Here is a 137,604-nt window from a genome sequence, read left to right as displayed (position 1 = left end):
TCTCGGCGACGGAGGTGATTTCGGAGGAGACGGTGCTTTCGCTGCCCGGGTGCTGCAGGTTGAACAAAGTGTCTATTTCGAATTTGCCCTTGGCTGGGAGGTCTCCCAGAGCGCCGTGCAGGGGGGCGGACGGCAGGCGCGGGCTGAGGCGAGCCGGGTGCTGCGAATTTTCCAGGGCCTCCAGCACTGCATTGCCAGCCGAGTCGGACAAGTTGGAGAACCTCTTGCCGGCCGTTGGGCTGTGCAGCCCTCTCTCCATCAGAATCATCTCTTTTCTTATTCTTTCCATCATCTCAGCTTTCTTAAAAATGTCACAGTGGCCTGGCTGTCCCGTCCTAATGATGGGCTGCGCCTAGGGCTAATTCTCATTCAGCCCCAGCGAGCGCCTCTAAATATTATTATCTCTTTCGGAGGGAGGCGGAAAAATTGTGGGATGCCAGAGCGAGGGAATGACTGGTCAAAATGACCCATACATCCTTCCGAGCCCGAGATGTCATTCATCAAAAAGTAGCGCCCGCTCGTCATTAAGGTACGAATGACGCCGTTCGAATAATCATTTATTGTAACAGGTTTATAAGCAAATAAATACACGCTCCTGTCAGTGGGTAATGAAGGCGGCTTCAGAGCAGACAAATAGATCCAGGTAGGAGGCGAGAAGAGACAAGTGAGGAGGAAGGCTCCGGTCCTTTGCCCGCTCAGAGCCAGTTCTGCTCGCCCGGGGGTTTGGCCTCGGGGGTGAAACTGACAGTCTGATTAATAGAGCGCACGGCGGCACATTTCCCCCTTCATTTAGGGGCATCATTACGCTCTCAGTTTGTTGGGTTGCCCCTTAGGTCCTAATCATGCAGCTCCTTCCTCATTTTTCCTCGGACATAGATACGTGTTAAATAATAGATAATGCTTTGACTTTCCAGAGTGGATCCTCCGGAAGGTGTTTTTTTTTTTTTAACATTTACAAGCCGGGGGCGTAAGTGGGAGGGGGGGACAAGGGGGAGGATGCAGGAAGAGTTGCGTAAGGAGAAGACCTTGAGCCGCTCCTGTCTGGATTACTTATCTTTTGGATTTCAGAACCAAATATGTATTTTATTTACCAAATAGGACGCCGAGTTCCCTTCCTCCCTACTTCTTCGCTTCAGCCTGGATGCTCTCCTCCCACCCCAGTAGAGAGAGCGAGAGCGAGAGCGAGAGAGAGAGAGAGAGAGAGAGAGAGAATGAGAACGAATCTCCTAGAGTTTTGAAAGTGCTTTCTTGCTACGTGGCCGGGGAGGTGCATTGGGCCCGCGCCTCCAAACGGAAATCATTAGGTCCTCTCTGATTTTCTAACACCGTTTGCAGTGTGAATTCTTAACTTGAAGTCCCCTGTTTTTTACTTTTATAATCCTGCTGATGAATAGGCTTCTCGCCTACGCATTGTTGGGGTGGGGGGCGGTGGGGAAATGAACTAGGTTGGACGATTATGATAGCAGAATTCGACAGCTAACTTTAAATATAGTCACGATTTACAGCGCCATACGGGCCGCTCTGAACCCACTTTTACATTGCCAACGTTTCCCCTCCCTCCTCAAACAGAATTATTTGTGACAAAGCCGCTAGATTTCAAAGTCAAAGGGGTAAAAAAGAGACAATCTTCTTCCCCTATGATCGGGCTGCCCTCCCTTCCCCACTTTGCCTTTTTTCCTTCTCTCTTCCCTCCCCTCCTCAATCCCAGTCCCTTACCTGTGGCCACAGGTATTCCCAGCGCTGAGTCCGAGCGTGGAGAGTCGCCAACCAGCCTTGCGGCAGCTCCCTGAGGCCTGAGCGCGGCGGCTGAGCCTCTTGACGATAAGTTTGATAGTCATAATGACGCCGATGGCAACCATTTTAACGAAGATCAATCTTCACTCAAGGCCTCTCCTCATCTCCTCCCCTGGTTGCACCCCACCCTTCCCAGACCCCGGAAGCACAGCGCTCGCCGGCCAGCCTGCAGCCCAAGGGAGAAGAGATCCGCGGACACCGGCAGGACGAGAGGACAGGGACGGGACACGGAGGTCCACCCGTGAGCTGAAGCGGGCGAGAGACCCGGGCAATCTGGGCGCTGGGCGCAGGTCCTGCATCCCCGCCTTAACGTCAACCGAGACCCCAACCGGGGCCCCCTCCTCTCCTCCTTCCTGACACACCCAGCACATCGGGGTGTGTTAGGAGCAAACCCGAGATCTATTTGCCGGTGTCTGTTGGCGCTTTCCTTTTAACCTTGGACCCGTTGGGGGCGCGTCAGGAATGTAAGGGGAGGTGAGGTGTGAAGTATATTTATATACATATATACACACATATAGTCAATGCCAAAAGTTTCTCTCCTGTTACCCTCGGCACCAACTTATTCCAATAACTCAAGCTTTGCTTAGAAAATCAATTCCACCTCTTTAAGGGAATAAACGGAAAGCTCAATAGGCAAGCAGTGCCTGGAGGCGGAGGATGGCGGCAGGGAACGCAGAGTGGGCGTCTGGCATGGGGACTAGGACAACCGAGCGTCCACCTCCGCCCCTGCCCCAGCGGTCACCCAGCCCTGAGCACTGCGTTCTCCCCATGAGGGCTTTCCGGCCATTAGCGCGGCGGGTCCTGGCCCCACGAACGGCCCCACCTGCTCCCTCCCTACTCCGCAGCTCTGACGCCCCAGCTTCACCACTCCTGCAGTCGCTGCCCCAGTGACCCGGGAAGGATCCCCCTACCCAGTCCCCACTGGCTCGAGGACTGAATGGGACACCTTGGTCCAGGCTTGAGTCTGTGGAGGACTCGGCGGCGTTGGGGGGGGGGAGCCTGGCGGGGGTGCGGGTGAGCGGAGATGCTGCCTGGGCGGAAATCCGTGGATGCCTTTATTGCTGTCATTTGGCGCCCCCATCTGTTTTCCTCGCGGTTTCACGGGTTGTGAGTTGCTTTTCAATCTCGGAAGCCGCCACTGGGGGCTGGGGTGAGGACGTCAACCCCTTCCTCCATCACCCAGTCCGCTGGTCTCCCACATCTTCCCTTCCTCTAGGACATGGCGCCTCTGGTCCCAAAGGCCGAGCCAAACTGGACCTCAGTCTGTTGAAAAGGGAAAACACCGTTTCTCTGCCGACACCTTCATTGATTAGTGACTTTAGAAACTATTTTACACCTTTTAAATAACATGAACATTGCATTTCTAGCACGTTTATTACAAAAAGCACATCCCAGACCGTGTCAGCGAAAGCACTCAGTAAAAGACACCTATAATTTTTCACTAAACTGTGTTTGCAGACAATAATGTTTCATGAGGCACAGTGAGCATTCCTGTCCAATACTTTAATGTACCTAAATTTATGTAAATTCGGCACCTACTAGTAGTAGTATTGACGGACGTATATAAAGCTCTTAGTATGCAATTCCAAGTACTTTTTGTCTTTGCATCTAAAGCCACAGCACCTATATGAGATAGATTCTATTATCCCTTTTCCAGAGATGATAAACCTTCCACATAGGGATTTGCTCTCGATTTAAAGTTACTTTTGATAATATACCAGTCTGAACGTAGTTAAAAGCCTTGGGCAGCATTTTTGGGTTTCTCATTTTGCATGTCTTATTTAAAAACAGGCCTACCTAGAAAACATTGAGCCTGGGTAGTGAGAAGATGAACGTAGTTCTGTTGATGTTTATTCCTGTAATACCCAAATTTGTGCCTCTCCCAGAATGTGGAGGCTGAGTCTGGAAATGAGCCTGTCAAATGTTCCCAGTTTTTAGACGCAGCCTCGGGGGCCGTCAAAGCCTCCTACCCAGGCTACTCCTCCTACCTCCTACTACGAAGGTACAGGACCCACTCAATAAAACAAGACAGAAATCCAACCGACGTCCGTGTGGCTTGGCAGAAATTTTTCAGATGGGGTGGGGGGTGCGGGATGAGGGGCTGCGGGAAGAATTTTCTCCATACCGACTGAAAAGCACTTTTTGCTCAAAAGTTGGAATTACATGAAAGAGGTCTAATTTTTTTGTTAGGCCTCCAGACTAAATATTTGTTTCTAGAGCAGTGGCAGGTTCTCTGAGGTGAAATGGTAAACACTTTGGGCCTGGGACTACAGGTAATAAAAATCTGTCCCGGCTCACGAGGGGAGGGGGAAAAGCCTGAGCTGCAGTGGAGCCCCGAGGCCTCTAGGCCTGGCTCTCCTCTTCCGCGCGGAGGGCCCCGGGCAGCTGGGGCCAAATATTTGAGGGCCCGTATCGGGACACATGCTCGCTCCAGAGCGGGAGCTGCAAAATGTGGCGGGACAGCAGGACCGCCAGAGCCCGGGCTGCGAGCCCCAGTTACGTTCTCTTTAGGCTAAGCACGGTTTCCACGGAAGAAGGTTTCGGTTTATAAGGGAAGACACGGTTTGGCGACTCCATGCCTGACTTCGCAGTGGCAACTTCATGTTCGCATTCCTCCCTAGGCCCACTTCTAGCTCTCTGTCTCACCTGCGTCTCTCTTTCCTCTCCCCAATCCCATGCCCCACCGGGGACTGCCATGGGTGGGGCTTGGGTGGGTACTTTCTCCTGGACTCTAGGGCTATGCAGACCCGTCGCCTGCCTCGAGCTTGTGTGCCCTCAGACGCGACGGGAAAACTTGCAGGGACATCTAGCGCCAGGCGTGGGGAATTGCGCGGCGCCAGGGTGGGAAGCCCGGCCGAACACTAGCCCTTCCGCCTCCCTCTTGGCGCCCCCTTCATTCTTCGGCATTCTCCTAATCTTCATCCCTTTGCCTGCTGGTGAGGACACTGTGGATTCCCCATGGAAACAGCAGGCTCTTTGAGATGGGAATAAACAGGTAGACAGGCTTATTTTCCTTTATCTCAAACTGGCCCGTAGAGTGAGCATTTACTGGACTTAAGTTAATAGTTTTGCTAGAGAAGTGTATTCTAAGGACAACCCCTCACCTTGAGATGTCTGATAAAACTGCAAAAAAAAAAAAAATGCGATCCCAGCTTTTATTTTCCAAAAAAGGCAACAAGTTATCTAAATCCTCTGGCTTTGGCCCCACCCTACCCCCTGCGCCACTTTCACGGTGAGATTAGTGCTTCTCTTCAAGGGAAGAAACTTCCTACATTTAATTCTCTCCAACGCCACCCCAAACAAGGACCCACTGTCCTGGCTGTCCTACGGGAAGCAAACCTGGATCCCCCAAATAATGCTTCAGGTTGGAAAGGTTCTAGGGTATTTTTGTTGTTGTTGCTGCAAACGATTTTCACTTAATAAAGCCTAATTGCTTTGTTAAACCCAAACAGAATATATTACAGGCATAAAAAGTGCACAAACACAGGACTCTGCTGTAGACTGTTGCTAGAGTCCTCTTTCTTCACCCCAGGTTTGGTTTGTTGTTGTTCTTTTGATACTTCCAGCACGAGTCAAACTGGGTATAGCCTGGAGAGGGAAAATTAGCTCCAAAGTTGGCAGGACACAAACTTGGTTAAGAACACCCTCCAGTCAGTTTCACTGGACTTAAATTAAAAAAAAAAAAACTTAACTTTGGAATTAAGACACTTTCTACGCTGAATCTTTGGCTTCTTACAAGTTAATTAGGAAGGTGTCCTGCATTTCCTGGTTGTGCCTATGAAGACAAATGCTTTCAAAGGAGTCCCCAGGACCTCACTCTGGTAGAACCCTGTCTTCCTAGCCTTAATGGCCACTGATTATGTGCTTAATTGAGTTCATTGCTATCTTGGCAAGCAGAGCAGCTTCAATAAAATCTAAATTGCAGCCTCTATCTGCCCATTCCCCAACCCAAGATAGGAGCACAATTTGAAAGATTCTACATGGAAGAAAAGAGAGGATGTGACTTTCAGAACAGCATTCAGAAAAAGGGTGCTCATGGAGGGAAAGGAGGGAGAGGAGCAAGTGATGGGTAAAGTGGGATTTGGGGCAACAAAGGGCCATCCTGAGTCTTTCACCATAATTAGGAGCAGTGGCAAAACTGGTTTGACAAAAGAATGCAAGAGTGTTTGGAGACATTTGCAGTCTCAAAAGATTTTCATTTAACAAAGTTTATTTCTGTTGTTAAGGCCCTAACATGATACACCAACACACAAACACAAGGCTCAGTCTGTGTCACTCACCAGCTAAAAAAATGATTCCTCATTAAATTTAAGCCTGGATAAAATGTTTCTCCAAATTCAACTTCAAAGTTTCTCCCCTACCTAGTATTCTCAGCTTGAAAATTACGTGTCTCCTTAGTTGGTAAACAAAGCAGTCTTGACTTTGCCTGGTACTCAATCACAGCCTTAGGATCCAATAGCAGTACCTGCCCTAGGGTACTGAGTTTAAGGGCCCATATGGACCAAGTCAGAGCCCCATTCTAATGGTAACTCCCTCCTACAAGGCTGGGACCTCAAAGCCTGTGCTGGAAGCCGGTTTGACTGCAGTTTATCAGGAGGCAAAGCTACTGATTCAAAACCTCCCTGGCTTCTGATTACCCATTGGGATGGGCACAGAAACCTCATGTCCTTCGAGGGTGCCACAGGACATTTGGAAGTTCAGCCACCATTGAGAAATCTCTTTCACCCTGAACATTAATTCAGATTTTCCTCCCACTCCTGCACAACTTAATTTGCTGCATGGAAAAATAACCCAAAAGCAACGGGATGACAGAAATCAACAAAATGACAAATTCTTCCTTCCTATCTTAATTTCACTTTCTTCATTTTCTTAACATGCAACCATTAAAACGTATTTATCAGATAGCAAATGCATCAGAAGTCCAAGGGCACAAAACCATATGGATATTTACTTTTAAGAGACTCAAAATTCGTTGGTTCTAGTTATGTCTTAGGAGTATTTCATTGAATTTGTTTTTTTGAGGTCATTGAAAAAATTTAAAACTATCTCCATGTCTTCCCTCTCTGGGGAAAATAAAAGAGAGAGACAAAGGAAAAATGAAAGCATTACTGGGTGGCCCATGGTTGGTGGTTTGGTACCAAAATTGCTTGGTAAAGACCCAGCCAAACCCTTTTAAAAAGTTAGCAACTCTGTCGCCTGGCCCTGGTTGGCCTTTTAAAATTGCCGATCCAGCTTCCGTTGCTAATTTTTGCCTTCTACCAAGTAGTCAAAAAAAAATTGTTCTCATCAGCAAACTTCTGTTCCCTATGATTTCCTGCAAAACTCAGGCCCCTGAGATCTTGAATCTGATCGTGAGTATGTCTAGGACTTCAAAAAGGTCAAATTCTCTTGCTTTTCCTTTGCAACACCCCTCTCATAACTTCCCCCTTTATTTGAGCCTTTTATGGTTACTGCATTTTGCGTGTCAACACTCCAAACACCGGCAGCCCACCCTGAAATGCCAGGCCAGGCCAAAGAGGGCCTCCCTGGCTCTCTTCTTCACCGTACTCAGGGCCTGTCTTTGGTCAGGGAACAGCTGGGCTGGGTGACAAGCTGTTTTCCCAATCACAGTCTTAGGGGAGCAATTTTCTTGGAGATGGGCTGGGCTGGGGAGTCGATGCCACAGAACCAAATGGGCTCATTCTGAGGGATCACACACCCACCTCAGCACCCTTGACTCATTGGATCTAATATTGCTCCGAAGACAGAGCCTTAAATTCACTGCAGGACTCACACTGGTGCCCCACAAATTGCTAAGATGGACGGATGAGGACTGCAGTTCTGAGGCTTAGAATGAAGAAAGGAAGAGGAATGGGGCTGCGATCCCTAACACCCTGGCAGCAGGGCCCCAGAGCTGGGCCTAGCTTCACCAGAGCTACCCCGAGCCCAACTACCCCTCTGAAGTCAGACCCAGTTTTCCTGTGCTGTTCCTATCACAATCCCGGACTTTGCTTTGAAAAAGCGCCCTCTTAATTTGCCCCTCTCAGTTCTCTGCATTTGGAAGCTTGGGAAAGGAAGCGAAACAAAGGTCCCCGGGAAAGTGAAGTTTTCAATTAATTTGGTGTGAGTAACGGGCGGGGGTGGGTGGTGGCTGCAAAATGCAAGAGGCCGGTCGGCTGCCGGTGAGGCGCAGAAGCTTCACGGCGGGCGGCTGAGTGGCTTTCTCCCCGGGCGCCTTTCACAAGGTCTTTCTGCCAGCCATGAGAAGCCACGCCGAGGCTGAGGACCCCAGCTCTGGAGGCGACTCCCCCGCTGGCACTAGTGTAGAGGCGAATAGCGTGGAGCAGGCATCCATGGACTTTTCTCGCTGGGACAGATTGTCAGGCTCAGCGCACCGAGGCCGGTCTTTCCTCTGCTTGACTTACTTGTCTCTGCCGCCAGCCCCAAGGGCGCTTCGTCGGTATTTTCCGGACAGGTATCGTGTGTGTATAAGAAGGGTCTGCTCCAATTGGTCTTATATGCTTAAAAATGCCTCTGCCTGGTACCAATGTGCAACGTAGGGAAAATTCGCTCCCTCTGGTTTGGGGTCTAGAGGTCGGCTAACCGAGGAATTAAGCAACAGGATCAAAAATTGGTCTGTTTTCACGTCATTCTGACCATCTCTGCCTGTCATCTTCATTTTGTTGTGCAGCTGGGGTAGCCGAGAAGAGCCGGCAAAAACAGCCGTTGCGGAGACAAGGCGCAGGCCTCGGCGCCCGCCTCAGTCGCAGACAGGGCCCAGGATGGGCCGTAGCGCAATCAACTCATGGGGCTGGCTGCAGCGCAAACGCCTGGGTCTTGGGGAGGGCGGGAATGGGAGGTGGACTGCGCAAGGGGCAAGGGAGGGGTGGGGGCCGGGGTGGGTGGGTCCAGCCCAGCTTGGGCCTGGAGCCAGGCTCCCCCGCACCCCCACCCCCACGTGGCCCCGTGTAGCCAATGGCACGGCCCCCGGCGGGCGCCCTCGGGGCGGGAGGCGGCCCCCCGACCGGCCCAAGGCCCCCTCCCAACCTGAACTTCGTTTTTATAAACGTCCCGCGATGAGCTAACCTGTTGGAGGGCGGGCGGGCGGGAGGCGGGAGGCTAGCAGAGGGAGAGAGGGCGAGAGGAAGAGGGCGGGAGCGAGCGCACCAGAGAGAAAGGAGAGGAGGGAGGAGGCGCGCCGCGCCATGGTGTCCTGCGCGGGGCCAGGGCCAGGGCCCGGGCCGGGCCAGGCCGGGCCATGAGCCGCGCCGGGAGCTGGGACATGGACGGGCTGCGGGCGGATAGCGGGGCCGCCGGGGCCGCCCCGGCTTCCTCTTCTTCGTCGTCGGTGGCGGCGGCGGCGGCCGCGGCGGCCCAAGGCCAGTGCCGCGGCTTCCTCTCCGCGCCGGTGTTCGCCGGGACACATTCAGGGCGGGCGGCGGCGGCGGCAGCGGCGGCGGCGGCGGCCGCAGCGGCTGCCTCAGGCTTCGCATACCCGGGGACCTCTGAGCGCACAGGCTCCGCCTCGTCGTCGTCATCTTCGGCTGTGGTCGCGGCGCGCCCAGAGGCTCCCCCCACCAAAGAGTGCCCAGCACCCGCTCCCGCTGCGGCCGCTGCAGCGCCCCCGGGCGCTCCAGCGCTGGGCTATGGCTACCACTTCGGCAACGGCTACTATAGCTGCCGTATGTCGCACGGCGTGGGCTTACAACAGAATGCGCTCAAGTCATCGCCGCATGCCTCGCTGGGAGGCTTCCCCGTGGAGAAGTACATGGACGTGTCTGGCCTGGCGAGCAGCAGCGTACCAGCCAACGAGGTGCCCGCGCGAGCCAAAGAAGTGTCCTTCTACCAGGGCTACACGAGCCCCTACCAGCACGTGCCGGGCTATATTGACATGGTGTCCACCTTTGGCTCCGGGGAGCCTCGACACGAGGCGTACATCTCTATGGAGGGCTACCAGTCCTGGACGCTGGCTAACGGGTGGAACAGCCAAGTGTACTGCGCCAAGGACCAGCCACAGGGCTCCCACTTTTGGAAATCGTCCTTTCCAGGTAGGGGCGGTGGAGAAAGGGGGAGGACACCAGGGAGGGGGAGAGAGATGAAAAGAAAGGACTAAGAATGTACGCTCCTGCTTAGGAGTGGGTGCCTGTGCTCCATGCCTGACCAGAGTTAACTCAGTGGAAGTTTGTCCAGTTCGTGTGAAATCTGTATCCTTCCTTCATTTTAAACTGCCTCTCTCTCACACAACCCTTTCCTTTATGTGTGCAGCGCAGGCACAATTTTTTCTCCTAAATTTGAGTCTGTTTGTGCCCTTTGCTCAAGCCTCTCCCTCTCCTCCTAATGAGGCTTCTTTCCTAAGAGGTGCCACAGAGTTGGGCCCCTACTTTGATAGGGCATGGCTGCCCTCAAAGTTACCATTAAAGCTTTTTAGACAGAGCCCACAAGCTCCAAACACAGGGACATGGGAAATCAAACTTTGGAGCAAAAGACCTGAATATGTATGTGTGTGTGTGTGTGTGTGTGTGCGTGTGTGCGCATGAGTGCGTTTGTATGTATGCAACCAGCGTTTGCAGAAACTCTCCTTATGAGCTAGCCTAATAACCATGACATAAAATTGCAGGCTTGTTAAGATGCCGTTTTGAGAAACCATGATGATCCATCAAATTAGCTTTTGTTTTGAAGCACAAATAATCTTTCTTTAATGTGTAAATATTATGTGTATGTAAATCATAATAAAGTTTGAACAGCTTGGTTTTCTTTATTTTCTGCACCCCTACACACACACACACACACACACACACACACACACGAGTCCCCAGGTAGGTGCTCTGAATATCCCAGTCTAATTTTTCCCATGCTGTTGTTTGTACCAGGGGATGTGGCTCTAAATCAGCCAGACATGTGTGTCTACCGACGGGGAAGGAAGAAGAGGGTGCCCTACACCAAACTGCAGCTCAAAGAACTGGAGAATGAGTATGCCATTAACAAGTTCATTAACAAGGACAAGCGGCGGCGTATCTCGGCTGCCACGAACCTATCTGAGAGACAAGTGACCATTTGGTTTCAGAACAGAAGAGTGAAGGATAAGAAAATCGTCTCCAAGCTCAAAGATACAGTCTCCTGATGTGGGCCAGGTTGGCCACAGACTGTTTAGATGCCTTCAATTGTCTCCAAAAGACCTTTGGAAAGACTTGAATATGTATTTAATTCCCCCTATCCCATGCCAATGATGGCAAATTTTGTGAATTGTTTTCTTCTCTTCCCTTATCTGTCTCTGAAACCTTTTGCTGCCCAACCTGATGTAGTTCTGATTTTTACTTGTTTATTATTGGTTTTGTTCTTGTCTAGGTTTATTTTTTATGGTGTTTTTAATGTTCTGTTTCTCCCTCCAGGCCAGTATAAAGGACTTGAAGTATTTTTGAATAATCCCCCCAAATGATTTTCAGAAGTGCCATTCTGATTTAACGGTTTTATTTTTGAAAATCACTTTATGTATCTGTTCCCAGCACTGATTATCTTCATAATCCATTAGGGCAGAACGATTTGCAGTCATTCATATCCTGTAATTAGGTAATTGAATCATTAGCTCACAGCAGTTGCCCTGAGGCAAGTGGAAACAGCTCTAGGCAGGCAGTGCTCTGGGGTCACCGGGAAAGTCTGAAAACAGGAGGGTGAAGGTGCTGCGATGGCTTTAAAAGCAGCTACCTTATTAACTAGGTTTTGCATTGACATTAGAATGAAGACAATCTTTCCAACTTTCAGTCTTTCATTTGCTGTTTTAATTGTATATTTTTAGCACACCTTGTAGGTTTGTGTTTTTATAATCTTTAATTTGAAAATAATGTGTCCTCATGGATGCCTTCATTTCTTGAACTCTACATGCAGGTTTTTTAATGATTGCAATTGATAGAGTGACCTATGGATGGTATAAATGCACCTCTTTCTTTGGCCTTGGGTATATGGAACTGGGATTGAGGCCATCTCAATCCTCAGAGGCTGAATTAATGTGGCCATGAGTGAGAACTTATGTCCACAACTCTATGAAGAAGTTGACTGACCAAATGCATTGGACCTCTTGTGGAGCTTTAAACATCCAACAAATACAAGAAATGTGGAGCTATAAGGTCCAAGAAGAAAAAAAGATGTTTCTGAAAATGATGATAACTAACTACTTTTAAAGTGCTGCATATTTATACAATTGAGAAATTATTTTTGTAGTTGCAATGTCTGTGAGCTGGGATATGTGGGCAGTGCTTTAGGCATTTAAAAATCACTTTTTTACTCCTAGGGAGATGCAAATAAACAGAACTTTCTTATTTCCTCTGAGCCTTATACATTTGTTTTCTTTTTTCATGTTTGTTCTTTCTCTAGAAAGTATTCTTATTTATTACAAAATCTTGCTATCCTGAATGCAATGATATTCTGTATAGATGAAGCAAACACCAGTTCTGGTCTCTGAAACCTCATGCTCTTCACTTCTGCCCCCTCCCCTCTTTCCCTGTGGCTTTCACTTACTTAGTAATATCTTCAAACGAGGATGCAATTTTCAGTGTTTCAAATGATTAATTTTTACCAGGCCAGATCCAAAAACAACTCCAATAAAATTTTACTTGTCTTTCGGTATTATCAATTTATTTATATAGTTCTATTTATTTTTAAAATCCACGTGTATTTGTGTTCCTGAGTACAGGAAAACTCTGACGCAGAAGCTTTCGACCTAGAAAGGACGTTGTAAATATGTGGGCTAGAAAGGTCTTGAAATTAGAAAGACATACCCATATTTGGCAATCAAAAAAAACACATCAGGTTTATACCACATCGCCTTCTCTAGGCAGTCTGCACACAGCAATTGACAACAGAAAACGTAATTACACAACCTCAACTTCCAAGCGCAATTTTTAGGCACTACGAGGCCTTTTTGCCACTCAGGGAAATGGCTGCTGAGGGACTGGGTGACTTGTCATTGTTAGCTCCGACACAATCAATTTAGTGGTCGCTAATTTTCCGTATGTAAGTTAGTTAAATATTGATTTTTAATACCTCACATAACACGCAAATTTTTCCAGCGGGATAGCTCCTTTATGGCCCTGAGAGAGAAAGCGCAGAGACCTAAGGTTGGGAGCTACTTTCGTTTTCTCTGGCCCAGCTTGACTTCTTTTATATCTTACTACCGATTGTGGACAGCCAACTTCTTTTTTAAGGGGGTCATGGAGGAGATACGAGCACGATTCAATTTCTGGAAAAGGAATAACCCATGAAAATGGTCCCACACCGTCCCCGACCTTACACTTTGGGAATGGTCTCTAACATTTTCGTTGGTTTTCTTACAATATGTGTTTTCATCAGAAATGGGCATATTTTTCCTTTTTCCTCATCGCCATCATCCTCCCCACCCACCCTCTACACACTACTTTTTTAAGTTCCAGACTCCAGGGCCTCAATCCGTTTCCCCGGGTGCATTTCTCAGGTTTCCCGTGAGGAGTAGGGGAGATTGCCTCGAGGTTTTCCTTTCATCTGCAGTTTGCCCGTCAGTTTCCCTCCGCCTGAGAGAAATGGGAGGTTTGCTGAAGATTAAAACTGTTCAAACGCCCTGTTGGAATTTGGATCGACGGCTAAATCAGTAACAGATGAAGGTTTTTTTTATATGCGTTCCATTTATATTCCAAATTGCGGAGGGAGGAGAGGAACCCAGAAGTAGCCGAGGCGCTGGAAGGGAGGCTGCGGGGGGAGCCCGGGAGGTGAAGACAGTTGGTGAAAGGCCTTTACTTCGGTTGGAGACAGGCCGCAGGGACAGCGCCTCAGAAACTGAGCAGGGTTTTAGCGCCGCCGGTGGGGAACCGAGGCCCGCGTGTCTATGTGTGATTCAAGAAGCGAAGGAGACTTTGGAGCCTGGACCCAAGGCTAGACAAAGAGGTGACCGCAACGCCTCTGTAAGTCTAGGCAGTCAGCTGGGTCCCTCCGGCTCTGCTGTCGGGGTCAGCCTGGCCGACACGATCTCTGGCTTTCGGCGGCGCTCGGCTGCTCCTGAAAGCGGGCCGTGACCGCGCGGGCTGGCGACCACAGGCCGGCCGCACCGCCCTTCACTGTTGATCTTGACCGTGCGGCTGCACCTCGCTAGGCATGGAGCGCGCTCGCCATCTCCTGGGCGGTTGGCGGCATTGGCAGAGCTCACTGTTTAGCTCCTAGGTCAAATCCTTTACTACTCTCTCAATCACTGGCCAAGCCTCCTGCCACCCCTATCCTCCCCGCCCTCCCTCCCTCCTTCCTTCCCGGTTCTCAGCTCCCCGCTCCACGCATAAAACTTCGCCTGCCAGACCTCGAAAGTCATAAACTCGGGGGTTGAAGTGGGTCGGCTGGGCAAGGAGCAATTGGGGGAGTCTAGCTGTTTTAGTCTTTTCTGTTTCTCACTTGATTCCTTCATTCCGTTAGTCTGGAGGGGCAAACAGCTGTCGTAAGGCGGCACAAAGGTCCTAAAGAGACACCTCTGGGCTTGGAAATAACAGGGAATGGCTGTGCACTGAGACGTTAGGAGCAGAGACTGCAAGGACCCCTGGGTGCTGAAGCTTTGGGGCCTGAGGAGGCCTTGGCTCCTCCAAAACAGGGAAGGTTCTCCAAAATAAGAGCTATTAGGTATTCGAGGCCTGTTCCCCTAAGTCTCTAGGAACTGGGGTGCAGCTTGTCTTACCCCCACCTCCCATGAAAGGAGGGGAACAGAGTCTTTCTCTGCCAGAGATCCTAAGAAAACTCTGGCAGAGCCCAGAGGAGCTCCAGACTTCCCCACCCCCACCCTCCCCACCCCCGCCCCAGAGGCCGATCTCGTTCCCCAGAGCCGCCCAATTGGTCGCCATAACTCACACAATAAAGTCGCAGCGCGGTGGTCAGCCTTGCCCTCCGGCGGCGCCTGTGTGGTCTCAGTGCAGGAGTTGGCGGTCTAACCAATTCCAGCTTGGCTCGGGGAACCCAGCAGCCTGCTGCAGGCTGAGACTGGCGCCCATAATCGTGTCTCTAGGGATCTTGGGATCGGAGGCAGAAGGAGAGGACAGCTCGTCCTCTGGTCCAACTAGACAGGACGGCCTGCGGCCGGGTCTGCGCTTACTGCTGCCCGCGAGAGACTGCTGCCATTCCCGCTTCCCTGTTCGCCAGACCCGCGAACTTGATAGCCGCCAGCGTCCCTGCCCGGAGGCGCTGAGGCAAGGAACGCTGCTAGCCGGCTGCCTCCGTGCGCCCGCTGTTTCCCGGCCAGGTGGCCCTGGCTCTTCTGCCTATCCACACCCGTTCGGGGACATTCGTCCTTCTCTGCTCTCCACGGGGTGAATGGACACCTTGGAGTTCTGCTGTGCAGGACGCAGTCACCAAAGTGACTCCTGGAGATAAGAGGAATGTAGCATTTGGCCACAATTGCGCATCAAGCTGTTGGGCTCCCTGGCCGGCATTCTCCATGGACCTGGATGGCAACTTCCCTAGGATCAGAGTTCCTGGCCATAGGGACACACACCTGGGGTAGTATGAAACCTCCTTCCTGGGTGCCAAACGGGCAGAGTTTGTGATGCCTTTCTTGTGTCTGCGGCCTGGAACTGAGGGCTGAAGCAGCGAGTGGGGCTTTGCTGCCAGATCCCCGGGGGCAGAGGCCTTTTGAGAGAGACTTTCTATGAGAGGGATTGAGATAAGAGTGACATTGCTCAGGCTTAGGGACAGAGCTCATGGTCCCGCCAGACCACACTCACTCTGGACAAGCCGAGAGGCGCCCATTACTGAAAAAAACGCCTCAGCTACAACTTAAAGCTGGTAGAAGCAAGCCCGGCCGAGACAGTCTGCGGAAAACGGATCACAAAGCCAACTGCGACCAAGATGGGTCCCCAGGGACACTTGGACAAAGGAACCCTCTGCCCAATGCCCCCAGGTCCCTAAGCCGGGCCCCAAAACTCGCAGAGACTTAGCCTGCGCTCAACGTGACTTGGCTCTGCCGGCAGCCTTGTCCTTCGCCATCGAACATTACGGGTGTTATCATAATACCCTAAAGGGGGGGAAAACGGGTCGGGGGATGTAGGCGGTGCTGAAATGACCGGCTTTGAAGAACCTGCAGGCAAAGTTTCGTCCAATCGTCTGAGCCTGTCCTCTTATTCCCGATTGTAACTAAATACTGTTGCGAACGCAGCCGAAGCCCTTTGTTGGAGATGTGTGAGCGCAGTCTCTACAGAGCGGGCTATGTGGGCTCGCTTCTGAATCTGCAGTCGCCCGACTCTTTCTACTTCTCCAACCTACGGCCGAATGGCGGCCAGTTGGCTGCGCTTCCCCCCATCTCATATCCACGCGGCGCGCTGCCCTGGGCCACCACGCCCGCCTCGTGCGCCCCCGCACAGTCTGCGGGCGCCACTGCCTTCGGTGGCTTCTCACAGCCTTACCTGGCCGGCTCCGGGCCTCTCGGCCTGCAGCCCCCGGCAGCCAAGGACGGACCTGAGGAGCAGGCCAAGTTCTATACTCCCGAAGCGGCCGCCGGGCCCGAGGAGCGCAGCCGTACGCGGCCGCCTTTCGCCCCCGAGTCTAGCCTGGGCCCTGCAGTGGCTGCTCTCAAAGCGGCCAAGTACGACTACGCGGCTGTGGGCCGTGCCGCGCCGCCGGGCTCCGCGACCCTGCTCCAGGGGGCCCCCTGCGTCGCCAGCTTCAAGGACGACACCAAGGGCCCGCTCAACTTGAACATGACAGTGCAGGCAGCGGGCGTTGCCTCTTGCCTGCGACCTTCACTGCCCGACGGTAAACTGTGCCCAGGCTCCCCGGGCCGGTTTGGGCCGGGATGGGAGGTGGGGTGCAGGGGAGAGTGTAGAAGGGAGGTGAACAGCCTGGGACGGGCAATCAACAGAGAACGGGAGGGCTGACGTGGGTTGGGGCTGTGTTGCAGGCCTGCCGTGGGGGGCGGCCCCGGGGAGGGCCCGCAAGAAGCGGAAACCCTACACGAAGCAGCAGATTGCGGAGTTGGAGAACGAATTCCTCGTTAACGAATTCATCAACCGGCAGAAGCGCAAGGAATTGTCCAACAGGCTGAACCTCAGCGATCAGCAGGTTAAAATATGGTTCCAGAACCGGCGCATGAAGAAGAAGCGTGTGGTGCTTCGGGAGCAGGCGCTGGCGCTCTACTAGCCGCGCGTGTGGCCCAGGCCCGGGCCCTTTTGGACAGAGGCCTGGTGTGGAGAGGAGCATCTGGGCCTTGGGGCTTTTCCTTTGGCTCCTCCACTGGTCCAGAAGCCAGCAGGAGAGAGTTGGAGATCAGGCCAGTTGGGCCTTGGGATGCTTTCCCATCTCCATGAGAAGCTGTAAGGGGGCATTTGTTGGGGAGTTGCAGTGCAACCTTGGGGGCCTGGGGTCACCTGTTCTTGCTCTTGGCTGGGGCATTTGCACCCACCCCTCACTTTTGCTCCCTTATACTTGGATTTTTGTTTCCTCATGGTTATTTCTCCCTTTTCCTATCTCTAGCCCTTTCTGCATATGGCAGGCACCTAGCTAGAGCTCTTAGTGGAAGTGAATATAGGAAGGCCTTCAGAGGGAGTGAAAAGAGCTGTGGCTACAGTTCTGTCTCTTTGCAATTGGTCTCTTTGCAGCCAAAGAAGCCCTTTGTGGAAAATCCAGGATCTTCACTGTGGAGGAAGGAAAGGGTGCTCTCTCCTCTCCTGTTTGCCCTGGCTGTTTTTGGAGGACAAAAGCCGCCCTAGACCTTCAGACTTCCAGAAGAAAGGGGAGGGGTGGAGAGGAGTGGGGAGAGGCTGGGTGGCTGGGCAAACTTGGAGACACCTTGGAATGCAAGCTGGGCTGGCCTCTCTAGCTGGGTGGAATTGGCTGGAGATTTCCTTCCCAGAGATGGGATGGGCTCCAGAGCAAACCAAAATTCCCCGACAGGACTGGCAAAATTCCCTTCTCCCACCTCTTTGCACATGCCTAGGCCAGGTCCACCCTTTAACTGGACCCCCCGAGCTGAACTCTGGTGAGGGGAGCTGCTGGTCTGCTTTGAGGCTCAGTTGCACATGAAGGAAGGAAAGATATCCAGGGGAAGGAGAAAAGAGTGGGTTAAAGGGAAGAGAGGTCCTATACTCTGACTGTAAATATGGTTTTCCAGTTGAGGTGGGTAAAGGTATTGAACCAGTCTTTCTTCCGTAATCTTAATGGGCCACTGCAAGGAGAGGCAAAACTCTTTTTTAAAGCATCATGGGCTAGGGAAGGAGACCTTTCCAAATCTCAGCCCCTGGTCACTGTTTCTGACAGCAGAGAGGAACAGAAGTTCCTCTCTCATCCTCTCTCTGCCACTGGCCAACTCCACCAAAGGGCCAGCCACTGTGCCCTTTCTGAAGCATGTCTGGCCTGCCCTAGTGGAGCCTTTTAGGCCCTGAGCCCTGCCAGGCTTGCCTTGTAGGGGCTGGGGTTCCTGAATGCCAGATGGAGTTGTTCTGGGTGTGCTGAAGTGTTCAGACTTAACCTCAGTGAATCCAAGCCCCCCCCACACACATACACACACACACACACACACACACACACATATGTGCAAAGCTTCTACTGTCCCTGCCTGTTCTCCCTCTACTTCTGAGATGTAGCACATATACCCCCAACTCCTAGCAAAATGCACAGCAGCCTAAGCTCAGGATTCTTTCCCAAAGTCCAGTGATTTCTTTTTAGTGGAGGACCAGGGCCTAGACCTGGAATGCACACCTCACAAGGAGCCTTGAGCCTTAGCCCAACTGACCTCAGTTGATATTTAGATTAATTTCATTTTCTCTAATAGTTATTGTGCATGTTTTGTTTTCATTTTGCCAAAAACAATAGCTTGTATAATCAGATACAATATAGAAATGTTTTGAGTGAAAATAAATATCCAGGTCCCAGCCAAGCTGTCAAGGGGCTGATGTTGATTTTTCAAAATGCTTCGAATTTCCTTCTCATATTTTTCAAGCCACCAAATTCGTTTTTCTTTTTTGTTTGTCGTTTCACTGCAGGTGTTGATTGTTCATTACATGAGAAAATGGCTTCCGAGGCAGTCACGAAATGCTGTGTAAAAGCCTATGAACAAAATATGTATGAAATATCCAAAGTGGGGGTGGGGGGCATAAGCAGATTTGAGTGTGTCTCACATAGTAAGAAGACTCTGAACTTGTTGCAGGGTTGGGGCTTCTATACTTTGCCTAAATTCTCAAAATTTAACGCTTGTTGTTAAGGGGGCTGTCAGGATTTGAGGTTCTTCAGATTTCAAAACAAAGCATCTTTCTGCCAAGTTTTGGTCAATCTTCTCTGGAACAGGTTATGCCCTGCAAAAATTCCTGACACTGGTGTACCTCCACCAGGAGCCCAGGAGGCTCCCTTGGGAAATGCGACCTCATGACACGGTAGCCTGTCGGAGCCTCTAGCTCAGTCCAGGAAAGTCAGGGCCTGGTTGGTACCTACCCAGTCTTCTTGCAAACCCCAGCTCCTAGCTGATGGAATTGTAAACTAAGTTTTAGCTAGGAGAATTAGCAAAATTTCTAAGACCAAGCATTCAACATTTCAATTCCCTTTCCCTGAAGCCAATTTGATGTACATGAAAAATAAATTTTTAATTGCTTTTATGAATACACACACATATATATATATATATATATACACATATATACATATATACTGGGAAACAAGTACCAGCCTGCCAGGGCCCTGTGGCTAGAAATGTTTTCCCACCTGGCTGGGTTCATGGAGGCGGTGGTACCCAGAGTCGGATCTCTCAGTCTGAGTCTGCATTCAGAGGTTTGCCTCCTCGAGAAGAACTGAACAAAGGCAGAAGCCGCACTGAGACCTCGGGTCTGGAGGGCTGGGAAAAGAACCAGGAAACCAGACTTAGATCCAGGCCCTAAGACAACACACAGAGGCTGTTTTTTTCCAAAATATACCATTAAATCATCATCTCCTTTCCCTTTAGCCTAGGATATGTGGGGGCAGGGGATATCCACAGAGTGCATTCCTCAATGAAAATTAAATTATTCTAAGTATAAAATCTTGTCTGTGAGTTCAGCGTGTTTTCCAAATCTATCCCCTTTCCTGGTCCACACAAAGACGGCGGTATCTCCTTCCAGCAGAGATTTGGAACCACAAGGAAATTTGTAAAAAAAAAAAAAAAAAAAAACGCCTGAGAGAAATGATGCTAAAGTCTGAGTGCTTAACATTCCCTCGCAGGAAGAAAAATGCGTTCTCCGAAAACACTGCAGTCCACGCAGGCTTCTTGACTAAGAAAAAGGTTTTAAAAGGAGAAAAAAATGGCTTCGTCTGGCATTCAATCAGTTGCGAACTCAGAGGGCGACGGGGGACGTTTTTAAGGCCTGGGGGTTCTCCCCAAGGGAGGTGGGCTGGGGGAGGCTTCCGGGATGTGTGCGGGTGGAGAAGAAATCCGGAATAGCTGTAAATATTCATGTCTGCACAGTGAGGGGGGAGCTGGAGGGCCCTTCACCCGCCTCTCCCAGCTACATCCACCCCCCTCAGTGGTGGTGGGGTAGAGCACCGGCGCCTGTCCGACTGTCCTTGGACAAAGGTGATCTCCCCACATTTTTGTTCTCCAGTGGCTTGACTTAAGGAGTCCATTCCGAAGGCTCTGTAGGGAAGGGACTGGCTCTGGGTGTTTTCCCCGCGTTTCTCTTCTTTCGTTTCCTAAAAGAGCATAAATAATTAAAGTTTGGCAGGGAGGAAAAGCTTTCTTGCAGAACTGTAGTGGCAATAAATGAAATGACTCAGAATCCCTTCTCCAGTCAGCTTTTACGAGAGAGCTGCCAGACAGTGTCTCTTCACGTTCTCCAGATACCAGGGGCGCCCTGACAAAGTTAAGGTCAAGTTAGTGTCTTATCTTGGGTGGCTCAAAATTACCGCATCGCGTCCGGGCGCTGCGCGGAAAGCTATTCCTCGCCGAGCTGCTGGCTGCGCCCCGAAGGCCTGGTGCGCTGCTCCTGGCGTTGCGGGTGGGGCCGTGCAGACAAGGACAAGGCCACAGCGCCGGGGTCTTCACGGTAGGTTCTCGAGCGGGACGCGCGGGTCCAGAGGCTGCGGTTTTCCTTGGGTTTGGGGGGAAAGGACCAAGGAGGGAACTGGGGCCAAAGAGCGAAGCGGGCTGGGGCTAGGACTGGAACGAAAGCCTTGGGTTGTGGGGGAGGGCAAGGGTCCCCGCTAACTAGCCAAGAGGGGCCCGCCGCCCCCTTCCCCTGTGTACCCGCGCGGCGTTGCAGATGGCTCACCCTCCCCCGCCAAAGCGCTGCTCGCGCCCAGAGCCGCCGTCGCCATGTCGTTGAACTTGAATGGTTCGTCCTCCCCATTTCCCTCTTCTGCGGTCATCAGGTTCCACTTTGGGGGCGGCGTGTTGCCTGCGCCCCACCCCGAGCCGCGAGAATTTTGAACATCCCCAGACACATAAAAACCCGGCTTGGAGTCCTGTGTTTTCCCTGGGTCCTGAGCGACCACAGGGCCAATGTGCGGTGTCCGGGGAGCCATTTTAGAAGAGAGATCCAGGGGCGTCGACCACGAGCCCGAAAGGGAGAGGCTGGGGCCTAGGATGGAGATGGGGCGGCAGATAAGTGTGCCGGGGGTCTGAGCTGAGAAGGGTGCTGGCTGGAATCTGGGCAGGGGTGCCAGCTGCGGAGAGGGGGCACACAAGATAGGCAGTGGGGGGGGGGAAGCTCGGTGCCCTCCTGTCGCCACCGACCTGTTTGCGCAGTGTTGGGGGAGGGAAGCAGACGTGGGAAGGGGCGGAGGAAGGAGAGAGGAAGGCAGAAAGGGAGGGTGGAGAAAAAGAGGAAGGGGGGGACATCAGCCAGAAAATAGATATTAGCTCAGACCACCCGCCTTTTCTCTGTCTGTCCGCACTGTGGGCAGAGAGCACAGCACCGGCACTGCGGCAACACGGTCCAGGGAGGGAACCAGCATCACAGCCAGCGCCGCCTGCCCTGGGCATAGAACTGAGGCCCAGGCTCCAGTGCTGGGACTGCCTGGGCAGTGGAATCTTGGGGAAAGGGGCAGCCTCCTGCCCTCGGTTTTGGGATTTGGGTTTGGGGAGAGACTGGTTTACCTTTGGAAAGAGCCTACTCTTTCCGAGGTGGGAGCCCAGGCCTTGCCTGGACCCTTGGGCTAGGAGGAGAGGGTCGTGGCAAGCGCTGAAGGAGAGTGAGGCCTTGGGGCGAGTGGACGGGGTGCCCAGAAGAGTCCGCCTCACAGCCAGGTGGCCCAGAAGGGCTCGAGAGGGGAGGTAGGCGCCGTTGAGAGCCTTCGGAGAGTCAACCTATTTCCAAGGGAGGCCGCAGTAACCATGCCGACCCAAGGGCGCCAGAGGAGCCTTGGGGAAACGCGGAGTGGATGCGCAGGCCTTGGCCGGGCTCCGATGCAGTGAAAGGTCTGCGTGTAAGGCGGACTGGTCCCCGGCTAAGCCTGAAAGCAGAGGGGATGAGGAGGGCAGAGGCGCCAGGGGTTTGTCCCACGTTGGGGGGCAAGCGGGAGGCCAGGCACAGTGTGGGTAGAGGATAGGACTCCAGATCCTTTTGTTCACTAGATCCCCCCAGCTTCTAGGGAGGCCGGGACCACGGGGCGTCTCCTCTGGCTGAGCTCCCTCCTTGCTTTAGTACTGAGAGAGAGAAGGCAGAGAGGCAACAGAGAGAGAGACAGAGACAGTGACACATAGCTTAGGGGAAAAGATGAGGGAGGATGAGGAGACAGAGAGAGAGGAAAAGAGACAGGGAAAGTAAGAAGAAAGAAGGGAAGAGGAAACGAGAGGGCAGAGTGAGCGAGAGTGAGCGAAGAAAGGACAGGAGAGACAAGGGAGAAGACTGAAGAGAGAAGAAAGAAGAAAGAGACAGGAATAGGAGAGAAACCAGAGAGGAGGGGAGAGGTCCGGGTGGGCACCGAGGCCCTGGCCCGCATGAGCACCTGGGAGGGGTTTGGCGTGGGATTTTTGAGGCCAACACTCGTGCCCCCGGAGTCAGAATCGGGGAGAGCCAAGTTACTCCTCGGTGAACGCGCAGGGCAGAGAAATATGTAAATCAGGGCTCCCTGCGTCCAGGAGAGTGTCGCAATTACGCCCCATGAACAAGAAGCAACAAGCTCCCAGCGGGTGAGCTGCGGAGGGTGGCGGTGTCGCGGGGGAGGGAGCCGCTGCAGTAAGGGGGGTGGGGTTGGGAGCCTCACACCCTCACACCTAGTCCCTAGCTTCTAGGGAGCCCCGGGCTGGGGCTCCCCCCTCCGTTCCCTGCTTCTCTCCCTTCCCCCTTCCTCCCCCTCCTTCCCCTCCTTCCTCCTCCCTGCCGGCCTGGGTCCGCGTACTTAAAGCCGCGCGGGCGGGCGGGCGCGGGCAGGCGGCCCGGTCGGACGGTGGCAGATGCGCCCAGCGGTGGCGGCCGCCGGCGGCGCGCAGGTGACCGGCCTGAGGCGCAGCCTGGTCAGGGGGCGCCCCAGGAGAGCTGGCAGGAGAGGGAGGCCGATCCGCCCCCAGCGCGCGCGCGTCTCGGCGCCAGGAGCCGTCCCGGGGCGTGTTGGCTAGCGCTGATATAGATATAAGGACATTTCTCTTCATGGCGTCACGTGACATAATTACCACCAGAATCAATCAAGATGAATTGCACGTCAGAGCCCGGTGGGGATTTTTGCTTAGTTGATCCTGGCCCAAGCCTCTTGTGCAATCGATGGCTCAGGTTGGCTGCGCGGGGAGCGGCCCGGGGCTCGCCGGCGCGCACGCCGCGGAGCCATGAACGACTTTGACGAGTGCGGCCCGAGCGCAGCCAGCATGTACCTGCCGGGCTGCGCCTACTATGTGGCCCCGTCTGACTTCGCTAGCAAGCCTTCGTTCCTTTCCCAACCGTCGTCCTGCCAGATGACTTTCCCCTACTCTTCCAACCTGGCGCCGCACGTCCAGCCCGTGCGCGAAGTGGCCTTCCGCGACTACGGCCTGGAGCGCGCCAAGTGGCCATACCGCGGCGGCGGCGGCGGCGGTAGCGCGGGGGGCGGCGGCGGCGGCGGGGGCAGCCACAGCGGGGGCGGCGGCGGCGCCGGGGGCTACGCTCCCTACTACGCGGCGGCGGCAGCTGCAGCGGCGGCGGCCGCAGCGGCCGAGGAGGCGGCCATGCAGCGCGAGCTGCTCCCTCCCGCGGGCCGCCGGCCGGACGTGCTCTTCAAAGCGCCTGAGCCGGTGTGCGCTGCGCCCGGGCCGCCGCACGGCCCCGCGGGTGCCGCTTCCAACTTCTACAGCGCGGTGGGCCGTAATGGCATCCTGCCACAGGGATTCGACCAGTTCTACGAGGCGGCGCCTGGGCCCCCATTCGCCGGGCCGCAGCCCCCGCCGCCGCCGGCGCCGCCACAGCCCGAGGGCGCTGCCGACAAGGGTGACCCCAAGACCGTGGCTGGTGGCGGCGGGGGCAGTCCCTGCGCCAAGGCGACCCCCGGGTCGGAGCCCAAGGGGGCAGCGGAAGGAGGTGGTGGCGACGGCGAGGGCCCCACGGGGGAGGCAGGGGCCGAGAAGAACAGCGGCACAGGTAGGCACCGGGCACAGGGCGAGCGGCTGGGCCCAGGGGCTGCGGGTGCAGGGGGGCGGAGGGGGCCTCCCTCTGCTTGCGCCGTTTTATGTGCTACTTTATAAGCATTCGGAGGGGTTTATACATCCTATAAGATTTCCCGGGCCGTTGTAAAGCGTGTTTATGGTAGGAAACCAATTTAGGTGGGCTTAAGGTAGACTTTCGAAGAGGACATTAATCGCTGCAGAGAGCCTTTCTCCAGTTTTGGGAAGGGGGTGCTAGAGACCTTGGAGGGAGTGAGGGAGATTTCGAACCAGTTTGTGTGTGCGGACACCCGAGCCTCCTGCTTTTAAGGGAGAGAGGCGCGGGTGGGGGGGGGAGTTTGATCCTTGCACTGGACTTTATCCAAGCCGCTAGGTAGTGCGCGCCGCTGGAATCTAGCAGATGCCCCGGGCTGGTGCGCTCGTGTCTCTCCCCTTGGGTTCCAGTTCAGAGCCTGCCTCGCCCTCTGATTCCACACCTCAGTGCCAGGCTGGTTTTGTGTGTAGGGTGTGTGTGTGTGTGTGTGTGTGTGTGTGTGTCCGGGCGTGAACACATGTCCACGCCCGCACTCTCTCCTGTGCCCGCCCATATATCATCCCCCACGACGCAGGCAGAGCCTTTCAGCGGTGGCAGGGGACGTCCCCAACGGGGCCAGAGCTTGGCCCTCGCTCAGTGACCCGGGCGGGCCGGTGGGGCTGGCAGGCAGCAGCCTCTCTCACCCTTTGCTCTCTTTGACTTGCAGTGCCCCCCCAGCGGTCCCGGAAGAAGCGCTGTCCCTACACGAAGTACCAGATACGCGAACTGGAACGCGAGTTTTTCTTTAACGTGTACATAAACAAAGAGAAAAGACTACAACTCTCTCGGATGCTCAACCTCACTGACCGGCAAGTCAAAATCTGGTTCCAGAATCGCAGGATGAAAGAAAAGAAACTGAACAGAGACCGTCTGCAGTATTTCACTGGAAACCCCTTATTTTGAGAGCTCCAGGAAGCGCCCCCTCCCCCGAGCCCCACTCACCCACCCTCCTCCCCACCAGCCTGCCCTCCGCAGGTCCAATGTCCTTGGGTTTAATGACGCCTCTTCTCTGTGGAACTTCACCATTCCTTCCCACGGTCAACTCGGGACCTCCCAGCGACCACTGCAGCCTGCGGACGAGGCCGGGGACTTGGCCAAGCGGATCCTAATAAGGGGAAAATGGTAAATGCAAACGTCCCTTTACAATTTTACCGCCAATGTGCTGTTGTTCCTCCTCCCCCTCTCAGAGTCCTCGTGGGGACGCGGCGGGATCTGTAGGGAGTTAGGCCGCGGGGCTAGAAGGCTCTGGTGTTTTGTTCTGAGTTTAAGAGATTCCCTTCTTTCCCCTTCCGTGAACGCAGATTATTTAAACTCTGGGAAATGTACCTTTGGTCTGTCATATCAAGGCATAAGTCACTGTCTTTTTTGTGTGAATAAATGGTTTCTAGTAAAATGGAGGTTACAGCTTCAATACACTGTATGGATTCTCCTCTTCGAAGTTTAGTGTCTGATTAGGATATTTTAGTGGCCAGAATCCTCTCCTCCATGCAACTGAAAATCTGAGTGAAATACTGTTAATCCCACTAAAATAGGAATTGTTCTCTCTTACTCCTTGTAGGCTACACTGGTTTTAAAATTAGGTTAGTGATGAATTTCTGAATTGATGTTGTGATCCAACCATCCTAGTGTTGCCTTATCCAGGCAATGATGTTGGGGCAACAGGAAACTAAGAAGTAAATCCCCACCCCCACCCCTAGTCTAGTTAACTTGCAGTTCTGAAAAGACAAAAACCATTTTTTAAAAAATCTGTTTAGAAAATCCAATTCTCTCTTAATGAGGTGACAAGGAGACAGCGTCCCTTAAAAGAAGAAATGGAAAATAGGACTATCCATTGGAAAGGGGGAAAAAAGTTTGTTAAAAGAAAGATATCAGTGGGTGGAAAGGGCCTGGGATCCTTGCTGATGTCATAGTGGGATGGAAGCAGGGAACATACCCATCGCCCCCAACACACACACATTGGAATAGGGCTAGGGGCTGCAGACCTGCTTCTCACCGCATTTATCGCTTCAAGTTAAAGAATGTGGTGTGAGCTGCACTGCACTTTATGTTGCAGGGCCAGGCCAGGCTGTTTACAAAACCTTGAACTGTCTAGACAACACCATAAAAGCCAAAGTTCTAAACAGCTTAATTGGGTTATATTATACACCTTCTGGTGGGCCCAAAAGAGATTTCCGCAATGTGCAATAAACTGGAGAAGTGAGAAAAGCTTCTCTTTCTCTGAAAAGAGTTAAGTGAATCTTATGACTCTTAACCTCTCATAAGCCCAAAGTCAAAATATAAATCCATAAATGCACAGCACCCCATGGATCTTTCCAACAGTTATGCATTTTGAAATGCAATTTTTAAAAATTGCTAAGGCTTCTGTGGAGAAGGAAAAAAATAAGTGCATAAGTGTATGCCTTTGAACTTCCAAAATGTCAAGGTCATCACCTTTAACCTTTCTGAATAATTAGGCGCCTTAAGGTTCTTCTGTGATTTTCAACTGCCACCCACTCTCATATATACATGCTCACACACATCCAGACTCACACACACATTTACGACCACACAGAGTCATATCAGGAGCTCACCATAAATCTAAGAAAATTCCCAATTTCAGGATCAATAACCTTAATTTCCCTGCAAATATTTGTGTAATGCAATAGCAATTGACTTCTTTTTAAAAATGCTAGTTAGATTAAAATACCTACTAGCATGTTTTTGCTACAGATAGGAAATGCTGAGGATTTTGGGGGCGAGGGTAGCGATCCCCTTTGCTCTAACGAAGAACCACAGTTTTAAAAGGAGGTATTTGAAGGAGGAAGTTCTGTGTAGACTTACACCTTCATTATATTTGGAAGCAATTTGCCACCCTGTCATATAAATTATTGCACTTTCTATGACATGGAACAAAAGGAAATATATTTATATTGTTTTAAAAAGCATCCCTCAACCTTTGGGGAAAGATTCACTAGAAACAAAGCCTACAATCAAAAAATTTCGTTAAGAAGGGGATTCCTTTGTTTGGAACTCTGGGCATCGGTAAAAATGTCAGTGTCCCAATAGTATGACTGTTCCAGGAGCTTAAAACTGGTTTCTTTCTTTCTTTTTCCATCTATATATTTTTTAACTGCGTCTAAATGTTGCAAGCTTGTGTGCCCACCACAGTACGCAAGCTGAACCCTAGAGATACCATTTCCCATTTGCAGGGGCCTGGAGATCCACACGAGGGCGCGCTCACGTTCCAGAAGCCGAGTTTGACCCAGAGGCAGCGGTACCTTATCTTTCCAATACTGGATTCTAATAGGCGATCTCCGCCTGTTAGAAACAGGCGGTAGCTAAGGTGTTTGCTATTTGTTTGTTCTAAGCAACCACGAGGTGTGAGAAGTTGTATAGAGACAGAGAAAAGGGAGCCACCAGATTCATGAAACAGGAGATGACCTAACCGTTGTCTCCTTAAAGATAAAGCTGTTTGCAAAGAATACCTTGGTATAACCCGATGGTGTTGAGAAGAGAGTTTTAAAAGACAAATATATGCGTTTTGAAATATGTCATGGCCACTGCGCGTTAATTAAATTAGGGAGAATCAATTTTCTTGTTGGTTTGAGAGTGGAAAACGTGGTTGAGGGTAGGACCTCCGTCCCCCTCCCCGCAAAAACCGCATCCGTCTAGAGCTCTCAGACAGCCTGAGACGATTAAAAGGCTTTTGTTTAAAACAGATCAGGGCGCCGACAACTTAGCTGAATGTGGTCTTGGAAAAAATGAGACTTATCAGGGACTGAGGGGAATCTTTCTAGGCTAGAGAGCCCCTGGGCCGTGCCTGGCTTGCTGGGCTACCGGTGGCGACCCGGATGCGCGGGCAGGAAGGACTATGAGTTGGGGCGCCAGGGCCAGGCTGGGCTGATGTGGCCATGGGAAGCAGCAGGATCTCCCGGAAACGTTTATGCTTTAAGGCGCTGTGGAATGGGAAATGTATTTGAAGCAAACGGGCTTTGCGTTTGACGGAACCCGGCCGCCCTTCCAAGTTGCCTGCTGGTTTTGAGGTGCGGAGTTTGATTTTGGCATCGTCTCTCAGAAGCAGTTTATTCGTTGCATGCCCTCCCCGCCTCAGCAACGTCCCTGACATTGGAGAGCGCCTGTGTCCCGGTCCGCGGTTCAAAAGGGAGGTGACAGGGCTCCAGGACATGGGCTGCTCTGAGGGAGGATGGCTGCCCCTTCCCCCCTCCTCCCCGAAGTTCATTGTGAAGAGCCTACAGACCTCAGAATTACCGCCGGCCTCCTTGACTTGCTGTCTCCCGCTCTCCAAACCCTGGTCCAAAGGCCGTAGGGGGGCCGCTCGCCTGCTCCCCCCTTCGTCCCCTCGCCCCCTCGCCCGCCGGGCTGCCGGGCTGCCTGCCCGCCTCCAGGAGCTGGCATCTGCTTTTGCACAGAGGCTGGGGCGCCATGAGACCCCGGCGAGGCGCCAGAGAGAGGAGTAGGTGTTCCCCGCGGGTATCCCCGGCTCCGCTTGTCTGGCTGCGGGTCCAGCTTAGCTACAGTGAAGTGACCTTTCCCGGGGCTGAACTGGAGCCTCAGTCTACTTAGGGTGAGAACTCTCCTTCCCAAATGTCGTTGTGCTCCTCCCTAGGCGGCCCCAGCGGCAGCGCATCTGGCTGTGCCGGGGGCCCCTTGGCCTTGGCTGGCAGTGGCCGGCGAACCAGGGCTGCTCAGCGGTCTGCAGTTCTTTCCTCCCGGCAGCGCCCAAGATATGCCAGACAAGGGATAGGAGATTGAAACAGGACCTCTGGCTGGGGACTGAAGACATGCCCCCACCCCAGACACACTGTTCAGAGCCTGCGGAGCTTGCGGAGGGTGGCCTGGGATCCTGCAGCGCGGCGCCGGCGCCGAAGTCTCAGACTCTGAAGTGGAGGGAAAATGTTCGAAGTAGCAGTCTTTTGTGTCTGTACAGACAGAGGCTCTCTAGGCGCCGGCCCTTTTGCAAGTCTCCGTAGAACCCTTATCCTGTTTCTGGTAGCCTCCACATTTTCCTCTGGATTTCTTTTCACCTTGGCCGGGAGGTGGACAGTGTAACCCGGAGGAGTGCCCTAGGGAGGCAGCTTTTAATTTGTCCCCATTTACTCTGCCCCAAAGAGTGACACAGTGCTGAGGTGGCTCAGAGCCCTAATTCAGGGTGATCCTAGAAGTTCCCAGGTCCACTCAGACCCAGGGCCTCAGCTCATCTTCCCAGAAACAAGAGCGCAGATGCAAGCCACTTTTTGATTACAAATGCTATTTTCTTGCTAAAGCGACCCTTTTAATTTTTCTCTGAAAAGAACTGTGCCAGGGAGAAGGGCGTCTTGGTACAAACATAGGTATTCATCTCCTTTATGGTGCAATATTGATTTATTATTAATGGTAACTGCTCCAACTAATCTAAAGATGATCGAAAACAGCAGCTACATTAAATACTCATAAGCGAAATAAAGGCTGGCCTTTAGAGCCACTGCCTTTTCATGCCATTTGTTTCATCTCAGCCTTAGGGTCTTAGGCACACTTTCCATCCTCTGGGGCCCAGATCATTTTTTTGCATTATTTCTATCTTGCTCAATTTTTTATGATAAAATTTCTCAAATTATTGGCAGTCTCTGGCCTCAAGGACCAGATTTGAAGGCAGAAATTTGAAAGACAAAAAAAAATAGTTTGTGAGAACAAATTTGAAATTATATCTGATATAAACACTTTTTTTCTGTGAATGAATAATTCCTATTTAAAACCTAGTCCAACAGTGGGGTGACTTTGAGCTCAAAGCCACTGTAAGCTGAAATGAAAAGGCCCCCAAATTCAGAAGGCACATCCTGCATGTCCTGGCTTACTGCAGACATACCTGCGGCAAGGAATTGCCTGTCTTTAGCCTGGATGTTTTCTTCATGTATAAATAAAGATTATGAAAGGGCATTTGATGGGCATAAAATTCTTGATTAGATCGAACAGTCTTGCCTCGCTTGGGATAGGGAAAATTGGGCAAACGAGTTCTAGGCAGCCCTGGCTGAAAGGCAAAGGAACGACACTGCTGGAGCACCAAGCTGGCTTTAGGACGCCCGCTGCAAGCGAGTGCAGCGGGCACTTTGTACGACCCTGGGAATGCCCAGCCGTGGCTCAGAACAAGATATCCACAATGTGAGGAAGCAAATTTCAGAGCACTGATCAGTGGCTGTTAGCTTTAAAGAATACTTTAGAAGCCTAAAGTTAAAAGTTAGGTTTTTTTCCCCTGCCTTCCTCAACCCCCACCCACAAGCTTAAAAACTGCCACCTCTGTGGAAAGGTAATGTTTAAACCTTGGGCTATGCTGGGATGCCGCAGCCAGAGCAGTTAGTGGCGCCAGGCTTTTAACCTGACAATGATGTTGTATTTGAACAGCTGCGTAAAGGTTTAAAAGGTCTGTCTCATTGCCACCGTGGAGTTTTTTAAAAGGGGTTATTGTTTGGGCGAGGGCACTGAGAGAGGACAGGCGAAGGGGTCCCTAGGCTGAAAATAGTGTTCAATGCCTGTTTCCACCAGGCCAGGGGAGATTCCTTTTTGGGAAGAGGGGACAAAGGGTTTGTTGCAAAATGTTTTTGTGAAGGAGCAGGCAGGCTACTAGGTCCCCCAGAATGCTGAGGCACTTTAATGAGCATCGGGCCCTAAAGAAAAATGTTCTGCTGAGGCGGAAACCCAATTTGCCCACAAGTTCAGTCTCTGGGCCTGAAATCCAAGGCCAGTCCATGCTCAGGCGATAGTGGGGAGAAGAGAACACAGATACCTTCCCCAGACTGAAAACTGGTTCATGGTCAGGGTTTCTGGGGCCGTTTTACTTTTTTGGCTGGCAGGAAGGGGACCCGGAAGGCCGAAGAATGGCTCCTGAGCCCTGGCCGGCCCCTCGCCCAGGGCAGGTCTTTGGAAATCAAGGTTAAAGCTCCCTGCTGCTGCCCTGCGGACTGGGCTTCCGCAAGGCGGCTCACCCGCCTGCAACCAGAGAAGGAGAGAGGAAGTTGTTGAAGTTTCTCATAAAACTCTGAGTTTCCATGGTGGTGGCGGTGGTGGTTCTTTAATGAGCTGGACCACAATCCCAGACCATATCCTCTTTATAGAACTTTCCCTCACCAAAGGAAACAGAGGACTAAGATTCTTCCACCCCCTTTCCCTCCCTTACCCAAGCAAAAGTTTGTCAAATAATTTTAGGAATTGTCCAAAACTATAAAACTCAACTTCTGACAAAAGTATAGCTTTTAATATTTGACAATTTGTGTTAAAACAAAAATTGACCTCCTTGGTTAGTAGTGAAGGGGGAAAATCAATAGTATAATTTTCAATAATTCATAAAGCAAACGCCATTATGCTAAATCTTAACTATTAATCTTATCCTTTACAAAGTCTCGATTGATTTGTTAATAAAATATCTTCCCGTGTGTAGCAACAACGGGTATAACTCTTTAAAAACCTTCAGAAGCAAGAAAATTACCAAGTAGCCCAAGAATGTAGATGAGAATTTTATTGATCGCCCTGATTCTTCTTAATATGTATTAATAAATCCCACAACCTTTTGTACCTTGCACTTGTCAGAAACCAATGCTTTTACAAAATCCATAAAAGGAAAACATATATTTTTTTTTGCAGTAGAACCAAATGACATCTTTGCTTTTTTCTCTCTCCTGCCTGGCCCAGTCAGTTTTCTAAAACTTCTGGGGTCTGAGGGTCAGAGTTTTCCCCTTTTCTTTTAAAATTCTTTCTTTCTTTCTTCCTTCCTTCCTTCCTCTCTGCCCTCTTATTATCAGGGTGTGTGGGCAAAAGAGGGAAACCTCGGTTTAGTTCACCCGCTGGAGCCGGAGGTACGCTTTCGCAGATAGTGCGTGGCTGGCGAAAGATTGTCTCTGGGCTGAAAGCTACCAGCGGCGCGGCCCCGCAGAGGTCTGGGTGTGGTTCCACTGAGAGCCGAAGGCTCGCGTAGCCCGGGAGCAGAGGGTCCGGGAGCCAAGGCAGGACGGCCGAAGAACAGGACAATGCGGGGACCGGCCCGTTCGTGGGGATCCGGGGCCGGCCAGCTGCGTGGTCTCTCGGCCCTCGCGACCTTTTTCTCCTCCGCTCCCCAGGACACCTTGGCCGCCTCTTTGCGCAAGGGATCTTTCCTTTGAACCCTTAGCATGGGATGGATGTCTTAGAGCCCGCCGAATCCGACTCACCTTCCCTGGCTGCCCGGGACTAAATTAACCATCCTGCGCCCCCACCCTCTGTCCTGGACCTGGCCCGCTTGGACGCGTTCTGCCTGGGTGTGTGCTGGGGGGAATGCTTCTGTGTGCTGGCGCCGGGGCACTCTGGCTTTCCTCCCCGTCCGTGCGTGTCCACTCAGAGGCCCCTCAGGCAGAGCCTTTCCTTTCGCCGGCGGGGCCCAGTGGCCGGGGCAGGGGACCCGAGTGGGTGGGCGGCCCGAGCAAGCCCCGGGGAAGCGGGCAGGCAAGCGGCTGAGAGCGCTGGGCCGGTTGTCTCCAGCGCGCACTATCTCGGGCGCGTAGTAGATGTCGCTGTTGTCCGTGCTTACGCGGCCGGCCGGCCGAGCTCTGGAGCACGTGACCTGCGAGGAGGCTGCGGCTCAAGGCCATTTTCAAATCTCATTGGCTTGGTTGTCATGTGGTCGGCAGAGGCATCCACAATTACACGGGGAATGTTTTCCTAGAGATGTCAGCCTACAAAGGACACAATCTCTCTTCTTCAAATTCCTCCCCAAAATGTCCTTTCCCAACAGCTCTCCTGCTGCTAATACTTTTTTAGTAGATTCCTTGATCAGTGCCTGCAGGAGTGACAGTTTTTATTCGAGCAGCGCCAGCATGTACATGCCACCACCTAGCGCAGACATGGGGACCTATGGAATGCAAACCTGTGGACTGCTCCCGTCTCTGGCCAAAAGAGAAGTGAACCACCAAAATATGGGTATGAATGTGCATCCTTATATACCTCAAGTAGACAGTTGGACAGACCCGAACAGATCTTGTCGAATAGAGCAACCTGTTACACAGCAAGTCCCCACTTGCTCCTTCACCACCAACATTAAGGAAGAATCCAATTGCTGCATGTATTCTGATAAGCGCAACAAACTCATTTCGGCCGAGGTCCCTTCGTACCAGAGGCTGGTCCCTGAGTCCTGTCCCGTTGAGAACCCCGAGGTTCCCGTCCCTGGATATTTTAGACTGAGTCAGACCTACGCCACCGGGAAAACCCAAGAGTACAATAACAGCCCCGAAGGCAGCTCCACTGTCATGCTCCAGCTCAACCCTCGTGGCGCGGCCAAGCCGCAGCTCTCGGCTGCCCAGCTGCAGATGGAAAAGAAGATGAACGAGCCCGCCAGCGGCCAGGAGCCCACCAAAGTCTCCCAGGTGGAGAGCCCCGAGGCCAAAGGTGGCCTTCCCGAAGAGAGGAGCTGCCTGGCTGAGGTCTCCGTGTCCAGTCCCGAAGTACAGGAGAAGGAAAGCAAAGGTCGGTATGAGCAGAGTTGCCACCCCAGCGGGGCGCGCAGCCCGGGAACCCGGCAGAGAGGGAGCGCCAGGGTGCCCAGCGCCCAGCCCAAGCAGCCGAGGCAGGCGCCCGACTTGGCAGGTGCTGCTCCGCCTGGCTTTTAGAGGGGCGATCTCAGCCCTGAGATAGTCCCTGCTTCTCCCCCACCGCCCTGGCCCTCCCCGCCAGTCCTGGCCCCACGCTGATGGCGCCCGGACAGAGGAAAGGCTTGCCGGGTTTATTTTTCCTGAGCTAGACCTGAAACACAACAAAAGAGCGCAAAGGAGACCTGCGGCTCGTAAACACGACCCCAGAGCCTCCTTTCTCTGGCTCAGATTTGCATTCCCAGTTTTGCCTTGCGCCCAAGTGATCATTTTAAGGAGGTCCAAGGCACCGTGTTCGTGTTCAAGTGTATGCACCCCGCATCCTGCGAGCTTGGGGGCAGTGAGGGGAAAGATGGTCGAGATGGTTGGGCTGGTTGTGCTTTGGTTGGGGAACAGGGCTTCCTGCCTTTGCGGGGCTAGGTAACCTTGGCTTTGTCTAGGGAAAGTGCCGCAGGCTTTGCATCCGACCGTAAAGAGGGCAAAGGCGGAGGGGGGAGAATGGAACCCACATTGTCCACTCCGCAGGACCAGTCTTAGGGCTGGGCTAGGGCAAAGAGCAAGGGATCTGGCTTTCTGAGAAGGTAGCCTATCCCTGAGCTTCTTCCCCAGTGTCCAGAGATGGACCACAGTAGGGGCTACATTTCTGGGGAAATGCTTTTGTGTGGGACAGGAAGGCAGAATTATTCAGGAAATTCTAGGGAATGCAACAATACCCAAGCAGGGTGGCGAAGGTGTTCTCCCTTCCTCATTTATCTTTTGAAAGAGAATGGACACCTATAAACCTGGCTGTGGGGCTCCCTGCCTGCCTAGGAGAGGTGGGGAAGAAGCAACAGACTTGGGAACCTGAGGCAGCGGTGGGATTGGTAGGCTTGTCCAGCCTGTGGCTTATTCCACTCCAGCACTGTCAGGAGCTGGCCACTTAGAATGTTTCTGGGGATATACTGGAAAGTTTACTATTGTACTAATGTTTTGTGCAAGTCAAAGTTGAGAGAGAGAACCTTGATGCCCAGTGTTCTCCCATCATGTCATTTAGCTGTAATCTGGCCTCAATTTAAAATCCTTTCCAGGGCCCACCTCGTGTGAGCAATGTTTAATACTGGCATTTTCCAGAGCGGCCTGGATGCCAGCAGGGTCATGGCCAAGGGTACATTTGAACAGACTGAGAGAAAAAAAAATCTTGATTTTTTTTCTTCTTCTCCCTTTAATTTTGTTAGAGGAAATCAAGTCTGATACTCCAACCAGCAATTGGCTCACTGCAAAGAGTGGCAGAAAGAAGAGGTGCCCTTACACTAAGCACCAAACGCTGGAATTAGAAAAAGAGTTCTTGTTCAATATGTACCTCACCCGCGAGCGCCGCCTAGAGATCAGTAAGAGCGTTAACCTCACCGACAGGCAGGTCAAGATTTGGTTTCAAAACCGCCGAATGAAACTCAAGAAGATGAGCCGAGAGAACCGGATCCGAGAACTGACCGCCAACCTCACATTTTCTTAGGTCCGAAGCCGGTCGGAGGCCAGAATCGGAGAGGGGGCACCGCGTTCCAGGGCCGCGTGCTGGAGGACTGGGAAGGCGGAAACAAAACCTTCATCGCTCTTTGTTTTTTGTTTTGTTTTGTTTTCCTGCTAGAATGTGACTTTGGGGTCATTCTGTTCGTGCTGCAAGTGATCTGTAATCCCTATGAGTATATATATATATATTAAAATTTTTAGCACGTGTAATTTATTATTTTTTCATCGTAATGCAGGGTAACTATTAACTGCGCATTTTCATTTGGATCTTAACTTATTGGAACTGTAGAGCATCCATCCATCTATCCAGCAATGTGACTTTTTCATGTCTTTCCTAACACAAAATGTCTGTGTGTGTGGTTAGTCCATGAACTCATGGCATTTTGAATACATCCAGTACTTTCAAAATGACATATATATTTAAAAAAGATTAAGAAAACCCACAAGCTTGGGGGGAGGGGGATTTAAAAAGCACATTACAATGTATCTTTTCACAAATAAGCTTAGCAATTGTCCTTGGTGAGAATATTGACGACTTATGCCTTGTAGCCTTTCCCTTGTGGTGCATCTGTGGTTTGGTAGAAGTACAACAGCAACCTGTCCTTTCTGTGCATGTTCTGGTCGCATGTATAATGCAATAAACTCTGGAAACGAGTTTGCTCCCTCTGCTTTCTGAAATAGAAATATGTTATGGTGGAAATGAAAGCCTTTGGTGAGATTATCTTCTGCTTAAACTGCCTGTTTGGGGCACTGGGGTGGAGGAGCGATAGACAGTAGAGGAAGGGATATGGGAGGGAAAAAAGCTGAAAGAGGCCTAGGGTGCTGATATTTGGCAGTGGTGTGGTGAGAGGAGTGATAAGCTAGCCTGGGAGCACAGTTTTCATAACTGGGAAAAAGGGCAGTCTCCTCTCTCTTCCCCCAACCCACAATGATAGTAACAATTGCACTCTCAATGGGTGTGAGCTTCCCTCTAGCCCAAGCCTGGTAAGTAAGCCTATGCCCCAAGCCGCTTTTACCTTGAAGCTCCCCATTTGTGTGTTTTCTCCTCTTTGGTTTTAGTTGTGTTATTTTTAATGCTTTCAGTGGAATCTTGGTGATTTCTGGCTGTCAAGCAATCATCAGGGGCTAGGTTGAAACTAGTCTTGCTCACCTGGAAGCTGCCGGCCTCCATTACAGGAGCAAGGACAAGCAGCAGTTTAGCATTGCAGCGGATCCACTTCTGCCCCCCCCTTTCCCTCATCCCACCCCCATCCCAAGCGCAAGACAGCCAGACCCCAGAGAAGCCGAAGATGGGTAAGTTTTCCCATTCCACTTTGCCTTCGTTTCCTGTGGAAGGGTGTTATACTCAGTCATTACGTTTTAGTGGCCCACATGAACATTTTTTAAAGGAAGAAATGAAAAGATCTCCCCAGTCAATCCTCCCTCTATATAATTACAAAATACTGGTTAAGTTGCTGTATCTGAGATGCAAGAAAATGCAGAAAGGGTGACTGAAAATTTTGCAAATGAACATGACTTCCCATGAAGTCCAATGTTCCATCTGCAGCCACTGGCTCAGGGAAACTCCCACCAGCTTTCATCCACTTTTGCAGTATCCTCACCAGGGAGCCCAGACTTATCTAGTCCTGCCAGGGAAAAGGGAGGAGAGGCCTTGGTGGGAAGAGCTGACGGAGAATTCGTTGACCCAGTCCTGCCTGCAGTTACAAAGGATCTCCAATAGCTTGAAGCAGTTACACAAAACATGTCTTGCCATTTTTTTCCTTGTTTCTTCCCCTAAGAACAATCCATTTGGGTGCTGTAAGCCTCAGAGCCCTCATCCAGAGAGTCTTTGGGACACTCAGTATTTATTCAGAATTTAACACTTCCTCCTGAAAAACAGGACTATTCCTGAGTTCCAAGACAGAGCCCTTTAGGAGGCCATTTCCTGTGGGTAGGAAAGAGGGATCGGAATCAGTGCTAGATAGGAAACATTGGAATAGGTTTGCCCCAGATTTACACTAGTTGGATAGGAGGAGGGTATCTTTAACTTAGCCATTTCTCCAGGCGTGAGGAGCGCCATTAGTTGTTGATTGGGGGTCTAGTCTCGGAGGAAAACCTGTGCTACAGGCAAAGGCAGCCCCTCTGGAACAAAATCAGAAGACCACTGGCAAAGGCAACCAATCAGGCCATAAGTAGCCATGTACCCGCTTCTTTTCCAGGGCTGGAGGTGGGCTGGGAGCCCTCCAAGGGTGAGCTGGGCAACTTGTAGAGCGAGGAATATGCCCTCCGCCATCGGTGCCCTGACCGCTTTTGTCTCGGCTTCCAGCCGAGCTTCCGAGGCTTTGTACCATGGATTTGGGAGTGACAATGGGCATTTCCCTCAGATTCAAGGCTGCCCAGCCTTACCTCTGGAGGAAAAAAAAAAATTCAGAAGGGAGTGGCCCAAGGACCTGGCCATTCGGCCGGATTGTTTAGACATTGCCGAGTCTACCTGGAGGCCTCTAAGTGCGAATCGCGCGAAGCGGCCCTGCCCGGGGAGCCGCGGTTCCCGCTGGCCTCATCGAGGCAGCGCTGGGGTGGCGGGCGGGAGCTCGCCCTCGCTGGCATTTGGGTTCTGCCCTGTGGCGTGTTCTCTTCCAGGACCTTTTCAGCAGCCCCGGAGAAGAGGAGGCACCCTGGCCACCACTGTCCGTGCGGTACCAAGTCGCCCTCCCGCCGGCCTTTCCGAGGGCAGAGAAGCCCCTCCGTAGCCGCCGCCGCAGCCGCCTCCGGGCCCGCGAGCCAAGCTGCCCCAGCTCGCCCCTCGGGTCGCGGCGTGTGCCCAGCCTCACGTCGGGGGTGTGTGTGGCCGTGCGGGCGTGTGTGAATGTGGTAGGGGGAGGGGACCCTCGGAGCTGCTCCATCCGTCCGTTTTATTAGGGACACATTAATCTATAATCAAATACACCTCATAAAATTTTTATTGAAAGGCATAATATCATTACAGAGGTCTTCCACCTGTTTTAAACAACACGACAAGCTGTGAGAGAGCGTGTGTGTGGGTATGTGTGGGGAGGGGTGGGTTTGGGTTGGGAGCGAGGCAGGGGAGAACAGTTCTCCTCGGGCTCCAGGGAGCTGCCCCTGAAGGCCCGCCTGCCTCGGGCGACACCGGGCCTTTCTCCGCTAGGCTCCTCTTGCCCCCGGCCGCGCGGCCCACGGCTGCAGCCCAGGAGTTGGGGAGCCAGAGCCTGGGTCCCGCCTGCAGGACTGAGGGCGGCAAGAGGAGGCGAACAAATAGTCCCCAGCGCCTCCTCCGGCCACGATCGCGTCTGCGGTCCCCGCCGCCACCGGGCGGGACCGGCCGGGCCAGGACGAGCTGGGCACATGGACCTGGCCCTGCGGGTTCTAATTGCGGCGCTTATGTTGATGATGATTTTTTTTTTTTAAATCACAGCAGCCCCCAGTTTAGCGGACTGATTTACTCTCGGTATTGGTAAATATGATCACGTGGGCCGCGCGACCAATGGTGGAGGCTGCAGCCTGCGAACTAGTCGGCAGCTCGGGCGCCGGCGGGGAGCGGCTCGGCGGCGGGCAGTGTAACCTTGGGTGGGAGCGCGCGGCGCCTCAAAATGTCTTCCAGTGGCACCCTCAGCAACTACTACGTGGACTCGCTTATAGGCCATGAGGGCGACGAGGTGTTCGCGGCGCGCTTCGGGCCGCCGGGGCCAGGCGCGCAGGGCCGGCCTGCAGGTGTGGCTGAAAGCCCGGCCGCCGCTGCCGCCGAGTTCGCCTCGTGTAGTTTTGCCCCCAAATCGGCCGTGTTCTCCGCCTCGTGGTCCGCGGTGCCCGCCCAGCCCCCGGCGGCGGCGGCGATGAGCGGCCTCTACCACCCGTACGTGCCCCCGCCGCCCCTGGCCGCCTCCGCCTCCGAGCCCGGCCGCTACGTGCGCTCCTGGATGGAGCCGCTGCCCGGCTTCCCGGGAGGCGCGGGCGGTAGCGGTGGCGGTGGCGGCGGTCCGGGCCCTGGTCCCAGCCCCGGCCCCGGCGGCCCAGCCAACGGGCGCCACTACGGGATTAAGCCTGAAACCCGAGCGGTCCCGGGCCCCGCCGCCGCCACCGCTGCCTCCACCTCCTCCTCCTCCACTTCCTTGTCCTCCTCCTCCAAACGGACTGAGTGCTCCGCGGCCCGTGAGTCCCAGGGGAGCAGCGGCTCCGAGTTCTCGTGCAACTCGTTCCTGCGGGACAAGGCGGAAGCGGCTGCTGGGGGAACAGGGCCCGGGGCGGGGATCGGGGCCGGGGCCGGGGCCGGGGCCGGGCCTGGGGCGGGCGGCTCGTCGGAGCCCTCAGCTTGCAGCGACCACACGAGCCCCGGTTGCCCGCTAAAGGAGGAGGAGAAGCAGCATCCGCAGCCGCCGCAGCAGCAGCAGCAACTTGACCCAAGTAAGTGCAAAAGAAATTGCCCTCTGATTTATTGCTGAAACCTGTAAGGCTCGAATGTGCAAAACTGATAGTTTTACTAACCTATAAAAACGTCTAGACGCCTACCCAAGCCTAGGCGAGCAACACGCATCCATAAAAAAGCTTCCCATAACCACCTACCCTGGGCGCGCGGTTTGTACGGTAAACAGAGCGCGGGCATTAAGGCTTTTTATGATAATTCCCCCCAAGTTGTGAAAAGCGGCCATCCTTGGTGAAATTAATTTAACAACCTCTCTTCCCCACCCTGTCGTCTCTCCCTGTCTCTCCTCCGCTCCTCGCTCCCCTTCTCTAAACCCCCCTTTTTGTAGACAACCCTGCAGCGAACTGGATCCACGCTCGCTCCACCCGAAAAAAGCGCTGTCCCTACACCAAATACCAGACGCTAGAGCTGGAGAAGGAATTTCTCTTCAACATGTACCTCACCCGGGACCGGCGCTACGAGGTGGCCAGGATTCTGAACCTCACAGAGAGACAGGTCAAAATCTGGTTCCAGAACCGTAGGATGAAAATGAAAAAGATGAGCAAGGAGAAATGTCCCAAAGGAGACTGATCCGGCGCGGTGCCGGCGGGAGCGCCCAAAGGCAGCGGTTTTGTTTTTTCTTTGTGGGTGCTTGATTTCCAAAAGCTCTCCAGCGACTCGGACTTTTTATTTTTTTATTATTATTTTTTTATTTTTAGGTAGAAGTGACTGTGTGGTTGGTCTCTGTGAGGTATTTGGGGGAACTCTGTATTTGCTCGCTTATGTGTTGGAGAAATCAAGTGGCTTTGGGGTTTCACACCCTATCCCACTCCCTCTTTCCTGCTCCGTTGGTTCCTTAGGAAATGCTGTATTTTGTGAGTGCACGCTGGCTTGAGGAGCCCTCTCGTGTAAATCTTCCCCATGTTTCTGAAAAGTGCTGTAGTTTAGTCCCCCAGCGCTGCCCAAACAGGGGCCAGGCGCACACCCCAATTCCAAGAATGAAGGCAGAGCGACGACAGTTCGGACACCCTGGATGCTAGCTCACCCAGAAGCCCGGCCGGGTTGCCCACCGGTTGTGAAAGCCCCCTTTCCTCAGGGAGCCCTGGAGACCTCAGAGTGAGGCCTAGAGAGGAGCCCAGGGCCTTGGGTGGGTCAGGGGTTTGTTCTCAGTGCATTGGATGAGTTGCTCTCTCCCCGGGAGGGCTGGGCTCGCGTGGGCGGCCGCGGGTAGTGGACTTCCCCGTTCCTGCCCAAGGACCAGTTGTAAATGTTACCGCTTCTTACCAATAAATGCTGACCTGATCAAATGGAGCCCAGACGCTGACCCTGAACGTTGTGTGCCTGCTTTCTCTGCCTCTCTGCAAAATACCACCCTCCAGAGACTTCGCCCCCATCCTGGGGAGGGAGACATTGGTAAAAATCCAGGGCCCTTACACCTGAGGTTTGGCTGATGTGCCTTTGAGCTTCCCTTTGTGTGTGCAGACCCGGCCTAGAGCCCTAGAGCGCAGCCTTTGGGGGGCCTTGGTGCTTCTCCAAGCTTAGTTTCAGCGCCTCCGAGAACTCTGTGCCCTGGGCTCAGTGTCAGTCTTGCAGTAGCACCCAGCGGAGCCGGCAGGCCCCAGGAGCCAGGCACCCGTTGGCTTGGGCTTTGACACACCGTGCCCCAGGCCTCTCTGGGCTCATGGAGCCCCAGACGCCAACTCCCCTTTCCAAACAAGGGAAAGGCCAACTCTACACTCCAGAGCAACTCCCCCAACTCGGCGGGGCTGGCTGGCTCCAGGAGGTCCGAGCTGGTCAGGCTGTGAGCTTCCGCCCCTCCCCACCAGAGAGCCCCAAAGTGACCTTAGCGATCAAAATGGTCAAGGCTCTCTTCCCCAGCCATCCCCATCCCACCGCCTCCTTCACCCCCACCCAGCTTCTGTGTATGTTTAGCCCCTTGCTTGGCCCTCTGAGGACCGCATTCAGAGGCTAAAATGAAGGTCATTGTAAGTGAGGGTTCTACCGAGCAAGGCCTTTACTAGCCGAAGAGGCGGCGGTGGCACCGGGCAGCTAGCTTGAGCGGAAGGTGGGGGCGGTGGCAGAGATCTTGGGGATCCTGATGAAAGAGGGGACTAGAAGAAAAAGCAGAGGGGGGCTGGGAGGGAAATCCAAGGCCCAGATCCGGCAGAAGGTGCTGTGTACCCCCGCCCCTGCAGCCAGCCCGATACCTAGGGCTCTTTGAAAACAGGAAGAGCCAAGGTGTCATAAAGCCATCGAGCTGGCGAGACGTCTGGAGGTAATGAGTTTACGACAGGCCCGGCGCTTCGCTTTGAAACCATCTCATTTTGATGTTTGTGTTTGTGGGAGGAAAGGAAAAATGCAGACAAAACTGGGTCTTAAAATCTGGACAATAAAATATAAACAAGACTGCGTTGGACCAAGAAGGCAGGGGCTTAGGGAGCCCCCGGGTGAGGTGTGAGCACCTAGGAAATAAACGGGAGAGGTAGGAAGGAAGATGTAATGTACTTTTGATTTCTTAAATGGGCAGGGTATTAGAATTAGCCTAAAGCGGGTGGCTTTTTATAAATATTTTGAGTATGACCATAGTCAGTCTAGCTGGTTCTTAAAAAAAAAAAATAAGCCTGTTATTTGGGAGTAGGAGGGCTAGTGATCTTGCATCATTTACCCAGGAAAGACTCTCCCAGAAGTCTGGTCAGTGGGAAAAGATGAAGTTAGACTCCTTTTCACAAAAATATTTTGTCCTTCACTACAAACTTTGAAGCAAAAATGTTGCAATTTATGTCTATTCACTTATAAAAATTACAATTGTTACATCTAAACTATAGGAACGCAGCTTTGAAAATGAGGAAAAAAAGATTACCCTCACAGGAAACACTTAAGCCAATTAGTCCTTGCTTTTTAAAAAACCGTTTAGTGGAATGCTTCATCAGTTCAGCTCAGTCTGTGACTTGTGATATAAATTTTTAAAATCCCATTTATTGTCCCTAGAAATTCAAACGAACACACGTCCAACAGGGACTTTCCAGACAGCCACTCAGAGATCCAGCAAAGAGCTTTTGATTTGGCTTCAATTGCCCCCAAAATTGCCCAGCTAGATGGGTCCAAAGCATTAAAATTACAAAGATAAAATAGCAAAGATTCATGATTTAATGCTGAGTAATATCTTTAAAAGAAAAAAAGTTTGACTTCTATACTTTCTTAGTTGCTGAAGTGCCTCACTCCTCTCTGTAGGGGAAAAGAGCCTCTTGGCAGCTGGTATTTAGAAAGTTGTGATTTTTATGGAAATCTAGCCTGTCCCATAATTGTTTTAAAAGGCACAGCTGGGCGATTACAGCATGGGGACCTACGGAGTCTGGCAAAAGAAGGGCTAGAATTTTTTGGAAAATGCACTAGTAGAAGCTCTTGGGAGCACAAATGAGAATATCCTTGGCATTCAGGAGCGCCTGTTTGCTGCACTTGACTTGTTGACAGTCACAGGGATGAAACATTATTAGTATTAAGGGTCCAAGCCCCAGTCAAACTAAAGAACGAGCTTAGAATTGGTTTGAGACGAATAAAAGGGAACTTAAACTCGGTAGGCCGGAGGTGGCATTTAGCCACTAGAGGGCGCTGTTGCTCTACTTTCTGATCTGGTAAAGCGAGTTGCGGAGGAAGGTTTTGATTAAAAATTATTTACAATCTTATTTTTAATCCCAAATTAAGATAAATATACAAAAATAAACAATATGCACTACTAAATTCTACAGCAATGTTTGTTAGGCATAAAATTTTGGCTCAGTAAGGACTTCAGAAAATTTGGACTATGGCACAACAGAAACTAAAAAGCAGTATGGTAAATGGTAAATTAATGCATTCTATCAAAACACAAACCTGTAAACGCATAGCTCTTATTTACGATGTTAATCGTGCTCTTTTTCTATTCATATTATAAACAGAATGCTTAAATAAATTTAAAAAAACCTGTTTTGTCCCAAGAGGAAATTTTGTGTTGTAATGTTTTCTAAACTAGGCCTGAATGTGTAAAAATGAATTTCATATTGTTTATGTTTCTTTTTTCCTTCCAGGAATCCCACAGTTCTAGAAGGTGCCTTGTATTGTTGAGGTCCTGGCTGTCATATTTTTTCCCCATTCTATTCCAAAACCCACTCATTTAGTGAGGATTTAAACACGCGCATGCACACACTCAAAGCAGAAATAAAAAGGCACAATTACAAAGTTAACTCCAAGGCTTTATTGAAAATAATAATCTCTTAATTGGGTATTTGCAGATTGAAGTACAAAGCCTTAACTGTCAGAATCAGTTCATTTGCCCTCAGACTTAAAGGAAGCTACCTGGCGATAACTAGCAGGAAAAAACAAAAACAAAAACAAACAAAAAAAAAATCAACCTTCCACCAACCCCACAAAAAGAGTCTTCTGAACTCTCTGCTAATTTAAAAATTAAATAAAGCATGCCTTTATCATCTCCAGATTCATTAACAATCCGTTTACCTTAACCATTCCCAGCCATTCCCTGTAGAAATAACTGAGTCAGACATTATTATCTTGCTATGTCTGTCCATCTCGACCTCATTTTCTGAATCATTTCTGAAATGATATTCAGTCCACGCGAACCGACCTCAGAATCACGTTCGCCGGCTGGGCCAACCCACAAAGAGTGAGGGGGGGTAGTTGAAATCACTGGCCTGCAGCGTCTTTGAGACCAGGCTTTGAGTCTGGGGTTTTTAGAACTTTGCTTTGGTGTAGAAAGCCGGCGTAGTGTGTTTACACTTAAGCCCCGAGCGTCCTCGGTGAGCTCCAGGCGTGTCTTCCAGGTCTGTTCGCAGGTCCCGTGGGCCTGACGCCCTCAGGACACTGGAGGATCCCGAAGGAAAGGGGGCTCAGTCACCCAAAAAGCCCAAGAAAAAAGACGGGTAGACGAGGGAAAAAACCACATCAGAGACCCATTACGTTTATTGGACATTGAAAAGGGAAAAGAGAGAAAAAGAAAGAAAAGTGTGGGGAGGCGATTGGTGGTGTATAGCCAAGCAGCTTTGGAGAGAGTTTCTAAAAGGACTATTTTGCCAATTTGGGCTGCTTTTCTTCACTATTGCTCCAAAATTATTCTGAGCCTTCTCTCTCGCTTTTTTTTGTTTTTCGGAAAAATTAGTAACTTTGAGGCCCGCGCTCTGTTTTAGGCAGTTGTTTCACAGGCTTGGCGGATGAACTAGAATCGTTAGCAGAAGACGGGGCGGCCTGCCTGCAGCTGCCTGGAACCGGCAAGATCTGAACGCCGATCTGGAGGCTCCGCGGGGAGGACTCGCGGGCGTGGGCCCCCCGCGCTGCCCCCGGGGCCACAGCCTGCCCTGGTTTGCTGGGTGCCGGGGCGAGGCCCTGGAGTCCAGCGTCCTGCCCGAGGAAATGCCACCCACCCCAGCGTGAGTCCTCTTTCCCGCCTCACAACATTTGTTTGCTCTTCTAGTTACTCCCTCAGCAATGCTAATGCCCCCACCCCACATTCTTCAGCCTCCCCCCTGAGTCTGGTGCTGACGTCTATCAAGGGTGAAATGATGGAAACTATATTCATGGGCATGATTTCCATTAAATATCAATTAACCTGGGAGCCTCTGCCAGGCATGCAGTGCGTCAAGGGTAAATGTACGTCTCATTTCCACAAGGCCGGCTCGGCTGGAAAAGGGCTTTGATAACGCTAGGATTTGAAACCACGCTTGTGGCCTTTAATCAAACCATTTAGGCCCCAAATCAAATGTCGACACCTCTTTCCATGTTCTATGGTCTGCACCCGCGACTCCACAGATGCAAAAGCTATGGCCAGTCTATGCTGGGCCGCTCCACGGGCTCGGTGAGGTAGTCATTTGCTCCGCAGCCTCCTGGGAGTGGCTACCCTGCCTCCCCCAAGTCTAAGGTTCTGCACGCCCCCGCCCCGCCAGCTACGGCCCGCATTCCCTCGGCTCGGGCACCACGAGCCCTTGGCAGCGCGGCTTTATGGGCCCCCTTTAAGACCGGCGGAGGCATCTCCGGGCCGGCGTGAGGCGTCTCTCAGGGAGTACCAGCTCGCCTCTGCGCGGATCCCTCCGCGCGGTTATCTCGCCCCGGTCACGCTACCTCTCCTTGCGGCGGCTGGGTGCGAACATGCCTCGCCGGCGCGCACCGGGTCTGCAGCCTCCGCGGCGGGGGCGAGAGCAGTGGGAGGGGGCCGCGGGGGGGGCGAGGTGAGAGGTGGCAACAGGCAGAGGGTGCTTTTTTTCTTTTCCCTCCACAGCAGGGGTTTGTAAACCGAAGCCAAAGAGTGTCCCCGTGGGACGGGCGCACTTTTTTTCTTGTCCCGGTGCGCTCAGGCCCTCCCGGTGCCTGAGAGGAAACAGTGGAGGCAGCGGGGCAGGTCACCCGGGGCGTCAGCGATTATATTGCGGCCGAGCCCGGGTGCGCCGGGAAAGGCCGGGAGGGCGGCGGCGCGCGGGGGCTGGGCGAGGCCCCGCGACCCGTGAGGGAGGCGGTGCGAGGCCCAGGCAGCGGGCGCAAGAGTTGGGCATGAGCGCCCAGTAACTGAGCGCCCGCGGCTGCCCGGCCTCAGAGGCGACGCGCGCGCGGGTGGGCGGCAGCAGCGACGTGGCCTGGCGGCCCCCGGCGGCACGAACGGCCGCCCCAGAGGCCCCCGCGGCAGTGCGGCCGAGCCGAGGCGCGCTCCCTGCCTGCTCCGCGCCCCCTGCCCGCTCGGGGCCGCCGCCGTCGCTGCCGCCCGGATGAGCTCGTACTTCGTGAACCCGCTGTACTCCAAGTACAAGGCGGCGGCCGCGGCGGCGGCTGCGGCAGCGGCGGCGGCAGGCGAGGCCATCAATCCCACTTACTACGACTGTCACTTCGCGCCCGAGGTCGGCGGCCGCCACGCCGCCGCCCTGCAGCTCTATGGCAACAGCGCCGCCGGCTTCCCGCACGCGCACCCGCAGGCGCACGCGCACCCGCACTCGTCCCCGCAGCCCTCGGGGCCGGGGTGCGGCGGTGGGGGCGGCCCGGGCCCCAGCCTGGGCCAGGACTATTTCCATCCCGGCGGGGGCAGCCCGGCCGCTGCCTACCAGGCCGCCCCCCCTCCTCCTCCGCATCCTCCGCCTCCGCCGCCTCCCCCCTGCGGCAGGATTGCCTGTCACGGGGAGCCCGCGAAGTTTTACGGATACGATAACTTACAGAGACAGCCGATTTTTACGACCCAGCAAGAGGCCGAGCTGGTACAATATCCTGACTGTAAATCGTCCAGTGGTAATATTGGCGAGGACCCAGACCACTTAAATCAGAGCTCGTCTCCTTCTCAAATGTTTCCCTGGATGAGACCACAAGGTTGGGATGCCTTTTTTTTTTTTTAAGAGGGGAGAGGGGGAGAAATCTGCTTTCATCTCACGTTCTAGCTTTAAAACTCCCCTTTCCTCTCCCTCTCCCCCTCCTTTTCCTTCTTGTGTAGCCACAGTGGCTCTTATTCATAAAGTAATACAGACTTTTTTTTAAAAGTGGAAACCATGTAAAGATAATGGGGACAGAATGATTGTGAAGACCTTCTCTCTGCCCCTCTTTCCTGCACACTCTATATATATCGGAGCTAAAGAGCGCTGTGCATATTTCACCCCTTAGGCCCCTGTTCCACAAACCGCCGGCAACATGCAGAGACACCCTTACATTTTTAAAACGTTTATTCCCTCCCCCCTTTTTTGTTTGTTTTAATCAGCAGCTCCTGGTAGACGAAGAGGAAGACAAACCTACAGTCGATTCCAAACCCTAGAGCTGGAAAAGGAATTCCTTTTTAATCCTTATCTGACCAGGAAAAGAAGAATCGAGGTTTCTCACGCCCTAGCCCTCACCGAGAGACAGGTAAAAATCTGGTTCCAGAACAGGAGAATGAAATGGAAAAAGGAGAACAACAAGGACAAATTTCCCGTTTCCCGGCAGGAGGTGAAGGACGGGGAAACAAAAAAGGAAGCCCAAGACCTGGAGGAAGACAGAGCCGAAGGCCCGACAAATTAAACTTATACGTTTAAAGTTTTACCACAGACTATTAAAACTAATGATCAACATATGCTGGTAGACACCACCTATTTTCTTTTTTGGAAAGGACTCTACCTGTATTTCAAGCTACCTTCATGTCACTGCTCTTGAGGTTTCTGCGCTTTTAGAGGGATTTGGGTGTTAAAAAAACAGTTCTAGTATAGCATAGAAGCAGTCCTTGAACTGTCCTATGAAAGGGTAATTTGATACTGACCTTGTAGCTATATTTTTATAATGGTTTTAAATGTCTGAACTGGTGATTTGCCTCAACAACGTAAACTTCCTAATGATTAGCACTAAATAATTGAAATGCTTTATTAATCAAGTGCACTTGAATATTTTAAATCTTTTCTTTACGGTGAGTAAATTAAAAGAAGTCTATTAATTTTTTAAAAAAAGTATGGCTGCAGAATATTTATATTATTTGATTAAAATGTATTATTTATGTTTTTTCTTCCTGCTTTTATAGTGAATGGTTAGGGTACCTTTTGTTTACTCCTAAATAGCGTCTTTCAGCATTTTCTAAATGCAATATCTGGGGATGGAGGAGGAAGCCTGGGCCAAATATTTGAAAAGCACATGTTAGCTGAAGAGTGTAATGTGTAGTTCCCACTCTGCAGCTTCCTTAAACTTCAAGAAAAGATTAGGCCAGTGACACGTTTCAAGACAATGTCAAAGTTGACATTTAATCATTTTTCTATAGTCCATACCAATTATGGCAATTAAATAATCTAGAGTGCATGAATACTTGAAAAACCAATTATAACATTTTCACTCATTAACTTTTCACTCTGGCAAGTCGTCTTGTGGAATGAGTCTCATTTCTCAACTTGCTTTCGTTTTGAACTTCGCTTGTAATCGCCTGAAATCGCTAGGTCTCTTTGCCGTGGCTGCCGTCGCTGTGATTCCGTTTTTTCGGTAGTTGCCATATTTATTTGTATTGCTTTCGCTGTGTTCGCAAGCTCGTTTTAAGCCAACTTGCTGTGTGCATCTCAGATGTCGGTTGGTAAGTCCTCTACCGTTCTTCGGGAAAGCGATGGCCTCACCTATTTGAAACAAGCCCTGAGAGCAAAAGCAGAAAAATCTGAGTGTAAACAGCCGCTCCAAAACATAGCTAGCTCCTTAATAAAGAAATGAATCTCTTTCTAGCGCTAGTGTCTTTGAACGCCGAAAATACCCTCTTTCCCCTTAGTCACTAACAATCGCCTGGGCTCAGGGGAAGGCAAGGGCTCTTGCTCAAAGCTTCTGGTTGATGAGAAAGGGGTGGGGTTACACGCAGCCCGCACGGTTAAAAAAAATTGCCACACGGGCCCCCTCTGATTCCTGAGAGGGCTGGCTAGGCTATCCTTGCTTCATCTTGCTCTAAATAATCTTGCTGAGATACTGTGAAAGCTTTGAACCTCGCAAAGGACTCGAGTTGTAGGTCCAGTGGGAAATGACCCAGAGTCCAGGTTACACCACAGCTTATTCCACTGAGCCCGCGTTGATGCTGGGGTTTGGCATCTGTTATTAACAAGGTATCCATTTTCCATTTCAGGCAGCTCCTGCAGCTGCCATTTTACGGGGAAAGGGAGGAGGAAGGGGAGAGGGAGAAAAGAGGAGAAATTTCAGTTAAGTAACGTTTATCCCTGAAAAAGGGAAAGCATCTTTATTGGGTGGACATTGAAGAGCTCTCTGCCTTTTCTAGGTACAGTTATTTTTAAAAAGGCACATTTTAATTTCCAAGAATGGTTTTTATTGCACAGGTAAGAAAATGGAATCCTAGTTTCCGGCCAGGGTTACCCCTGCAGGTGTTAGCACACTGTGTGCCACTCATGGACCTCAGAAATGTTGGCACAGGCTGGGTCAGAAGGGAAGCACCACCTGGCTTTCCACCCTAGCAAGAGGCCATGGTTCTGACTTTCGACGACCTGAGCCACGAAGGACAATTTTAAGTCACAGGTGGCCAGGCAGGACTTAAAACATTTGCACTCCAGGAGACAGCTGCAGATTCGCATGCTGGATTGGGGAACATTTTTGCTCTGTGCACTGCCTGAGATTCTGCTGTTCGCTGGTACAGAGCAAGGATGTAAAGGGCCCAGAGCATGGCTAGGGAGCACCCTCCAGTGTAAACCATCCCAAGACCGGTGCTAGCTAAATTCCAGCTGCCCTCGATTTAAGGGACTTCTGTGTATATTCGAAAAACTCCCTATCTCCTGCTCAAGGGTGCTTCCCCAATATCCCTTTTACAGTCCTTTCAATGATTTTGACAAGACTGTGTCAGGTGAAGGACCTAGTGCATGGCAGGTGTGGAAATGAGGAAGGAAGGGCAGGTAAAAATGTTGTTTCCTCAGCATAGTGTGCTGGTCTAGAAGTGTTGTTGTACCTTCTTGTCCCATTGCCCCCCTAAACCATGGTAAAATCATAGTTCATGTACAGACAAAGACTCTGTTGCAATCACTGGTATATATGAGAATATGAATTTGTGCATATACGTAGATTACACACAGTCAGAAAGTATTAATTATAAATGTAGGTATATGTTTCCTTTTGTAGCTGAGAAAGACTACAGATTTGTCTTCAAATAAACACCTTGGGGAGTTAACACATCACACATTGGCCACCTTTTTCTTACACTGACTAGACATTCCCATCCCCATCATGGTGTTTCGTGCAGACAGACTGGTAGTGACTTGTGCACAAGATGCCCTTCTAATTGGCTCAAATCTGTTAACATCCAAGTGGTCTGACAACATGTAAACATTTTTTGCTGCAGAAATTTGCATAAGCCTTTAGAGAATGCTTTGCAAACCCAGGCAGAGCTTTTTGGCTCTGTACTGCAGCAGTCTGCCTAGAGAGGTCTGTAAACCGTTTAGAGAAAAATAGGACTCTCCAGTGTTAACACTGAATGAAAGAACCAAGACTTAGGAGTGATTTTGGCTCTCTGATTGCAAGGACCAGAAACACACAAAAGAGGGTGTGGGTCTCAATGGTTTCTAGAGAAAAGTCAGTTTAGATATGCCATTTTGTGAGGTTCCACAAATCCCAGTACATCACTTACCTTTGCACAGGGAGAAAAAAATGCAAATATGGCTGCCTTTTCAGAGCAAAGAGTTTCTTCTCAGCCCTCATTCCTCAAGCTGAAAAGGAGGGTCATAAAGTTCCACTTTTATTTGGGTAGACAGGGAAAGGACAATGAGGCAAATTGGCTATTGAGATTATTTCTCAGAAAATTTTGGAATTGAACAACCTTTTTTTTCAGTTCCATGTGTATATATCAGTAAAGTGTTCTGGGCTTGGGAGGGCCCAACCACTTGCCCCATTTGCTTATGCATTTTAAAATATTGTTTTATTCTTCAATGCAGAAAGTATTGCTATTTCACATCCAAGCTTGCTGTGTCCTCTGCTTCCCCAGTGTTTGCTGAATCCTTGGGCATCTGGGAGTGGACAGGGGAAGGAAGAGAACATTTCAAGGGACTCTGGCTGCTGCTCTGGCTCCTTCCAGCAAAGTTAGGGCCCACTGGCTTTTTCTGGAAAGAAAATGACTTTTGCTGACAGATGGCAGCAGCAGTCCTTTAATCAAAAACATTCAAGGTCATCGGAACTGTTTCAAGGGATACAAATGGCCTGCCCCAGAGAGTGCTGTATTATCTGCTGAAGTCCATGTCTACGTAGGTACTTACTGGGTATGGAGATGTTAATAGCAGAGAACTTATACACAGATATCTGATGAAAATATTTATAAACATATTACTGGAAGTCTAAAGACTGTTTGAAAGGACTGGGGAGTGAGGAGGTTACCTCTTTCAGGCAGGCTCTGAAGCTGGGATGGCCATGTCCATGAAGAGAATGCTGGAGGCCAGCCAAGCACATTTACTGTCAGGGAGAAATCCCCAAAGCAGCTCCTATGAGAAATACAAAGGGAATGTGAAACCTGCTTTTGAAGAAAAATAATTTTTTCCCTAGGCTGATCTGGGGACATCACTCTTCTCCTAAACAAATGAAATACTTCTCTTCAGTATTGCATTGAGCAGGCTTTTCAATGGACGAACATGGGGTGGGGGGAGGAGGCAAGAGGGAACTAGAATTAAATTCCATAAAAATGAGAATTGCTCTTAGAGGGGGACCTAAAGCTATGGGTTCAGAAGGGATCCAGAAATGTTGCTTCTTCTCTAACCCAAACTGACCAGAGGATGTTTCTGTGTCTGTGGATACAAAGATTAGGCAGTGGGCTCTCAAAATGGTATTGTGGAGAGGTTGGCGAGTAGCTAAAACCATTTCCGGCTTTTGAGTTGGTTGTTGACTCCCCTACCACAGAAACTCCAGGAAATGGAAGGGACCCCAATTTATGTTGCAGCGGGATGGGGGAGGAGGGAGCGCGCACTTTCTTGGCCTGCAGAGCCCAGGTTTTCTTTTCAAGATCACTGGGGCTGGCTCTTACGGAGATGACAGGAGGAAAAACCGAAAGTGCTTGGCTGCCCTTCCGGACCGGACTTTTTGTGCGGGGAGGAGAGGAGAAGCCAAATGACTGGTGTAGGGGGAGGGATGGAGATGGGGAGGTGCTGCGGTGATCGTCTCCCCAGCGCTTGAGCCGTACACCGCACTCATTCTCCCTTGGGCATTGGGTGCCAACCGCGCAGAGGTTTTGGGCCAAGCCAAAAGAAAAAAAAAAACACCAAATAATTCCTAGAAAAGAGAGAGAGAGAGAAGACAGAGAGACGAGAGAGACAGAGGAGACAGAGAGAGAGAGAAAGGAAAGGAGGAGAGGGACAGAGAAAGAGGAGAGGAGGGAGGAAGGGGGAGAGGGAGCGGGAGAGGGAGGAGGCGGAGAGGGAGGAAGAGAAAGAGAGAGGAGGAGAGGAGAGGGGAGAGAGAAAGAGAGGAAAAAACATGGCGCTTGCTAGCTGTATGTGCAAAATCCGCAAGGAATTGCAGTAAATTCCTTTTTGTTTGAAGAAAATTTACAACTTGGTAATAGACCTTTTTATGACCTATTTGCGGTCGTCATTGGCTGCGGCTGGTCATGTGCAGGCGCCGCTCGCCTTCACGGCCTTTTTCCTGATTTCCCAGGCGAATTTCCCCCCGCATTCTGCTTTCCCAGAGCCTCACCCCCTCTTTTTCTAACCTTTGTCTCTGCAGAGGTGGGCTCCAGTCCTCGGCTGCGGGATTGTGGAGTCCGCGGCGGCCTGGGCTCCTGCCCGGCGCCGGACCTAGCCCCACCGCCGCTCGCTCGCCCCGCACCGCTGCCACCTCCGGAGCTGGTGGGGAGCCCGGCGGGGAGCCTGGAAGGAGCCCTGGGAGCCGAGCCCCCCGCCGGAGCGACACCGCCTGCCAGGAGCAGCCGGCCTTTTCGGCGGGATGGCATCCGCGCGGTTCCGAGGCGGTTCCTTCTCCCACTTGAGCGGATCCCTGCCGCCTAGAGTGCGCGCAGCCGGGCAGCGCCTAATGGATTACAGCAGCCGCCCGGGCCGACCGCCGCCTCCAGCTCAGCAGCCTCCGGGTAAGAATCGCCCCCTCCCTGCGCCCCAGCACTGCCACCGAGAAGCTCCGGGCGCCGACCCCCTTGGGCCTGTCTGCTCTCCTCCTTTTCTCGGGGACCTGAGGGTTACTGTACGCGCCCCCTTCCCCCTAATCACTCCATCCCTAGGGAGTCCCCTGGGGCCCAGGGTTGGGTCCGCTTGGGCTTGGAAGTCCAAGGGGGAAGCCACATTTCCTCCAGAGATCCTGAGAGGTGGGTAGACACAAACAGGATCACAGTGCCTAGATCGAGAGCTCCTCATTCCCACCCTGGGAAGGGTGTGTACACTGTTTCTGGACATCTCAGCTTTGCAGAGGGTCGCTAAAGGCACCCTGTAGTAGAGAGCAGTGGTTTTTGCGGTTTATCTGTGGTCAGAGGTACCTGGGAAGCTAACAGGTGTTTTTTGAGGGTTGGGTTTGGGGCTTGGGTGGGGGTGGGGTGGATTCTGTGTTCCCAGGATATGTTTGGTGTTTGAATCTAGGCTTTGGGAAGTGATGCTGACTAATTTCTAGGGCTTATGGTTTATTGGGCCTTGTGTATGAGATGAAATTTTAAATATTTATAAATGTTTCTCTCGTTCCTAGAGAATTTTTAAAACAACTCATGATAGGTTCCTCCCACATTTGATAATCTGTCAGGTTAATTTTCATTACCTTAAGTCACAAAATGAATGCATGTTTTAGGAGGTAATAGCAATCAGGTAAAACCCAATAGATATTTCAAAAATTAGAAGCATCTCTAAGTTCAGACTCCCGTGTTTCTTATTTGCCAGAGTAGAAAGAGAGTAGATTTTTTTTGTTCTCTAAATGTATTTTTTTTGCCCACCAATAAATATTACATACCAACATTTTTCCCTCGACTTCAAAACTACTGAACCGAAACACTATGCATAAAAACAAACCCTTTGCGGAAAAAGAAAGCTATTTTCTCTCATAGATTTTGAACAGCAGTTGAAGATGCAGTTTGCAAATTCTATTGCCTATTCTCTCCTGAACACGCTGGGAAATATGAAAACCTTTGGACAATCTGCCGCATTGCGTATAAAACTGACCTGCGCATGGCAGGGTATGTTCCCCAAAGCACGTAGTGGCAAATTCTAACTTAGTGTTCCCTCAAATATTCCAGTGTAACAATGTTAGCCATGAAAGCATTTATGAACAATAAATGTCATATTTGTGAAAAGGTATTTTTATCAATTAACGATGGAATCATGCTTGTTTCAAAATGGAGGTCCATGATTTGTGGCCAGTTGACGTCTGCGGAATTGACCTGGATCACTAACTTTGAGCACTTGCAAATAAGAAACTTGAGTGATATTTTGTATTTGAAGCATTTGTATTTTGTAACTATTTCTCTAGTACGGTATAATAGCCATTGAGATCATTCTTTGATACGGATACAAAGCATTTCCTATTGAAAAGCAGGCCCTTGGACCACGATTGTAGGCCCTGCCAGGGCAGCTCTGGAGCCAGAGGAGCCCCTAGGGCGAGGGTATGGCCCCGATGGCCAAGCCCTATTTCAGAGCTTCAGTCGCTTTTTCCTGGTTTCCGTGGCTCAGTGCGCTGGAGAGAGTAAGAACCTGGGCGGACTGCAGGTCCAATTACGCATGGGAGGATGACGTATGTCATGGGTAGATGTGGAGGACTGAGAGGCTCTTTGTAAGCACCGTGGTAGCATTAAGAGCTTATTGGAACGAAATGGTCGATTGCATGTAAGGGCATAAATAATCCGCAAATCACATTTGAATTCAGACCATTTAGTTCAGAAGGAGAACTAGTTCGCGCGCTGTTGCCACTGCCGGAAATGCCCTATTGTCTCTGTTAACCCAACAACAACAAAAGAAACGAAATAAAAACCGCTCAGACCCTAAGAGCTGAGAAGCCCGGAAATCTAACTCCCAGCGTCCGGGACCCAGTCTCTGTGGGTTTATGGATCTAGGAGCCGATACCTTGTCCAGGCCTTAATGTCTATAGGTCAGGCTATGAGCTGGGCTTGCGATTCTGTGGGGACCAGGAAAAAAAGTGAAGCTCGCTGTTACAAATGTAGTGAAGCACCAGGGCTGAAAACCAAGTGTATTTTCCCATCAGATGTTCCTCCAAATAAATATATTTCGCCAGAGTTCTGTTTTCTGAGCCCGAGAGGCAGGGGAAATCGGAACAAAGACAGTATTTCACCCTGGGCTGGCAGGCAGCTGTTAGAGGTATTTACGGCCTTGCCTTGCCGCATTGCGGCGGCCCGGGCGGCCAGGCCGAGTATGTGGGGGCACCGGAAGCTGGGGAGAAGCCACCAAGAACTCAGAATTTCAACTTAAATCCCATTTAGGGCGTGAACAGATATCCATTCTAGGGACTGGTCCCTTAGACTGGCTAGTTTTGCAGAATGAGGGAATAGTTGTGCCCTCTGAACGGTGGGTGGTTTTCCTCGTCTTGATGAACGACTCAGGGGAAGAGGTGCTCTAGATGTGAAATTTCTGATCCAAATGACGATTTTGAGAGTGTTCATTGGCAACGTAGAGATTCTGTTGGTTCGGAGGAACAGGGCTTGCAAATCAGAAACGACAGTTGAGGCTTTTAATACAGGTTTTCCCCCCAAAAGAAATGTTTATTGCTTATTTGAGATGGGGCTTCCAAGCTCCTCTGCAGCTAGGCGTAGGAGCACAGCTCAGTGCCCCGCAGCGCCTGCCACGCACGCTTCCAAGGCGTCTGGTGCATGTGCAGTGAGACAGCCCAGCCCGGGGATTCGACTGGCAACGCAGGGGGTGAGGGGAGGGTGGACTCAGAACAGGGAGATATGACCTGATCTCTCCATTACCTCCTCCCTCAAAATTCGCGACTCATCTTTCCTTTATTTCAGCCTTCCTTCTAAATACAGCCAAACAGCTCTGCGCTTGACTGCATTATTTTCAATCATCTTGACTCGCCACCCAACCCCAATTTAAATCTGTTCGTTAGAAATAGGCTGCAAATACGAGCTAGGGACCAAAGGAAACAGAATATTCTTTCCAGGTATATCAGGGAAGTGTATACATTTTCTCAGTCTGGTGCTTCAGCTTTGGGACAAGGCCTTTTCTCCTGGCGCCTGTTCAAACCGCCAAACTTCAGGCCAATCCTTCAGCCTGATCATTCCGGGATCGTGTTACGCCAGCGCGTAGCACGTTCCAGGGCTGGGCTGGGAACGAGGGGGCAGCGGCTCAGCGGACAACAGTCGAATAAATAAATAAACAAACAGACAAACTGGAGGGATTTTCCGCCTGGGCTCGCCGAATTAATGGGAGATCCGCGCTTCTGGGCCACGAGCTTGTTTGTGCTAGGGGGTGGGGTGGTGAGAAGGGGCCTCGGGGCCCTCCCGACTCCTTCCTGTCGCCCCAGGGGACACAGTAGGACAAGTCTCTGGTGCGGGAAGACCTCCTCCCACCCGAGGACGTCCCGGTCCTCAGATTTCCGGGGCTGGCGTGATCTCCCTGCTCTGCTGTCTGGCACCTTGTCCAGGAGGAGGCGCTGTAGGACTAGCGTCTCGCTGGCTGCAGCGGCGCCGGAGATGCTGCGGACGGCAGCTGGCGGGAGCGGGCGGGAGCTGAGGACACGTGACCCCCTCCTCCTTCTCCCCGCCCTCCACCTCCGTCTGCAAAGTGCGTTGGGCTTTGGACGAGGGTCGGCGTTGCTGCGCCCATCCCCAGTGGTCCGCTTCCCCGGACCAACAGCGGAGGCGCCTAGGCCAGGGAGCTTAATGGCCATTCTGGGTTGGCAGGCCACCACCTCGCTTTCTCTGCCCCCCGGAGGGGGCGCGATTTCCTCGCGCTGCGCTCCTAGGAGCAGGCAACTAGAATCCTGTGATGGGGCAAGCTGCGTCCAGTCAGCGGGGTCGCGAGCAGACCCCTCCTGCTGGAATGCTGTCCGTGCCATTTACCCTGCCCCAGATTCCTGGTATCCAGAACGGGCAGCTTTGAAGAGTACAGCCTTTTGTGCATCCCCTAGTATGCTGACTGGACTTGCCCTTGCTCAAAACAGGACCTGGGTCTTGGGACTCCCTGGAGACTCTGAGAGCCCAGGTAAATCCTACTTCCTGTGTGGTTTGAGAACTACCCAGATGGGAATGTTTGTTCTTCTCCACGCTACCAACATACCCTTCTACCACCACTTCAATCATTTCAGGCCCTCGGTGGGCTCCATAGGTCATTCGTTGCACTAGCGTTGACACCCAGGTTCAACAACTGGCTCTGACCCAACTCCCCTGAGCCTGCATTATCTTCTGGCAATTCAGTCTTTTGTCCCCCTCTTCTCCTTACTCAAGGTCTATGATTCTCAGTGAGGGCCTGCATCCGAATCTCTTGTTTATAATGCAAGTTTCTAGATCCCATCCCAGACCTACTGCATCAGAATGTCCAACTATGGTACCCAGAGACCTGCATTTGGTAAGCACTCTTTCCCCACAAGACAATTAGGATGCACACTTATGTTTGAGAACCACTGGTCAATGATTTCTCCTGCTTCTTGTATGGTTCTTTGTTCTCCAGAGGCCAAGTTCCCTCTCTGCCTCTCTAACTAGTCATCTTCCAGAGCTGGGCTCCATCTATAATTGTGGTTTTTAAGGTCACTGTTCTATAGGTTGAGTGATTTCTCCCATTTTAGGGAAGGGGACATGGATCCCTTACTTTTGGCTTGAAGATTTCAAAGAGAGCAGGTTCGGGTTTCAAACTGTTTGGGGTTCAAAATCATACTCTGCCATTTACCTGCTGTGTGACCTTGGTCAAGAACAGCAAACTCCCAAGGCCTGTTTCTTCATTTGAAAAGTAGAGAGTGTAAGAGTACCCTCAAGGCTTGTTATGAGAATTTTTACTCAGCACTACTATGTGTCAGGCATTATTCTAACCCCTTTACATAGTTTAACTCACTGGCTTAAGTACTTATGCTAGTGTTTTGACATATGACAAATGCTCAATATAATTGTTATCATATTATTATAATTATCTCTTCTCTGCTCAGCAATCAGGCCTAGACTTTTAGAGCCAAAAGAGACCTGGTTCACTCACCAAATCTCTGAATTCTGTGAAGGACAAATAGAGGCTTGGTCACACAAGAAATACCAAGCCCAGGAGAACATAGCTCTAGGACCTATCCTGTTGCTGTAGTGGGCCTCATAGGTCCTGGTCTCTTGGGCCTAAGTGTCTGACACCTATGTCTATCAGGGCTCACCTAGGTGGAAAGTGACCCTAGGTCTTCAGTGGGCAGATGTCAAGTAGGAGAGGCCTGACACCACACAGGCACATCTTCTACTCCTACAGAGGGCTTCAAGTCTTTCCAGAGAGCAGGCCCCACTGTCTACCTCCTGCAGTCACCTTCTTCATTACCACCCTGTCTCCCTGTCAGTCACACCCACAGGGCTGGTTGTTCCTCTTATTCTTCTATAGCATTAGGGCAAGGACCTTCTTCAGTGTCTTAAAATCTAGGGCAGGATGGGTAAGCAAAAGACCAGCAGGCAGCAGCAGAGGAAGCCACAGAGCCCCACCGCCACTCATCCCATCCCCACCACTCCCTACCCCTTATTCTGTTTGTGCCCCAAGATCTGAGCTCTGGGACTGTGGGCCACAGTAATGCCAAGCCCCCAACTTGGGCCACAGTAATGCCAAGGTGTATCTTAGGCCTTATCTCTTGAAATCTCCATCAGCCTTCTAATTCTTTGAAATTCTTTATATCTTTTATGAAGAGTTGTGTAGATACTCCTTCAGGCTACAACCCCCACACACATGCACACCCTGTAACCAGGTTTCACCCCCATAGCTCTGGCTTCCATGACTTCTGCCTATGAGCCTTTTTCATGAGAGGCTCCATAGTCCTTGGGCAAGCTGCTTCTCTTGGCTTAACCAGGAGTCCTCCCAGGTTGGATTTTCTCTCAAAACATACGTAGTTTCTTTGCTTCAAACCATGTCAGGTGGAGCTCTACCCACAGCCTAGCCATCCACTTTTTCCCAATCTCTCACTATTGGCCTATTCCTCTGGGGTCACCTCTTCCTCCCAGAGGATCTCAAGGCAGAGCTCTAGCTCCAATGAGTGACTACATAGTCAGGGGGGTCGGGGTGAAGAGAAGTTGTCCTTTTCAGTGATACAGTGCCAGAAGTATGGAGTCACATTTTCTCTCCTGCTTGGGACTCCCTTCTTATGCCTCAGCCTATGTTCTTAAAGACCAGCCCTGGGCAGTTTCCTTTCTCCACCTGCCTCTGGCCATTCAAAGCTCCATCCCCACCTATCTTTCCTGGTTTAAGAGGAGAGCTCCACCACCTTCAGGTAAGAAGCCTCTTAGGAGCCAAAGTAAAATATTCTTTCCTGGGGCCACATAGTGGGGGCCCTTAGTGGGGAAAGAGGGCTGACCTCCATTGCATTTGGAGTAGAGCTGCTGCCTCCTGGGACTCCTTTACTCTCTTCTCTTTCCTAGGAGCTGCTCTGGTTTCTGGATTGGGGGAGCCCTACAAGGCACCCTGTCTCGTGGAAGCTTGCTAGGCAGGAATTCCTAGGACCAGCTCCGGCTCCTTTTAGCCAAATAGGGAGGGACAGTACCCAGAGTCCCACCTTACCCAGAAATTAACTCCTTACAGGTTTTTAAGAAGGCTCAACCTCTCCTCCCCCACTGCCTCTTCCATTCCTACCACTACCATTGAAAGCCCTTGGGAAACCCTTTTTTGCATCAAATTGGCCCTCAACAAATTGGCACATGCTAGCTCTGCTCTTCCCATTGCTTAGCTTGTCTTCCCCATTTCTACTCCCTTTCATCCACAGAAGCCCAAGAGGAGGGGAGGAGACAGGGGGCAGGGGTAGACAAGGGAAGATTACAGGAAGATGGACTCTCCTTAATCACTTTGCCTGGCTGTCCGAAGATCAGGAAATAAATGAAGATGTCTGCCTCAATGTATTCCTTTCTTTCCTCCTGTTCCTTACTCTTAGCTACTTTTTTGTTATTGCCTAATTATACAGAGTAGCCTGTATAATTTTATTTTCTTGTGTAAGCCACAGTGAAGGCTGCAAGCAAGTCTCAATCACCATCCTTCATCACCATCCATTCAAAAAATATCAACTGAGCCCTAACTAGGAACCAGACACTGTTCCAAACACTGTTTCTCTTTAACCTTTTTTTTTTTCTTTTACCCCATTCCCATAAAAAGCTCACTGGAATTCCCTAGAAAGTCATATATCGTTTGATTAATTTGTTTATTAAATTATGGAAAAATAAAGAAAGCTCTTCTCAACCTCTCAAACTTTGATTTTTTTTTTTTTACAGGGGATTAACAGGAATTAATTTTAAAGCTGGTCACCTAGTGCTAATGAACCAGAAACAATGTTTTGAAGAGTTGATCTTTGCAAATTTTTAAAAACAGATTCCACCAACTGTAAAAGAAAAATATCCTTCTAAGTGGCTAATGGAACCGAAAAAGGAGAAATGGATGCCTACAATCCAGGCTAACAGCCCCCTGCTTTGTACCTAATGAGGAAATGGGTTTGGAAATACATGTACAATGGGTGGAGATTAGGATGCAAAGAGATCTTTGTACAGAGGGATCTCTTTTATGGGCTTGATGGGACTTTCTGATGGGAACTGTTGCAACTGAATTTGATTTAGAAATCATGTGTGTGTGCTCTACAAATCTATACAGAACATTCATTATTTTCATCAGATTTGTCAAAATCATGTGTTTTCACACTGGTGGCAATTCTGGCAGGGTATTGAAGGGTGTGGGGGAGTCAATTCTCTTTATTTATGCCCCTCCATAAGAGCTGGGGACATCTTCCCCTCCAACCCCCATTTCCCCACCCTGACGGACCACTGCCCACTCTCCACCTCCCCCAAGTAGAAAATGCCGCATTCTCCTGTAGAACAGCCTCAGGCCCAAGCTCCTTTTCTTGGCTTTCTCAGCAGGATGGCAGGTATACACACTCTCTCCTCCTCTCTTAGGCTCTTCCTCTGGTGGGAGCAGCAGTGCTGGGGAGAGCAGAGCCCTCCTAAGCATCCCACCCAGGATTGGGCTCCCAAATACCCCTGAGCCCTGAGCCCTGTGGTTGGGGGCACTTTGGGAGTGGGGACATCTGACTTCCTGGGCTTGGATTCTTTGAGAGCTTCATTTGCTTCCTCACACCCTGTTCCCTTCACACCAGAGCCGTTTTATTGTTTTATAACCTTCTTTAGAGCTTCAGTTGCCAAAGATTCCAGTGGGGCTATTCTCTGCTTTCTCACATTACCAAATCCTAAGTCTTGCTGTTTCAAGCAGTTTGGTCACTTGCAAAGGCTTCCCTTTCAAATCTAAGCAAATTATAGAAACCTCTAGGCATGTGGCTACCTTCAGCTTTCACCAAGCCCATCCACAACAATACAGAGGGAGCCAAGTGTTAATTCCAACTGCCACCTCCACCCCCAAGCCCACCCAGCCTCTCCCTAACCTTTCTCTATTGAAACTTGAACAAAATCTCAAATAACTTCCAACTTCTGGTCTAAATAAGAAGTGGCCTTTGACGTTTTTCTTTATCACATCTAGAACTAGTAAATGATTGAAATAAAGGGGTTGATGGTACTCACAGCGAATGCAGCCAAAGAATGATAAGACATGCCCACCAACCAGCCTTTTCCAAATAGCACTATCTCCCAACTTAAACAGCCTTTTCTGAAAAGATGCTATTTGAAAAGCCCTGGTATTGATATGAATATGACCTCCCTTGCATCTTGGATATTTGGAAGTATTTAAATCTGAAGGAACAGTTGCCCCTAACCTTTATTTGGTGAATAAAAGTTTAAAGCCAAAGGTTATTTATGGTTCTGCAGAGATAGGACCTGAGTGGCTATTTACGAACACGTGATTCCAATAAACTTTGTTTTATGGCTTGAGAGTTGACAAGCCAAAATATAATTCCCACCATAAATTAGGTTAAGAGCATACAAGTGCAGATGCTTGGTTCCTGGAGCAGCAATAGGAAAGTGAGAGGCTCCAGCCAGCACCGGGCTAAGGAGACAGTTCTTCTCCCAGCTCCCCTACCCACTAGGAAAGAAAAACAGTAAGTCACTTATTACTTTTTCCGCAACAACTCCAGAGATGGGGAATTTCTCTATCTGGACTTTTCTGCCTGGTGTGGGGAGAAGTCCCATCGAAGTTAATTCTAATTTTAGCCTAAACCTAAATTAACAAATAGAATGAGAATCTCGATTTTTCTCCCCCTCCCTTCTGGATATGGACAGTTAAAAATTGAGGGCTCCCATCTCACAAGAGGGACTTACTGTCTCCCTCCTCCCCATAATGAAGCATCTGCTTCAGAAGTGGAATAAAATAGTGTTAGTCTGGGTGGGGGGAAGGAGAGGGTGAGGGTGCAGATGGCTTTGCCTCTGAGATTTCTGAGAAGATTTCTATCGTAGAATAAAATTAGAAAAGACAGAAAACTCGAAGCTGGACACCAGCGCCTTGGAAGACCACTGCTTTGTGAGATTGGTTTTGTTGGCTCTCCAGCAGCAATGCTGAAAAATTGATGTCATACCCATAGAGCTGGATAACAATCTAAAGCATTGCCGTTTACCTTTAAACTCATTGATTTTCCTCCTCCTTGGTTATCATTTGGGTCCTCATTTCCCCTTGGAAATTGCTCTTTGTTTTGAATTGGAGCAGAAGTGAGAAGGTGAGTCCCAGCCATGCCTGATTCTTCTTTAGGGAGGATAAGACAGGTTTGAGGAGGAAGGGGGCACTCCTTGAGGCAGAGGAATTTTAAAACAACCTGAAACTGGAAAAGGGGGCTGAACTGCTCCCGGGGCCAGAGAGACAGAGGATCTGGGGAGAGTACAGATGGACCGACTACACCCTCCCCAGTGGACTTGCACTTACCCGGCCTGTTTGCGCAAAAGGAAACACACAAAGGCCCATTTTCTCTTCGCTTTCCGTTTTCCCACTGGGGAAACCGTTACAGGCAGCCTGAGTAGGGCCAAACAACCAGTAAGGTTTTGCCCAAGGGTGCGTGGAGTGGGGGAGGTGATGGGACAGAACTCCCTCTCGTAATCTGCGGCTCTGCCCTTGAGGACTGCGGTCGCTGGCTCTGCGGAGAACTTTGCGCAGTTCCCGGGGGCGGGCACCTGAAGCAGGGAGCTCTGGGTATTGGTGGGGTGTTTGGGCCTTGTCATTTTTCTGTGTCATCTGTTTCTGCTTTATTATCCTGTGGAATTTAAGTGACCCCCGTTTTTATTGCAACAGGTTCAGGACCATGAGAGAGCGCCGCTGTAAGTACCTTTCCGTTTCTTCCGAATCGCGAAGAGGCGGTGCTGATCCCAGGGAGGTGGTGGGCGAAGGGCTGTGCTGGCGGAGTGGGCGGGTGGAAGGGACGCCCTCCCTCCCCAGGCCTGGCCAAGCGAGGAGAGCTAGATTTGGGAGGTGGAGGTGCTAAACTGAGCTCCTGGAAAGCTTTTCTGGGGCCTAGTTCGCAGTCACCTGCCTAAGGGAACAGGCCGCAGGGTCTCACCCTTGTCTCCCTGGGCCTCTCTGGACCTTTCCAGCCTTTCCCTGGCTCAGCACAGGTGCAGCTCCGTCACAGCGCTGGCTTGGGTTAAGAGCTTGCGGCTAATTAGCAGCCTGCCTTATTAACGAGTTCTGGCCAGCATCCGCCTCCCGCGCGAACCAACGCAACAAACCCAAGGCGATGCGATCCCCCTCCGCAGTCCAGCCTAGTTTATCCCGGTCAAGCCTGTCCCAACCTTGGGTTTTTACAAAAAATTTACTACAAACAAAACTTAATCCTCTATGGCCGCGGGTGTGTTGAGTTGGCCCGCTTCCGGGGAAGGCTCCTAATTCTGAGCTTTACGTGGACATTCCTCTCACCGCCCCTCCCCGGACCCAGCGCTAGCGGTGTGGGCCCTGGGTTTGGGACACCGGCTGAGCGAGGAGGGATATTCTCTCTCGTTCCCCTCTGCTTCTCTGTAACTGCAGTTCCAGAATTTCCGCTCCAGAGTCGCTGGTGCTGCAAGGAAACATAGCGGGGTCGAGTGGGGCCAGAGACTCTTGGGGTCCTTAGCTGGGATATTTGGATCTTTCTGAGTTGCCTGTGGCGCGAAAGACAGGTACATTTCAGAGGAGGCCTGTGAAGTCTGCAGGAGAAACACGTCATTAAGATGATGATATTCGCAGGAGAGTCACGGGAAAAAGGTGGCCCCTCCCTCACTGCAAAACGGAGGTGATTTTATTTTAACGGGAGAGGGAATATGCGAGGACTGCAGGAAACAGGCACCCTCCCTGGCTTGTGAGACACCCTATCTTCTGGTTGGAATAGCTGGGACTGGGCTCCCGGCCAGTTTTTTTGGCCCCATAGGCTGCGCAGTCTAGTTGACCCCCTAGGGGCTGTGCTCACCCCCAGAAGAGGAGATCCGCCCAGCACGTTCGCTTCTATGAATCAGGCCGGCTCAAGTGAAACCGGCTCTGGGCTCCAGGCTGGAAACTCTGGTCTCCCCAAGGCCCCCTCGTCTTTTCCCCCTCCTTCGGCTGACCTGGCTTTGGGTGCTTATCTCTGCGGAGGCTACTCTCTTGCAAACCCGCATTCAGCACCCTGTAGCTGAACACAACACAAAAAGCCTGAGAGATCAAAAGCATTAGTATGGGCAGTTGAGCGGGAGGTGAATATTTAACGCTTTTGTTCATCAATAACTCGTTGGCTTTGACCTGTCTGAACAAGTCGAGCAATAAGGTGAAATGCAGGTCACAGTGTCTAACAAATATGAAAATGTGTACATTCACCCGGGTCCCCACGCGGCTCAGCAGGCTCCCCCAATTTGTCTGGATAAAGCTTAGGCCCAGTGTCCCCAGGAAGGCAAATACGTGGGAACGCTTGGCATTAGGGGACATTGAGGTGATTCTCCTGAGGCAAACAGATTCGGCAGCTTCAGAGCCCTTGTTAGAATTGGCGCCCAGGAAATACCTGCAAAATAACTAAAGTGGTGGAACCAAAGGATGTGGGAAGTGTGCAAAGTGCCAGGCTTAGAAGGGAGTTTCTCTGCCCCAACCCACCAAGCCCAGGCCTGAGGCTTAAAACTAATTTTTGAATTATGGAGTGGGGAGGGAAGGGGAATCAAAACAACCCCTCCCCAAAATTTAACACCTTCAGCCTATGGTCAGACATCCAGAGCCCCATTTGAGCCAGGGCATCCCTTTGCCCCTGAAATCCGTTCTGGCTCTGAGTGCCTCTAAGCACTTGGTGCCCTGAACTGAAGGACAAGCCTTGGACAGGGCTGAGGCACTGGGGCGGGTGAAATTCGTGAACTTTTGTACTCTTGTGTGCTGCTGTCGGCAAAGTAAAAATAATGAAACTTTGTGATATGTTTCTAAATGATTTCGAATGACCCCTTGCCCTGCCCTTCACCATTAGCGCTGGCCTCAGCCCAAGGCAGCTCTGTGCCTGTGAGCAGCTCCGCCTGCCTCCGGGTCTGCAGCAGCGGGATGAACAGGCCCGCGGGCTCAGGGCCCAGGAAGGTAAGCGTGCGTCTTCCTAGAGAAGTGGCTTTGGCAGCCAATCTGGCTTGGTCAGGCAATAGGAAAAGGAGTGAGCAGAGAATACTCCCCTCTTGCCCCTTTTTCTTCTGCCGTTGAGGGCATTTGTTCCTTTCTGGAAAATACCACTTGATGGGGGGTGGGTGTCTTATTTGGATCCCGAGAGGGGGAAGGAGGTACTAAAGCTGCATTGCTGGGATGGGTTATATTTTGTTTTTTCTTTTTTGCTTAAGAAGAACATTCTGGTTGCTCGGCTGCTTGGTAACCCTGCCCTGGCAAAGGAATGAGAGAACTCGATTGCTGCAAATTGTCACCAAGTCTGTCAGGCTACCTGAACTGTCTCTGAAAGTGTGGGTGGCTGCGGCAGGCTGGTGGTGGCTCAGAGGAAGAGGCCGGGGCTGGCAGCAGCCTGGGTACCTGCTCTGGGTGGGACCCGAAGGTTGTAACGTTGTCTATATATACCCTGTAGAACCGAATTTGTGTGGTATCCACGTAGTCACAGATTCGATTCTAGGGGAATATATGGTCGATGCAAAAACTTCACATTGCTTCGAAATAGCCAGATACCGAGGTGGAGACTAGAAGCCACCGGCACTTGTCAGCCACCTCTTTCTGTTTTAGTACCTTGGATGCCAGGAAGATCGACTGTGCCTGGTGACATAGAGCAGCCCTTTACTCCCCAGAAGTTCCTCTTCACCTTTAAACAGAGGCTTCTGTGGCTGCTCCAAAAAGAAACTCTAATTGGTTGCATGAAGGCAGGTCCAAAGGGCTAGGTTTTGGGGTGCTAGGAAGTGAGGTGGAAGGCCAGCTAGCCTTAGCCCCACCTGTGCCCTTGAGGGGCATGATGTGCAAAGGTACCCAAATGGGAGCTTGCTGGAATTTAGGGCCTGCCTGTGGGAAGAGAGCAAGCTGGGAAGAAGGCCAGTCGGGACCTTTGTCATGCATTTGGGTGAGGTGTGGGTACCCTCACCAGCATCTCAGCCCACCCCTCACCTGCACGGACCAGGGCAGGCAAGGCCTCTTGCCTTATCAGCAGGGCCCAGCTTTGGCTGGGAACACCCTGGCTTGGGCACCGGTAGAAAGCATGGCGGTTACTCTTTGCCTAATTTGATTCAGGTCGGCCAGATTCTGGTAACTTTTGGGTGAGCCTGATGAAGACAAAGCCCGGACCAAGGCCTTTGTATGGCAGAGTCTCAGCTCTCGCGAGCTGGCCGGACAGGACACCGCCGGCCTGGGGCACTCTGCCCGACTCACAGGCAACCTTGCTCACCCACCTTTCTCGTTGCCCTGCACCCCAATGGGAGGATTCGTTCTCCCTTGAACTGTGCCCACTTGGTGGGGGGCTGCTTTCACTCAGGGGTTAGTGGAGAGGTTAGTAAAATCAATGGCAGACAAAAGCTGGGATTACCTGAGGGGAATGGGGGTGCTAGGGATTGGAACTATATTAACATCTGGCGGGGGCTCAAATGTGCCATGGCGAGTCACTTGATTACACGTATGTTATTTAGTTAAATTTGTGAAAATTATGAGATGCTCACCAACCCGGTGATAAACTCGCTCCCTTGCTATTGGCTGGCCTGGTCACATGGCCGCCCAACTTTATTCAGTTGACAGCAAGTAGGAGGGCCCTATGGAAGGAGAAAAAAAGACAACACGAGAAAAATTAGTATTTTCTACCTTCAGAAATTAATGGCCATGAGTTCGTATATGGTGAACTCCAAGTATGTGGACCCCAAGTTCCCTCCGTGCGAGGAATATTTGCAGGGCAGCTACCTAGGCGAGCAGGGCGCTGACTACTACGGTGGCGGCGCGCAGGGCGCAGACTTCCAGCCCCCGGGGCTCTACCCGCGGCCCGACTTCGGCGAGCAGCCTTTCGGAGGCGGCGGCCCCGGGCCCGGCTCGGCACTGTCTGCGCGGGGTCACGGGCAAGAGCCAAGCGGCCCTGGCGGTCACTACGCCGCTCCGGGAGAGCCGTGCGCGGCGCCCCCGGCGCCTCCACCCGCACCCCTGCCTGGCGCCCGGGCCTGCAGCCAGTCCGGCGGCCCCAAGCAGCCGCCCCCCGGGACTGCACTCAAGCAGCCAGCGGTGGTCTATCCCTGGATGAAGAAGGTGCACGTGAATTCGGGTAAGGCGCGACTCCAGCAACCTCTCCATCCCCACTCCAGCCGGTTGGCCTGGGTGTCCGGGAGCGGGGTGCGAGTGGGTGGGGGCATGTGGAGCTTCCAGGGGCGCCGCAATTACTCTCTCCATAAATTTTTATAGCTGAGGGAGCAGGCCGGGACCATGTGGCTGACTGCTCTGCTGTGGGCGCAAAAAGGGGTGGGGAGGAGGTGGGGTGGGGAAGGACTCCATTTTCAGAGCAGAGGGAACGCGGTGGAGGAGAGGGGGGTTTCCAAAATGCTTGGGGATTCCGCAGCTGGTGGTGGGCCCCAGAGAAGGAGCACATTTGGAGATCCCACGCTGTAAGCCTGGGGGAATGGGTGTGTGTGAGGGGGGTGGGTGGTGGGAGAGAGTGTGTGCGCCAAGGAGAAGGCGGGAGGGAGGAAGCGAGCTTGGGAGCGCGGGGAGGGCCGCGGCCTCAGGACGGGCCAGGAAGTGAGCCGCAGAGGCGAGGGGCCTAACTAGTGGCAGGGCGCTGACCTGGCTGTACTGTGTTTTGTCTCGCAGTGAACCCCAACTACACCGGTGGGGAGCCCAAGCGGTCTCGGACGGCCTACACCCGGCAGCAAGTCCTAGAACTGGAAAAAGAATTTCATTTTAACAGGTATCTGACACGACGCCGTCGGATTGAAATCGCTCACACCCTGTGTCTGTCTGAGCGCCAGATCAAGATCTGGTTCCAGAACCGGAGGATGAAGTGGAAAAAAGACCACAAGCTGCCCAACACCAAAGGCAGGTCATCGTCTTCATCTTCCTCCTCCTCCTGCTCCTCCTCAGCTGCCCCGGGCCAGCATTTGCAGCCGATGGCCAAGGACCACCACACGGACCTGACGACCTTATAGAAGTGGGGACCCTGGGCCCATCCCTCCCTGCGCTCCAGGCTGAGCCGAAGCTGCGGGGGCAGGCCGGGCCTGCTGTCACCTCGCTGGGCTCTAAGGTACTGTGGGGTGGACCTGGGACACACAGGCCGCCCTCGGACTAGGTTAGCATCCTGCCCGAGGGCAGCCCCCTCCCTAGATCGGGGATAGGGATGGGAGGGGGGCGGGATTCTCTCTTTAAGTATATTATATGGCAGGAGCTACTGAGAATATAAAACCTTGTCGAGTCATTAAACTCAATGAAAATCTCTGCTCTTGGATTTTGAATTTGCAGATGAAGGTTGGATGCTTTATCCCAGTATGAATTTGGACATTTTCCCCCATGCCACCCCTCCAGGGAGCTTTGTGGTTTAATAACGTGGGGGAGTTAAAGCAGGAGATTGGCCCATCCCCATGCTAGGTGATTTCAGTGGATGTAGGAGAGCTGGGCCAGGATTTTGGAACTCTCTGGGTTGCCTGTAGAATTTCCTGTATGATTAAAAGAAAATATTTTGCTCCCAGTGGCCCTATGTCCAAAGAAGTAAGCCTAGGAAGAAAGTGGAAACGGGTTATTTTATGTTTAGATATTATTTGCTTAAATATTTATTTGTTAGGAAATGGGGTACAGAAATAACTAACACCTTCATGCCAAAAATCTTAAACGATGAAAGGGACTGAGTTTCAGGGAGCAGAATCAGAGATGTATGTCTTACTTCTGTCTATAAACCAGGATTTTGAACTCCACCCCCTCCCCACTCCCTGGAAATGTGTGTAGGGGGCCCTTAACCCTTCTAGAGGGAAGCAAAGGATCCACTCAGTTGAGTTCTTGAAAATGTATTTCCACATGTGCTTTTTTCAGCACTGTGCTTACAGCCAGTTCTGGATGATTAAAGGAAAGAGGAAAAAAGAAACAAATGGTCCAACATTTTCCTTCTGGGGAAAGAAAACAAAACTCTATGTACTGGATTGTTAGATAATGACTGAATTTTCTGTTCCAATAGGACTCCAAATGCCCCCAAATACATAGCAGTATTTTATAGGAATTGGTATATGGCCTATGTGGGGGAGGGGCTGTATGGTGGGGAGAAAGTGGGAAGGTGAGGAAGTCTTGCTTTAAAAAAGAAAAAAAAAACTTAATTGAATCTAGAAGTCCATAAAAGTTGGTCTGGGGTGGGGTTCCCCCCTGAAGCTCCAATTTTTACAAAACCAAATTTAAGGAAGTTTTTCTCAGCCCATTAATTAGAAGAAGAAATTGCAAAAGTATAAAAGTTTTCAAGCCTTCTTCTTTGCCTTGAGAACAGTGATTTTTTTTTAAAAAAAAATCACTGTTAAACAACAGGAGAGATGTTCTTTAGTCATTTTTCTTATGCCTTGCCTGAGAAAGGTTCAAAGTTCATTTTTCTAAAATGCTGACCCTTGAGGATAAGGAGGAAAGAGTCAAAGGTAATGACCAGAGTTCATGTACTCAAATGTACAAGTCTTTGGAAGTTTAAACCCCAAAGTCTCAGGCTTCAAAAAAGAAACCCCTGGTTGGAGCTGGCAAAAGGGGACAAAAGGGGAGAGGGAGTAGGTATAAGCTTAAAACTTAATTTTAAGATCCAGAATGGTGTTATTTTTTTCAGTGCTTCAGAATACTTTAGAAGGTTTCCGGGGTAATTCTCAAAATATATTTAAGTGGCAGGGAAAACAGCTTTTCTTTGCAGGCGTGTTCTTTGGTTCTGTGTCTCCTGAGAGCTGAGGGCAGGTATTCACTGGAGTCCCTAGGCTGAAATTCCACTTCTCCTAAAGTATCTTCCAAGCCTTGGTCTTTTGTATGAGACCCTGGGGACAGCTCTTTGTTCCTCCTTGGGGTGAGCCTGGCTCTCAGACTTGCACATGGCAATACTTGAATATCGCCACGTCGGGATATTAAAGATGGATATTCCTGCATTATTCACATCATTGTTTCTATGACAAAAAGCACAGAGTTCATACATAGTCAAGACGTCTTTTTTCTGACGCCCTCACGTTGAGAAGCTGAAAAGGTATTTTACTGAAGTTCGGGTAAATTACAGAATCAGGTTCATCCAGAGGACAAATTTTCTATTCGATTAGCTGTATTTCAGCCGGGAGACTGACCTCTAAACCCTTAACCTTTTGGACTCTAACTACCCTTCTCTTCTTTTTTCCCCTCTAACATGGAGATCAGTCTTTGGAAGTAGAATTTGAAAGGAGCCGCTATCCTTAGGCAAGTTGGAAAGTGGCTAAGATTCTTTCTTAAAACCTAAATATGTGCATATATTGAACCTACTCCTTGGGAGGGAGAAAAGTATATATTTTCATAACATCCAACTACATATATATTATAGAGATTATTATATGGATTTTCCCCCTCCTCAGAAGTCCAGGTTACTCACCCCAGCTTCCTACCAAATGCCACAACTACTTAACTGACATCATCCCTGGCCCAGAGGAAAGCCAAGAGGCATGTTTTAATGAGGAAAACCCAAGCTCCTTCTCAAACATAGCCACACTACTTTGAAAAGTAACTTAATCAGAGAAACAACTTCTTTGTTTATAAATCTCAGCTCTCCTTCTCAGCTTCCAGGGATTGTCTTTTGATATGTTAATGGAGCCTTGATGGCCCAAAGGGCAGCCTCTTACCCTGAAGTTCCACTCAGACCCCAGCATCCATTTGGGCCCACAGGAGTGGGCCAAGGAAGGGGCAGGGCCCCCCAACCACCTAGGGCAGGGAAGGAAATGGGTTTCTCTCTGGGAACGTGTGCTGGAGAAAGCTACATGTGGAAAGGCTCCAGTGCCCATTTGCTATTATTTGTTTCTAATTTGTTCCCCTAAATATGAGCCAGAGTGTGTGTTTTGGTGTTTAAAAACAAAAAACAACAACAGAAAACCTGTGTTGGGGCTGTGACTGGGGGAGGGGGAGAGTGAAATGTTTGCTGAGGACACTGCTCCTCAGACTCCCATCTCACTTTGTCCATCGCAGCCTTTTGTTGTGAGATGACATTGTCAGTCAGCCCCATGGTGTCTGTTCACACGAGATGCTTTTTTTAATAGAATTGACCAATGTTTTGCTGCCACTGATTAAAGTATTATTTATACTAATTGTTGCCTGTAGTTTTGATGTAATTCATTGATCTATATTTAAAATAATAAAAGGTGTAGCAAAATCTCCCTCCTGTTTGATGCCTGGACAGAAGCATTCTTCCGTTAAGTCTTCTAAAAGCTAACACTCAATATAAACAATTTATTTTTTTTATTTTCTGCAATAAATTAGGCACCAAGTTATTTGGTGCCTAAGGTGTGAAGGTTAAACCCTGTAAGGCTTAGCGATTCTATTATCACCTCCTACCCCAAATACGCACACACCCAATTTGGCCACCATAGTTTGTGAGCATTGGGATGCCTGGGGTTGGACTCAGGCTGCAGGGTGGTTTGCTTTTTTTTTTTTTTTCTTTTTTTTTTTAAGAAAAAGTAATTGCCCTGGTTAATAGGGGGCTCCAGTTTGGCTTTCTGGTCCCCAGACAACCCTTCAGTCTTGGAGCCCTGAGGGGAGGTCTTTGTGATGTGGCAGTAGAGAAACCCCTTCCTGCCCACCCCTCCCCAAAAAACTCTGGGAGAGAGTGCTGGGTTCTGGGCCAGTCAGTAGCTACTCTGACCTGACCCCGCTGGCCTCCAATCTTGGGCTTCTTCACTTTTCCGGTGCTGCTCAGCCCCAGTGAGGGCTCCAGCACCTGCCCCTCCTCCCCCCAGCGCCCCCTCCGCCCCTCAAACAACAATAAACACTCCCCACTATAAAAAGTACCGTTCACTATTTTTACCGCGAGCGCTTTTTCAGATTTTGGCCTCGCTTTGAAGAGGGGGCCAAGACAGGAGTTCCAAAATAGATGGGGGGCTTGGTCGAGACAGGAAATGAGCAGAATGCATAAAATTAGACATGTGTCCTTAATATATGGAAGGGCTCGCCCCAGACGCGTGGACATGTGTATTTATAAGTGCGCAGACAGAAGTTTAAATATTCAGACACATTTTATGATTGTCCTCTGCCCGTCTTCTGGTTAATGGCTCCTCCTGTGCCCACCAATACATCAATACCGTGTGTGTATTGAATCACAGGCAGGGATGAGGAGGAAGAGTCCATAGCCAAGGCGGCCGAGTACAGTACAGTAAATCCGGACCCTCGGCAGACTGCGTTTCCCGCCGCCCGCCATGTTGGGGAGCCCTCCCTGCCCCCTGCGCCGGGCTGGGCGGCCGGGGCTCTCCGGCAGCCGGGGGAGGGCCTTTCATAACCCGGAGAATTTTCAAAGTGCGAGGAAGATGATAAGAATAGATTTCTACAAGTCCCGACCACGTGATTGGCGAAATAATTAATTCAGCACGTCCCTTAAGAAACACGGAGTCGTCATTAATCTGCCACGCAAAGGGCTCTCTCCGACTTGGAAAGTGCAGGGATCCCAAGAATATCACCCGCCGAGGGGGGCCACGCGGCGCCCCCGGCCCTCCATCCCGGCCCCCGGCGGGCGCGGGAGCGCGGCCGGCAGGTAAATATTTTGGCGACTTTTATTTCATCAGATTTAAATCCTTAATGAACTTAGCTGTCAGGGCTGCTGACAAATAGTTCCCTTTGCCTCCTGATTTGGAACTGCGCGCCGGCGAGAAGTTGTTAGTGGCTTGGATGGTGACCTTTGGTTCAGCAAAGCTTTGCACTTATGAAAAATTACTGAGAGCGGCCGAGTGTGTGTGTCTGTGTGTGTGTGTGTGTGCGCGCGAGCGCGTGTATGTGAGAGACAGAGACAGAGAATGTGAGGGTGTGCGAGGCGCTAGGGTGCGAGGGGGCGAGGGGTGAGGGGCAAGGGTGCGCGCGGGCTGCTGCAAGACAACAGGAGTTGTAAAAAACCGGCCCGGCTGGGGGACGCGCCTGGCGCACGCGGGCCGAGGTTGCCCGGTCGCCTGTGTCTACCGGGAACAATGGTCGCTGTCACGGCATCTGCCGCCTATTCTTAAACCGGTGAGAAAAGGCCCTGGCCCTCTTTTCAAGCGAGGGTCGTAAATTTTTCTTTGCGTCATAATAGAAGGCTATAAAATCGAGTTGAAATTTTACCCCAGGCAGGTTTTAACCAACAGATAATGATTTCCGAGTTGCTTCTAGCAGTTTCCTCCCTCCCCCTCAAGCTCTACTGCTTCTGTCACCCCAGTGAGGAATTTCCCCTTCTTTCCCCTTTATTTTTGTCTTTTCAATTTTTGAGGGAAGAATTAAAATAAACGCTAGGGGAAGAAATCCCTGCCGCCCGAGTGGGAGACCCTGGGGCGAGCAGGGGACACCTTCGGGTATAGTAGTATCAGGGAGAGAACAGGGCGAGCTGCAGAAGGCTGTCTCTCTTGTTCACTCCCCTTTTCAGACCTTTTTCGTCCGCACGCCAAGAAAATTCGGTGACCTAAAAGCCATTCCGCTCCTGCCCCACCCCACCCCCAGCTTGCCAGGGACCTGGGCAGGAGCAGCAGCGGGCATTCTTTTCTTCCAGCTATTAGCTCCGGCTTGGGTGCCTCTTTATTTGCCTCCTTCCCTCTTGTTTTTGTGAGGTGCCTCCGTTGGCTTTCGGGATGATTTCGGCAAGCTGGCGCTGGCTGTGTCGTGGTTGTTTTGGGATTATGTGTGTATTTTCATATCTTTTGGGGTATTGTGTATATTTCCCCGTCAGGACAGAAACAAAGTTTCCTCCGTTATGAATTATACATTCAAACAATAACACATTAATTCAATTATTCAAAGATGACAAATGTTTATGTGCTTTGCAAGTGACTCCGGCGCAGATTCTGGGCGCTTTCGCTGAGCTGCTTGCATTTTTCTCAATGAGAATCGTCTCCCCTCCCACCCCCACCCATTGCAACCCACCCATACATCCCCTTGTAGGCCCAGAGAGGAACCCACAAAAAGCCTCCCCAGCCCCGCTGGCAGCCCGGCAGCCAACAGCCTCCCAAGGCCTGGGCTTGGCGGGCACCGGCCCGGGCTATTTTATCAGTGTGACAATTGCCCGAGTTGGTGTGATAAATCATCGTAAGTAATTCCTGAAAGGGTGCAAGACTGTTGGGGGCCGGGCGAGGACTGTAAATCTTTCCGGTTTATTGCTCTATGAACATATGCTCCGATTGAAGAAGGCTTAGATCCTTTCCTAGAGACAAATTCCCGCAAAGCAGCCCCCCTCTTTGGCTGGGGATTAACACTTGCTGCGGGCCGCCGGCTCGGCCCCTGGCAGGAGGCTGGGGGGCGGGGTCCTCCGGGTGAGGGTGAACTGGGGGCACCCCCGGAAAAACGCCGAATGGGCTTCTGGCCAGGCCCGGCCAGGTGAACAAAAGGAGGGGCTTACTGACGGGTCTGGGGGCTCCAGCCTCCAGTACCTTCTGCGCCCCTGGAATGGGGCTGCGGTGGACCTTACCCCTCCTCCCCAGCTCATCTATGGCTGCTGGGCGCTTTCGCTGCTCTAACACCCCGCAAGCAGCGACAGGGCATCGGGCCCATGCTTGATGCTGCTAAGAAGCTGAGCTGGCGATGAAACCGAGACGGGGCGAGGAGTATGGGGTAGAGAGCCCCCGGTGGTGCGCGATTCCCGAGTGCGGGGCCTGGTTGAGGGAGGGCTGTGGGAGTTCCTTACAAGCCAGGAGCTGGAGATCGGCTGCTGGCCCAGGCTCGCTTAATTTTTTCCACATGCAGAATTCCCACCCGACTACTCCGAATGCGGTGGGAACCTATCCTGATTTAATATTTCTAAAATAGAAGTTTCCTTGTCCCCCAGGTAAGCCCGGCCAGGACTGTTTCCCCAGTCCTCCTCGCCTTCCAGGAGGCGCCGCAGGAAGCGGGAAGCCGGGGACCAGCGGTCGCTGGGCTTGCGGGATCCGCGGGTCCCGCCCGGATCTTCAGCAGGCAGCGGCTCAGCACCCAGGCGGCTCTAGGCCTCGAAGGACACGGTTGGGGTACTCAGGGCGCAGAGAGGGGAGGTCGCTCTGGGTCCCAGCCCGCTAGGCGTCCTCTGTAGCTCAGAAGTGGTGACAAGTCGGCTGCTGCTGTGTGCGGAAGGAGTCAAGGCCCCAAGGATTGGGGATGGTGGCGCGGGTTCCCTGAGGTGGCCGGTCAGGGCTGAGAGCCCGTGGCTTCCACCTTAGAGCTGGTGCCCTGCCACCACGTAATTACCTCGCCCCGGGAAGGGGAGAACGGGGCATCGGCCTAGGAGGCGGGCAGGGCGCCTTGCCCGGGTGCGTGCGGATGCGGAGTACGGGGCGCAGCCCGGGAGTTAGGGGAACCCTGGGCCTCTGCTGCTCCACAGCCATTTCCAGGGACCTCTGGAGGCGGCCTGCAAAATTTCCAACCCCCAGACCAGTCTGGCGGAAGGCCCGGCCAGGGTCAGAGGTCGTTGTGGGGAGAGACTCTCAACGCCCCCATCCTATTGCGGGCGGCCAGGCTGGGGCCGAGTCGGTCCGGAGCTTCGAGATAGGGTTCTTTCCTTCTGTCCCACACCCAGCCAGGTCTGCCCCAGGGAAGGGGCCGGGGCCCAAGCCTCCTGCGCCCCTCCTTCCAGCCCCCAGGCCTGGCTGTGCTCCGGGGCTGGATGGCGTGAAAGTTTCAGCCTCAATCAGTACAATCTTCCCTCAGGGTCACGTGAACAAATATGCTCGCATTTGAAGGCAGCGTCTGTATTTCCCGACTATGAGGGGGTTTCCGGGGCTCTCTCCAAATCCAGAAAGGACCACGTTCCGCAAACAAAACAAATCCCGAGCTCTGGGGGGCCTGGGAGGGCTGGGCAGAAACCCAGGAGTGGGTGGGGGCGCGGGTGGCCGCCGCTCTGGGCCTGAGAGCGGACGGGCGGGCGGGTGGACCGACGGGCGCGCAGCGCAGGCGAAACCAGTTCGGAGACTACGAACTCGTTCCTCCTGCGTTTATTGGTAGTTGAACCTCAGCCTGGTTCCGTTCTACCGGGAATTCCGTATGCTCGGGTATATGGCCGCGTCTGCAAGAGCGCAAGACCAGGGTTGGGACAGTGTTGTCTGCAGACAAAGGGGGAAGGCTAGCTCTGCCCCCCACTGGCGCCCACTCTGAGGCCGAGGACACCGGGTTTATGATAAATTGGGATCCAGGTAAGCAATTGCATGACAAAATGGAAATCTTTGGGCACGGGGCGGCTTGCTACCCTGAGTGGGATACTAAATATGATTTATTTTGTGTAATCTGTGATCTTGATTATTGCCAATTGGTGAGGCAGCCTGCGTAGACCTAGATACACTTCTACATATACATCGAGGATGGTGATTAATTGTAACGAGGCGCGCTTTGTGGGGACGTTCCTCGCCTACCAAAAGGTTAGGAGGACACTACCTGCCAGGCTTGGAGGGTGGCCGGAGGCATGGGGGTGGTAGTAGCAGTTTAAGGAACGGGTCTGATGAAGGGACTGGGGGCAGGAGGAAGTATTTTGGGGGTAAATATGCAATTATGAGAATAGGCTGAAAAATGAAATGAATAAAAAAAACCCTTTTTACACTGTCACTGCCAAAGTAAGATGAAGCGTCATATTAATTTTGTGTCTTGGGCTGCCAGGTTGGGCACAGGCGTGTTGATTTATATGTATTTAAAATAAACTCGGTGGCTAGCCAGCTCCCTGCATTGTTCTGGGAGTGAGCTACACACAAGAGGGCTTTACCTCTTGCTGGTGGCTTAATATTTTTTTCTTGAGAGGTTAAAATGCTACTGAGCTTCTCCCCCACAAATTCAAGAGAACCCCAAACTACCCAGAAGAGTTTGGGAGGCTCCCCTACACTCCCCCCATCAATCTAGGCTTCTGACTACCATAGTGGCAGAGAAAAGATTTAGGGTTTTGGGGTCCTTTTCCCCAAAGAACTCTGAGTGAAAACGAAACCATATATTGGTTCCTGAATCCAATCTATTCTTTTGTTTGCTTGCTCCCTGTGGTTCCTGGCTGGCGGAGGGAAGACATCCCAACCCGGATCTTTGCGGGCCAAGGCCGAGTGAGCAGGTCCATGAGCCCGAGTGAGTGGCTTCAAGCTCAAGGAAACGCCACTGGGCCAGGCCGGACTCGACCTCTATAGGGAAAGGACCCCCAAAGCAAGGAGCACTCCCTTAACCTAAGTTGAGACAGGCCCCAGCAGGAGAGAGACTGACTTCTAGGGACATTGCTATCAAAGGAGTGCAGTAAAGTTGTTTCCTCAATCGCCTGTGTCTGGCTCCATCAAAACTTAAAGTCGCTGGACATTTTTCTTTGCTCGCTGCCTTGGAGCTGCGCGCCTGCCAGCTTAGTCAGCTGAATCCAATTACTGCGAGCAGCATTTCATTTGGCCCCATGGAGCACTCACTTATAACTTCCCCGAAAATTTCAATAATCCCCACCAAGGCTCTCTGCTGGCCCTATCCTAAAGAGTTTTCCCGGGGTGCTGCTGGGGGATGAGGGATAGGGCTGAGGCTGCCTGGAACCAGCTCTTCGTTGACAGCTGGCAGACGGGGCTCTCTACTACTGCCCTCAGTTTTTGGCTCTGGAAAGGGTACTAGTGCTGGTGGCCCAGAGCCAGCCAGGCTAAGGCCGAGATTCTGGGCAAGCAAAGGGCCAAAGTTGGGCCCTTGTAGGATGGTGGGTGGTCAGGGGAGGAATGTGGGAGAAAGTGCTGGGGGCTTTTCCGGTAATCCAACTTTGGCCAACTTGGGGTCCTTTTTCCTTCCCCTTTCCCAAGCCAAGAGGTGACCAGGCACCCCTGAATGCCCAGGCGCAAACTTACCCTGTTTCTCCGTGGCTGGAAAACAAAATCTAGCCAGAGACGTCAGGGTATCGTGGCCCTAGCTGGCGTCTCAACTTAGATCTTTCGAGGGGATGCTCCTACTACTAAAAAACCCCTCTTTAAAGATAAATAAATAAATAATAAGCAGGGAAAGTTGACGTCCGCCCACGTGAATGTACTATACAAAGCAGCTGCAGGACCCGAGGGTTTGAGACTCCTGGTACCTTGCGCCTCCGCCGCACCACCCTCAGGGCCCAGCCAGCCATTCGGGCTTGGGGTGGGGGCGGGAGAGCGACTTTTCCCCCTGGGCCCGGGGCGGCGGGGAAGCTGAAGCTGGGGCGCGAAGTTAGGAGCCCTACCGGGCTGGGATCTCTCTGAAGCGCTTCCGTTGGGTGTTCATTAAGGGGTGAGTTATTGTGGCTCGAGCCAAAGGTCACTTCAAAGGCTTATGGCTGTGCGCTGTGGTCTTTAGAAGCGCCCGGAAAGCTTTGTGTGAGGCTTTCCCGGGTGCGATTTAGTGTTTGCAAACTACTGAGTCGACAAATTGCACAGGGCAGATGCAAGAGCGGGACTCTGTCCCTCTTCCTTCACCTGCCAGGGTTTGGACCCCACCGCTGAGTGGTGTCACTGCTTGGACCCCTTGGTTGGTGGTTTTGGGTGGAAGTAGAAAGGATGTTTGTTTCTTAGGTGGCTTGCAGCCTGATCCTGACCCAGTAGTGGGCAGCCCAGGCCAAGAGTGTGGATGCTTACAGGAGTGAATAAACCCAGGGAAAGCATCCGAGGTAAAAATTTAATGTACAAACCAGGAAATAGCACCCAGCTCCCTCTTCACTGAGGCTCTGTGGGGCAGCCCTGACTAGATCCATTCAGGCCCATCTACCAGCCTCTCCTGGTGCCCCAGTCTGTACCCTCCCTCCCACCTTTATTCTGCATAATCTCTCTTCTGCTCCTAGGGTGGTGGGTCTAGCCTCCGGGATTGGGACCCAGGGGCATTTAGAGCTTGGTGGGAGCAGGAGAAGGGTGGACTGGTTTCCTCACTCCTCGAACCCACTTAGCTCACCCCCTGGCCAGAGGATCTGGCTCTCTCCTCAGGTCTGGGCTCTTCCTTCCTCCATTCAGCCAAGGATCTTGGTGTTAACAGCCTCTAGCTCCCTGAGAGCCAACTGAGTCTCTTTTTTACTGGGGAGAAGGCCTCTGGATGGCCGAGGGCACCAAATACAATAGTTACATTGATTATGATATACCCTTAAAGGGGGTCCTCTCAACATGTTGTTTGTAAGAAAGAAACTGCTGCTACTGAGAGTTTTCCATTTTGTTCCAGATCCACCTCCATAGGATATCAAAAGAAACCAGAAGAGCCTACAAAAAGAGACAAAATTCAAGAAAACACACATATACATAATTGCGGTGAGTGGGTGTAATTATAAAAAATAATTTCCACTACATTTCCATTTCTGTCCTGCAATTCAGGGTAGCCATCTCAAAATTCATACATCAGGATGTAAAACAAAGGGCGGCTTTGAAGTGGATCACCTCAGTGTGAACTGCCGCCGGTTACACGATAACTGATCATTGGCCTTCAAATTTATGGCGCTTTAATGGGATGAGCCCAGTGCCTTAAATGCAGGGTGCATTTCAGTATTGAGTTATCTGTGCTAAATAAGAGTGATTTAGAAGGGCGCACAGGGATTCCCATAGAGCAGAAGAGGCTCAGGCTGAGAGATCCAGAGAACTTGGGCAGAAAGTAAATAAATCCCTTTCCAAGCAACCTGAAAAGGAGTGGTTTCCAAATCCTGAATTAGCAAAGCCAACATGGAAGGTAGAATCATTGCTCGGTTCCAGTGAATTAACAGGATGCCCAGCAAGAGTTTGGCCCCCCAGAAAGAGATCCGTGGGCTTCTGACGCCCTGGTTAAGGCAAAACAGGGAGAGGCGCCGAGACCAACTCGAACCTTAGAGAATTTTGAGAGAAACTGACGCAACTAGCACTCCATTGCCTCCCCCTTCTCTTCCAACTTGCACGGACTGACTCTACCCATCCGTGATTTACTACGATTGTAGCTCTAGTCACAGCCCGGCCCCTGTCGCCCCCACCCTTCCTAACCCTTCCCTACAGCCTTTCCACAGCCACAGCGGGCAAGCGAGCGCCAGGCCGGTGTCCGCGCGGTGCATCCGGCGAGCCTCCTGGCGTCCGAGGCCGTGGCGGCAGCAGGTCTTCGGTCCTCGGCGAGGAAGCGCGCGTCGGGTCCTGACTCTGGTGGCGGAGCAGAGCTGCTAGCGGAGGCAAGCGCCGGCCACTTTATATAATCCCGCTGCTCACAGGATGCGCGAGCGGGAAAAGTGCGGAGTAGGGAATTCTTTTGCTGCGCTGCCTCCCACGCGGAGCCTGCTTTCCACTTCTGAAAAGTGCCGGGCCTTGGGAAGTGTTTTTCTTTTCATTCCTTACTGAAGCGTTTACTGCCGCCGTGGTCGCAGTCATAAATTCTGTTACAAACCACAATGACAGGTGCATTGATATGCACCGTGAGAGCTCCAGCTGCTTAATAACCCCGTCCCCTGGCCGCTGTGAGCGCCCTTTATTTATTCGGTATCATATTAGGTATTGATCCCGGGCAGAATTAAGTGCAGTGAGCAAGTATCAGGGCTGCGCTGCTTCGTAGGCGCAGCGGGCAAGCACGGCCGGGGGAGAGGGTGGTGGTCGCTCAGAGGATGCCTCCTTTCCGATGGGAGACCGTTTGGCACTGTATTCCAGGCCTGTGGCTGGGCCTCCGAGCTGAATTGGGCAACTTCCTGGAACCGCAAGAAAGGGCGAGCCAGACCCCATTTGGCTGTCCTTCCCCAGGAGGGGCAGGACATGGCCCGGGCCAGTTTCCCGGGCTTAGGGGGTGGAGAGGAGGAGAAGGGAGAGAAAAGGCAGCTGAGGACTTCGAAGAAATGTGGAGCTCGGCTCGACCGCCCCTCCCCCTACACCGGCCCGTCTTCACCCCAAGGCATTTGGATCTTGGAACCCAAATGAGCAAAGGTACCAAAGGGCGAGAAAAGAAAGCCTTTAAAAAAAGGGGGGGGGGCGTCGAAAAGATGAGCCACTGAACAGTTGACCATTGTCCAAGTGATTTATGACCCATTCCTGCTTTTTAGGTTCAAGCAGAGTTCACAAGGAGTAGGGATTTCTGGAAAGAAATAAGGCTTTTTACCAGTTTTGTAACAATGTTCTCAGGTTTTGTTTTAAGAGAGGTGGCTTCTTTGGGGTGCTGCAAAGCCCTTCCCAGTGAAGACAGCACTGCCTGCAGCCAGCACTTGCTTTTGGGGAAATGGACATTAAGGTAGTAGATCATCATTGAGTGGGCCTGAAAATTTCTTACGACAATATAAACAGACAGGAAAACAGACTGTGGTTAGTCAAGAAACTGCCTAGTATTTTACTTTGGAGGTCTGTACACAACTTTTTCTAGGTATATGCCATAGGAACAAATATATATGTAAAGCCATCTTTCTCAAAGATCTGGTCAGTTCCTAAAGAATCTATTTTAATGTGACTAGTCAACCTATAAAGATAAACTTAGTCAACTTGGGAGGCAGGAGGGGGGATGTTTTGCTTCCACAGTTGTAAATGGAATGACAGAAGCAGCAGCAAGTTCTGGTGGTCTGAGTGTCTGGTGTGACCATTTAGGCATCCGAACCATTAAGACTGGAAGCAGAATCCCAGAAAAGCTCAAAACTTACCCAAACCCAGAGTGTCTCTCTTGGGGAAAACACATGTAAATATTAGTCACAGAATGAGCATGTAGCTATTTGATATTCAGTAACATTAACAGGGAAAGATATAGAAAATTAATCAAAAGAAAGATTAAGTCCAGCTTTGTTAGGTAGATTCCTAACTGCATACATTTAAGAACACCAGCAGAAACAATTCCTACAACATAACATCTTAGTATTATGGTACCCCATTGAAAAGGGCCCGTTCTTCATTAAGATAAATGGCATATTCACTTATACTATAAAACACAATGAGCAAGAAAACTGCCTAACAAACAAAGACTAATTTGAAGAATTTAAAAAACTGAGTTAGGTTCTCAGGTTAAAGTGGAGGGAAAATGAGTGGACAAAGAAGTGGTTTTGGTACCTGTGGTCAACTTCATTAGGCCACATAAACTATCTAGATAATGTGGTGCATCATGATGACCAGGATGGAAGCCAGGGAGAGTTTCTGGGAAGAAAAGCTGCCTAAATGAGAGATCAAGAATTAAGACCACGGAGCTGACCTATGAGTTTTCTTTATCAAACAGACAAAAGTGATTGAGTGGTATTAGTTATACTTTAACTCCTTAGGAGCCTTTCAGAAGAAGTGGGGAAGGAGGGGGAGAAGGGAAACCCCCATCAAGAGTCACGGGATACAAAAGGAGTAGAATATTTCTTAGTTTTTTTTCTTTTTCTAATTCTGGGCCCATTCATCATGTCATGAAAGGTTCTCTCATTGGCTGTGGGTTGGGTAGGAGGTGGGGTGGAATAGATGGTCCAGAGCGGAGGTCAATAATAATATCTATTTATACAATAGACCCAGGGTAAAAATGACAAAGTTTTAAAGCATTCTCTATTCACCCATGTTCCATGCATTTTAAATTCTGAATCTTTTCACCCATTTCCAGTGGTATCCATTTAAAAGTAGTGGGAGGATAAAGTAAAGTGTCTAGAAAAATGTAGATGAAAGAGAGGAAACATTTTCTAGCCTCAAAATAAGTCTGGAAGTCTTCTTCTTGGTTTTTATCTCCTAGTTTTCTACATTGTAGACCTCACAGTGCTGACACACAGAGCTAACTGGGCTGACTCTCATCCTGTCATCACAAAGTGAACCATCTGAACTTTCATTAAACATGCTGTGATTTTGAAATCAGGTGGGGGAGTTTTTTTTTTTTTTTTTTAGAGTTCTTGCTGTTCTCATTGTGTTATAGGGCTTAGTTTTACCCATCAAAACCCTGTGATGACCCAGTGATTGACTGATTGATCCATTTATTCATCCATTCATTCAACAAGCATTTATTGCATTTGCTACACGTAGGACACTGGGCTGAATGTTAGGAATATACAGATGAATGACACAGTCCCTGCCTACAAGGAGCTCACAGTTTAGTGGGAGTATCAGCAAGTAAAATGTATGAAGCCGTAAGTTCTTTTCTACACAGGTTCAAAGGCTAATGGACAATTTTGAAGGGAAAAAAAATGCATCTGGGGTAGAGGGAAGCCTCTTCCCTTGCTGGAGTTGAGCTAAAGAAAAGGTCTTTTCTTAAATTTAGGAAAAATTCCTTCTGACTTTTCTAAGGGTTCAGATAAATCCCAGAACCAGCACCTTGCCCATCCCCCCTCTCCCGCCCATGAAATGGGTGGGAAGCAGAGAGCATGGGCTACTTCTTCTACATTGACTGGTCTTGCCAATGACAGTCCCTCTGGGCCTCTCACTTTTCTTCTCAGCAGGTGACCTGGAGCCTGGGGGCTGGCCCAGCTCTCTCAGGATTCTGAAGACATTGGAGGTGGCCTCGAAGGAGACAGTGGTAGTCAATGTTATTTGAGCAGGGTCAGCAGGCCCTGGAGCTTCCTGAGTGCACAATGCAGAAGGCTGCTTACTATGAAAACCCAGGATTGTTCGGAGGCTATGGCTACAGCAAAGCCACTGACACTTATGGCTACAGCAACCCTCATCAGCCCTACCCACCCCCTGCTGCTGCCAACTCACTGGACACTGACTACCCAGGTTCTGCCTGCTCCATCCAGAGCTCTGCACCTCTTCGAGCCCAAGCCCACAAGGGAGCTGAACTCAATGGTAGCTGCATGCGGCCTGGCACTGGGAACAGCCAGGGTGCAGGTGGTGGCAGCCAGCCTCCAGGTCTGAACTCAGAGCAGCAGCCACCACAACCCCCTCCTCCACCACCAACCCTGCCCCCATCTTCACCCACCAATCCTGGAGGTGGAGTGCCTGCCAAGAAGCCCAAAGGGGGACCCAATGCTTCTAGCTCCTCAGCCACCATCAGCAAGCAGATCTTCCCCTGGATGAAAGAGTCCCGACAGAACTCCAAGCAGAAGAACAGCTGTGCCACTGCAGGTAGCTCTCTGGGATGGCTCACCCTGGACTGACTCCAGGAAGCCCCAGTCATGGCTGGGAGTGCAACCTTGGAAGCCAAATCTCTATACTCTTGCTCATGCTGAAATGTCCTTCCTTTTTAGTGTCTCTGATTGGGGTCATGCCCTTGCAGTGATAGGGTGTTCACTTCCATTCCAGGCAGCTGGTGCCATTGCTGGAGAAGCCTCACAGTTATTAATATAGAGCTCTTCCTTAAACTGACATCTGTTTTCCAGGGCTGCTAGTCATAACTCAGCTCCATTTTCCACCCAACAGCTTTTCAAAATTTGAAGACAGGTGTTATAATCCCCAAGCCTAGGTGGTTATATAGCCTGTACCACATGAATCCCACTCCTTCAAATTAGTAGGTCAAGTCTAAGGAGCAATATGTCAAGAACCATGCCAAGTACTTTATAAGCATTAACTAATTAAATTTTCCAATGAATCTTTTGAGGTAGGTATAACATTCTCATTTTACAAATAAGGAAACTGTTAAAAATGATAAGCAGCTTGCCCAAGATCATGAAACTGCAAAGTGGTAGATTTGAAGATAACCAGTCTGATTCCAAGGCCTGCAAGACACAACCATGAGACTCCACTTGACCTACCCCAGCCCATTTCTCCCCACTCCAGCAAATCTGCAATCGGGAGGTGTATATCCTAGAGGGACAGGATGTTCTGGGAGACAAGGGCAGTTTTGGATCTCTCTCCTTGGAAGGGGTACCCTACAGTTGAGAAGGTCTTCTCTAGCTCCAGTGTGTATGGATGAAGACAGGCATGGCCAGGAGCTCTGAAGCCTCCTCCTTCTCTCTGCTCAGACTGCTTGGTTCCTGAAATTTTCTGGCCTTGTGTTCTCTGATGTGGTTTATCTTCAGGTGGATGAACTTACTTCCAGGTCCAGGGCTAGTTTGAGGCCTGGGATGTGGCTTTTTATCAGGTCTCTGGTTTGCCTAATGCTCTCTGGGGCTGCTGATGCTAAGGGGAAGGTATCATCCTGCCTACAAGCTCCTTTTCCTGCCCCTCCCTCCTTAGCTGCAGGCTCAGGCCCTCCCTCCCAGGAGAAATCCATTTGTCTTCCCAGGAAGGCAGTGGACAAGCAGCTGAGAGGTGGCAGGGCTAGTAGAAGCCAGTGTTGAGGCTGCTGCTCCCAGCACTGCAATACTCAAAATGCTTCTAGCCTGGCCTTGGAGGGCCTAAAACTCCAGGGCAGTATTTTTTTGGTCTGTCACCTCCCTGCCTTCAGGTGCTGCTGGGCTGGAGTGAGGTACCAAGATCCCCACCTTCATTCTTTGTTCCCTGGGGGGTGCTTTGCCTAGGAGCCAGTCCCTCCCTGCTCTCCACCTCCAGCAGCAGAGGCTGGGAGGAGTGCTCAAAGAAGTCTGGGCCTTCTTTGAGGGGGGGGGCTTACCAGCTGCTCCTAGTCTCTCACTGAACTCCTTCATGGCCTTTGGGTGGAGATGAGATGATGGGCTAGGCTGGAGCGGAGAGGGTGGGCACAGTGAAACAGATCTCAGAAAGCAGATGGAGGTTTCAGGTGCGACTGGCAGGTAGGCCTGAGGAGGAGGTGAGTTCCCCCTTGGAATTGTACCTCTCAAACGCCTCCTCCCCGCTCTAGCCTGGATTGGGTGGGGGGAAAGGGAGGAGGAAAAAGGAACTAGGAAAGCACTTCTCTTCCTCCTCGCTCAGCGCCCTCTCTCTCTCCCTCCCTGCCCAGGAGAGAGCTGCGAGGACAAGAGCCCGCCGGGCCCAGCGTCCAAGCGGGTCCGCACGGCGTACACGAGTGCGCAGCTGGTAGAGCTGGAAAAAGAATTCCACTTCAACCGCTACTTGTGCCGGCCGCGCCGTGTGGAGATGGCCAACCTGCTGAATCTCACCGAACGCCAGATCAAGATCTGGTTCCAGAACAGACGCATGAAGTACAAGAAGGACCAGAAGGCCAAGGGCATCCTGCACTCGCCGGCTGGCCAGTCCCCAGAGCGCAGCCCTCCGCTCGGCGGCGCCGCTGGCCACGTGGCCTACTCGGGCCAGCTGCCGCCCGTGCCCGGCCTGGCCTACGACGCGCCCTCGCCGCCCGCTTTCGCCAAATCGCAGCCCAATATGTACGGCCTGGCCGCCTACACGGCGCCGCTCAGCAGCTGCCTGCCACAGCAGAAGCGCTACGCGGCGCCGGAGTTCGAGCCCCACCCCATGGCGAGCAACGGCGGCGGTTTTGCCAGCGCCAACCTGCAGGGCAGTCCGGTGTACGTGGGCGGCAACTTCGTCGACTCCATGGCACCCGCGTCCGGGCCTGTCTTCAACCTGGGCCACCTCTCGCACCCGTCGTCGGCCAGCGTGGACTACAGTTGCGCCGCGCAGATTCCTGGCAACCACCACCATGGACCGTGCGACCCTCATCCCACCTACACAGATCTCTCGGCCCACCACTCGTCTCAGGGACGCCTGCCCGAGGCCCCCAAACTGACGCATCTGTAGCGGCTGCCGCTAGCCCGAACTCGCGGCTCAATTACCTCTCCTGCTTTGGTGGTGGGGGTGGCGGGCGGGGCCCGCGGGGCAGCTGGGGACCGCCTCCCCCGCTCTGGCCCAGCCGCTGCCTCCCGGGTCTCAGGCCTCCAGAGGCAGAGGCGCAGGCGACCAGGCCTTCCCTCCATGCGCGTCCTCCTTCGGGTGACTCGCCATAAATCAGCCGCAAGGATCCTCCCCTGTAAGCCTGACAGTGCCACGTACTGCAGACCGAGGGACTCTAATCTGGTAATGGTGTCCCAAAGGTAAGTCTGAGACCCATCGGTGGCGTGCCCTGCAGAGGGATCAGATCCCTGAGAGCCCTGGTCCTGGCCCTCGTCTAGCTTAGTTTCGGAGACCTTAATTTATACGCTCCTTCCCGTCCCGTAAGGATTGCATCGGACTAAACTCTCTGTATTTATTTGAAGCGAATCATTTCGTTTCCCTGATTATTTATCCTTGTCTGAATGTATTTATGTGTATATTTGTAGATTTTTCCAGCCGAGTTTAGGAACGCGCTCCTAGGCCTTGGGGCCACATTTCACCTCTTTAGTCCCATTGGTCTGAACTAGTTGAGAGAGTAGTTTTGAACAGTTGTAACCGTGGCTGGTGTTTGTAGTTGATGTAAAGGATTAAGACCCCAAATTGTCCTTCATGGGTAGAGAGTCAGGAAACCCGGTGGCAAGACACGCATTAGTCAGTTCTCAACAGCTATAGCCCTCGCCACTCGACACAGTTTATTGATTTCAAATTGTCTGGTACTATTTGAACAAATATTTAGAATAAAAAAATTTCTCAGTCGGAAGTGTATTTGTGTTAATCACGCACACTTGCAAGCAGATCACTATGCCTTTACCTTTCGCACAATCCCCATGGAAGGCCCGGTAATAGACTGACCCTTCGAAAAAATTATTTTATTTCTTTGGGATCTAGTTCACAGATTGATTCTGGGGATACTTTATTACTTTCCAGCTGTTGAAATTAAGGGGGAAAATGAGGATGCAAACCTAGAAAGGTTCTGGGCAGGATGACTTGGATAGGGCTTTTTGAAAGCAGTGCCTGCTTTGCTGTTTCCTAACGCCCTCTTTCTAGACACAATCGACTTTTACATTGGGGAGGCCAGAGATCACTTTTCTGCATTAAGTAATAAAAAAATCTTTGAAAGAAAACTGACAATCAAAGAAAAGACATAAGAGAAGTCATAAGAAGAATTGAGCTATGAAAAAGCTAAGGTGCCAAAAAAGAAATCATTATTTGAAGATACACACCTAAGCTTTTTCTCTAGGAAATGCTGTCATAAATTCTTCCTTTGTAGTGGTCATTAGTTCATTTCTAAAGAAAACAAACCTTCCCCAAGATGTAAAGAAATAAAAGTTTCATTAATGGAACATAACAAGTGTAAACACCTTGTTTACTCCTGTTTCTTTGTACAAAACGGGCAAAAATGTCTGAAGGTTTTTTAACCATTTTGTAAATATTATCATGGCTTTCAGCTAGGGGCGAACAACTTACCCGCTTCTTTGGAAGGGACCACTTAGAAAAATGCCTTCAGATAAGGTTCAATTCTTTTGTATTTCAGCAAAGTCAGCCCACGCATCTCTATTTGGTTTGACAAATACTGCAACTCCTACTACATACCCGGTGACACGAGGTGAAATTCCTATTGTGTGGAAATAATTTAACTTCTGATCTTCTGGTGGAACAACAATCGTTTCTATTTGGATGTTTGTGTTTCGCTAAGTAATCATGGCTCAAAATAATATTTAGTTTTCTTGTTCCTTTGTGCTGTTTTTTAAATGGCATGTTAGATTGGGGGCGGGAGGGGATATCCTTTTGCTAAATTTCACTTTATCTGAGCAGGTTTAAAGTATATATGTTGTAGAAGTGTATCAACAGAATAAATGACTTCAATCGAAGGCATATTTTACCCACTTTCAAGGCTTAACATTGTTTTCTATAAAATTTGCATCCATAGGCAAAATTTCTAATTGTCTTGTAAGAAATTATTTTTTAAGCTACTAGGGAAATCAAAGAAGAGCTCGCTGCCTTGCAGGGATTACAACTACCTTTCTTAACCGGCTAAATATTAAATAGATGAATTGTCAGGCTGCTTGGATTCAGCCCGGTTTTTCCCTCATCTCCTCTTCCTACCATAAATAATAATAAAAATACATAATGCATCATGGCTCCAGGCGTTTTCCAGCTCGGTGTGTTACCGCAGGAGTATCTGCTGAGTCTGCGGGTGTCTGCAAAACCCCAAGTGTCATTTGCGGCTTAGGGTTTCATGGATTAGACTTTAAACGGTGTCTAGCCCGGTTGACATCAGCTTCCTCTCGCACTCAGCCTCCAAGGAAGTGCGGGGTTGGGGGCTCCCTCTCCAGGCAGCCGCAGCCTCCCCAGGCCCTCTTCTGGAATGGGGTGAGGGCTTGGACCAAATCTGCGGCTCTCTCCCGCCTCTGGAGGTTCCTAAGACTCCTGAGAATGTCTCGGATCTGTTCCTGCCATTGGCATGAGAGTCATCTGATGGGCACACTCGGTCACTCCTGGTGCGGGTGGGGGTGGTGGCAAGTCATGGGAGGGAGCGTTCCCGCGCGCCTGCCCGCCCGGGCGAGTGCTGGGGCCCGCGGCACAGCCATTTAAAACTTCATAAATTATAAACAAGCCGCCTTGGCCTTCGCCATAAATTCCCCTCCTCTTGAGCCTGCAATTAGTGTTAGGAAGCACCCGAGTCTAAACACAACCAAACGCCCTCTGAAGGGCCCAACTGCCCGAGGTTGCAAACCTTTATTTATTTGCCGGTGCCACCCCCTCTGCACCCGAGGTTTGCTCACACAGTCACATCCTCCCCCGCCACCGCCGGCGGTATACACTCGGCTGGGTTCCCGCTCTGCGGGGGAAGGTCACAATAGCTGCTCTACGGGCGGAGGCGCCTGCCTCCTCCCTCTCGGGCTTCAGAGAAACCGGGAAAGAAGGGAATGGGGGAGGGGAGGGCGGCCCAGCCATAGTGCCCAGGACCCAGGCCGCTCCTCTCGGGAGGACCCGCAGCGGGAAGGGGGAAGTGGGAAGTTGGTGGGGGAAGGCAACCTCCACCCGAGTCCGTGTTTCTCCCCGTACGGGTGCTGGGAGGGGAGGCAGTAGGGAAGCTCACCAAGGCCTCGAGGCTGCTCGAAGCCTTGCCACCAGGAGCTGGGTTGAGAGTGTCCCGGAGCAGCCTGGGCTGCCCACAGCAGCCGCCATTGTGTGCAAGGCCCCACGGGTTCCGCGGCGGGAGAGGCCATACAAAGGCAGCGCAGGGAGGTCTACTTCGTTTGCCCCAGGAAAAGAAATGGCTTTTTTGCTCAGGCCTTGGCCAGCTCTGCTTTTTTCTTAAAGAGTCCGCTTTGGGAGAGGCGAGGATCAGGGAGGTTGTGGGGCCCCCCCCCTGAGGTTTAAGAAAGAGGTGAGGGCCGGGAGCCCTGACCCCTGTGTGAGGGGTGGCAGTCGTTTGGGCGTTCCTGGCTGTTCTGTCCAGGCAATCAAGTATGAATTAAGGCAGTATAGCAATGGGGTAGCCAGAATGGCCTGTTGCAAAATGGGAGGTGGGGATAGGAAAGAGATTTAGATAGAGGCAGAGCTTTCTTTGCAACCAGGAAAAACTCAGGACCCAGCCTGGAGTGAAGTGCTTAGACCCAATTGAACTAGCCAGGGGGGGATGGGGAAGTAGCAGAGGAAAGGCCTGAAGAGTAGTCCTGGCACTGGTGAGGAGGGAAGAAAGGGCAATTCAGTACATATTCTGCCTCTTCGCTTTCAGAGCTCAGCCTCATCCAGGAAACTGACAGAGAAAAATCCGCCTCTGATGGAATCATTAAGTTAACCATCCATTTGTACCATTTCTTTGTACAGGCTTTCCAATGAGAGAGAAGGAGAGAATATAGAGCAAGTACGTTCCCCTCGGTGCAGCCCCAAGCCTAGTCCCTATCAGAGACACATCAGCCAAATTGGTTTCCAAGGCCCCAGAGGCTGCTAACCTTGCTGAACAAGTTTTTTCAAATTTCTATCCTTAAGGAGTATTAAAAGATAGTGATTACCTATACTAGCTGTTTGTCCCTTCTCCCTTCCCCAGTCTGTACCAGCCCCCCAGCCCTTGAGTGAAGTGCATCTTCTCAGCTAGAAGGATTGGAGCTCAGGCCCTCCATCTGTTGAGGTTTTTCATTAGGGAAGCTGAAAAGGATGTGTGTGGGTGTAAGATTGAATAACAAAGTAGCCCTTCATTCTAATAAGAAGTGTTCCTGTGCTTGACCTGGGGGAGCCAGAAGCTTGTTTACACCTTCAGTATTCAAGGGACTGTCACAGGCCCATTTTGACTTTATCCTGAGAATTAGCTGAAACTTCCTTCTCATGTCAAGAAGTGGTTAATTCCAGTAACAGGTCTAGGAAGGTCCTCTTCATCTGGGAGTTCTTGGCATTACTTTGGTCCTTTTTTCAGAAACTGAAAGAAAAGAATAGGAAGAACAGAATTTTGTGAAGGCAAGAAGAGGCAGAAGGCCCTGTCTGCACTGGCCTCTGACGTGACCACTTCAGGGCACTGCAACTTCCCAGAGAGGGTACGTACTTAAGGCTCATGGGAGCAGGCCTACTTATTCCTAGACACTTTGGGCACAGGAAGCTGAGACTGGGCTGTCACCAGCCAAGCCTTTACCAGCTGTGAGGGCTGGCTCTCAGATCTCTCTTGCAAAATGACTGTACGGAGAGAAAAAAACACTGGGTAGGTGAGTTCTCTGAACCTACTGCATTGGTGGTGCTGGAGAGAAAGGATGGTGAATGGAAAGGATCATCACAGAGGATGAAACGTTAGTTCTCATCATGCCTTTGTTTTCTACTCCAGCTAGAAATGCTCTTATCTTTGGGGTCCAAGGTTGGTGTCAAATGGATTTATGTACCTGGCCTAAAGCCCATGCCTGAATAGTTCCCTCAGGTCTCACACCCACTTTGGCAAGTTAGAAAATACAAAGACAATCCAAGGGCCCATTTTCAGACCAGGTCTAGCATGAAGCACAGTGCACAAAAGATTTCCACGCACAAGGGAAGAGCCAAGGTAGATGGACGTCCAATCATTTGCAGTGGCAGAGGCAGGTGAAGGGTCCCCTGGAGATCTGTAAGGTATAAGCTATTTGCATGAGTCTTCTTGTTCTAGATTATGCGGCAAAATGCCTTGAGTGGTTCCTATGGCTAATCTGGATAATTTTTATGTAAGAATAATATCAGAAAAATCACAAAAGAAGTAGGGTTTTAACCTCAGGGCCAGAGGGAGTAGACCCTAATTTAAAGAGGGATTCATGGAGAGCTCTGGTACAGACAATGTGTTTTTCTCTGGATAGCAGACTTTAAAACCAGGCCAGGAGGGCTTGTTGGGCGAGGAGTATCCCTGACATTTGAGAAGGCCTTTTGATGGCTCTATTGTTCACAGCGCTGCGGTACAAATACCATTCCCCTCCTCCACCACCTCCGCAAAGGCCAAGTGGAAAAGTGGGTCGGGTGAGCTGAGCTCTAGGGAGCTGGTACAAGGGTCCCTCACCCGCTTCTGCTATACTTTGGGGCACTGACGACGCCACCCCTGCCGCCTGCAGAGGACACATAAAGGAAGTCCTGACCTGTCCTCGGACCTGGGGATAATCTGGGGAAGGGGCTGACGTGGAACTCGAGTCCGAACGCCTCTGGCCCCCGCCGGGAACAAAAGCTGCCGCCTCCCAGGGCGGTCTGGCGGGCGCGCAGCACAAAGGCCCTCTCGAGTCCGCGCCGCCGCCGTGTGACGCGCGTGACGCGCGCGCGCAAGGGGCCAGGCTACAGGCGGGCAGTGTTCAATCCACCTGGAACACTTTGGGAAAGACAAAAGGTGAGTTCGTCACCCTAAGGGCTGGCGGCCGCATCTCCTCTCGCCCTCTAGGAGGCCTGGGGAGGGGGCTGGGGTGGAGGATTTCTCTGTGTGCGTCTGTCTAGGGTGGGGAGCGGGAGAGGTTTGTCCTATTAAGAGTTCATCAATCACCCGGTGTGCACTTTTCGCTAGACAGCAGTTCCTCCTACTTCAGAGCATGTCTGGGCCAGCTGGGATCCGACCAGAAACCGCAAGCGGGGGAGACGCAGGCGAGCAGGCTGAGCTCTAACGCAGGGCGCGACCCGCTGCCGGGTGCCCGCGCGGGAGCGACGTAGCCAGGGCAGCGCGAGGCCCCAGGGAAGGGCCGGCGGGTCACTTCCTCACACCCCACCTCAGCTTACCCAGGGCGCCCAGGGACTTCTCAACACGCCTGTACCTAAGCCCGTCCCTGACCCACAGTGACCCTGCATTCTCCTGTGCCAACACACCTCTTGCTTGTCCAGGTAACACCCTTAAACGCTGCTTTACCCCCAGAAAGGGAGGAATCCATCTTTGAAGGCAGGGCAAGAAAAATCCCAAAGGAAAGTTCTTGCAAAATGTTTAAGAGCACCTATCTATCTACCTGCAGGAGTATTTGTGTGGGAGTAAGTAGAGTAAGACTGCTGTTGAACTTGGAACTAAACTTGAATGGTATTTGAAACAACAATAAAAATATACTTATAACACCAACCACAGTGATATGCCTCTCCTCTCTTTTTTACTGTGCAGGAAAGACTAAAGTATTTTAACTTCAGCTCTTTTGGTTTCGTTTAGAAATACCACAAAGGAATAGACTCTGCAGGTTTCCGGGGGCAGTCATTAGCCTTGGAGCTGTTTACAGCAGGAGTGAGTGCTGAGGCATTCTTACACCCCCTCTGGAGTGGTACATGCTGTCCTCTTTGTAAAGCCTAACAAAATTCTGGCCTAGTCCCCCTTTTCCATATTTGCTGGGGGACATCAGCTGAGATGTTTCTAACATTTAGTTAATCTGTTGCTTCAGCCCACAGGAAACAGCCCCTGAAGGACAGAAAGTTCTAGCTTTGTCCTCTTTCCCCCTCAGCCTTCTCTCTCTCCATCCCTTTGGGTAGAAATTAATTTGCTTCAGAGAAATGTTCCATCATTTTGCTTCAGATAGATATAAACGGAAGAATTAAGGCTCACACAGTGTCCTGAACTCATTAAGCAATGAAAATACTGGTCCTGTTGTCCTTGGTTAAGTCTATCCCTCCCCCCATGGCTTTCACCAATAGCCACCTAACAGCTCCTCTTTGCACTATGCTGGGCTCTAGGATACACAGATGAGTCACTACTGGTTTGTGCTCTTCAGTCTGGCAGGGAGAGAAATAATGAATCCTCAAACAATGAAATGGGTGCTGTAACAGGTGTGGTCAAAATGATCCTGAAATAAAAAGGAGCCACTAAGTACTGTAATGTCAAAAAAAGATTTTCAGAGGATGTAAATTTGGCTTCCTAAAGTATAAGAGTTTTTCAGGCCAAGGAGGGAAGGATATACCAGGCAGAGAGAGCAATTCATGCAAAGGCAAGCAAGGAAGAGAGCAAGATCTCCTTAGAAGAGAGTAGTTTGGAGTGGGGGTCGTATAGTGTTCATAAAAAGGAGTCTGGACCTATTCCATAGGCAGTGGGGAACCACTGAAGGTTTAAGCTGGGACTTGAAGTTATGTATTTCAAAAGCTATTTCTTGGGGATACTGTGTCTGACTGGAGAAAGGAGAAAGAGGAGGCAAGAAGAACAAAAAAGGAGGCTGCTGCAATAATTCAGCAGAGAGGAACTAATAGGGTGAACAGAAAGATATTTAGGGGGTAGAATTCACAGGGTTTGCCAATCAATTGGATGAGTAAAAGAGGAGTTGTGGATGCTAATCCCTAGGTTTGAGGGCCCGAGTGGATAGTCAGGCCATTCACCAAAATGAATAGAGGGAGAAGACTTTGCAGGGGAATCTAATGAGTTCAGTTTCAGGTCTACATCGTATTTTCTGCTTTGCTACTAATACATTGTGTGACCCTAAGCAATCCACTTAATCTTTCTGGACTTCAGTTTCATCAGTGAAACAGTCAATAAAAATATCTACATCATAGGTTTATCATTAGAGCTGTGTGTGTGTGTGTGCGCGCGTGTGTCTGTGTGTGTCTGTGTGTGTATGTTAGGCATTATTACCTTCACTGGGTCCAAGTGAGTGTACATAAAGCTAAAACCTAGTGAAAACATACCCTCACCCCCACCATGCTGATTAACACTTAGCTCCCTGGTGGCCAGTGAGAAATAAGTCTCAGGGAAATTAAAAGCAACACCCTACTGCTTCCCAGATATTGAATCCAAGCTAATGCTTAGGACTAGTTCAGATCAGATTGCTAATCAGAGCCCCTCTGCTTTTGAGGGCTACTCTCTGGAGAATTCATGCAGAAATGTGGTCTTGGTATCAGACCACTAAAGAGGAGGCCTCTTAGCAGATGTCAGAAAGCTTTTTTTTTTCTATCATGTGTTTTTCAGGGAATGCTTGAAACCACCCACTCTCTTTTGAAGCTCCTTCAGCTCTGTGTGGAACAGTGTAGTATAGGAAAGTGTTGGGCATCTGACTTTGGCCATTCACACTGGGTGTGACTACAGCAAGTTGTTTATCTTATCTGTGTATTATCATTTGTAAAACAGAATTATGAAAGGATCAAATAAAGAATAATGACATTTAGGGAGATGCTATGAAGATAAATAGAAAGTATTATTTTCCACTTATCAGTTTGGCAAAAATCAAAAACTTTAATATCCCACTGATTGGGCAAGGGTGTGAGGAAACAGGAACTCTCATATGTTGCTTGTAGAAGTGTAAATTGATTCGCTTCTATGGAGTGTAGATTGGCTAAATGTATTAAAACCTCCAGTGCACATACCTTTTGACTAAGTAATTTCACTGACAGGAATTTTTCTAATAGGTTAAAAAAAAAGCTTGACTATATGTTTGCAATAGCAAAAGATTGAAAACAAACTAATTGCCCGTCAACAGGGACTGGCTAAATAAATAAATTGTGGTCATTGTATACAGAACAGCATGAAGTTGTAAAAATGAACCAGAAAGTTCTATATGTATTTATATGGAATGATCTTCAATTTACAATAGGGGGAAAAACATGGTGCAAAAGAGTCTATTGAGCATCCTACCATTTGTGTAAATAACTGTAGGGAGATTATATATGTGTGTGTATGTGTATGTGTGTGTGTGAGAGACAGAATTGTTCAGGTAAAAAGTATCTCTGGAAAGATAGACAAGAAACTAATAAAATTGATTGCCTATGTGAAGGGGAACCAGGTGGCTAGCGACAAGAGAGAAACATTTTTCAATGCATAGCCCTTTGTACCCTTTCAATCTTGGACCATGTCAATTTAAATTTATTACCTATTTTAAAAATAAACGAAGAACAACAACAAATAGTTAGTACAAGTGTAGCTGACCTGGGTGTGCCTGCATGCATTCACACATGTCCTTATTTGTACTTGCTCTATCCAGTGAAATTAATCTTAGGACACCTCTTGTTTTGTCCCCACAGGGCCCTGATGCTGATCAACCCAGGAAATGAGAGGATTCTTTACCCTTGCTTGGTGGTAAAGGGGATGGGGATCCGGGTGCATCTCTCTGCCCTCTCTTGTAGAATTAGCTCATGGTGGGGCTGCAGAAGTCTGGTCTACAGGTTTAGCAAACAAATCCCAAGGGAAGGGCAGCAGGTCTCTCGGTCAGTCCCATTGACTGTGTGCTCCCCCAGAAGTGAGGGTGCTTCCTTGAACACCGTCTGCTCTGCTTGCTCAGGATGGAGGCCTGCCACAGCGCACAGGAGTGGCTGCCTTACTTCTCCCTCTTTGCAGACTATGGAAAGGCAACAGACTGTGGAGAGTCAGGAGAACCAAGGTGGTTCCATTTTTGCAGGGTGGCTTTACTCTGAGTAAAGTGACTTCCCTCTAAAATTGATGTATCTTATCTCTAAAGTGCCTTCTGGTTTTGACATCTTAGGCTGTAAAAGGTCAGCCTTTAGCCAGAGGAAGGTTACAGCTTATGTCAAAGGACATTTGGCCCCCTCTGGATCCCTGGGGCTCACATGCACATTCCAGATAATTTGGGAAAGATGGAAGGAAAACAGAGTTGAATCCTCCCTCTTGAGATCCCCATTCCCCACTCCTTCCTTCTTACCACTGCCTCAGAACCACTTGAAATTTCCTTTGAAGACTGGAAGAGATAAATTTCTTTCCCTACCCACCACACTGGTGTCATCAAAGCCAAGACTAGGGAAATGGCAAGAAGCAGAAGTGAGCTGTCTCTGCAAAGCACTAATTGGGCAGCAAAACTTGGGAAACTTCCTACTAAACTACTTTTAAGGATATTTTCTGGAACTGCAGCCCAATTGGACCTAAGTTTGAGCTTGCCATCTCTGCCCTGCCGCCCAACAGACTTCTGGATACTTTTCAGGTTATACTCATGGACCAGCTAGCCATGACCTCTTACTGTTCATGGTCCCTTCCACAGAAACATCTCCTTTTTCCCTACACTGCCCCCTCCCCACCCCAACTCCTAAAGCAAAAATTTTCAGTGTATTTCTGAAGAACTTTGCTTTAGGATCACGCAAGAGGCTTGTTAAAAATAAAGATTCCTGAGTCAGACCTATTGGATTAAAATTTCTGGGGATGGACCAAGGCACTTGAATTTTTTTTTTTTCGTTCTTCTTCTTCTTTTTCTATTTTTTTTTTTTTTTTTGGTAGAGACAGGGGTCTCACTCTGTCACCCAAGGTGGAGTGCAGTGGCACAATCATAGTTTACTGTAACCTCAAACTCCTGGACTCCAGTAATCCTTTCACCTCAGCCTCCTGAGTAGCTAGGACTACAGGCATGCACCACCACACCTGGCTAATTAAAAAAAAATTTTTTGTAGTGATGAGGTCTTGCTATGTTGCTCAGGCTGGTCTTGAATTCTCCCACCTCAGCCTCCTAAAGTGCTGGGATTACAGGTGTGAGCCACCATGCCTGTCCAGAACTTGAGATTTTAAACAAGGTTCTATGGTGATTCCCATCCACACAAAGTGGTTTTGGGAACCAATGATCTAAAGATGTCCTTTAGCCAGTATGAGTCATGGTAAAGACACACCATTCTGTCCATTTTTTATTTCTGTCCAGCAAACATTTATTGAATGCCTACCATGTGCCAAGCAATAGCTTGACTTTTAACTGTTTTCCTCAGGGAGGGTCATGTTATCAGACTTCCAAAAGATTTAAAATTCCTGTCCTTAGAACCCCTTTCATCTCCATTTCCATCCTAGGATGAATAAAGGATGCTATAGAGAACTACATCCTCACCTAAATTTTCTCTTAATGTGGCTTAAGAGAAATGATACTCCCTCTTTTTCACCCCCCAAAACAAGAGATTTCCTATACTTTAGGGTTTTGGAGCCAAGAGTTTTAATATGCTCCAGTGTATCCAGGGGGGTAACATAGTGGGGCGTGTGGAGGGTGGTTGCCAGGGGCTTCTTGGGAACAACTTTCAACACATAGAAGACCAGAAGGCCACCCTTCATCACTTCTGTTTGTAGAAAAGAAGTTTGCTATTAGAATGGGAGAGAAAGGTAGTAATGGGGGAGGAGAGTGGGTAGGGAGTGGCTGCTGTGGTGAGCAGGATGGGAGAGATTTCAAAGCATTCCTACATCAAACACAACCTGGAAATCAGGCCCCTCTGCTGTCACCTCCCACAGAGAACTCAGCACCAGGACCCAGCAGGGCAAGTGACCCTTGGGAATTCAGGGCTTGACAAGTAATAAAATTAGTAAGACATTTCCCCCATACCCTGTGAACATCTAAGAGACAAACTTTAAAATTACTAAAAATATCCTAATATATTCACATTTCCTTCATTTCCTCTAAATAATATCTTCTAATTTCTCCTTAGAGAATTATAAATGAAGATTATTCTAGAGTAGATTTATAGTATAGCTAAGACCTGTGGCAGAAATGAATCTCTTGTTCTTTTGGTTTGAAAATGTCCTTTTCCCCAGCCTAACGTTTCCCTAAGAAAATGTCCTTATATAATAAAATAAATCCTTGGCAAACATCTGTTCAATCTGAGTATGAGATGACCACAGTCTTGACTTCTAACCTTAGTAAACGAAGAAGCAGCCCCAGAGTGGAGATGCCAACTCTGAGCTCCAGGTGTGGGATATGCCAAGGATTTGGAGATTAAAGGGAGTGGAGAGAAGGATCAACAGAATGTAGCTTTTTGTGTGCAAGTATCAGTGAACTGCTACTGGGTCTGAAATTAAAAAAAAAAAAAAAAACAAACTCACTCTTTTAGGACACTTTCTTCCCTCAGCAAAAGCTAAATCTCCAAAATTTCTGCTTGAGGGAAATACTGTGGATAGCTCATGGGTACATCAAAGTCAAGGCTTAATTGTGTCAGGAAGGACCCAAACTTTGCCCAAAACACTTAGCAGAGAAAACATAGTCTTCATTGCATGACATTTGCCAAGGCACCTAGGCTGCCTATTTTACCTGAAACCTTAGAGAAAAGGTTCTTAAATTTGATGGGTTTTGGTCAGACTTGCCAAACAATCAGGCTGGCTTTTCTGTCTTAACCCATGGTTTGCAGCTGCCAGGATATCTTTCCCAAAAAGATTTATAAAGCCAAACTTCCTTCTTGACCCATGGGGCCTCCGGGTTTAGGAGTTGTGACAGGACAAGTACCATCTGAGAGAGGATTGTGAGAGCTGGGATATATTGCAGTAAAAACTGCCTATTATAATCTAGTCAAGGGGAGAGGAGGGTCATTGTGAACTCAACACCATCTTATTTGCTGATACTTCTGCATTTTTGCATTAATGGCACAGAAGGAGGGCAGTGAAGAAATGCATCTACATTTGAAGGCTGAGCTAGCTCCAAAGAGCTCTATCATTTCCTGACCAGGGTGCTAGGGAAGAACCTTTATTTTTCTCTTCTTAAAAACTATTTAGGACAATTGTCATTTGATTGGGCACAAGACAAAAGTAGCAAAATCAAACTTGAAGGGCTATTTTCAGCACAGGATTCCATCTCTTATTCAAACTCAGGGACTCTAGTAGTGCGGGAACCACAGACCCCTTTGGTTTTGAGCTCATTCCTAGGTGTCCACCCTGACCCTTCCCCATCTTGGCTCAACTTCAGCCTCACCAGCAGTCCATACTTTTGGCTCAGTTTATTCACAAGTCCACATCTCTATAAGGAACTTGCTCCCTGGACTGTGATGGCTCTTATTCCCCAGATTTCCTCAGAGTGGGACTTTAGGCAAGGGCTCAATTGCTCTTTCAGGACAAGTGGATCAGTAAAACAATAATAAAACCTTGGTAACCGTAACTCAGGCTGTAATAGATCAAGTTTTCAAGGGTACTTGAATAAGCTAAGAGTAGACTCTTTAGAGCGTCTTTCATTTTTTTTTTTTTTTAGGAAACCACTATCTTTCATTACTACTGTGTGTAAATAACTTCTATTTATTTAATTTATTTTCTTACAGCCTTAAAAAGGGAAACATTACAAGAAATACCCAAGGAAGTTGGAATGATTGTCAATGTACAGCTTCTCTTTGTAGCCTTTCTACTCTTCATTTCCTGTGCCAATTGCACTTTTATTTCCCGACTCTATATTCAGTAAACAAACCCTATTATCAAGGGAAAGACGTGAGCCCATTAACATTGTGAGCCCTCAGATTTCACTCGCAGGAGACGACACAGCACTTATCTGATGGAACAGAAGCTTTAATTGCTTCGAGGTACAAGGCCGTCCAAACCTCTGAGATATGACCCCTCCCTGGAAAGGCTTTGCACCCTCCCTAACAAACACCCGTGTCTGTGCCAGCCTCCCAAATAGGAGCACAACGAATGTTCCATCACGACAGTGGATTCTTTATTGACAATCCGGTCAGAGGGGGAAATCTGCTAAATGTCCCCACAAAGCAGAAACTTTATCTTCTGTCCAAATCAAAACCTGGCACTACAACACTGGCTCTCATCATGCCGCCACAAATTGCAAAGGGTGGAAGAAGCTGAAGGGAATGCTGTGAAGTAACGTGAAAAGAAAACAGTCAAAAAGTGAAGATTTTGTCCTGCGCTAGCCACACAGCACTTACAGCGTAACATGTAGTCCCGTGGGCAGTAGGGAAGAGGGGAGAGAGGGAAAACCAAACATCTGCTCTAGGTTTAGGAGGGAGATGACATCAGTGCCAAGAAAACCGAAAACGCACAGGACTCAGAAAAAGGGAAGAGGAATAACTTTACTTTCTCTGGAGAAGGACTAGTAGCAATCCCCACGGGCGGAGCGCCCTGCTCCCGATTAACCCCTTCCACACCGCGGCGCCTACGATCCGCCCCCGAGGGACTAGCCACCCACGGATCCAGAAGAACAGAAGCCGCCCTCCCCCCTCCACGCCGTGGCCATCACCCGAGCGGCCAGTCCTGCCTTTCTCCCCCAACCTCGCCCAATACCTGTCCGAGGAGCCGGCTTCCTGCGCTCTCGCCCCGCCTTCCCCCGGCCAGCCCCCGGGCCGCGGCGCTCTCCTCCGGGCCGGGGGCGCTGGGCGGCGGCCCTCGCCTGGTCTGGCTAAGTTGGCGGCGGGGCAGGCGCGAGGAGCCGCGCGCCAGTCGGAACCGGGCCGTGCGGGGAAGCCGCCCATTGGCTGGGTAGCGCCACGTGGCCGTCCCCGCCGGTATATTAGGCCACTATTTACCTCCGGTCTGCTCGCCATGGCTCGGCGAGGGCAGCTCGGGTAGAGAGGGCCGGGGAGCGGCGCAGACGGCGGCAGTCCTGCCCAGCGCCTGCCAGGAGGGCGGGCTGGAAGCATGAGCTCCTACCTGGAGTGCGTGTCGTGCGGCGGCAGCGGCGGTGTGGGCAGCGGCGAAGTGCTCAGCTTCGCACCCAAGTTCTGCCGCGCCGACGCCCGGCCGGTGGCCCTGCAGCCCGCACTCCCCCTGGGCAGCGGCGACGGCGCCTTCATCAGCTGTCTGCCCCCGGCCGCCCCCGCGCAGCCCCCCGCGCCGCCCTCGGCAGCGCCCAGGTACTCGCCGTGCACCCTGGAGGGAGCCTACGAACCGGGCGCCGCACCTGCCGCGGCGGGGGCCGCTGACTTCGGCTTCCTGGGGACTGGCCCCGCTTACGACTTCTCCGGCGCGCTCGGGAGGGCGGCCGACGACGGGCACGTCCACTACGCCACTTCGGCCGTCTTCTCCGCCAGCGGCTCCTTCCTCCTCAGCGGCCAGGTGGATTACGCGGCCTTTGGCGAGCCTGGCCCCTTCCCGGCGTGTCTCAAAGAGCCAGCCGACGGCCACCCTGGGGCCTTTCAGACCGCGTCCCCGGCCCCGGGCGCCTATCCCAAGTCCGTCTCTCCCGCCTCTGGCTTCCCCGCCGCCTTCAGCACGTTTGAGTGGATGAAAGTGAAGAGGAACGCCCCTAAGAAAAGTAAGTCCGTGGGCCTTGGACGGAGGCACGAGGGGTTGGGGATGGAGTCTCCTCCGCGGACTTGCACTGGGAGCGCGTTGCCGCTCTCTTCCTAGACAGCAGTTTGGTTTTATGGAGGAAACGCGTTCCCGGGCGTTATTAAAGCAGAATTCCACAGAGCATCCCCTGAGTCCAGGCTCAGAAAACGTGCAAGCATTGAGAAAATTACAGAAAGGAGCTCTTCGTGGAGCGTTTCTCCTGGCGCAGCTGTGTTCATAGAGACCAGGAGGGCTGCGCTGTGACTTTGATTCTAACTCTAGCCCCACTGGTCGCTCATGTTCTGTCTTAGCGTCACCTTGTCCCGCTGACGCCTTGTCTTTATGTTGCAGGCAAATTCGCCGACTATGGAGCCGCCAGCCCTTCCAGCGCGATCCGCACGAATTTCAGCACCAAGCAACTGACAGAACTGGAAAAAGAATTTCATTTCAATAAATACTTAACTCGAGCCCGACGCATCGAGATCGCCAACTGCTTGCAGTTGAATGACACCCAAGTCAAAATCTGGTTTCAGAACCGCAGGATGAAACAGAAGAAAAGGGAACGAGAAGGCCTTCTGGCCACAGCCACCCCTGTGGCCTCCTCCCTCCAACTTCCCCTCTCTGGAACAAGCCCCACTAAGTCTGGCAAGAACCCCCAGAGCCCTTCTCAGGCCCAAGAGCCTTCCTGAGGTCCAGTACTGAGGCTAAGAAACCTTGGCCTGAAGAAGTCACAGGTCACCCCCACCCCTATCTAGACTTAGGAGCTCAGTTTAAGACCAAGGTGGGCGAGGGCAGAAATCAGTAGAGATTTCACTTGGGAAATGAAGTATCTTAGTTGGCTTCTGAGTTCTAGGCTGTATGTACAGATATTAATTTGCTGTCTTGCAAGCCACTTGTTTAGGTATTTTTTGTGTCCTGTCAGGGAAAAGGTGCCTAGCTGCCAGCCCAGCTCTGCTGCTATGTTGCCTAACTTAGTCATATGCAATTCTTGGGTACAGAGTGGCAGATCATTGATTGCTGAATTCTGCCAACCCTCTGATGTGCTCAGAAGAGCACCTGCCCAGTTTTTCTGGTTTTAATTTAAAGGACAAGGCTACATGTATTCAGCTTCTTGAGATGACCAAAGCTAGTTAGGGTCTCCTTGATGTAGCTAAGCTGCTTCAATGATGATCTTCGCATTTGCACTCCAGTTTTGTTTTTGTTTGTTCTTTCAAAAGCAGTTTCTACCTCTCCATGTGCCTGAGTGAAGATACAATCGCTGTTTGTAGTTACTAGTTGAACAAATCCACAGGGTGGGTTAGGGTTAGAACCTGAACTACACCTTGACATCAGTTATTCAAACTTGAATGTAAATATATACAGTATGTATATTTTTAAAAAAAGTTTGCTTGCAATCAACGTATATATGACATTTAATGTCATAGCATGTAAAGGGTTTTAACTTTTTTGTAATAAAAATTACAGAATATGCTACTCTCCTCTTTTCCTTATACTCTTTTTGTCTTGCTTCTTTCTTTAAAATTGATTGTTTCCTCTATTTAGAATTTCTTGATCATGCTACAAGAGTTTGTTTACACTGATAACCTTTAAAAGTAACACTTCTTACAGGTTGTGTACACACACAGCAAGTTATGGACAATTATCTGAGCAGTTTAAGAGGAGAAAAGTACTCTGCCAAATATCCAAGTAACTAAAGAAATACTTTCCTTACCTTAAGTGCCCTAGTTTTATAGCGGTTGTGGAGACTGCACACTAACTCACAGGTTAGGTTCCCACTGTGGGAATGTTGTAAAGCTAAGACACTTCAGGGAGATCTCCATGTTCTTTTGTTTCCTGTCCTCAACAAAGGAAGAGGAAAGGTGACCTGAAGACTTTGTTTCTTGGTTGGTGTTCTCTGAGAAAGGAAGCTGCACATCAAGAAGTTCTCAGCGGCTGAATTCCCATTTCCAAAGTCAAAAGTTACAAAGGAGACTGAAGAGGCCAATAGTCAGAAGTTTCTACTTCCTATAACCCAGACTGAGCATCTGGCTGAGAGCATAGACAGTGCCTTTCTGGTTTTAAAAATGAAATATTTTCAAATGAATTCTTTGGAAGAGATACAAAGACAAAATTTGAAAGTTGGCAAGAGGATATATGGTTAAAAAAAAAAACAACATCAACCCTCTTCTCTAATCTTATTTCCACCTAACCTCCCATTTCTCATCCTTGGAGGTACCCATAGTTGACCAGCTTTTATGCAACTTTATACAAATATGAAAAAAATACAATATTTTGTACTTATACACAAAATCAAATGGATACTTGAGATAATTGTCGGGGTAGGTCATTTTCCTCACTTTATAGCTATGTTTTTAAATTGTTTTCCAGTTCAACAGAAAGGCTTAAAGGCCCAAATAATCCAAATAACAACCTCAGCTTTCCTTTGAGTTAGATTTCTAGATTCCAATGCTCTGAATCTAATAATTCAGAAGTCTAAACAACTGTGAAGGATTACTTTTCCTATAAAACAGCAGTGTGATTAGTTGTCTTAAAAGATGTAAATTACATGTAAAGTCTTGTCCTTTGTACTCACAGTTTAATGGAGTTGAAGAAATAAAATTATCAGCTCTAACAAACTCAGCTGATTAGAGGGAAAAATACCACTTAAAAAGCAGGTCTGTCAATATTATTCTTATGTTTCACGATCTGCCCTTCAATAACTTGATGTTAATCAGATTTTGTTCAAAACAACAGCCCCCCAGCCCTACCCCCACCCCAACTCCCCCAGCTCTGCCGCTATTTGAATAACCTGTTAAAGGACTTGTGATCTGTTCATTTCCAGCCACCTCTGGGATTCCCTTGCAGTGGTCTTTGACATGGCAATGTTTCCTTTTTGATAAGCATTCAAATGGACACCGAAACAAAAAAAAATACCAACACTGGCTTGGTCATTTCCTTAATCTACCACCGTTTTCTTTGAGAAAATGAAGCTTTTCCTTTTGAAGCTAGTACTAGCACTTAACAGCCCTGATGGATGTCTTCCTTGATGAGGGCGGCTATTTTGACATTCGTATAGTGCTGTTCTATGAATCAGGCCAATATTAGCTATTTTTTGGCCAACCCCAGGGATCCCTAAAAGCTTTCTTAATGCAGATCACTATACAGCTATATTCAGTATTAGGAAGAGTCCTGGCTGGAGATCGGGATGAACTAGGTGACCTCTGGAGTTCCCCTCCAGCAATGAAAATGCTACAGAAACAATTCAATGACTTCTGCATATTTTGTTTTTGGCCTATCATCTGAAGTGAGTTTGGTTCTAAGAAAACAAAAGTGGTCTGTAGTATTACAGTGACACTGTGTTTATACAAGGAGAGTGGATTTTAGACATTGTCAAATACATTTTGTCAGTAGAGTTACCTAGCTCCTGTGGATCATTTACAGAGCATTTCCTTTCCCATTATTCAGAGCCTTGTGTTATTTTGAGTCAGATCTCCATGAAGAATGAGGTTACTACGTAAACTCTGATACTGCTCAAACAATCCCATTTTTATTTTACAAGATTGCAAACTAAATATGCTAATTCACCCTCCAGCGATCTGTTACAAGAATGAATACACAGTGGACAGTTCTGGCTATTGTATAATTAACTATTCAATGTTTCTTTGTCTTTTGTCTTCACATAATGACCATGTGTCTGTTTTTCTGGATTCAAGATAATTGGGAGTGAGGAAAAAGCATTAAATAATATACAAAATTTTCATAACTTGAGTACTAGCAAGTGAAAGCCTTGTTGATATAAAAACTTAAAGCGAAATCATCTAGATTTTCTAAAGATTAATTGTCTGTGATTTATTCTACCTCAATCCCAAATATGACCAGAACCAGAAGAGGTTGTGTATGATTATCATGTCATCAGAAAAAAGAAGCAGGCTCAGGAGAGTTGCATTAGCTCTGAAGTTCTTAATTATTTCTATGGCCAAAAAAAATGCTCTATCTCTGCAGAATATTGAATTTGAAAACCTCAGGATCTAATCAGGTTCAGAGAGATGTTTAGTCTGACCACAGACCTCTCAACAAGAAAAATGCCCATTGTTAAAACTTTATTTGTGGTTTTAAAGTGAAACCATAGTGGACATATCTCACAAATAATGATAAATCTCCATCTAAATAGAAATAAAGATTTTCATGGTTTTTATCTCTTTATCATGTTTCCAAGATATGAACATGCAACAAATATGCAGATAGCTCTATATCAGTATCTCCTTTGTAATTGCTTCTTGAGTTATACTTGATATTCAACAATGTAATTTCGATAGAAACTGTTTAAGTTCTCTAATGAACCAAGAGGAAAGAAATTGTAAACATTATATGAAAGGAAAGTCTGTTACTTAGCTTATAAAGATTTCAACATTACTCAACTTCTAATAATCGTATTGATGTAATTTGGAAAGGAGGACCAAAGAGTGGCCATTTGGACTTGTAACAGCTAATAAAGCAGGTCACTAACACTTTTGAGGCACTTCCAAAGGGCATTAGACTATTTAGCACATCCCATTCTTAGGAATTTTATAGAGCCGAAGCTTACACAATTCAGGGGTACCTCTTTAAGAAAAAAAATACAAAATCATGAATATAACCATTCATTCATACATATACACACACACACACATTCATACATACAAAATCATTGCTAACATATCTCCCAGGACCTGAAAGGGCTCAAGGTAGTGAAGCTTAAGTTTCGTGGGGTTCATGGTAAATCCATCTCTGTCTCTTCCTTGAAACCGTTACTTTGTCCCCACTGCCCAGTCATTGCAGATGATAGCAATGATTGCTTTTCTACAACATCTTGGACCTAGAGTCACTGTTCGATTATCTTCAAGTGCATCAAATAGCAGATCCTGGGGACAAGGGAAGGTTGGCACTCTGTTCCACACTCTAAGCATCTCAATGCCATTCTGCTCTTCTGGGCTACTGGCTGGCTGGCTTCAGCCTGTGGGCTTACTTCATTGCCTTAGAACAGGAGCTCTTGTCTCATCCTGGAGGCCCGCTTCTGTTGTCTCCTTCTCAAAGATACAAACAGAAGAGAAAGATATAGCTGGAGACAACACAGCTACCCTGTTAGCTTCTAAACATTTCCCAGAAGGATGGAATCACTGAAGCTGACATAAAGGACCTTGAAGGGAAAAAAAAACAACAACAACAAAAAAACTTTTTTCTAGCGATAGGATCTCACTTTGTTGCCCAGGCTGGCCTTGAACTCCTGGGCTTAAGTGATCCTCTGCCTCAGGCTCCCAGGTAGCTGTGACTATAGGTGCACATCACTGTGCCTGGTAAGAACATCATTGTTAAGGGAGGAGACCTGGATTTTAGCAGCAGTTGTGTTTTCTGATTAATAGGAAAAATAACTTCCCTGATCTCAGTTTCTCCTATAAAACAAAGGGAATTGGTCTAGATTAGGGGTAGGGAACTTGCAGAGAATCAAGGCCACATGTGGCCCTCCAGATCTCCAAGTGCAGCGTCTTGACTGAATCCAAACTTCAAAGAACACATCCCTTTATTAAAAAGATTTGTTCTGTAAAATTCGGATTCAGTCAAAAGGCCATACTCAAGGATCCAGAAGGCCACATGTGGGCCCAAGACTCTAGATACTCATTATGTTCCCTTATCCCCTTAAAATTCCTTCACAATCTTTTACTCTGCTGGTTATTACTAAAAAGCTTATTTAACAATACTGTACCTCTGTAAGATTAATATCAACAAGAGGCTGTTATTGAAGTAATATCTGGGGTCTTTAAAAATTAATCTGTCTGGCTTTAGAACCTGTGTATGTGAGAGAGAGAGAGGGAGAGAGAGAGAGAGAGAGAGAGAGAGAGAGAGAGAGAGAGAGAGAGAGAGAGAGAGACTAGGTAATGTTTCCCAATGGTCTTGACTTGATTAACTAAAAGCTAACAATGGTGATAGCCCCCCAAAAGTTATCACTTCCCTTTGAACAGATAAATTAGGGTCTAATCAAGAGAGTTTGAATGGATATTAGCACTTCATGTTGGGATTCTCAATCTCCTGCCTTAGTTCCATAATTCAAAGTGGACAGCTTTCAGAACACAGAAATACTTTTGAATTTTTTTCTCTTCTTAAAATATATGGGATGGCAAAGTGAATGCTCTGTTCTGTTGAAAGCAAGAGAGATGGATAATCAGATCTCTCCTCCTTTCCATTGGCCACCAAGTACTGTCTCTTTTTCCTTGAAAATATCTCATGACATTTTTCCTTCTCCATCAGCTCAGACTTTATCATCTCTCACTCAGCAAAGCAACAGATGCCTTCCTGGTCTCCCAGCCTCCAGTCTTCTTCCCAGGCAACCCATTTGAAAGCCCTGCCTTCATTGGGTTGTTCCACTGTATACCTCAGAGGCTCCTGTTTGCCAGAGGGAGAAATTCAGATATCTTTGGCTTGGGATTCAAGGTTCTCAACATTTGTATCCATCTTTTCCCTGTTAATCTCCCACCATTGCCTGACACAAAAATTGTACCCCAGTTAGTGTGGTCTGTTTATTCTCTCCCCAAAGAAACTCATGCTTTTCTGCCTCCAAACCTTTTCTCATGTCATCCCTCTCTCTCATAATTCCCCCCACCTTCTCTCTGTCTATCCAAAGTCATCCTTTATGGCACAGCTCAAATCCTACCACCTCTATGAAAACTTTTTTGCATCATCCAGATTTACAGTTAACTCCTCTGAGCTTCTGTAGCATTTATTGTTTGTATTACTGACTCAGCACTTACAATCTCCTGCCTTACTATGAGACTCTCTTTCTCTTTCCTTCTCCCCTCCCCTCTTATTAGTTCTCTCTCTATGTGTATACATTTTATCTCTCATTGAGTTCCTTAGACGTAATAGTGGTCTTATACTCTTTGTTGAATGTTCAGTGTGGTTTTATTATTAAATAGATCAAAGCTTACAATGCTACTCATCAAGCACCTTTCTACCATGTAAGGAACACTATAATGACTTATTTGCTAAGTAGTCCTTGTGTTTCATTATTTATAATAACATACATGATTCTTGACCACAGAATAAAATACAAATAGGAGACTAGGAAGCTGGAAAAGGGAGGACTATAGACTTCCCTCCTTGTGCTGTGGGCATATTCTTTGAAGTGAACACTTCGTAAACCCACAAAGACTGTGAAGATTATCTAAAACAGTCCCTTTTATTCTTACAGAATATAATTTGTAATGTAGTTTGGTTATTGTTTGAGGCTTTTTAATATATTGCATTTGTTACTTGCAACAGTTGCTGGAGTACCTTATGGGAACCAGAACCAGTGGAGGAAGATTGTTGAAACCAAATGAGGTCTAGTGTAGGGTTTCTCAAGAGAGGTCTGGAGACAATTAAATGTTGTGGTTATAAGAGTGAACTTGGAAGCAGACAGGCTTGGGCACAAATCCTGGGACAGATGACTCAATGTCATTTAGGTTTTCATTCCTTCCTTAAAAATGGGAATAATGACATCCCAGCTTCATGGATGTGAGTACAGAGATAATACATGCAGATGGCTTAGCACAATGATGCTTAATAAACATTTGCTAATTATTAAGACAGGATGGGCTATGAGCATTGTAATAGGCAGTGAGATGAAAAGATAGGGGCTGAAGGAGAGAAATATTTATATAAATGGCAAATATTTGTTGAGTTCCCAGGTGGTGTGCATAGGCTATTAACCAGTAGGGTTGAAGAGATAGTGAGAAGGGAATAAGCATTTCAGGGAATGGGGCTGGAGAGAATAAGTAAAGGTCTATTGTTATCATAAATTTAGCAAAATATTGGTGGTATGTGGTAACAGAGGAAAGCAAAATGGCAGTTAATGGATGCTAGATGAGTGCAATGGCTGAGCACTCGCTAAGCTAAGGTCCAAGACCTTAGAAGAAACCTGGGAAAAATAAAGGAAGAAAGGGGCATCAGGCCATTGAACACTGTTTCTACTTTACTGGCCCATTCCAAGCATCACAGAACACTTGAATCCATCACACTTCTCTTTAATTTTTTCCAATCTAAAAGGACATCTGAATTCACACACATGATATTTTGAGAGTGAGGTGCCATAATTAGAATGCAGTGATGATTTGCATGAGTTTCCTACATTCTGACAACTCCCCAGGGTTGAATTTATCATCCTTAAAAATAGAATGACTCACGTTATTGTGTTCTGTAGACATCAAAGTTAAAACAGGCACAATCAACCACGTTCTTGACTCTTGCTGCAGAAGGAAGTAATTTTTAGGGGGGGAAAGACCACTAGCTTATGAAAGAATTGTAGAAATGATAGATTCAATGTAAATAAATAAAATGAGCTCCAAATGGAAAATTATTAATAAAACTATAATATTTCTCATTCAGACAAGGATAGCATACTATTTGTCTCTAAAAATCTTAAACTGAGTTTACCAGCAATTTAAACTTCTTTGGGTTAACCTGCCAAGAAGTCCAATACTCTTTTGTTTGAACTACAAACGAAAGCACACATGCAACCAGAATAATCTATTTTTCTGGCAGCATATGGTTCCTTTGCAAACTTCAAAAACATCTGTGTTTGTATCTCAAAAGATGCTTCGGAATTGTCGCAAAGAGAAGTCAAAGAGAATTGTCTAAGCCTGCTTTTATTGAAGGTATGGAGTTTTTGGCTTGGCTTTTAATTTTGAAAAATTTATGTATTTTATAAGAAAATGTTGTAAGTTTCTTAACTGGTTCCATAAAACACAAACAATTTACATATTTTGTTATGCCAATGAACTGAATGAACTTTGTTCTCAATGAACAAAGATGAATGACAGTTTTACTTTCTACGTATCTCTAACTCAATATAGATCATAATGACAAAGGTAGGCTAGCTTCAGGGTATATCTAAATAAAGACTAAAGGTTTCAGATTTTCTAATTCTGCATCCTTCTAATTTTAGTTATAAAATACAACTATCACTTGGAACTCAGGACAGATAGACATAGCTTAAAGCTCTCTCAATTAAAATTATGCAGTATTAGGGACACATAAAATTCAAAAACACATTTGGGTTGCTAAAAATTCCAAACTTTTAAATATTTTTCTCAGTCAATCTCAGAAAACTCTTTTAGATATTGCTCTCTTCGTGAAGAATGAACAGTTATCTGCTAGTTTCATCTATTTCTCTCTCTTATTAAATGTAAGTAAATGAAAATTTAATATTTTTATTTAAAAATAGCATGTATAGTATGTATCCAGTTTTATAAAATTATTTCTGTGTACTAAGCTATCTCCCTATGTGTTCATCTATCAATTCTCTTATCTGAGTGTCTACTTAGAGATGTCAAGAAAGATATTTGCTTAATATTAATGATGGTTACTTCTACTTAGTAGGATTTTGTTGATATTTTTTCTTTGTAGTGTTTTTCTGTGTTGCTTAAAATTTTAAAATAGTGACTCATTAAATGTTGAGATAATAAAGTCATTACTTTCAAATATAAGAAAAACGGGAAAAATTCATTTAGTAGCCACAGTCTTTGCATTTATTTTTGCCAGTAGAAGGCCCCAGAGGAATTAGATAATGCATCTCATGTGCCAATTCTTGAATAATTAAATAAAAATGTCTGTAATATACATGGGTGTACACATGAGTCAAATAAATGATAGATAAGGTCTATCATTCATTTCTTCAACAGGGAATTCAGCATTTTGGTGTCACATATGTTCAATTTTCATCCTACCAGCTGGAAATAAGTTTTGAATTTGTGCTGATAAAAGCAGAATTCATGATTAGCAAAGGAATAAGAAAAGTGTACCTTTAGTTGAAGTAAAAATGAAGAAACCACCAAATATGGAAAACTATACTCCAGATTATCCTTTTTCTATACTTATAAAGCAAAACTAAAGAATTGCTATTTTTAATGTTAAAAGCAAGTTTATAAAGATATAGGCAAACTTCATAAGAATGTGTATTCTTAATAAGCTTTGCAGTTTTCTGGAGAGCAACGCCAAAATATCCTTTCACTTCTGTGGTAGAAAGACATAAAATTTGATAGTGGTTTACAAAATAGACACTCTCAAAAACATAGGTCTAGTTAAGCCTTGAGGAGGCTAGTAAGAGTTAGATAACTGTGATGAGAAAATGCCAGTCTTCTCACCAGTTTTATTTAGAAGCTGGCTTTATTTCACTAGCAACTCAATACCTCTAGGTATGCCTGAGAAGAAATATATATATATACATATATATAATTTTTTAAAACTATATTAAGTATCTTAATTTGGCTAAAATTATTTCAATCCCATGGAACATGGACTACATAGCTGCCATTGTTTTGGCTTGTCCAGTGTTCATTCTCGCTTCCTCTAACAAACCATCACTTTTTCTGTAGGAAAAGGAACAGCTGATTCTTGTGCCCACAGTGGTGATTCCAGCCTGTATCTGCCTGAGGCCTGTGCCAGGGTTACCAGGGTTGCCTGCTGAGTGTGGAGTCTCCTCCGTGCCTAGTTCCCTGGTCCTCCTGAAAACTAAAATTATTTTTGTTTCCTGTTTAGACTCGCTTTAGTGGGTCCAATGTTTGCCACTGTGAGCACAGCATTATGCTCTGCCCTCAAGGAACTTACAAACTCAGTGATGAGGGAGATCAGACAAGGCCAAAAATAACATTAAGTGCTTTGTTGGAGCTTCACACGCTAAGCACTGTGTCTACACAGCACAAAATGAAGTGGCAGTCGGGCACGCATCCAGTGCTTTAACAAATTTGGCAGCCCATTGAATACATAAGGCTTCAAAGTCGGTCATAAGATCTCTGGAGAAGGGAAATCCACAGCTTCCACCGGTAACTTGCTGTTAGTTGCTTCCTAGACTCTGGCAACAGAGAAGTGAAGCAGGTTTTTTTCCTTCATCTCTTCTGGTTCCCAAGAACTTTCTCAGTGGAAATTTTGGACGAAGTGATGACAAAGATCCTAATACCAATTGCTTCTGACTTTGTTTTATGGTTGAATTAATTTAAATTCCTTGTGTTTCCAAACTTTCAGGTCTCCACATTGCACTTTGTACACCATCTTTATTGTAGAATGATTGCTGTTTATTGCAATTACCTGTATTCATGTCTATCTCTCCAGGACAGGAGCTGTAATATATTCATCTTCTGAGCTCTGGATTTGCTTTTCATATTCACTTTTGCTATGTTTAGTATTATGCTGATTTTACATATCATAATTACTGAAGAGTTTTTTTATTCTTTTATTCTTTTTTAAAATTTTATTTTTTTTTTGACAGCGTCTCACCCTGTCACCCAAGCTACAGTACAGTGGCACCACCCATTGCTCATAGCAGCCTTGAACTCCTGGGCTCAAGCAACCCTCATGCCTCAGCCTCCTGAGTAGCTGGGACTACAGGTGTGCACCACCACACCCAGCTAATTTTTCTTTTTTTCTTTTCTTTTTTTTGTAGAGATGGGGTCTTGCCCAGCCTGGTCTCAGACTCATGGCTTCAAGCAATCCTCCCATCTCAGCCTCCCAAAGTGCTGGGATAACAGGCATTAGCCACCACACCTGGCCCCCAGAGATTTTTTCTTTTTTAAAGAATTGTCTGTGTGCCCCGCTCTGTTCCTGCTAGAAGGTACTGCATCCCATGCTTGGTTTAAAATGTTAAAGTAAGAAAATTTGTCTCTGTCTCTCCTTTTTCTGAGGCTCTTCCTGCCACTGCTATCCTGTATGCCTACCCACACCTTCCAGTCAGCTGTGGGTTAGGTCAGTGCTAAGTACTAACTAGCAGTGTTCTATCTTAACCTGGTTCCACAAATGGTAGCTTATGATTGTTTTTGAAATTGTACACAAAAGTTTAATGTACTCTTCTGCATGTATGCTGTGTTTCACAATCCAAAGAACTTAAATAATGCACATTAAAAAAATGTCCACTCCTAACTATACTGAGTTTCCCTCTGAATGAGCAATAAGGTTGTATCATTAATAATATGCTTTAAGCTTCTTCAAGAGGCAAGAATGAAACACTGAAGGTGTTAAACACCAGATGACATAGAAAGCCGCGTTGTGAAGTGGATTGAATGGGAAGAGGCGGAAGTCAGCGAGGCCATCTAGGGATTCATTTTAATAGCCTTGATGAGAGATGATGAAGACTTGAATGAAGATAGAAAACATAAAACAGGCACTTTGGAGGAAAAATGGGAAGGAGTTAGTGACTGATGCAAAAGAGGAGAGATAAGACCAGACATAGACTTTAGAGCCCTGGGTACAGAAATGATTTTTTAAAAATTTTATCTTGTGAAAATATACATAAAATAAAACTGACCATTTTAACCGTTTTTAAGTGTACAATTCAGTGACATTAAGTACATTCACGTTGCTGTGTGACCACCATGACTGTCTAACATCAGAAGTTTTGTGTCATCCCAAACTGAAACCCTGTACCCACTAAGCAATAACTCCCCATTACCTCTCCCCCCTGCCGCTGGTAACCTCTATCCTGCCTTCTCTCTCTATGAATTTGACTACTCTAGGTACCTCACATAAGGGGAATCATACAATATTTGTCCTTTTATGTTTGGCTCATTTCCCTTAATATAATATTTTCAAACTGAAATGATTTTGCTGCACCTCACCTTTATCACATTTAAAATAAAATTGTATTTTTCAAAATGACACCAAATTATGTATAGGCTTAAATTAAAATAGCATATTTCTGGGTTTTCTGACTGCAAGCTTCTGGACAATTGAAGTTAAACTTTTCTCCCTGCATCTGGAGGTGGGGGCGGGGGCTCTCTGCTCACTTATTGGGATTTCCACTGCCCAAGGGGCCTGCAACACCCAGAAATGTTTCGTCTTCAGATCTTTCTCAAATACTACCCCTCAGATTTCAATGTGTCTGCCCAGTCTCCTATCCCTTTGGGCTCTGCTCTCTGCTAATGGATCAAAGATGGTGATCAGGGGGTTGATGTGCATTTTCCAGATAACATATTTACATGTTAGCCAGAGATAGATAGATAGACAGATTGAGTGATTGATTGCTTTACACCCAAACTTTGTCAACCAAACCAGGGACTTAACAAAATAGACCCTGATGAGTTGTTGAGATAATGTGGAAATGGATGCCTCAGAAGAATGTCAGGCTGATGGAGGAAGAGGGGAGACAGATGACCAGGGCAGGCTTGGGACTGTCCCAAACCTTCTGTGCAGAAGAGCACCTAGGGTGCAGTATGGCCCCAGCCCACCACCCAGCTAAAGGTGGATGATGTTTGAGTGTGGCAGGAGGAGCTTCTTATAGCCCAGAATCCTACAAGAAGAGCCTTAGTGATTTTCTAGTTCAATCATGGAGCCTGGGCTTGGAAGACAGAGGGCTTAGATCCAAATTACTGTTTGACCTTGGGCAAGTCATTTGATCTCTTCTGTGTTTCTCTTTGTTTATGGGGAAATGGGCAAAAAAACCATCCATCTCATAGTGTTTTTAAGATTAAATAAAACAATAAATTAAGAAGTCATTCAGGTGTAGTACAGCACACCTGTAACCTCAGCTGCCTGGGAGGCTGAGGCAGGAGGACCACTTGAGTACAGGAGTTTGAGATTGCAGTGAGCTATGATTGCACCATTGCTCTCTAGCCCGGGCAACAGAAAGAAACTCTGTCTCAAAAAACAAACAAACAAAACATGAGGCACAGAGATGTTGCACTGATGGCTCAATGTACAGCTAGGATCGGAGCTACAATAATCAAAACATGTACGTACCCGTTAGCTCTCTGGGTTTCTTGAAGCTACAAGGAAGGGAGAACATAAGGTTAGGATCAAGAATGTCTGTGTCCAGGTCTGAGGGAGAAAATGTCATCTGATGCCCAAAGCACTGCATTTTATTTTCCCACAATGGAAAGAAGTATGAAATGAACTTAATAAGAAGACAGAGCAGGGACAAGACATCAAGACTCTACCTGTCATTTCACCAATTTTTGTTATGTTTTAGTAATGACTCTGGTTAAAGTATTAATATAAATCCCCCTCAAGAGAAGTTATGTATTAACCTCCTATAGTACTTATCCTTTGCTGTGTAACAAATCACCTCAAAACCTAGCAGTTTAAAATAACAAGAATCACTTGCTAAACCTCACAGTTTCTGCGAGCCAGGAATTCTGAAGTGGCTCACCTGGGCAGTTCCAGCTCAGGATCACTCAGGAGGTTGCTGTCAGATGTCAGCTGGGCTGCAGTAGTCTTACAGTTTGACTAGGCCTAGAAGATTCGCTTCCAAGGTGGTTCATTCACATGGCTGGCAGGTCAGTCCTCTCAATGTGGGCCTCTCTGGGGCCTGTTTGAGTATCCTCACAACATGGCTACTGGCTTCCTCCAAAACATGTAATTCAAGAAACCAAGGTGGAAGTTGCCATGCCTTTATGACCTGGCCTCTGAACTATCGCTTTGGAATGTTCTATCAGCCACACAGGCCAGCTGTGATTCAGTGTTGAAGGATCTAGACAAGGGCATGAAGGCCTGGAATCAAGGATCACTGGGGGCCATCTTGGAGGCTGGCTACCACAGCCACCTTCAGCTCCAATCTTAGTTAAGAGTTCACCCACAAATAGGAGAAATGGGGGGGCAGATTGAGATTTGGAGGGAGCATTTAAAATAGCCCTGATGGGGGAGGCAGGAAGACCCAAAAGTGAGCTTTATTTACCTCTCCCTACCCTAATAGAGGGCTGGAAAGGTAGCTTGAATCAGGACGAAGCAGCCCCTGAAAGAAGCTACAGACCTCAGAAGCACACCCTTGCCTCAAAAATATACATAACATGATTCCTCTCTTAACAAAATTAGGTACAACTTTGAAACGCTTGATGAATTTCCTGGAAATCACTGTTACCTGGCTGGACTAGTAGTTTTAGCAGCTGCTGCTGCCCCTACCAAATTACTGTGTGCAAGAGCAGGTTGGTCTCTTCATGCCTTACTGTGTCCATCTTCGGAATGGGTTGAACAATATTAATTCATTGGTGGTTGTTTTGAAAAACAGGTTTATCATTACAAATATACAGTATATTTATTTTCATGTTATTATTTTGCTTTAATATGTTCATTCGTCTGTTTAAAAGACAGTGTAAGATCTTCATAGATGCATTAATCAACACATTTACTTGCTCATTTTTCTTTTAATTTTAGTTTTCAAAAATACCCAAAGGCCACATCCATTATAGGCTAATGGACTGCAACATCTTATTTAATTGCAATGAACATATTTATTGGAGTCACAGAGAAGGAAAAATATACAATTTTGTGAACTTCTATCAATTTAAAAGGATCAACACAACCTCTGGTAATGGGCAAAAGAGTGCTTCCCCATGTTCTCACTCTCCCTTTCTTCTTCCCTTCTCTCTCTTCACTCTGGCTCCGCAGATCTTGAGAAAGCAGGAGACCCTGGGCCAGACCCTCCTCAGTACCCAGAAGGCCTTGGAGACCCACAGCCCAGCACTCTTGGGAGATAGATGTATCTAACACACTCTTGGCTTGGTTCTGATACAGGGCTCTAGAGTGACACACTAACTGCAATTTCCAGAGTCTTCCTCCTCTGCAGATTGAGAATGCTTAGCAGCTAGATTGTGCTCAGGGACCCATGGGCCATGAGCAGTCCTACTGCCCATGAATTATGCTGGTGCATTCCCTACTCATCTCTAAGACGATATGACCAGTTTTGTGAGGTGACTAACTATAGCCTTACCCAAACCAATGGTCTTATTTGTGGTTCTTGAATGGCCTTATTTTAATGGAATATCTTCCCCATAAATTAAAAAGGCAATAATTAAAAATAGATAAAACACATAAGTTCAGAAATACTTGATACCCTTCAATTTTTCTTGCAGAGCCTGATACCATTTCAGATACAAGTATATTTAATTCAATCTAAGAGGGTTGCTTCAAACTGAATTCTCCTGCTGTCTATTTCTGGTTCCTCTGGGATCCTGTAAAAAAATCCAAGAAAATTCCTTGCTGATTGGGGAGATATTAGACTGCAACATATGGTCCACACATGTCATTAGTATTCCTCTAAGGAAAAATGCAAAGGATTATATTTAGAATACAGGGTATGTGTTCGGTGGTTCGGAATGACCCAGGGGATTATTAGATTCGTCTTGTGGAATTTTCTATAGTTAAAAGATGAATCCAGTATTCTGACTGTCTGGTGTAGGCATTGGAGCCCATCTGTAAGTTTTTGTAGGTGTGAGGCCTGCCAAATTTTCACTATTGCATAGTATCTTGAAAGCTATTTATACTGCTCTTCAGAGAAGACTTTCTGAGTTTCAGGGTTTCTCAGATATATTTTAGAAGAGTCTTTTGACACAGGCACCTTCCAAAAATTAATCATTCATGAATGATATGGCCCCCAAATAAAATGAGTTGAGTCTGTAATGGCATTGCCAATTTTGCATCTACCCTAAATAATTCTAAATTTCATTTCTTCTTGTCCTAATGGTTCACCACAATTGTATTTTATCACATATTTGATGGTGAAACTAGAGAATGGGTATTTTAATCCATTCAGGGTGTTATAACAAAAATATCATCAATTGGGTGGCTCATAAACAACAGAAATCTAATGCTCACAGTTCTGGAGTCTGGGAAATCCAAGATCAAGGAGCTGGCAGACTTGGTGTCTTGTGAGGGTCCTCTTCCTCGAAGATGGCACCTTCTAGCTGTGTCCTCATGTGGTGGAAGTGGCAAACAAGTTCCCTCAGGCCTCTTTTATAAGGGGACTAACCCTATTCACATGGGCTCTGCCCTCATGGCTTAATCACCTCCCAAAGGCCCCACCTTTTAGTACTACTACATTGGGGATTAGGTTTCAACATATGAATGTTAGAGGGACACAAACATTTAGACCATAGCAATGGGACATGATTTCTGATGAAATTCTGACACTCATGTCTTGGTCCTCGGAGGCCATAGGCTGATAAGCCAGGATCACTTCCTGTCTTGGTCCAAGGCCTTGGCTGATGTGGCCATCTCAGAAGCTCCACAGTTCCTCCCCCACCTTCTGGTAAAATGTCCTGCACTGCAATGTAAACTTGTTTTGCATGTATCCAACTTAAACCATTAAAGTCCTGGAGAATATAAGGGTTTACAACAGGCCAAACTTGTCTTTTCCCCCTGAACAGCCTACTCTCAACTCAAAACCAATATCCCCTGGCCATCTCACCCCTCTGGTACACTCGTTTCCCTTCCCAGTTGCCTGAGTGCTGTCACTTGAGTGACATCTACTTCTCACTTCCAGTCACTCAAGTGAGAACTGTGGGAAAGTATACTTCTCTTCACTCTCTTACACTAACTTCTTTCTAAGTCCCTTAATTTTTCATTTTTCTCTTAAGTGTCTGGATTTGCTTTCCATTTTCTTCTCCTCCTCCTTCTTCTTCTAAGAGATGAAGTCTTGCTATGTTGGCAGGCTGGTCTTGAACTTCTGGCCTCAAGCAATCCACCTGCCTCAGCCTCCCAAAGTGCTGGGATTACAGGTGTGAGCCACCATGTCCAGTTCATTTTCCCCTTCTTTGACATCACATGTGAAGCTTTAATTGTAGCTATTTTCCACAACTCAATGTCCTCGTTCAATTCAGCCTCAATCCTGTTGCCAGCAGTTTTTCATGAGCCATCTCCCTCTCTCTAGTGTGCTACTGCCCTGGGCTCTCGGCGTACTGCAGCAAGCTTATATTCTTTTATCTCACTCTCAGGGACCCCTCTAATAAGAATCTACTTAACCCATCCAGTGGGAATAGTGGCAACCCATTTCCACTATTGCTAAAATAAATCTTCTATTCAGTCAGGTTAATTTCTTATTGCCTTTTGTTCATATTAAGCTCTTACTTGGTTCTATTTCTTTTCTTCAGGCATTTTTTTTCTTCCTGGAATATTTGTTTCCCTACCTTCGAAATCCACATATGCAGACCTCTGATTACCTTACCTCACAGTAGCTTCTCCTTTTTCTGCACTTAAAATCAATAAAATAGATCAAAACCATAAAAATGTGTTCATATTCTTTGATCTAGTAATTTCATTTCTGGAAATGTATCTTAAGAAATTAAAAATTAGGCTGGGCGCTTGTAATCGTAGCACTCTGGGAGACCGAGTTGGGAGGATTGCTTGAGCTCAGGAGTTTGAGACCAGCCTGAGCAAGAGCTAGACCCTGTCTCTACTAAAAACAGAAAAACTTAGCTGGCCATGGTGGCACATGCCTGTAGTCCCAACTACTCGGGGGCCTGAGGCAGGGGAATCACTTGAGCCCAGGACTACTTTGAGGTTGCAATGAGCTATGGTGATTCCACTGTATCCGGGTGACAGAACAAGACTCTGTCTCCAAAAAAAAAAAAGAGAAAATATCAACCAGTTAGAAAAAGCTCTTATACACAAAGTTTCCCCTCCCATCTGATATTATTGATGATACTGTTAAAGCATAAGAAACAAATTATGTGTTCAGTAATGGAAAGACATAATTATCATATATCACTCTTTGGAAATTTTGAATGCACAAAATGGATATGATAAAGACTCTGTAATTATTTGAATTTTTAAAAATATATAAAGTTAACTCAAAAGTAGAAATGAATGTGATATTGTATTTTTGTAAACATTTAAAATCAATCTTTAAATGCACATCTTAAACAACCTTGATTATTCCCCTTTTTAAAATGGAGAAGAAAGATAATTTAACAATAAAGACATTTCTGACAAAAGAAAATACATCCTGTAACAAGTTTTTTTTTTTTTTTTGAGACAGAGTCTCACTCTGTAGCCCGGGCTAGAGTGCCGTGGCATCAGCCTAGCTCACAGCAACCTCAAACTCCTGGGCTCAAGCAATCCTCCTGCCTCCGCCTCCTGAGTAGCTGGGACTACAGGCATGCGCCACCATGCCTGGCTAATATATATATATATATATATATATATATATATATATATATATTTAATAAATATATATATATATTTAATAAATATATATATATATATTTAGTTGTCCAGCTAATTTCTTTCTATTTTTTTTAGTAGAGATAGGGTCTTGCTCTTGCTCAGGCTGGTCTCGAACTCCTGAGCTCAAATGATCCGCCCACCTCGGCCTCTCAGAGAGCTAGGATTACGTAAAGGCATGAGCCACCATGCCCAGCCTGTAACAAGTTTTCAAGTAAATAAATTTGAAGTTTTGTCAAAAAATTTAACATCTTTTATGTGTCTATGACATTGTAGCTACTTTATAGATTGCTTAATTCTTACAAAATATTCAGTGAGGCAAGTATTACTAGCTACATTTTACCAATGAAAAAATGAGTCCATAGAAATTAAATAATTTTCCCAGGATTACACATCTAAGAAATGATTGTCAGAATGTTCACCTAATTCTGCTGCATGATAATTTGAATATGAAACAAATTTAAACACATCTTAATTCCTAGTGAAATGTCCATTGTTGAGAACTTGGTTATTAAATAGTGTGACTGTTGTAAGCCTTAAAAAGTAGGGGACAAGAGAAAGAAATAGAGAAAGAAAGAAAGAATTTTGAAATTATTTACTTGGACTTCTTCCAAAGGTTTAGTTAGAAACATCAGAGAACTTAACGACAAAGGTTATACTGGTGGACAGGGTGCCTTCTGGGAGTACTGGTTCACCATTTTTAGTTTGAAGTTTATGATTCAGAGGTGATAATGATAAAACTGTTTGAACACTCGAGTGACTTGATTAGGATGTAACCCATCCTTAAAGTCAGACAGGAGTTTGGATGCTACCATCTTTCTGTAGACCAGCAATTCAGCTTGGTACTTCACGACACTTTGGTTTCAAGTAATCTTTCAGCTCTAAAGGTAGTTGGCTCTCCAGACTCAGGTCTGTTTCTGGAATGGCAGAGGATAGCTATCTTTCATGTATGGATCCTAAGAAGCTGTCAGGCTTTGGCAATCTTTAGCTGCAAGTAACACATTGGTCTGAAAAGAATCATGTACAAATAATGTTGGCAATAAGCTAAATTTACAGAATTCGTAGAACTGGTAGCCACCTGAGAAAAGAAAGAGTATTTCAGGCTGAGCACGGTGGTTCATGCCTGTCATTGCAGCACTCTGGGAGTCTGAGGCAGGAGAATCACTCAAGCCCAGGAGTTTGAGGTTGCAGTGAGCGATGATGATGCCACTGCACTCTAGCCTGGGCAGCAAGAGCAAGACTGTGTCTAAAAAAAAAATTCAGAGATCTATGCATTTTCCTCTGAAAACATGGATTCCTGATGGAGGAGAACAGGGGAGATGTTGCTGTGCTTCTTCCATGCAATTTGAGCTGTAAGGGACAGCCTAGGATGCAGTGCTAGTGAGAATTTGAATCTCATAGCAATTCAACCTTTGTCTCCATCCAAACTGTTCTGTATTTTTCAGAGACTGCTGACAAATAATGTCATTAATCAAAAAGGTAAGGTTGTTCATGTCTAAGAGAACTAAAAATTTATTTCAAATTGCTGTAAGCAGAAAAAAAGTTTGGTGGTAATTTAGTTATTTATCAAGCACCAGCAGATAATTCTCAGAACCATCCATGGAGGTAGAATGAATTGGGGTAATAGTTCCTAGAGAGCCCTTTTTTGCTAGAGTGACCAAGATGGGCAAGGAAGGAGTGAGTATCTGTTGTGTAAGAGGAGGGTCAGGTAAGAAGGTGGCCCTGAAGCTCACATATAGCCAACTCTCATCAAGATAAAGGGAAATGGAATTGCTTCTCCCCCTTCCCCTGTACATAATTCAGGCTTCATGTTGCAATGTTTCAACTTCTTTTTGCTCTCAAGTTCTCCCATACTGTATATTTTGACTTGAACTCCACTGTGCAAATTCTCTGGAGTGGAGAGATAGTAGGGAAATATTAACTTCCTCAAAGACGGTCCTAGATTTTTTATCACCCTTCAGGGAGCTAACACCCTGGTTAAAAGTGAGAAGTCCAAGCTTTGGAAGTGCCTCATGTCTGTCAGTACATTTTAGCACTGTTACTAACATCTTGTTAAAGAATTCAGTTGTAAGATATTTGCTAATGTGATATTAAAATCCCAGACAATTTAAAAATTGAAACACTATTTCAAAAATTGAATATGAACCACTGTTTTTTAAAAAAGAATTTCTTCTTAATGGCAACATCATCCACATCTACTCATTTTTGAAGTTATTTTTCATTGCAGTTGGGCAATTTTTAAATCCTGTCCAAGAGATACTTAGATTTTAAAGAGACTTATGAATGCTCTCATTTTAGAGATTTTTAAATTTTACATTAAAGATTTCTTTATTTTAATTTAAAGTTCTTAATGTGAGCAGACTAAGGAGACAAGAAATGCTGAAATTAGCAAAGGAGCATGGAATGACTAAGAACATTCACCAACTCTTTTATCTGAAAATCATTTTTTAAAAAAATTATTTATTGATACATAATAATTGTACATATTCATGGAGTACATGTTATATTTTGACATAAGCATATAACAATGATCAAATCAGGGTAATTGGGACATGATTAATCTGAAACATTTATCATTGCTTTATGTTGGGAACATTTGAAAACTTCTAGCTATTCTGAAATATAATAAATTATTGTTAACTATAGTTGCCCAATTGCACTAGTGAACACTAGAACTTTTTCCTTCTATTTAACAGTATTACCCATTCACCAACACCTCTTCATTACCCCTTCCCACCACCCTTACCAATCTCTAGTAGCCATCATTCTATTCACTACCTCCATGAGATCAATTGAAAATCTTAACTCATGGTAGAGAAGAGAGGCCCATTGGATCTCTTTCTTTGTTTCTTTTTAAAAATACTTTTAAGCCTACTTAAAGTCTTTTTTTCTATGTGAATTTAAAAACAAATAGAGATTCTAAACTTATTTTGATTAATTCTACTCATTGAATGATATTCAAGCTAAATAATTAGTGTTCAACTTGGATGTTTTCTTTGCTTATGTTTTCTCAAAAAATTCAATATTTTACTTTTGATGTACATCGCATGAGCAAAGTATAGGTTATATGTCAAATTATGCTAATTAGGGACTTAATTGTAGAGAAATTTTGGTTTGTCCTGTCATATCTGTTGTAACACTGAATAGTATTATTTTTAATAAAAGGATAGCTTTTGGTCATCATTTTATTTCCCCTTCACTAGGTTGTAAGCAGCATCGGAGAATTTTCTTAAGACTGTGAAGAAAAAAGCCCTATTATTCTATCAGTGACCTTTGGCTACCAACTGCTCTCTTGAACTGCTCTTGTCTCTGGAGTGTTTGACTAAGGTTTCTTCCGGTCAAGCCATCGACAATCCAAATGTCAAACAACAGTGTGGCCATTTTTCATCTCAAGATAAGTGTTTCTCCAATAAGATGATCAATTAGTCTTATTCACATTACAACACACCTCCCCATGTATTTTTATGTCATACAAGGATCTCTGTAGTCCTGTTACCTTCTTATTAAAAAACCTCTTCATTTAGATTTGAGGCTATTAGAACACATAATCAATCCAAATACGCCTCATGTATGACCTATTTGTATTGACATTTTCATTATACCAATACATCCTACAAAGGTGGTATTATAAAAAAACTCTATTCTCAAGAATATGAACTGAAGTCTTTCATAGAAAATGTCACACGCATGATAAAAAAAATAAAGTTCTGGGAATGGTCTTTCTACTGATGCAAAACTTATATTTTGTTATAATGCCTTAGGATTTTTTTTTTCCACTTGGAAACAAGGCATTTCATGGAATGCTATATAAGAAAAATTCTAAAATTTGTTTTCTTTTTGTTAGAAAGGCACTTAGGGTGCTGTATTTTCTTCTAAAGAAAAGCCTGATGTGGAAAACATTAGGTATGCATTTTGAAAAGAATTCTCAGAACATCACTATCTATCACTTTTAGAAAATTTTAACTGCTCTCTGGGGTTGTGCAGATACAGCTGAAAGCACTGCTTCAAATATAGCCTGATTTAAAATATGAACTACTGTTTAGTTTTTTATAGATACATTCTTGTTAATGGTAACATCATCCGCATCTACCCAAGTTTTTGAAATTATTTTCTGTTACAGTTGGGCAATTTACAAATCCCATCCAAGACGTACCTACATTTTAGAAAGATCTATGAATGTTATCATTTTAGAAATCTCTTTGTTTTACGTTAATGGAATTTTAAAAAGGCCCTTTCTGAGAATGTTACTTGGTAGCTCTGAGTGCTTACACCTCTGAATTTAAACTATTTCATATCATTTTTGGATGTGCAACAAAAATATATTACTAAATATATATGTATGTGTGTCTGTGCATAGTGAGAGAGAAAAATAGTTCCATGTCCATGTCTTTTCTAACACAAGTCAGAAATTTGGAATATTTAATATTTTCAAAGCAGTTGGCTTAAAATAATAACAAAATACTTTCTTACATTTGAAAGTGAAACAGCAGTTCCAATAGGTATTATAAATAGAACAATCTTCATTGATTCATTGGCTTATTAATTTTTTCTTTCTTTCCTATGATGAGCCAGTGACAAGCACCTATTCTGGGCCAGGTATTGTACAAGGCAGTGGAGATAAAAAGATAAATGACAATCTGTGCCCTCTTGGAGATTTTTTTTCCTCCTGGAGTTTTAATGTTTAATTTCGTCAGTGCTTTTATTAGGAAGGAAAGGCAAGTGAGGAGAGGAGGAAAATGATTGTCTAAAAAAGGGATGGAAGCTTGAGTCAGAAACATTCAGCTTTTCTTGGGAGGTTCTGAACCCATTCCATTATTAGAATGGTCTCACTTCCTTACTTTTCCAACTGAAATGAAACATACACACCCCTTTTCTCTCACATCAAGATCGGATTAACAGTAAAAAGATAAGTGTATGGGATGTGGAGTCAGACAGGTGTGGGTGGAAAGCTGATCCTGCTACCAATGTGATTGTACCTTTTTGCAGTTTACATAATTAGCCTCTCTGTACACTTATCGCAGAATGGGAATAAAAATAAAATCTCACTTGGTCTTTACTAACGCCTGATTTTTCCCTTTCTAGTCCCTCTTTTTCCCTTTAAGCACTGAATATCATTGATCTGAAAAAGAGGCTCCAAACAAAAAATTTAAAACAATTGAAACCTGGGAATTGTATCTTTCAAATGATGTAGCATAATTGCTACCCTTTATGTTTTATGAGATGCTGGAGTAAAAATGATGTCAGGGCCCCCTAATCCCTTTGTCTGGCTATGCATTTTTGGCACTGATCCCAGACTAAATATAGCAAGTCTTGTTCCCTGGGTCAATATAATTTCTAATCCCTGGGTTGAATGAGCAAACCTTTCCAGACAAGATTTAATTCACAAATGCATTTAGGTAGACATTGGATCTAACAGTGCAGCATCAAGTAAAAACAGGTCATCAGCATTAGCTCGGCTAACTAAAAAGAAACTTGCATTAGGAAGCCAGCAATCTCACCAGCAAATCCTGCTGGGGATTGACTAAACATAACTGTTAATTGAAAAAAAATTAAAAATAGAGTATTAGGGATATGTTCTCCCACTGATAGTTGCACATAATTCCCCTAAGTGTTAATGGAAGCTCAGCAAGTGCATCATCAGAAGAATATACCTCTTAACATCCACGTTCATCTGTCAGTCTTCCATTTCACAGACTCTTAAACGGGGGGTGGGAAAGGAAAGAAGATCTCATGGAATTTTCAAAGCTTTTTAAGCAGGACGAGTCCATCTCTTTGCATTTACCAGTTCATCACACCATAGCCTTAGCTTTAAAATGGCTATACTGTTTGGAATCACAGGTTCCTATCCCTGGAGAATGGATTTTGCTTTGTCTTTCTAGAATAGACTAATGGGATTTCATCTAATTTATGCTGTGAAGGACAAGCTTCATAAATTCAGGCCTCTCTGACTTTCATGGACATTAAAGGGCTGCTGCTGCTGCTTCTTTTCTTTTCTTTTTTTTGGCCCTGATCAAAAGTCTGTAAATTTTTGGACTTAAAGAAAGATGAGAATAGGTTTTATGCTCTCAGAGTATCACTGGAAGTTAAATGTCTTTATTTTTGCATTCATTTTCATTGAAATAAATAAGCCTGTATTTTCCCGTTTCCCTACCAACTGAAATCAATTTCTGCGGTGGGTGAAAGTTACTATCACAAGTCAGTGTGAAAAGTCAATGAGAAATTTAAGACCTGCTGTTTCTATGACTACTTCTAATGATTACAGTGGCAGGCTTAGACTGTTTTCACAGTCTTCCTATAAGCCAGGTCTAAACCAATCTTTTTATTTCTGAGCAACTTTTCCCAGTTAAATAGCCATTTTATCTGAAACTAATTAACCTATACTTTAGCAATTTGGTTTGTGGCTTTTATTGGTTTTCTGTGACTGTCTTAACAAATTACCATAAACTTGGTAGTCTAAAACATCCCAAATTTATTTTCTTATAATTCTGGAGGTAAGAAGTCTGACTTGGATCTCACTTGTTGGCAGGGCTATGTTCCTTTCTAGAGGCCCTAGGGAGAATCTGTTTCCTTGCCTTCCCAGCTTCTAGAAGCACTGCATTCCTCGGCTTGTGGTCCCTCCGCTTTTGTCTTCAAAGTCAGAAATGGCTGGGTGAATCTTTTTCACATCACTTGGACAATGACTCTTCTTCCATCTTCCACTTCCACTTTTAAGGACCCTTGTGATTCTTGGATAATCCAGGATAATCTCCCTATTTTAAGGTCAGCTGATTAGTAACCATAATTCCATCTATAACCTGAATTCCCCTTTGCCCTGTGACATAACATATTCACAAATTCTGAGGATTAGGTCACGTACTTCTTTGCCTACCACAAGGTGCAAAAAATCTTCTTATGTTTCTACTAAACAATAACAACAAAACAAACAACAAATAAAAAAGGCAATGCTTTTCTGTTTTTCAGGAGAGTAAATTAAAACCCTTCTCAGTTGGAGAGATTTGTTATTTGGTTCGAGAATTGGAAGTAACTGTTCTTGAATCATAAGGAGAGCGTTGTCCAGCTCCGGGAGAGTTCCTGGATTTGTGACAGTCACAGAAGCAGCTAGAATAGAGTTCTGGGTCCTCTGGGGGCTCACTTCACATTTCAAGCAGTAAACTGGGGCAAACCATTACTTTCTTGCGATGTCTGCAGGGAACAGTTTAAAGATGTATCATTCTAATCTGACCTGGGCTAAAGGAAGCTGGATGAATGTTTCCTTTGCTCAAAGCTTACATTACAATTCCCTGTTGGAGATACGAAGACATTAGCTACAGTACTGGCAAACCTTGGGTGGACAACTTTGCAGACAATGACTTTTATTAGTGGCCGGGGCATCATTGGATATTATCACCCCATAATCAATGCATCTTTTTCTTTTTCTTTCTGACCACTTGCGAGAAGAAGGTCATCTTTATCTCCCTATTGTCCTCCCGCCTCCTCCCTGCTTGTTTTTGGTTGGCCAGGGATACCCAGTACCTCTCCGTGAAAAGGTATAAGTTACCATTCTGTAAAATGTATGCAGCTTTTATAGTAGAATCCTATGTAGCTGTGACAAACTACCACACTGGACTTGGCCAGGGCTGTTTTTCTCTATTGCCTTTTCATTCTCCCTCTGATCCTTTAAAAATTATAATATAAAAGGTCTTTTCCCAACACAAAAGATTCAAAGACATTGGTCAAGGACAAAACATAATGAAATCCTTTAGGATCTGGGGGCTAGGGGAGGAAATCATTCTATTCTTAGGTACCAGCAGCCCTTCTGCACTCCTCCAGCCCCAGCCTCCACCGCCACTCCAGCTCTTTCAGAAACGGCCCCAAGGGGCCTCCCTACATGCCCGGAAGCATAAACTTTTCAATATATAATATAATACTTAGATGCTTCTGATTTTCTCCTGCTAATATTTGTGCTAAATGGAGTTGCTAAATCCTATTCCCAAAGAATAATGGGTCATGAGCTGATTTTAGAACCTGCTGGATGGTGAAGAGAAAAGAAGAGCTCTTATTTTACACGTCTTTTATTTGAATGACAGTTGTGGTAGGCTGCCTTTAAGGAGTTCTCAGTGATCCCTGATCCTTGAGTGTGGCCTGGACCTAATGACTTGCTTAGACTTGGTTAGAAGTCACCAACAGCAAAAGGCAAAAGTAATGAGATCTTGGTTCCTAGATTAGGCTACAAAAAGACTCTGGCTTCCAATCATGCTAGCCCTTAATTGCTCTCTCATGTGTTTGCTCTGATAAAAAACAGCTGCCATGTTTTGAGCTGCCACACAGAGAGGCCACGTGACAGAGAAGTGAAACAGACTTTCAGGTGATAGCCAGGGAGGAACCCAGGCCCTCAAGAGACAACTGTGGAGGAACTGAATCCTGTCAACAACCATTAGAGTGAGCTTGGAAGTGAATCTTCCTCAGTTGAGCCTTGAGCCCACTGCAGTTCTGAGGCTGAGGGACCTGGCAAAACTCTGCCTAAATATTCCACCCACAGAATCTGTAAGAAAATAAATGCCTGTTGTCTTAAGCTTCTAAGTTTTGGAGTAATTTGTTTCATAACAATAGATAACTTGTACGACAAAGAAATGGCATTACAGAAAATTTGGAAACGGAGGGGAAAAATTCACCCATAATTCTACCACTGAATCACAAACACTGCTGTAGTTGTTCATGTTTTATTTCAGTCTGCACACATATTCCCACATATATTTATATTGCTGATAAGCATAATGTGAATAAAATTTTGCATCCTATTTTTTAAATTTAACATTAAGCAATAAGTATTTCCATGTTGCTATAAAAATCTTCCTAATTATAATTTTTAATGGCTGCATAATATTCTCTCAAGTGAAAGTACTATAAAATAGCTAATTTCCTCATTCTCTTTGGGCATTTCAGTTATTCGTATATTTTATTTGCAATTAAAAATAACGTAGCAACCAGCATCTTTGTTTATGTGGTACTGTCTGTCTTTTTTATTCTCACCACTTTAATTTTTCCCATGCCATTTTCTTCCTTGGGCAAGTTGCTCAAGTGCTGTAGTAACTCCTCAGATAATCCTCAGTGGTTGATGGATGGCAAAATTTGAGTCACATCATGTCCAAATCTATCTTTGTTTTTCTCTTCATTAAATATTAGCTTAGATGGCTATTCACTTTTGACTGCAAATTGCTATGCCCAAGTATATGGCAACATCAAACTTAAGAAAAATTCCATCTCCCAAATAAGATGAGTTAAAAAATTCTTTAAATTATTATTTCAATAGATTTAGGGGGCACAAATTGAATTCCTTTAAATGTGTATATTGCATAGTGGTGAAGTCTGGGCTTTTAGTGTACCTGTCACCCGGACAGTGAACATTGCACCCAATGAGTAATTTTTCATCTCTCATCCCCTCCCCACTCCCCCACTGAGTCTCCAATGTACATTATGCCACTGTGTGTCCCTATGTAGCTGTAGCTTAGCTCCCACTTATAAGTGGGAATATGCAGCCTTCATTTTTCTGTTTCTGAGTTACTTTACTTAGGATAATTAAAAGTTTTTAGCCAACTTCAACATATAATTTTATACATGGAGACAAAATCGGTAATGTATATTTATAATATTTCATTTTGTCATTAATTTTGTAACATAAGCATTTAAAGCCACATTAGAAAAATCACTTTTTTAGTTTGAAATACTGCTTTCTTTTTTGTTCTTATTGAAAATTTTTTTATTGTGATAAAATATACCTAATGGAAATTTTGTCATTTTAACCACTTTTCAGTGTTCAGTTCAATGACATTAAGTACATTTAGATTGTTGTGCTATTATCACTACAATCTAACTTCAGAATGGTACTATCTTTCTTTTGGATTAGGAAAAATTCTCATAAATGTGATTACTGGGTCAAAGGGTTTAAATCATTTGCCCCTTAACCCTTAAAATTCAATAATATTGTAGTATCTAAATGCATGGTCCACAGAGTTAGACAAACCTGGATTTGAGTCCTGAATCTGAGTAATATTTTACAATTGTGGGGAAGTTACCCAACTTCCCTAAGCCTCATATTCCTCTTCTACAAAGTGGGAATAATAATGGTACCTAATACTACCTAATAATAATGGTATGAAATTACATCTGTAAAGTACTTAGTATGATGCCTGCCACATTAGTAAACACCCATTATTCATCATCATCATCATCATCATCATCATCACATTCACAGTCCTATAGAATAGGTTGTTCTTTGAATAATGAGGCTTCTGGCATTTTACTGACCTGCCATATATTGCAATGCAAGGAGATTTTGAACAATATTTGTGTTTTGAACAAGTTGTGATAAAATTGTAAAAGATGTCATTGGGGTGATTCACCTTAAACTTGAAGGATTAGCTTCTTACAGAGCTGAACAATAGATACAACAAACATGGAATTAAACCACAACAGTGTTCAAGTACACCACAAGACAGATTTCAATATCAGATAAAGTACGGTGAGAAATAATATAAAACAAGGGGGGCCGAGGGGGGCGGATAGAAAGAGAACCAGGAAAGCTCCTGGTTATTGTGCTATTAAAGAAAGCAATTGTAGAAGAAAAAAAAAGGTTGATATATAATATAATCAAGTGCTTCAAATATCCTCACAATATTCTTGGGAGATAGTGAAGAGGAAACAAACAAAAAAGCCCAAATGCAGAAAACTTACTTTTCCCAGCATCACAGAGCCAATTATTGGCAGAAATGGGATTAGAATTTAGGCTCTCCATTCCATGATTTCATTTGCTTGTGGCTCATTGTATTAGTCTGATTAAGGACTAATTCTAGAAGGAGGTCCTTTTCACTTGAAGTGAGTGGGTCGCTACACAGACACAGACTTGTGGAGAATGAATAAAGTACAGCTGTGCCAGAGAGCTTCCATTTGCCCCCCTCCCACTGTTCTCCATCTTGCTCTCTGCACCAGAATCCCACCTGGACAGACGGCATCAAAGGGCCCCCTTGCCCTCCAGCTTCCTGTTGGTATTAGTGAAGATTGGAGGAAGGAGAGTGTTTATTTTTCTGGTTTCCTCTCTGAGGGTTTTCATCAGCGTGGCTGTGCTCTGGCTCCCCTAGCTCAGGTTCTAGTAACTTCTTATTACCCTTGTGTGTACTGCAGGGTGATAACAGTCTTAGGCACTACCATGATATCTCTTGTTCATTCCATTTACCCTGCTCATACCTTTGTAAACAGTCCCCTTACCAAACTCTCCTCAAATTATCCCATTTTGAGTATGCCATTTGTTTTCTGCTGGGACTTTGAGTGAAACACAAACTATATTGCCACTTACCAGAACTTTTGGGGAAGAGAGAGGAAGGGCCCTGACCAAAGAAGGATCTGGTTTCTCACCATTCTAGACTGGGTTTGGCATATGCTGATGGTGAAGGAAGATGAGTGGACTCATTCCAATAGCTATGGGTCCTTGAGAAAACTGGATTCTTCTTCTTCCAGTCAAAGGTGAGATGAAATTTCCTCAGCCTCACCAGGTCATGAAGAGAGACTGGACTGTGCAGTGAACTGTAGTCTTGGGCTGTACCAGGGAGATAATCGTCAGCTTTCTCCTCTGGGTACAGCCTAGACTCTTGTCAAAAGTGGCCAGGCAGTCTGGGGTTGGGCTGCCCAGATTAAAAAACCATAGAACTAAAAGTCAACCAAATCCTCACATTTCAAACCTAGCACTGGCACCCTAATTACAGTATTATAATCAAGCTTTACATCTGTCTTAGTCTATTTTGTGTTTCTATAACAGAATACTGAGGCTGCGTAACTTATAAAGAAAAGAGGTTTATTTAGCTCGTGGTTCTGCAGGCTGGGAAGTTCAAGCAGCCTGGCACTGGCATCTGCTCTGCTTCTGCTGAGGGCCTCATGCTGCTTCCACTCATGGCAGAAAGCAGAAAGGGAGCAGGCACATGCAAAGAGATCACATGGCAAAAGAGGAAGCAAGAGAAGAGGAACCAAGGAAGCCAGACTCTTTAACAATGGGCTCTCTTGGGAACGAATCCACTCTCATGATAATGAGAACTCACTCCACCCCATGGGTGGGCATTAATCTACTCATGAGGAATGCACCCCCATGACCCAAACACCTCCCACTAGGCCCCACCTCCCAACACTGCCACACTGGGGTCAAATATCAACATGAGTTTTTGTGGGTCAAACCACATCCAAACCATAACAATATCTAAGGCTTTGAGGCTTTGAAGAACAGTCTGGTGACCAAAGAAAGTCTCATTATACAGTGTCATTTTTTGGGAGGTCCCTAGACTCCAGAGAAGAGATTGTCCTGGGAACCCCTACCAAGATAACGCTGTTGTCCCATATGGGGAAGACAGCCTTGACATTGGAGTTGGAGCATTTGACACTTTATGTCCTCTCTTAACAATGTTTTATATATTAGAGAGAGCACAGTCAAGGCCTCAAAGTCAGGCTCCAGACAGCTAGAAGAGTTTCTTTTATTCTGCAGACAGTGGGAAAGTCCAACTCTAACCTTACTTCCAAACCCACTGGAGGGTTAGCCATCCCATCCACTTAGCCATTTTTGCTTCTCTAATTGCTTCTAGCTTTCATTTTGTACCCCTCTCTTTGGTACGTGACTATGTAGAGACTGCCTTGTATTGTTACTTCAATGGTTCATGTCCATTCATTTATTCAAGTATTTAGAATGGGCAGTGACTGTGCTATAATGGGCAGCTGTGAACATGATGAATACAGACTCCACTATCATGGAGCTTATAGTCTAGCAAAGGATACAGATATAGGAAAAGATCATTACATGTGTTTGTTTCTTGTTTTACCAACTTCATTGTAAGCAGAGGGCAGAATTTCTATCTATTGTTTTGTATCCATTGAGTACCAAGCACATAGGTGACATTTAGTAAATACTTTTTATGTTTCATGTTAATAAGTCAGAGTTTGTTACTTTGCCTGCCTTGGTGTCAAAGGCATGGGGTCTGGCGTCAAAGCAAAGAAGGAAATCAGATTGGAAATGGAAGCCTGGTTAGCTCTTTCTGTACACTGTGAATCAGCTATATAGCTCCAGATGTCCAGTGGATTAAGCCACCTCCTTTATTCTAGTCCTTCTTGGAGGCTCTGATACTCCCTTACTGATAAACCTCCCTAGTCCACTGTGAAGAACCCTTTTCCACTAAGGAAAAGACAAAGAGGAAAGAACATGGAGCTCTGTGGCTGAACAGACTTCAGGTCTCAGTGGTAAGGAACTATTCTCCAAACCACCTCATTGAAGGGAATGGAAAAGTAAAGACTTTATCTGAGGCTCACTGGAGTTCAGTCACAATCTATTATTTTAGTTTTCTTACTAAGTTCTTGATATTTATTGTCACTGGGTGATATGTTTTACTATTGCTTTTTTAGGAATTAAAGTGCCCAGTTATTCAAACCAATATATTCTGAGATTCTTTGGGAGTGGTTCACTTCAATTAGTAATTTAATTTCTAGCATTCTTTGTCTTTTTTACTTTTAGTTAAAACTAGTTTTATTTATTGAATGCATTAGGATTTTTATAATTGAAATAGTTCTCTGCAAGGAAACTGAGTAGTTATAATGGACAGTAGCCCTTATATTGGTCAACATCCCTCGGTAGTAATACCAACCCTTCCATCTAGATTGCTAGAAATTCAAGTTAAAGAGTTCTATCAATTACAGAATTATAATTGCATTCATAGCTTTCTTCAAAATTTCTATTTTTAATGTAGTTATCTATTTATGTACCTTAATTTTTATTCTCTCTAGCATGTCCATCTCATATTTGTAATGATTTGCTCATGATCTTAGGTGTTCTTTTCAATTTTTAGGCCATTGGAACTTCTTCCCTCACTTGTGTCTACAAGGCACTAAGTAAAATGACCCCCTGATGCTTAATCTGCTGCTGGACTAAGTCCTAAACTGCTTTTCTAGACCCGGTCGGGTGTTCCCCCACCCCATGGAGACTTTCTCTGCTGGTGATTCCATAACTCATTTATCCATCAAGTTCTCACCTTGTCCTTTGGAGTGGGAAGCACACCAGTTGTCTTCTGGCTTATAACTTTAGCATCTCATGACTCCCCCATTCCAGCAATTGCTTAAGTGATCACCTCAGGAAATGCTCTCCCAAGCTTCACTTAGGAAGGCAAATGGTGCTTCCATCAGACTTGTTGCAGGCTTGAGGTAGAACCCAGATGCCCTGTTTCTTCAAAAATTTTTTTTTGCTAATTAAATATTGATCTGTGGAAGCTGGTGGGATGGATAGGATCAAAAGCCAAACTAGAGGTGGGCTTAGTTCTGACTGCATTAGATAAGTCAAAGTCTATATCTTAACATTGACAGAAAACCAATAACTAATATTTGCAGCAATTACTTTAATATTTGCAACTGTTATAATGTTTATATCATTTTTATAACTAATATGAATTAACTGGAACTGTGAAAAAGATAACTTTCCTTAAAGACTCTCTAGCACAAGGAGCAATAATTTTCCAGGTAAAGAAAAAAGTTTAAATATTAAGACTGGGTTCACCTAGGCAGAATAAACTAGGAATCTATAAGATGTTATCAGTTAGAATTAGGTCTAGCTGCAATTAACAGAGACATAAAATAATAGTGGTTTTAACAAGATGGAGCTTTATTTTTCTTTCATGTAAAAGTCTAGAAATAGGCAATCCTTGAAGTCATCAGGCATTTTTTCTGTTTTACTGTCTTTAGAGTTTCATCTCATAGTCTAAAGCGGCTGCTGAAGTTCCAGCTGTCACATTTACATTTCAGCCAACAGAAAGAATATTATATTTTGCTTACATTACATTAGATAAAACTAAGTCAATACCTAGGTGGTAGGGAAGCTGGGAAATGTCTTTATACCAGGTTGCTACATGCCCAGCTAAAAATCAAGAGTACTATTGCAAGGAAAAGGAAAGACTAGATATCAGGGAATAGACAAATATGATGTAACTGGGAACTATTGAGGGCAAAGTATCCACAAGCATTTCATGAAAACAAGTCCCCCCCAATTTCTGTCTTCCAACATTAAATAAATAATTTTCAATATATGTTAAATCATATTCAGGACAATTTTTGTAATAGAACCAAAAGCACAACTCTCAAGAGCCTGTTATTAGAAGCACATCACAAGTTATTACTCCTAACGTAGGTATTAAGAACGAAGACTAGTGAGTGAAGGTTGATAACAAAGGGCCTCAGAGACTTATGGATAAATGGACTCTGGAAGCGTAACCGCAGCCTGTCACAACTTGAGGAATGATTTTGATCATTGTCAGTGGAGTTCTCTGAATCACAGACTTGGGACTTGGGGAGTTTTATTTCGGTCAGATTCTTCCAAACAGCATCTTTGTACTCGGCTTTAAAAAATCAGGGAAAATGAAATTTCAACTCAAAAGAACAACAGTTTTTTTCAAAGGAGTATTTCTTCCTCCAAAATGAATCAGTTTCAATCCCTTCTTGCCCTTTCCTGTGGCAATAACATATTTACCCAGTGGTGCTCTAAGTTAACTTACTGTGCTTAACTCCATATTAGGGAGTGATTTCTATATCACACACAAAAAATAGAGTTTACTAGTTTGTGTGAAAAATAAAAACAAACAAAAAACTTTCTCCATGAAAAACCACCAGATTTCTCGCCATCACATTTGGGCCACACTTATTCCCTCTAAACCCCTTGTGGGTCAGGACTCTGCTTCACTTGGTATCCCAAGTCTAGTACAGTGGTTCCCATAGAGCTGGCTCTTAGTAAACATTTATTGAAATCATCTGAAAGTGCTTCATCAGCGACAATGACAGAAAAGCACGTAATAAAAATTAATAACACAGCTCTTGATTAGTCTTGGGTCATTTCTAGTAGCTCTAAGAGAAAAGAAAATTCACAGTAAGATGGCACTGGGAAGTCTTGAGCTTTTGTAAAGAAGTGATGAAGGAAAAATATTTATTTGACAATTCTTCAGTGTGAAAAATCCACAGCTGTAAATCATAACGAAACAAAGAAAACCTAATCTATAAGAGCCTAA

At 47.7% G+C, this 137,604-nt stretch overlaps 11 protein-coding genes and 4 long non-coding RNA genes across 32 annotated transcripts in view; 12 read left to right on the top strand and 3 right to left on the bottom strand.

The window, feature by feature from the left end:
- Nucleotides 1–478, bottom strand: part of EVX2 (even-skipped homeobox 2) — a 6,521-nt gene extending 6,043 nt beyond the window's left edge. Inside the window, exon 1 of the mRNA XM_045559144.1 lies at nucleotides 1–478. This exon is cut by the window's left edge and continues 135 nt beyond it. Within this exon, the coding sequence (XP_045415100.1) occupies nucleotides 1–292 (292 nt within the window). The 5' untranslated portion in view covers nucleotides 293–478.
- Nucleotides 479–8,861: 8,383 nt separating this feature from the next.
- HOXD13 (homeobox D13) lies at nucleotides 8,862–12,096 on the top strand. Its single transcript, XM_045559078.1, has 2 exons — nucleotides 8,862–9,821; nucleotides 10,644–12,096. The coding sequence occupies exons 1-2, from the start codon at nucleotides 9,032–9,034 to the stop codon at nucleotides 10,892–10,894; spliced, it is 1,041 nt and encodes a 346-aa protein (XP_045415034.1). The 5' UTR covers nucleotides 8,862–9,031; the 3' UTR covers nucleotides 10,895–12,096.
- A 3,848-nt stretch (nucleotides 12,097–15,944) lies between these two features.
- HOXD12 (homeobox D12) lies at nucleotides 15,945–16,905 on the top strand. The gene is made up of 2 exons (XM_045559186.1): nucleotides 15,945–16,521; nucleotides 16,667–16,905. Exons 1-2 carry the CDS (start codon nucleotides 15,945–15,947, stop codon nucleotides 16,903–16,905), a joined length of 816 nt encoding a protein of 271 aa, XP_045415142.1.
- Nucleotides 16,906–23,396: 6,491 nt separating this feature from the next.
- Nucleotides 23,397–25,768, top strand: HOXD11 (homeobox D11). Its single transcript, XM_045559055.1, has 2 exons — nucleotides 23,397–24,272; nucleotides 25,036–25,768. Exons 1-2 carry the CDS (start codon nucleotides 23,489–23,491, stop codon nucleotides 25,269–25,271), a joined length of 1,020 nt encoding a protein of 339 aa, XP_045415011.1. The 5' UTR covers nucleotides 23,397–23,488; the 3' UTR covers nucleotides 25,272–25,768.
- A 6,370-nt stretch (nucleotides 25,769–32,138) lies between these two features.
- Nucleotides 32,139–36,115, top strand: HOXD10 (homeobox D10). The gene is made up of 2 exons (XM_045559052.1): nucleotides 32,139–33,830; nucleotides 35,167–36,115. The coding sequence occupies exons 1-2, from the start codon at nucleotides 32,876–32,878 to the stop codon at nucleotides 35,442–35,444; spliced, it is 1,233 nt and encodes a 410-aa protein (XP_045415008.1). The 5' UTR covers nucleotides 32,139–32,875; the 3' UTR covers nucleotides 35,445–36,115.
- A 2,912-nt stretch (nucleotides 36,116–39,027) lies between these two features.
- On the top strand, nucleotides 39,028–41,185 carry HOXD9 (homeobox D9). The gene is made up of 2 exons (XM_045559054.1): nucleotides 39,028–39,856; nucleotides 40,204–41,185. Exons 1-2 carry the CDS (start codon nucleotides 39,046–39,048, stop codon nucleotides 40,443–40,445), a joined length of 1,053 nt encoding a protein of 350 aa, XP_045415010.1. The 5' UTR covers nucleotides 39,028–39,045; the 3' UTR covers nucleotides 40,446–41,185.
- Nucleotides 41,186–45,749: 4,564 nt separating this feature from the next.
- HOXD8 (homeobox D8) lies at nucleotides 45,750–48,270 on the top strand. 3 transcript variants are annotated; one of them, XM_045560193.1, is made up of 3 exons: nucleotides 45,750–47,186; nucleotides 47,569–47,711; nucleotides 47,790–48,270. In XM_045560193.1, exons 1-3 carry the CDS (start codon nucleotides 46,598–46,600, stop codon nucleotides 47,862–47,864), a joined length of 807 nt encoding a protein of 268 aa, XP_045416149.1. In that variant the 5' UTR covers nucleotides 45,750–46,597; the 3' UTR covers nucleotides 47,865–48,270. The 3 variants fall into 3 exon arrangements, with proteins under 3 accessions (XP_045416149.1, XP_045416148.1, XP_045416147.1); XM_045560192.1 differs by having other exon boundaries at nucleotides 45,793–47,186; nucleotides 47,572–48,270; XM_045560191.1 differs by having other exon boundaries at nucleotides 45,798–47,186; nucleotides 47,569–48,270.
- A 3,341-nt stretch (nucleotides 48,271–51,611) lies between these two features.
- LOC123644052 (histone-lysine N-methyltransferase SETD1A-like) lies at nucleotides 51,612–53,454 on the bottom strand. Its single transcript, XM_045560189.1, has 2 exons — nucleotides 52,990–53,454; nucleotides 51,612–51,769 (listed from the first exon to the last, which is right to left on the bottom strand). Exons 1-2 carry the CDS (start codon nucleotides 53,227–53,229, stop codon nucleotides 51,671–51,673), a joined length of 339 nt encoding a protein of 112 aa, XP_045416145.1. The 5' UTR covers nucleotides 53,230–53,454; the 3' UTR covers nucleotides 51,612–51,670.
- Nucleotides 52,696–54,564, top strand: LOC123644053. Its single transcript, XR_006736986.1, has 2 exons — nucleotides 52,696–53,364; nucleotides 54,319–54,564. It is a non-coding gene; the product is annotated as an uncharacterized LOC123644053 (long non-coding RNA).
- A 7,718-nt stretch (nucleotides 54,565–62,282) lies between these two features.
- Nucleotides 62,283–65,696, top strand: LOC123644054. The gene is made up of 2 exons (XR_006736987.1): nucleotides 62,283–62,414; nucleotides 63,593–65,696. It is a non-coding gene; the product is annotated as an uncharacterized LOC123644054 (long non-coding RNA).
- A 619-nt stretch (nucleotides 65,697–66,315) lies between these two features.
- On the top strand, nucleotides 66,316–71,991 carry HOXD4 (homeobox D4). 2 transcript variants are annotated; one of them, XM_045560188.1, is made up of 3 exons: nucleotides 66,316–67,997; nucleotides 68,540–68,636; nucleotides 68,810–71,991. In XM_045560188.1, exons 1-3 carry the CDS (start codon nucleotides 67,562–67,564, stop codon nucleotides 69,012–69,014), a joined length of 738 nt encoding a protein of 245 aa, XP_045416144.1. In that variant the 5' UTR covers nucleotides 66,316–67,561; the 3' UTR covers nucleotides 69,015–71,991. The 2 variants fall into 2 exon arrangements, with proteins under 2 accessions (XP_045416144.1, XP_045416143.1); XM_045560187.1 differs by having other exon boundaries at nucleotides 68,540–71,991.
- Nucleotides 71,992–73,200: 1,209 nt separating this feature from the next.
- On the top strand, nucleotides 73,201–89,202 carry HOXD3 (homeobox D3). 15 transcript variants are annotated; one of them, XM_045560181.1, is made up of 6 exons: nucleotides 75,546–77,013; nucleotides 77,139–77,235; nucleotides 79,348–79,442; nucleotides 79,982–80,067; nucleotides 84,129–84,753; nucleotides 86,486–89,202. In XM_045560181.1, the coding sequence occupies exons 5-6, from the start codon at nucleotides 84,213–84,215 to the stop codon at nucleotides 87,241–87,243; spliced, it is 1,299 nt and encodes a 432-aa protein (XP_045416137.1). In that variant the 5' UTR covers nucleotides 75,546–77,013; nucleotides 77,139–77,235; nucleotides 79,348–79,442; nucleotides 79,982–80,067; nucleotides 84,129–84,212; the 3' UTR covers nucleotides 87,244–89,202. The 15 variants fall into 15 exon arrangements, 14 of the variants coding, with proteins under 14 accessions (XP_045416142.1, XP_045416137.1, XP_045416136.1 ...); XM_045560180.1 differs by lacking the exon at nucleotides 79,348–79,442 and adding an exon at nucleotides 77,859–79,066; XM_045560178.1 differs by having other exon boundaries at nucleotides 77,139–77,920.
- LOC123644055 lies at nucleotides 85,182–86,601 on the bottom strand. Its single transcript, XR_006736988.1, has 2 exons — nucleotides 86,180–86,601; nucleotides 85,182–85,343 (listed from the first exon to the last, which is right to left on the bottom strand). It is a non-coding gene; the product is annotated as an uncharacterized LOC123644055 (long non-coding RNA).
- Nucleotides 89,203–90,613: 1,411 nt separating the features above from the next.
- LOC123643598 lies at nucleotides 90,614–93,845 on the top strand. Its single transcript, XR_006736843.1, has 3 exons — nucleotides 90,614–91,853; nucleotides 92,717–93,142; nucleotides 93,314–93,845. It is a non-coding gene; the product is annotated as an uncharacterized LOC123643598 (long non-coding RNA).
- A 5,759-nt stretch (nucleotides 93,846–99,604) lies between these two features.
- HOXD1 (homeobox D1) lies at nucleotides 99,605–104,133 on the top strand. Its single transcript, XM_045559190.1, has 2 exons — nucleotides 99,605–102,626; nucleotides 102,995–104,133. Exons 1-2 carry the CDS (start codon nucleotides 102,011–102,013, stop codon nucleotides 103,330–103,332), a joined length of 954 nt encoding a protein of 317 aa, XP_045415146.1. The 5' UTR covers nucleotides 99,605–102,010; the 3' UTR covers nucleotides 103,333–104,133.
- The last annotated feature ends 33,471 nt before the right edge of the window (nucleotides 104,134–137,604 follow it).

This window comes from Lemur catta, chromosome 8 (genome assembly GCF_020740605.2).
Source record: "Lemur catta isolate mLemCat1 chromosome 8, mLemCat1.pri, whole genome shotgun sequence".
Lineage (NCBI taxonomy): Eukaryota > Metazoa > Chordata > Mammalia > Primates > Lemuridae > Lemur > Lemur catta.
The sequence above is the reverse complement of the archived record's forward strand: the minus strand, read 5'-3'. Positions and strand labels throughout refer to the sequence as shown.

Bases quoted from the DNA above. Each gene is read 5' to 3' on its own strand.
- HOXD13 (XM_045559078.1), top strand. From the start codon at position 9,032: ATGAGCCGCGCCGGGAGCTGGGACATGGACGGGCTGCGGGCGGATAGC. The intron at 9,822-10,643 runs GTAGGGGCGGTG...TGTTTGTACCAG, and splicing joins TTGGAAATCGTCCTTTCCAG to GGGATGTGGCTCTAAATCAG.
- HOXD12 (XM_045559186.1), top strand. From the start codon at position 15,945: ATGTGTGAGCGCAGTCTCTACAGAGCGGGCTATGTGGGCTCGCTTCTG. The intron at 16,522-16,666 runs GTAAACTGTGCC...GCTGTGTTGCAG, and splicing joins GCGACCTTCACTGCCCGACG to GCCTGCCGTGGGGGGCGGCC.
- HOXD11 (XM_045559055.1), top strand. From the start codon at position 23,489: ATGAACGACTTTGACGAGTGCGGCCCGAGCGCAGCCAGCATGTACCTG. The intron at 24,273-25,035 runs GTAGGCACCGGG...TTTGACTTGCAG, and splicing joins CGAGAAGAACAGCGGCACAG to TGCCCCCCCAGCGGTCCCGG.
- HOXD10 (XM_045559052.1), top strand. From the start codon at position 32,876: ATGTCGCTGTTGTCCGTGCTTACGCGGCCGGCCGGCCGAGCTCTGGAG. The intron at 33,831-35,166 runs GTCGGTATGAGC...TAATTTTGTTAG, and splicing joins ACAGGAGAAGGAAAGCAAAG to AGGAAATCAAGTCTGATACT.
- HOXD9 (XM_045559054.1), top strand. From the start codon at position 39,046: ATGTCTTCCAGTGGCACCCTCAGCAACTACTACGTGGACTCGCTTATA. The intron at 39,857-40,203 runs GTAAGTGCAAAA...CCCTTTTTGTAG, and splicing joins GCAGCAGCAACTTGACCCAA to ACAACCCTGCAGCGAACTGG.
- HOXD8 (XM_045560191.1), top strand. From the start codon at position 46,598: ATGAGCTCGTACTTCGTGAACCCGCTGTACTCCAAGTACAAGGCGGCG. The intron at 47,187-47,568 runs GTTGGGATGCCT...TGTTTTAATCAG, and splicing joins TCCCTGGATGAGACCACAAG to CAGCTCCTGGTAGACGAAGA.
- LOC123644052 (XM_045560189.1), bottom strand. From the start codon at position 53,229: ATGCCATCCCGCCGAAAAGGCCGGCTGCTCCTGGCAGGCGGTGTCGCT. The intron at 51,770-52,989 runs GTTAGAAAAAGA...TATTTCTCATAG, and splicing joins CCACCTCTGCAGAGACAAAG to GAGCTGCTTTGGGGATTTCT.
- HOXD4 (XM_045560187.1), top strand. From the start codon at position 67,562: ATGGCCATGAGTTCGTATATGGTGAACTCCAAGTATGTGGACCCCAAG. The intron at 67,998-68,539 runs GTAAGGCGCGAC...TTTGTCTCGCAG, and splicing joins GAAGGTGCACGTGAATTCGG to TGAACCCCAACTACACCGGT.
- HOXD3 (XM_045560186.1), top strand. From the start codon at position 84,213: ATGTTATTTGAGCAGGGTCAGCAGGCCCTGGAGCTTCCTGAGTGCACA. The intron at 84,754-86,485 runs GTAGCTCTCTGG...CTCCCTGCCCAG, and splicing joins GAACAGCTGTGCCACTGCAG to GAGAGAGCTGCGAGGACAAG.
- HOXD1 (XM_045559190.1), top strand. From the start codon at position 102,011: ATGAGCTCCTACCTGGAGTGCGTGTCGTGCGGCGGCAGCGGCGGTGTG. The intron at 102,627-102,994 runs GTAAGTCCGTGG...TTTATGTTGCAG, and splicing joins GAGGAACGCCCCTAAGAAAA to GCAAATTCGCCGACTATGGA.